The sequence below is a fragment of the Schistocerca nitens genome, chromosome 2 (genome assembly GCF_023898315.1).
Source record: "Schistocerca nitens isolate TAMUIC-IGC-003100 chromosome 2, iqSchNite1.1, whole genome shotgun sequence".
Taxonomy (NCBI): domain Eukaryota; kingdom Metazoa; phylum Arthropoda; class Insecta; order Orthoptera; family Acrididae; genus Schistocerca; species Schistocerca nitens.
The window spans coordinates 350312238-350456416 of NC_064615.1; positions in this window are offsets into that span (position 1 = coordinate 350312238).

Consider the following 144179-nt stretch of genomic DNA (forward strand, 5'->3'; position numbering starts at 1 on the left):
ATTGTGCGATACGACGCCAAACTGTTGATATACCGGGTGTAAATTGTAAGTTGACAAACCAGAATAACTAGGAAAATAAACGACACATGAAAAACTGTGTAGGATCCAAAGATGATTACTTTCGAGGGGGACACCTGCTGGTGCTAAAATTAGCCCACCACCCCAGCCCCCTGGGGGTGGGGTGGGAGGCAACTTTACACATAGAAACCCCCATTTTTTATTGCAGAATCAGATTCTACATAGAAACGACGTACATTTTGTCTTAAACATTTGTTTTGATTCTAGGTAGTTGGCTCTGTAAGTCAAAAAATCCATGTTCTCAGTTTTCCGTGGAAAATGGTTACGGATAAATAAAATGTAAATGTCGTGTGACTAGGGCCTGCCTGCCGTCGGATAGACCGTTCGCCAGGTGCAAGTCTTTCGATTTGACGCCACTTCGGTGCCTTGCGCGTCGATGGGGTGAAATGATGATGATTAGGACAACACAAAACCCAGTCCCTGAGTGGAGAAAATCTCCGACCCAGCCGGGTATCGAACTCGGGCCCTTAAGATTGATAATCTGTCGCGCTGGCCACTCAGCTGCCGGGGGAGGGCTACGGATAAATAAAAAATACTTATTTACTTAATAAATTTTGATTCGCTAAAACTAAAACTCTCCTTCTCTCCCCATATGCCATAGGGTGTGGTTTGAGAGTGAGAGGAATTTAAGTTTTACAAATTTTGACCCAAATATTTGGGTCTTAAACAAATGTTTTACAAACGTTGACCCAAACATTTCGGTCAACATTTGTAGAGCTCCATTTCCTCTCTCTCAAACCCCACCCTGTGGGTCAACATTTGTAAAGCTCTAATTCCTCTCTCTCAATCCTCACTCTATGGGGAGAGAGGGAGAGGTTTAGTTGTAGCGAATCAAAATTTACGAAGTAAATAAGTAATTTTTATTCATCCGTAACCATTTTCCAAGCAAAAATGAGAACATGGATATTCTTGAATTACAGCGCCAAATATTAAGAATCAAAACAAATGCTTAAGACAAAATGTACGTAGTTTTTTATGTAGAATCTGATTCTACAATAAAAAAATGGGAGTTCCCATTTGAAAATTTAAAGTTGCCTCACGCCCCATGCCAAGGGGTCTGGGGTGGCGGGCTAATTTTAGCACCAGCATATGTTCCCCTCGAAAATAATCAACTTTGGATTCTACAGATTTTTTCGTGTGAAGCTTATTTTTCGAGTTATTCTGGTTTGTCAACTTAAAATTTACAGCCTGTGTAAGGCCAAAATGGCGTAACAGCTGGTGGCAGATCGTAGTATGGCAACTGTCAGCTTCTCTTGGTTTCAATACACAGGGTGTAACAGGTATAAGTGCAGATACTTTTGTGAGTGGAACCTTAATATATACATACAACAGTGTGTTGGTTTTTTTTTTTCTCTCTGCCTCGAACAGTCTTCCCACTAACACCTCACAAATTTTACGACCTAATGTTTACCGCACAGTTATAGCTGCACCACTAATTGGACTACGCCCTTCAGCATGGTTTCAGAAAACATCGTTCTTGTGCAACGCAGCTAGCTCTTTATTCGCAGGAAGTAATGGCCGCTATCGACAGGGGATCTCAAGTTGATTCCGTATTTCTAGATTTCCGGAAAGCTTTTGACACCGTTCCTCACAAGCGACTTCTAATCAAGCTGCGGGTCTATGGGGTATCGTCTCAGTTGTGCGACTGGATTCGTGATTTCCTGTCAGGAAGGCCGCAGTTCGTAGTAATAGACGGCAAATCATCGAGTAAAACTGATCAGCGTCCGGGGACCTCTGCTGTTCCTGATCTATATAAATGACCTGGGTGACAATCTGAGCAGTTCTCTTAGGTTGTTCGCAGATGATACTGTGTAAGGTCATCCGAAGACCAGTATCAGTTGCAAAGCGATTTAGAAAAGATTGCTGTATGGCAGGTAGCAGTTGACGCTAAATAACGAGAAGTGTGAGGTGATCCACATGAGTTCCAAGAGAAATCCGTTGGAATTCGATTACTCGATAAATAGTACAATTTTCAAGGCTGTCAATTCAACTAAGTACCTGGGTGTAAAAATTACGAACAACTTCAGTTGGAAAGACCACATAGATAATATTGTGGGGAAGGCGAGCCAAGGTTGCGTTTCATTGGCAGGACACTTAGAAGATGCAACAAGTCCACTAAAGAGACAGCTTACACTACACTCGTTCGTCCTCTGTTAGAATATTGCTGCGTGGTGTGGGATTCTTGGCTCTGAGCACTATGCGACTTAACTTCTGAGGTCATCAGTCGCCTAGAACTTAGAACTAATTAAACCTAACTAACCTAAGGACATCACACACATCCATGCCCGAGGCAGGATTCGAACCTGCGACCGTAGCGGTCACGCGGTTCCAGACTGAAGCGCCTAGAACCGCACGGCCACACCGGCCGGCTGTGGGATCCTTACCAGGTGGGATTGACAGAGGACATCGAAAGGGTACAAAAAAGGGAAGCTCGTTTTGTATTATTACGTAACAGGGGAGAGAGTGTGGCAGATGTGATACGCGAGTTGGGATGGAAGTCATTAAAGCAAAGACGTTTTTCGTCGCGGCGAGATCTACTTACAAAATTTCAGTCACCAACTTTCTCTTCCGAATGCGAAAATATTTTGTTGAGCCCATCCTACATAGGTAGGAATGATCATCAAAATAAAATAAGAGAAATCAGAGCTCGAACAGAAAGGTTTAGGTGTTCGTTTTTCCCGCGCGCTGTTCGGGAGTGGAATGGTAGGGAGATAGTATCATTGTGGTTCGATGAACCCTTTTCCAAGCACTCAAATGTCAATTGCAGAGTAATCATGTAGATTTAGATGTAGATGTAGATGTAGTATAGACTAACCGTTTTTCGTTCACGTGTCCACGCTTCCACACCTAACCTACTGTCCAGGGGAAAATAAGCATTTACTGCCTGCTCTTGGCACGCGCAGGTGGAGGTACTAATGCACTCCGGCCCATCGGGACCATCCGACCGCCGTGTCATCATCAGGTGAGGATGGGGATAGGAGGGGCGTGTCGTCAGCACACCACTCTCCCAGTCGATATGATGGTTTTCTTTGACCGGAGCCGCTACTATTCGTTCGAGTAGCTCCTCAAGTGGCATCACGAGGCTGAGTGAACCCCGAAAACTGGAAACAGCGCATGGCGGCTGGATGGTCACCCATCCAAGTGCCGGCCACGGCTAACAGCGCTTAACTTCGGTGATCTCACGGGAACCGGTGTATCCACTGCGGCAAGACCGTTGCTCCTGGAGGTACAAACCAACTTCAAAATATACTACTCGTAATAGCTATAATTATTAGTCTGCAAATTAAGTAAATACCGATGTAATGTTGCACAGTAGAGCGTCCTGAGTCACCAATAGAAATATCAGTATGCCCTGCATATTTTGGACCCTTTTTCAAAGAGCAACGCAATCACTACTTACCTGATGTGCTGCTCTTAGAAAGATACTTGTCATTGACACTCGCCACTGGACAGATGGAAGTCCTCTAAAACTCAGAACCAGTGTTATCTACCCTCAGATGTGAATTTCCTGGCAGTTTATATCATAAAAATATTGAAAACTATTCTGTCCTAGGCCGACTTAAAGAGATCCAAAAGTAAAGGAAGTAAATGGATTTTACTATAGCAACGCAGCTGTGTCGAAATGATTCTACTAGCATTCATATCAACATATATCATTAATGACAGGCACTTGTGTTATTCTAAGGAGCGAGAAGTGTGTGCCTTGAGTCCTCGAACTATGAATCTCATAGATGAAAGGCGATGTATGCATTTGCAAGCACAGGTCATAATCAGAAACTTATACTTTTTTATGTATTTATTATCTCATTTTCACGTTCTGTGTTAAGCAGAGGGGGGGGGGGGGGGGAGGAGAGAGCTGTTACTTGCCATCAGTCAGTATGTTCCCAGCCATTTCCGCCGTCTTGATAGGTTCATGACGGGCGAGGTAGCGTCTTTCTCCCATGTCAAAGGAATAGGCACAACGAGTCTTGTCGCTGCTTAAAGTAGGAAAATTTTGTAGTGAACTTCAGCTGTTTATGTATGATACCATTCATAACGTGTACAGTACGTTCTTTGCTTTTCCGAAGAGAAATTTTATCCGTCAGTGTGCAGATGCTAAAGATTTCAACACACGCACCGAAGTGAAGAGGCTGCCACAGAAAGAGGTAAGAAATTGAACCTACTGAGCGAATGACTGTAATTTCCAAATTCGTACCTTTTGATAATGATTTCCATGATGGGAATGACTATTACGGTGATGATTTCACCCCCAGATCTGCTGCGTCATAACCACACTTGTCTTCAATTACGACATCAACAAAACAACATGGAAAACTACTTCTATGTTAACTACAGATGCAGTAATCCTGCCCCTCGTAAGGTGATCATCACCGTTGTCATAATATCGGAGTTAGAAATGCGTTGAGCCGCTTATTATTTGTCTTTGTTCTTAAAAGCCACTCGTCAAGGCTCGAAAGACCTGTTCCCTAAGTGTTTCTGGTTACGCTCTTCTACATTCTACTGACACATATATAATGCTTATGAGCATAACACCCTCTGATTGTTTTTAAACCTACTGCTTGAAATGGCTAAGCGTTTGAGGTGTAAACTTTATTCCTCTCTCAAGTTTTTCTATTACGCCGCTTTTACGGCCCGCCTGTGATTTTTGCTGAAACACGCGGGTATATTAATTTCACTCTCGCCTTAAGTAATATTCACTGGGGAGCTGAGTTCTTCCTTAAGGAAATAACTCGGTAGTAAAAGCGATAAATTCATACTTGCCGCCATTATACTGCGGAGGCGGGTTTTATTTTCGCGGGCGCAGTATTGGGATATAATGGCCACTAGGTGGCGTTTTATGTTCCCAGGTCCTTGCGAGCACTCTAAGCGCGAAGCTGAATTTAGTGAGATTGCATTTACATAATGATCCATAAATCTGCCCGCATGAGGACCGTTTTAGGGCTAATAACTTTGTGGCGTGGTGTACCTAATCGAAACCGGGACAGGGACCACAGCTCACCGGGGGATTTGCAAGTTTCGCCGGAATTAACTGCAGCCGAGGCCGCTCCCAAAACAGGAACTCGCAGCGCACTCTCGTCAGATGGAAAATCTCAGGCGGCTGCGTAGCGACTATTCAGGACGCCGATGTCGTCTGTCAGCTGGAACGAATTGCAGTGTTTCATAGTGGTAGAGTGCGCAAACTCGTTCATCCATGAGATCTACATTGATGAAAAGTATCCGGACACGTATTACTAGATAGTGATATGTCCACCCGTTGCCTTTAAGACGGCAAAAACTTTGCTGTGAACACTTACAATCAGGTGTGTGAAATCCTGTGGAGAAATGGCAGCCCATTTTTTCTCAAGAGCCCAAACCAGGGAAGACAGTAATGATGGACACTGCGGTCTGGAGAGAAGTCAAGGTTCTAGCTCACGCGAATGTGCTCCATTGCGTTCATGTTGGGACTCTGGACCGGTCAGTCCATTTCAGAAATGCTATTGTCCACAATTCATACTGTGAGAGATGCTGCTTTATGACAGAGTGTACTGTTATGCTGATACAAACAGTCATCGTTCCCCAATTATTCCTCTACTGTAAGCTTTTCGCAATGCTGTAGAATACGAGGGCTATTCGGAAAGTAAGTTCCCATCGGTCACGAAATGGAAGCCACTGAGAAATTCCGATGGAGCTTTGCACAACTGTGTGTCTGTAGTATGCCGGTCGATCGCGTCATGTCGCTCTTTTCAGTTGTGAGTGCACATTGAGCATGTAAAGATGCCGAGAAAGTAGTGTCTCCGGTCAAGTATGAGGGCCTGGTGAGAGTATTCGCCTGATGTCATGCAGCCCACGTAACATTCATTTTTCGTGTCAATTCTCGGCCGCACTCTGCAGGGGCAATGCAAATGCTCCTGCAGCGTTTTCGATGGGAAGTGTTTGATCACCCACAGTACAGCCCGTGATTGGCTCCCGCTGAGTTTCACCTCTGCTCACGTGAACTGCTGGCTATGAAAAAAACTTTCTGGCATAGACAATGAGCTGTAGACCAGCGCAGAGAACTGGCGGATGCACAGGAGGTTAATTTCTATGACGAGGGCATTGGAAATTTGGTAAACGCTACGCGCTACGACAGACGTCTATGTCGGAGCGGTGACTGTGAAGAGAAGTGTCTGGAAGGTGTATCCAACTGTTACAAATAAAACATTTTTGATTTTTGAGCCGTGGTAAAATGTACTGTTTTGAAGAGCGCACCGCAGCGCGTAGTGTGAAGCAGTCGACCTCCGTTTCTGGCGGTGGCGCCGCTGTGGCAATCACAGCTTTGGTGACTCCCTCTGGTGGGAAAGGGGAAATGTAGCCTGTTCGAGTGCATTTAAGGCAGGGCTTAACAACTGGCCGGTTTTGAGCACGAGTACTCGCGTCTGCTCAGGCTTGTGCTCGCGAGCAGCTGCAAAGTCGTGTGGTGGCGAGGGAGGGGAGGGAGGGGAAATGCGCGCGCACGTTTGAATAGGGCCGCAGCGTGCCTATTGAATTCGCGCCGACTGTGTAACGTTTAAAGTACTACGATCAGCTCGTAACAGTCACTTCGCTGGTTAAGAATCATGTGAAGTCGCCGTTGTGTAACCCCAACCATGCTTTCGCAGTTCAACCCCCATTGGGAGGAATTGTATCTGTTTACTGAAAAAGATGGTGTTGCAAAATGATTAGTATGTCACAAAACGCTGAATTCTTTTACGAAATTTAATTTGCAGCGACATTATATGTCGTACCACGCGAAAGACTACGGACGTGGAAAATGTGATTGACCAGATCGTGCACAGCAAGTTATTAAACTTAAAAGGAAGCTATCCGAAGAAGATCTGGACGACGAAGAAAAATCAACTGAGGCAGCTCTCAGAGTGGGTTACAAAATTGCTTTGCTTTTAGCAAAATCCCTGCGCCCCTTAACTAATGGCGATTTAATAAAAGAATGTTTGGTAGCTGCAGCGGAACATTTGTGTCCATCTCAAGTTGAACAGTTTCTGATTGTGCCATTATCTAACATGACCATTATGCGTCGCATACAGGACATGGCAGACGACGTCCAGAGCCAGCTTGCAAATATCTGTAAAGATTTTATGGCGTATTCTCTAGCTCTGGACGAAAGTGTTGATATCACTGGAACAGCGCAGCTTGCCATATTTATTAGAGGTGTTAATAGAGATCTTCAGGTGAGGGAGGAGCTCCTCGATGTAGTAGCCATGAAGAACACTACAACCGGAGGTGATATTTTAAGTAGTGTTGAAGAAAGTGTTGAAAATATAGGATTGTCGTGGAATTCTTTAGTTTCAGTGTCTACAGATGGTAGAGGCATACACTAAGCTAATAAAATTATGAGGCACGTGTACATTCTCCTTTATATGTTTCATTTGTCGCAGTAATAATTCGTGAGTGATATCCCTGCAGGTGGCCGCGGCATTACATCGACTGGCGGCAGCTGTTGTGTACCCCACGTGACTCTCCCCACTCTCCGCTCTGGTCCGGTAGTGGGGGTAGCGTGCTCGCGCTGCTCCGTGCTCGCGCCTTGCTGCTCACAGCTTGCTCCGCGAGCACGTATGTTGTGAAGCCCTGATTTAAGGGGTGCTATAAGCTCGCCAGTCTGGTCAGTTGGTCAGCCGGGTCAGTGTGGGGCAGTCAGTGTCTGTCTCTCGTCCGGAGTGCTAATATGTGTTAGGCCGCCAGTCTGCTCGAGTTTGCTCAGGCAGTGGTCATTAACGGTCGGATCGATCGGTAGGTCGGTCGCTCACTGGGACACAAGATGACTTGTCCGTCTTGAGCGTCGGCGCATGTGAGGTCGCCACGTCAGTCCAGAGGGCCGCGCCGTATAGCGTGAGGTAGTGGCTTCGCGGCCGACACGAGAGCAACAGGAGTCAACCGACGACATCGGGCTGGCCGGTGCGAGCTGTGACGCCGTGAGACGGGAGATCGGCGCGCCTTTCTGCGTCCGTTGAAGCGGCTGGCAGCGGACGGTTCGGGAGAGCGTTGGGGGTGCTGCGCCAGGTCTTCGCCAGAAATTGCAGTTTATTAGAAGTGTCGTGACATGTTGTTTCATTTACTTGTTAAATTCTACTTGTTTTCTTGGTCAGTCTCTGGTCCCCAGCTTGCTCGTCTGTCTCCCGTCCGCATTTGTTAGGCAGTTAGTGTCTGTCTGTCTGTCTGTCGGTCTGCCATACGTTAATAGCTGCCTCTGTCATGTTTGTTGGATTCGGTGTTAACGAATTTATTGTTTAAGGTGTAAAGGCCAAATTCCTGAAATATGTTTTTATATTGCCTATCATCTTGAGAGGCGGTATATGTGTAATGTAGAGCATGTTTGTACATTTTATGTAAGACTGCATTTCATGGGTTTTTATTTAAATGGTCATATTAGTGTACAACGTAACAGTTTTCTTTTAAAAACAAGTTGCACTTTCGGTGGCAAGTAATTTTATCAATGTGAGTGTTTTGTACAATTTCCATCCCTCCTACGGGGTGCATAGTTTATGTGTTTGTGTGAGTTGTTAAAATTTTTAGTTTAAAGTAATCTGGTGTGTTGCAGATTTGCACCAGTGTAGTCTTTCAGAGGTTGTCGTGAGCAGTCGTGACTATGGCCATGTTAAAAGGGAGTGGCAAGCTTCTCAGCCCGATAGCTCATACTGTCAAAAAAAAAATTTGTTATTTCTGCCTCTAAATAAATTGTAACTTGATATTTAGAGGGTGCTTTCTGATTATAATTTTTAAATCTTTTTTTTTAAAAAAATGGTTTTTAGGAATAAAATTTCCATTTGTTGAAAGAAATTTGTTTTCATCAGTTACCCACTGGCAACTACTTCCACGCTCACATAGTGTGATTAAATGTGTTAATGTTATTGATGAATCGCCAGTAAATAAAGTAAATTCTTTAAGAAAATATTTTGAAAGTAAATCCACGGTTCAGTTTTCACAGTGGTTTTCGTTTCGTGACTAATCGGAACTTCCTTTCCGAATAGTCTTCGTATGTTAATATCTTCCCGCATGTAGCGTTTTCTTAAGCGCAGTATGAAGACCACACCCTAGCCACGAAAAACACATACAAGTAGCGTAACACCACCTCTTCTGTGCTCGAATGCTGGCACTACACATGACGGCAGGTAAATTCTCCAGGCATTCGCCAAACCCAAGTCCTTCGTACTGACTCAGGTGTAGCGCTATTGATCATTCCAAATCACAAGTCTGCAGTCATCTAAGTACCAAGTTTCGTCGCTCTTCGCACCACCTCAAGCGTCGCTTAGCACTTACAATAGGAATGATTGCCTTAGAGGAGCTGATCGACATTGTATCCCATTCTTTTTAACTCCATAGGCACAGTAACTACGCTTGCTGAACTGCTGGTGCCACTTTGGAACTCAATGTGTTTTTCCTTCCGCGGATATCGCGTGTTTTTTTTTTTTTTTCAACTACTCTCGGTAATGCTCGACGGTCCCTTTTCGTCGGTACGGTCGTCTGCCTTGTCGTGGTTTAGCTGTGATTCAGCTGCTGAGAATTTTTCCGTGTTGTATGGCCGTGGTCCATGGAACTCTTCAGTCCCTGACGTTTCGTCCAAGGCTACGTTGGACATCTTCAGAGGTGCTCCTGGTTATGCTGAGAGTTGCCGGCAAAACTCAGCACAACCAGGAGCCCTCCCGACGATATCCAACGTAGCCTTGGATGAAACGTCAGGGACTGAAGAGTTCCATGGACCACGGCCATACAACCCGGAAAAATTCTCAGCATCTGAAACATCCGGTCGTGAAAGCCTTCATTGTAGGATTAGTAGTGATTGTTCCTTCGCGTTTCCACTTCAGTCATATCACCAACCGTCGACTTAGGCGGCTTTATAACGGTTGAAATGTCAGTGATGGACTTGTTGTTTAGGTATCATCCAATGACTCGTCCACATTCGTAATCACTACACTGCCATGACCCATTCTTTGTTAATGTTTCTCTACTAACAACACCATACTCCACCATTCCTTATAAACTCCTCTCGTGGCGCCTAGTGATCCATTCCGAATTGAGTAGGAGCATCGGCTACTTTTGACCAGATATTGTAGTTCACTGGTGACCTGTCCTTCTTTGAACTTGTTCATTTTTACTCGTTCACCGTTCGTTTTTGATCTGTGGAATATTGTATGGCTTTTGAGAGTGTATCTAGGATCTGCTCTGGGTGTGGTTCAGGACTTGGAAGGGGGGAGGGGGGGAGGTGGATGGGGAGGGAGAAGGGAGAACGTGTAATCGTTTCGCGGTGAATGGCAAAATAGTTGTGAGATTTCACTACAAATGCTCCTGTGTACAGTTGCTACTCGTCAGTAATCAGTACAGGTTACTCCTTACTTCAAACTGACATTGAACTGACACATTGTCTGTATAGTTGGGTACGATGTGAGTTCCCTCGCACCACCTATATCTGTCAGCCGTCCCCTCCCCCCTCTCCCAACCCTCTTCCCACGGGTACGCCCATGACCTGTGACAATCACAGTTATTATTGAATAAGTATAGCGCAACTTTTTTGTAAATGAAAATTTATAAAATAATTGTAATGAAACTCTTTTTTTCGTAATACGCACTCCATTCCAATAAAAGAAGCAAGTATGTAGTATGTATACAATACAAGAATTTGAGGTTTTAGCAATTGAAATTTTCGAAATTAAGGATAAAGAATTGCCTACGTATGTTAGAATGGACTCCAAGTAGTGCGCCTGCCCTTTAAACCTTTCACATGATTACCATCTGTGCCTCAGAAACTGAAAATTGAAAATGTTAGTATATAATTTTACCATTACCATTTGCTCGCTCTGAATGGTGTATGTAAAGATCTAGAAGTCCAGTTTCCGAGAAAAGGTTCAATATCGAATAAAAGTGGATGAACGCGATGAAGGAAAGGAGCTGCAACTCGGTACTTAACAAATAACGTTGGAACTAGAATGATGAATGAGTGACTACCCGAAAAAGAGCAAGATTGATTGAACGAGATAAACAGCATACTGGGATCTACTACTTAACGAGTCCTTGAGCCACTCACATATCTGCGAACGTATTCCATATGCACTTACCCTCTTTATTAGCCTTCAGTGAGGCACCGTGTGACATGCTTTCCGGAAATCTAGAAATATGGCATCTGCCTGTTGCCCTTCATCCATAGTTCGCAGTATATCATGTGAGCAAAGGGTAAGCAGAGTTTCGCACGAGCGACGCTTTCTAAACCCATGCTGATTCGAGGATATAAGCTTCTCATCCTCAAGAAAATTTATTATTTTCAAACTGAGAATATTTTCAAGGATTCCACAGCAAACCGAAATTGGGGATATTGGTCTGTAATTTTGCGGTTTCGTTCTTTTACTCTTCTTATATAAAGGAGTCAGCTGACTTTTTTCCAGTCGCTTGGGACTTTGCCCTGAGCGAGAGATTCAAGACAATACAAGCTACGTAAGGAGCCAATCCCGTGGAGTACTCTTTGTAAAACCGAATTGGGATTCCATGAGGAGCTGGAGACTTGTTTGCTTTCTACGCCAAGGATGGTTATTGCTATGTCGTCCATACGGAAGTCTGTCCAATGGTCAAATGACTGTATTTGTACGCTTCTCCAACGTGAACGATTTCTACGAAATTCAAAACTTCAGTTTTCGTTTTGCTGTCTTCAACTGCCACACCAGACTGGTCAACAAGGACTGAACGGAAACCTTAGACCCGCTTAGCCATTTTACATGGAACCAAACTTTTCTCGGGTTCCCTGCCAGGTCTTTCGCTAAGGCTTGACGATGGTAGTCGCCGTGTGACTCCCACACTGATCTTTTCACAAACGCATGAATGTCTACTAACCTTTGTATGTCGTCTTTTAGCGTTCTCATTTGAGCCGAGAATGAACAGCCTCTGCTTCCTCGACATCTTCCGAATTTCGTTATTAAACCATGGTGAGTCTTTCCCATCTTTTATCCACTTGTTAGACACACAACTCTCCACACCACGATTTACATTCTGCTTGGACTTTGCCCATAATTCCTCTACGTCCATCTTATCCATCTTACTGGAGCTAAGTGACGTCAGTACACTCTCTAAGTGAGATGCTAACAACTGCTTATCTGCTCTATCTACGAGACACTCTCCGGGTCTTCTTGACTGATAAATTACTTTTCGTAACCATAGTTGCTATAATGATATTATGATCGCTAATCCCTGTTTCTATACGTACGTTATCGATAGGTCCGGCCTATTGGTACGATTGCTGTTGGGAAAGTTAAGTACGATCGGTCGCGAAATGAAAACCACGGTGAAAGTTCAAATGGTTCAAATGGCTCTGAGCACTACGGGACTCAACTGCTGTGGTTATCAGTCCCCTAGAACTTAGAACTACTTAAACCTAACTAACCTAAGGACATCACACACATCCATGCCCGAGGCAGGATTCGAACCTGCGACAGTAGCAGTCCCACGGTTCCGGACTGCGCGCCTAGAACCGCGAGACCACCGCGGCCGGCACGGTGAAAGTCAAAAATTTTTTATTCGCAACAATTTGCCACACCTCCGAGCTACCTCTCTAATAGTCGCCGCTCCGACTTAGGCATTTTTCGTGTCGTTGTACAAAATTTCCAGTACCCTCAACACAGAAAGCAGCCGCCTGTGCTTTCCGCCAATTCTCTACGCTGGTCTGCCTTTCGTTGTTTGTGCCAAAATGTTGTCTTCTCATGCGAGCCGAGATGAACAATGGAGGGAAACAATTAAAGGCTGTATTGTGGGTGATCAGACACTTCCCATCGAAAACGCTGCAGGAGCGTCTTCATTGCTACTGCAGAATGCGGCTTAAAATTGTCTGGAAGAAAGTAACGCATGAAATTTAAGTTACGTGGATTGCATAGCTTCAGGCGAAATTTCTCACCATATCCACAGACTGTTCAAAATGGTTAAAATGGCTCTAAGCACTATGGGACTTAACATCTGAGGTCATCAGTCCCCTAGAATTAGAACTACTTAAACCTAACTAACCTAAGGGCAGCACACACATCCATGCTCGAGGCAGCATTCGAACCTGCGACCGTAGCAGCAGCGCGGTTCTGGACTGAAGCGCCTATAACCGCTCGGTCGCAGCGGCCGGCTGGATACACTGTTGTTTTAGGCATTTCTACGTGATAACATTGCGCTCGGAACTGAAAAGAGTGACGTGAAGCGATCGGCAGACACACTAAGGACACTGCCCAAGATATCTGCGCCAAGTTCCATTGGAATTCCCCAGTGGTTTCGATTTGGCGCCTAATATGACCTTATTTTCGGAATATGCCTGGTAGCCACAAGGTTAAGATATTACTGTTGCGTGTGGGCTGCTGAGGTAGCTGCTCAACACAGTTATCAGAAAATTTGTTCCAAGGTACATCGTGGGACTGTTTGTTCATACTCCCCGAAATGAATCCATAGACATCCCAGTCTATGCTCGGTAGGTTAAAGCCACCTCCAACTAGTATTGTATGATCTGGGTATTTAAGGGCTACTGACAGTAGACTTTCTAGAGAAATGTCACAGCGGAGAAGGGTGGCAGGTAAAAACATCCAACAATTAACTTGGTTGCAGCTACACGTGTTATACGCGATCAGATAACTTCAATGTCAATCTCAACTTCGACCGCTGTAGAGACAATATTTTTGTCAACTGCAATGAACGAACCCTCTCTTAAAGCCTCTAATATGTCTTTCCGATCTACGTTCCACGACTCGCTAAGTATCTCAGAGCTTGATTCCTTGGTTTCAACCAGCTCTCGGTCTCAAGAATAATCTTAGTGCGAGAAGTTTCCTGGAGGGCAGTAAATTCGGGAACTCTGTTCGACAGTTTACAGTCTTAAACCTGGCTGTTTCTCAGCAATCTTAATTACACTTCAACATGGGAATCACACAGCCAACTGGTTGAAAATAACTGTTTGGTACACTGACCATCTAAGGATGTCTTCATCAGAATGAAATTTGAGAAACCGTAAAATTACATCGCGAGAAGGCAATGGTCAGAGTTAAGAGCAAATATGCTCAAATCAGAAAATAAAATAAAACATTTTACAGCCTTTGACAAATATGCCTAGCTAGGAACAACAACAACGTTATTTTACGGTTTCTCAAAATTTCATTCTGATGAAGACATTCCTAGAGGTCTCCAAACCTAGGTCACTGTACTAAACAGTTATTTGCAGCGTGTTGGTTGTTGATTCCTATCATGAGTCGACGGTTTACTAATAAAATTTTGAAAATATTATTCTGAACGCGGTTTGACTTTACTTGCTAGGTATCGACTGGTGAGTATTCATCAGAGTATCTCATACTGCCGTCTAGCCTAAAAAAAACCTCATGTACACTTCAAAAGTACTATGCTACCCGAGTAGCTGCTTCAGTTGTGTAGGATACCCCTGTAGATATCGCTAGTTTACTGCTGTGACGGTGTGCTTCTAACGAGCACACTCTGTTAGCACCACAACGCATCAGTCTCAACAAAACTGATGGCTATGTCTTCGCGATTTTCAACGGTTGTGAATCCACGTGTTTCCTATTGTTTGATTTGCTGCTTCCTCTCAGGACCGGCTTTTCTCGTCCATGGTGGTCAGACAGCTAAACAAGTCACCTGAATTGGCCTGATCGGTTCGGTGGGCTTTCTGAATGGGTGTGAGGAGTATCAGAAGACAGCGGCCTCGATTATTTCTGTGTTCAAAATGCCGTGCATGATGTGAAAACTAATCCACGACTGATTTTCTTTTTCTCCCAAATTGTTTATCCAGATGGAAACTCTTAATATACATTACTCATATTTCAATTATATTTCATTCCTCCGGTGAATGTAGTGAGCGGAATAAAGTTACACGAACGTAACCTCTGAGGAAAGCAAAATCAACTATTCTGTTATGTTAGAATACTCACGTGTTAAAAAACGAAAAATTTCTGTTACTGGATTCTCGTCCCCTCATATACATAATCATCAGGTGTTATACGCACTCAATATACGAGGGTTGTACCAAAAGTAAGGTTTCCAATGAGCTACAGCCTCGAGGGAAGGTGCTAGGGTAAATCCAACTACAGTGCCGTGTGCAGTGGTTCTCCCACTCTCGAGCCCACCCGTCCACATTCGCTACGTCGCTCAATGTTGGTTTGGCAACCGTCAGAGACGGAAGTGTTGACCGCCGCTCCCGCCAAGTGCGAGGTTCGAGCAGCATTCCGGTTTCTCCACGCAAGGAAGTTACCACCCGTGGATATTCATCGGCAACTGACTGAGGTTTCTGGTGAAGATTGCATGTCTTCAGCACGTCTGCAAATGGTGCAGGGCTTTTGCTGAGGGTCACACCGAAGTTCACGATGAAGAATGGAGTAGAAGACCGCCAGTTTCGGATGCAATAGTCCAAAAAGTCAACAGTGAGCTGCTCAAAGATCAGAGGGACACTGTCCGTGAACTTGTTGAACGCATTCCTGAAGCTTCCCAAGCCACAACTGAAAGAAATTTAACAGAAACATTGGGTTATCACATGGTGTGTGCTCGCTGGGTCCCCTGGATGCTCACTGACCGACACGGGGAGCAACGCCTTGACTGTGCTCACAAGTTTCTTCAACCGTGTGAGGGGGGAGGCAACAAGGAAAAGTTGTTGGACTCTATCATCACGGGAGATGAAACGTGGGTGTTTCATTACACCCCTGAAACAGAACAACAATCTCGTCAGTGGCGTCACTCCGGTTCACCGCCACCAAAGAAATTCAAACGCAGTCGGCAGGAAAGGTTATGGCTACTGTGTTTTGGGATTGGAAGGGGGTACTCCTCATTGATTTCATGCAACCTGGGACGACAATGAACTCAGATAAATATTGTGAAACACTGACCAAACTCCGGCGAGCAACCCAGAATCGCCAGAGAGGACGACATATGGAGGGAATAGTGCTTCTTCACGACAACGCCCGACCCCACGTCGCTCGTCACACACAGGAGCTTTTGAAGAAATTTGGGTGGACTGTGGTGCTCCATCCCCTGAACAGCCCGGACTTAGTCCCCAGCAGTTATCACCTCTTCCCCAAGCTAAAGGAACTCTTAGGTGGCAAACGCTTCAAGAGCGACGATGAAGTCCGAGCAGAGGTAACACGCTTCTTTAACAGGTTGGCGGGAGACTTCTTCGACTTAGGAATACAAAATCTGAAGCATCGTCTACAAAAGTGTGTAGAAAAAGATGGAGACTATGTTGAAAAACAGACAAAAGTGTAAGCTTTTCAACGATGTATAAATTAACAACAATAAACAATGTTTTCTATTTGTAAAAAATGTGGGAACCTTACTTTTGGTACAACACTCGTACAAGCTTAGACGAACACAGTACTTCGATTTTAAGCTGTTCAATAATACCCTTCTAATATGTACTAATTTAAATGGGCACCCAGTTAACAACTTGTATATTCGTTATGGGGAAAACTGTAATAATATTTCATTTTCTGTTGATTAAAAGGAATTTGCTGGACTCTAGGACAAAGTCTGCCGAAATACGTGTGGATACGTAATGCAAGTGTACATCCTCCAAGCCTGTGTTGCGGGCAGGTCTCCCTTCCACGCCGCAGGCGCGCTGCACAATGCTCGCCCTGCTACGTAGCATGTCGGCCGTGTGTACATGCTGGGTTGCGTGTTCCCTTCACCAAGTGCCGCGCATTACACGTCGAGGGCCAGTCGGCGGCCGCTGTACTCCACTGCATAAGCTGTTGCTGCAACAGTAGCCCACGGCACACAGACGAACCAACGGTACCAACCCTGGACAATCAGCGAAGCTGTGGACAAAGGATTTCCCTGTTTCAAGCCACGAAGAGCTGGAAAAGGCTCTTGTCAAAGAATTTCTCACACAGTAGAATTTGATCAGATGGTACTGAATCGTACGGAGGAAAATCTATCAACTTGCCAGCTAAACACTCACCCCGAAGAGTAGCGTGGGCTAGTACCAGTGGAGCAGGAAATACTTCCATATTATACGTGTACAGGCAATGGTGCCAAATGACACTGAACCCAGACTTCAGCTTTGCCAACGAGCCTTGTTGCGATTCATTCACTGAGACGGCCGGCCGTCACTCTGTTGTGTACAAGAATACAAGTTGTGGTGGTATCAGCTTAAATGCAGTAGTGATCTAGTAATTAAAACTTTGAACTCACACACATATACACCAGAAAACAGATCAGCTACCCCACAGAAACGTTATTTTATCGTGGTTTATAGTTTCTACATCTCAGACAAATTTTCAGAAAACTGGCAAACATGCCTAAGGGAAACTGAAAAGAAAAATGAGAAACAAAATATATCACTTCTACTGTGTATCAAACGATCATAATGAATCCAAAGATAAATAAATTAATAGCTGCAGTTAACAAGTTATCTACTGGAACTGTTTTTAATATTTTTTGACATTATCGCCGTCTCTCAAAATGTAATTTGTGGAATATTCTTTCCTTTGTTCTTTAACGAATTACGGCCCTAATTCATGCCGAAAGTACTACAGCAAAAACAATCACAAATTGTCCTTACTTTCTGCAGCATATAGAAATAACCTTCCTGTTTCTCTTTTTCTTACCAGCTTAATACTATTTATTTGTAAAGGCTTCTTTAGCAAAAGATATGGTTTCTCGTCTTTTATAACAAAATAAAGTTTCAATCATAGTCACATACTTTTGGAAAGTTTGATCATTACTATTGGGGGTAATGAAAAGGGTCAGACAGCAATAATGCCTAATTTCAATTAAACGTTAACTTTTATATAAATCAGAAAGACAAACTATAGCTGTGTGGTTCAATAAGCGGGACAACAAAGACCACATTTAAAATTACGTGCCTCGATTATCAACTCGGAAAAAATCTCACGCTTTCTAACCGAGATCGCTACTTATTACACAAAAATATCACTTATACACATTTAAAAGTTTTGTGCTACAAAAGAGCAATACACATTTTTACATAAATCAGCATTATTTACCTCTAGCCTTTCGTTGCGACAATTTCCACAACAATTGTTACAGATATCTTTTTCCTTATAGTTACCTTCATTTCATTACAAATACTTCCACAGTAAAAAAATTGTTGCAACAATTTTGTTGTTTTTGTCAAAACAAAACAAAACATAACAGTTTTGTTGTTTTTAAAAAGTCTATATTTGTTTGACTCAGCACGATTCCGTAAATTTTTTGTATCTGGGCGGAAATATTGGAGGCATGTGTTATCCACATGCAGATTTCCACAATTTTGAAAGTACCATATCTCCGGTAGTTTGGAAAATGCCCATCTCTCCCACGTGTCATTCCGCTTCACATTAAGCAATGAACAGAAAACGGAGTTGCATAAGGTGTTATAACTTCGTGCTTTGACCCCGAGCGCCGTGGTGGACGGGTACAGAACACGGTGTATCACCATCAAGCGCTCTCTGATGATACACCGCGTTCTGTTCTCGTCCAACGCGGCGCTCGGTATTACTACACAAAGTTATAACACCTGATGATAGGTAATTAAGAGCCCGAAACCGATCGTGTACTAAATAAAAAAACTTACAACTGCTGTAATGCTCTGTTGCGGATGTTCCTCCGACAGGATTGTTTGTAGTTTTACGGAGCGTAGTTGAACTGCTTAGTCGACGAGAAACCCAAAACAGTGCTACAGTGCTCTTGGTGTTGATACAAAGCAGAGAAATGGCAACGATAAACAAAGTAGACATTGCATTATATCTACAGCAACAGTTACCGAAATTGAAATTTCATCAGAAATGTATCCACGGAATTTCGCAGAGTGAGAAATAATTGCCGATGAAATATCAGTGTTTCTGCAAGATGAATCAGTGGAACGTGTGGTGTCGTATACGCTCGAATGTGCGGGCAATGTACGTGAGGAGTATAATGATAACAACAGGTATTAACAAGTGAAAGTGATATTGAAACATGTGAAGAGCCATCTCTACATCATCATCCTCGTCGGACAGGGCGCCACAAACCTCGTCTTCAGTGAATGTAGTACAGAACAATCGGTGTCCAAGGAGCGGGTAGTAAACATAATTGCGTACGTGGAACATCATCTGCAGCATAGTAAAATATAAATAAAAAATAAAAAAGATTATGAAACCAAACACTGGTGTTTATACGTTTCAAGGAAGCACGATACAGTTTACAGGATGTGCGTTACGCACATCGAATTGCGCACGACATAGATCACATTGGTTTTCAGGGAAGCAATGGATCGTTGCGTAACTTGAAACTGTGCTACAAAACTGGAAGACGTAAAACAACGAAATTTCAAACAAAGCGTCAACTTGACGATGCACAGCAAAGTGACGAATCGTCGTGAAAACTTGGAAATGACATAAACAAACTTCTCCCATCGTCCAGTAAGGAATTTGTTTTGAGCTTGGGATTTGAAGAGGAAATGCTTATGAAAGGAACCCTGGAAATTAGAGGTACCAAGAGAGTTGTTTCAAGATCAACTTACACCAATGCCTTACCGCGATCGTATAGAATTATGCCTACTCTTAATCTGGACGGTAAATTTCCTGGAAGGTTATTATTTATTGTGCTACGAGAAGTTGGAGGTCCTCTGCCCCCTACGGTTCCTTATCGTGAGTGTGATCTTACAAGGGCAGCAAGGAATATTTACGTAACATCAAGCGAGAGTGGGAAAATGGGCGTAAGAGAACAACCGCTATGGTATGAGCACTGCTTTGTCCAATAGCCGGCCGCTGTGACCGAGCGGTTCTAGGCGCTTCAGTACGGAACCGCGCGACTGCTACGGTCGCAGGTTCGAATCCTGCCTTGGGCATGGATGTGTGTGATGTCCTTAGGTTAGTTAGGTTTAAGCAGTTCTGAGTTGTAGGGGACTGATGACCTCAGATGTTAAGTCCCATAGTGCTCAGAGCCATTTGAACATTTTTTTTTGTCCAATAGCTGGTCAAAATAACTTGCTTCTGCTTGATTCCTTGTCTGCGTAAAAAAATTATACTATTTTAGAGCAAACTATCCCTCCTGAGTCGTATGTGGCATTGCAGTTCATACTACTTGAAATCAGTGGACAAATTCAGCCTATGGATAAATGTTTTTTCTGTGCTTATAAAACATATTATGGCACTATCCGCAGCTACGCCTTAAAGGATAGCCAGTTTCAGTACAAGCTCCACGACAAACTGTTCCGCATTCGACTGCATGCCACTACATTCCATCAGTTCACATCACCCTCTTACACCAGTAAGTATTCTTTAAGGGGGATACTGAGCTAAACGTCCTGGACGGCTTGTAATTCCCAAGTAGTTCGCTTCGTTCTTGATGGTGTGAACCTTTGTGATCATTGTGGCGCGCCATTGTTCATTAGATATTGATAGTGCAAGTTAATGGCTCGTTTTCAACATTTCTTGAATGTCGACGATGTCCATTTTGCGAAGTGTAATACGTACGTCCCATAGAAGGTTGATCTCTGCATCTCCCTGTCACCCTCCTGATGCACGTGAGAGAGTCATTAGCAGCTCATATTTTCGCTGTCATAACTGATAACACTACACTTTCAAATGAGCCTTACTAAAGATTGAAACTGCGACCTCCAATTGAAGGGATTCCTTGTTAGATCGAAAGTTCCGAGAAACTAACTTACCTCTTGTCTCGAAAGCTTCAATGCACATGTCACCAACACAACACACCTGACTCTTCCGCCATAAAAGCCCTCAACCGAAGATGCAGGGCTGCCACACCACACTCACATGTTGGAAAAACAACATTTTCGGATCTTTGCTCCATGCGCACATTTGACACTGCCTACCGTATTCGGACAAATGAACAATACTACAGTGTCATATTCGACACTGCTTGCGAGTTATCGTAACGAGTATGATGTTTGCCTGATGTATGGAACCGAGATTAGGGGCTCGAACAGCCCTGCGGTAGCAGGTGGGCGCGGCCAGAGGCGGATACGGCCGGAATTGGATGTGGACAGCCGCACATGCGCCCCACCCCCCACCCCCCACCCCCGCACCTGCCGGTGACCGCAGCAGCTTCCGGCCATCGGCGCCGGACCGCAGCGGAAGCACCACGCGTGTCCGCTTCCTGCGCCTCCCGCCAATTGCGTTAGCCGCCCTGGCCCCTGGGCTGCTAGCCACCGGCTGTCGCCCGCGCGTCACAAACCCCGTCCCTGCGCACTCAGCTGCACTATCGCCGCGCTTTTTCCTCTTTTTTCTTCTCTCGACGCTATAGTCCTTTTCAGCGAATTTAGAAAGGCTCTTGTCGACCATAGTACCTGCAGAAAAGAACGCGACCTCATCGGTATTGACTGATCTGTTAAATTTCGGACGTGCTGTGGGCAGAAACTCCATTTTTTCCCTATCATTTCGACTGTATATCTTTCGGGCATCTTCCGAGTGAGATGAAGAGACTGAAGCTTCAGCGCTGCTGCTCATTATTTTAAATAAGAGGGCTACGCCACATTGCATTTGCTCCTTGATACACTTTGTAGAAACCAAAAATGTGGTTAGTGTACCTAGGTGCGTTTTGTTCTTTAAACGTCTGCAGAAAGTCATCTTCCGTTCATCACATGCCCCCATCACTGACGTCATAAGCACTGGCCCCTTACTAGTGACGTCTTCACCCTTACAAATAAACTCATCATTATCATCTGAAAAGACAAACGCTCACCGTTTCCCTCTCCCTCCCCATCCCCCTTCCCTGTCAATATCGGCAAGTATTTTAGCAGGCATTGAAATAAAGCACACAATTACAGTATACTTACCATTTTAGCAGGTATTAAAATACAGTATCCAGTCAATTTAATTGCATAAAACGGCGTCATCTTCAAAGATACTTGCCACTGAATTGCATAAAATGGCGTTACATTATTTCCATGTAGAAAAAAATCCCCCCCCCCATACACATACACATACATACACACACACACACACACACACACAAACACACACACGTGCATGAAGCTCGGGAACACTTTCAATTACTTATTGCACAAGAACTAAACATTGTACAGATGTCATATGTCCTACATATGATTTTTTACAAACATTCGATATGCGAACCATGAGTGACCCAGCAGACGTCAATACGATAATCGAATTCTTGCAATACCCGTCATAGCATGGCATCGGCGACTGTGGCAGTCACTTCCTGTATTCTCTCCCGGAGCTCTGCTACATAACGTGGTAGAGGCGGTACATAAACGCGGAGCTAGATCTGGTGATCGGGAGACCACTTCATGAAACAGCTGTCCCCTTCTGTAGCACGGCCGCCCCATCGATGCGGCAGCTCTGTGTTCAGGCAACCACGAACTTCACGATGAAAATCGGGTGGAGTCCCAGATCGTCCGCTCTCAAAACTCTGCCATCTCTTTCCCCACATCCACCACTTCTGGCGGCTCACCTTCAACTGCGCAACGCTATGCACTGTTCACATCCAACTGCCCAACACTACAATAGTGAGTATTCCAACAATGCCAACTAGCCACAGACTGCACACAGCACAGTCAGTGATTTTAATACAGAGTGCTACGTGGCGTTACAAACATAAAAACATAAACAGCCTACTCACAGAGTCCCAATGCCCCCCACAAAAATTTTACGAATTGTTTTGGGCAGTGCCAATAATTATTTGGTAATTTTTTTTGTATTAACGATAGCAAATATATCATATGCACACACTTATTGATGCAATGTTGGTCAAAAGCAAAAATTGTCCACTGTCCATAAAGACAGTCCAGCTCATTCATCACAGTAGTAATTACATTGCACAAAATCTGATCAGTAAAAAAAAAAAAATTCACACGGAAGTAGTGGATTTCCATGCAGTCTTGAAGAAGTAGTGTTGTCCTTCCAACGGAAAGGCAGTGCTAACTCTTGACATTCAGACAGGTAATGGGCCACAACAGAGCAAACCCACAGCAAAATCAGTCGAACTTTTGAAGAATATTGGTTGGTAGGTCATCACAGAGCAGACCCCTTGTAGAGATGGCTACCAGCCATCCGTTGCGACTGTGCAGGTGCACAATCACCATCGAAGACTCTTGCAGACAATATAGCAAGTCCATTGTGCAATCACAAATTTTTTTTTTTGAAATGTCCTTAGAACCAGCAGTGCTGTTAACCAGTCCCTTGCTGAATTATCAACACACGTGCAAGCACTAACAGTCCCTTTTTTCACATTGTGCAGTGAAATGAAAATACTTAATCTGAAGAACTGGTGTCTATACAATTACAAATTTACGACATGAGAATACAATTAAAAAGGTACAAAATTCATCATTAAAGAACATAATAATACAGATAACATTTGTAGTAATACAGGTTTTACAAAAGAATAGAAATAAACATATACATCCGTGTTACAGGAATTATGACATAAGTAAATAAATAAAAAAATGAGAAGAGGTTTTGAAACATTAACTTCACACGTGAGCATTAAAACAGAACACACTACATAATGTCTAAGTATCTTTACAAAGTAAATAACCTATTATTAATGCAAATTATATTTGAGGATAACAGTATTCCTCATCATAGTGAATCTAACTTAGCATTTGAAAAATTCTGCAACATAACTCTTATCAGACAAACACATAAAGACAGGAAGAACACAAATACACAAGGGTACACAAACACATAGCGGGATAACACAAAAGGAAAGGACATGGTTTGTTTTACTGTAGTATTTACAGTTTATGATTTGCAAACAAAATTTTCTTTACTTCTTGGAGATCTCCCTTAGTTCATCATTATTCCCAAAAAGTCCTATCTATACCTGTAGTCCCTAAACGCTACTTTTTTGTTCATATCCTCTTTCAAAATAATTTTTCTTCATTGCCCACTACTTTTTTTCGCAAAGTTTTTCATATAATTTCTCAATGTATTTTTTCCAATTCTTCGCAACTCAATCCCTTATATGGCCCACCCCACCTTAAGATAACTTAAATCTAGTGAGCGCAGATGCATAAACTAAGGGGCGAGGCAATGAAGCAGCACAAAACAATTAACACAAACAGCAGTGACAAAAAAAATGGAAATTGGCAAAGCAAGCAGCAGTATACCTAAACTAGCAAAGCAAATGCAACACTACAACTAATATGAGCCAATGTGCAGCAACTAGAAAAATAAATCAGTAGTAAAACTGGCTTAATACAATATAAAATTCAGCAGGACAATGCCTGACAAACAGCAGCAGCAAATGCAATAGCTTTTACCCAAACATGACAAAGCTCCAGCAGAAAAAATATTACAGTAAAGATAGGAAATGTCTAATACCTATGTCACATCTTAATACTAGAGTGATGCATCACAATAACTTACTCTACCAAATCGTTGAAAAAATTATGTATACAATTCCTGTGAAGGAAAAGTCTATTTGTGCTCCCTTTTCTAAGAAAGTAGATCAAAAAATTATTCTTTATTGGATATGTAGACAGAAAAATTTTTTATTAGTATATCTATTAAATTTTATTTTAACCAGTGCTGCAGTGCAACTAGAAACTAGATATTAAACAAAATAAGCAAATATACACATAAAGCAAGTCATGAAACGTCATTCACAAGCCACATGGCATTTCATAAGGCAGTAAAATATCTTTCAACTAGAAATAATATTTGTCATCATTTTATAGGCATTTCAGTTATTATCAAAAAGTATGAGCTCCAAAGTGTCATCATATGTTTTCAAGTTTGAGTGTGTCGTATTTGCGATGCTTTCTACAAAGAAATGTCAATAGCGAAGTTAATGGCCTCTTTTTCTCCACCTAATGGCTTTTTTTCCAGGCGACTGTCACACAGCTGGGCGCCCACAATGCATTATGTCAAGGTCACTTACCTTCCTTACCGAAATATTTACCACAGCAGTTTCCCCTACAGGGACAGTTTGATACCAACAAAATTTCACAGGTCGAAAATTTACATTACAAATGTGTAGAAACGAAATCTCATGAATAGCAGTGTTATGATACATTCATGCATGTCTGAAAGTACGATTCTTGGTTTCCAACATCCTTTTCACAAATCAGAGTCCCTAACCACTACTCATCATTCATATACATATAAACACGTAATCTCATTCCTCATATAGCATCATCCTATTGATCATAAACATATCTCGACAGCATAATACAAAACTGTCATCATAATTATATCATCATAACACATAAATCAAATCTCAAAATTTTCGTAGCTTCCTCCAATGAACTCAAAACCTTTAAAAAATGCTCTCTGCTCGTTTCAATGAAGTCATCTAGCTGAAAAGTACTTCGAAAATCATGATCCTATACCAAATACATCTCTCAAATCTCTCATAGTATCACAATGGTTCCAAAAAAATATGAACAGTTCACAAAGTACAGACCAAATACAATTTTCTAAGTGTTAAATTATCCAACTGTGTAATTGCGTATGGCAGAACTAGAAGAGGAAGTAATCAGACACGAGCAAGAACCGCAAAACACCACAGAGAATCCTGATCGCCGGCCGATGTCGCCGAGCGGTTCTAGGCTCTTCAGTCCGGAACCGCGCGACTGCTACGGTCGCAGGTTCGAATCCTGCCTCGGGCATGGATGTGTGTGATGTCCTTAGGTTAGTTTGGTTTAAGTAGTTCTAAGTTCTAGGGGACTGATGACCACAGATGTTAAGTCCCATAGTGCTCAGAGCCATTTGAACCATTTTTTGTAATTGCGTAAACATGTGTCACTGACATAGTAAACAAAATGTTTGTTTCTCAGATAGCTGTGTAATTCTGTGTTAGAAAAATATGGTACCGATGTGTAAAGTTGTATAAGCAAATACCATATTAGCTAGCGCTGCTAGCGCTTGCCACACGCTTAGTACACAAAGCAGACATGTAGCCCATGAGGATAAATGTAATTATACCCTCAGATGTTACAGATTACAGCAATCGAATGAAATGTATCACCGAAAACCTTCATTATATCTTTGTAATTCAAAAATCTTCAAAAATAAATGTTTTAAGAACAAAAATTAATCACTCAAATGCGTGTCCTGTAGTGCTAGGCTGTGCGTCTTGCTGTAAGATAATTCTGTGGAAGTGTTGTAGTAATCGTCCTCCGTAAGCAAAGTTCTGTAGAAGTCAATGTACTTACTTCTTCATAAACAAAAGTGAAACGCTTTTCGCATAGATATCGTAGTTATTATGCATATTGCCATGATCAAGAAAGTACTGTACTGTAACGTATTATTGTGCTACAGGAAAGGCTGTCTCATTGTAGCTATACCACAAAGTTACTAGTAAAACATATTTTACTTTCCAGAATAATACAGAAAAACTGTGCAGATATAAAACAGATACACCGCAAATGCAACAATGTACTTGTGTCACACATTAGTATCGTCGTCATATAATAGTGTAGCTGTCAAACAAACGAAATACTAAGTCATCTGTAATCTCATAGAAAGTACTTTAAATAAAGAATGTATTTTCAAGTAAACCAAAATGTTGCATTAAAACTCATTAGCAGTATGTGTTCCAAATATGTAAGCCTTATAATCGTTACGTAATCATGCCACGAACAAGCAAGAATGTACACACAATAACACTGGTTCATCTGTTTACTATAGCAATGCATTCGTAATAACTGTCTAAATAAGTTCTCTAGGTTCTTGACTGAATAGTTAACTACAAACATTCTTGCACGTTAACAGTTTCTATGTGTAACAAAGCGTACTAGTAACGTGAAGGGAAAAATTTTATTGCAAAGACTAAGCTAAAAAGCAGATTATCTCTCAGTAAACGGTTTTACATGTGAAATGTGGTGTAAACCTTTTCTCTTCCTAAGACGCAGAGTTTCAACTTCAACGCAATTATCATGTGGTATACGTTGGATTCTGTAAGGTCCATTGTAAATCAGAAAGAATTTGTGACTCAAGTGTTTCTTCTTATGTGACAATGAAAGAGCTTTAATGAGAACTTCCTGATCAATATATAATTTCTTTGCATTTGCTTTACCGTGTAGTTTTCTCCTGTTGTCTGCAGCAGAATTTATATTTTTAATAGCCAAATCAATTATGTCTTTGTGTCGAAGTTTACGTGTATTCGGAAAATGTACAAGCTCTCTGATTCTGTTTGGTGGTTCTTCATTCTTCAGTACAAGAACAGGTGGTGAAGCAATGGAGTCATGAGGCATTTCATTGAGCACGTTTTGAAATAAGTGTAAATATCTGTCCCAATACTGATGCTTTCTGTAACAATAAAGTTTACAAAGATTATTGATTTCTTTCATAATCCGTTCGGACAGGTTACAATGTGGTGAGTACAATGAAATAAAAACAGGTTTGATTTCATGATTCCGAAGCATGTGTGACCAAACAGCATATCTGAATTGCGGTCCGTTATCTGAAATGACTTTACTAACCTGTTCAACTTCACGTTAGAAATTTTTAACAAAGGCGTTGGATACAGACCGTCCAGTGGCTTTATGTAACGGTGGGAAAGAAACAAATTTTGAAGTAAGTTCAACAGCGACTAAAACGTACGAAAATCCATTCGATATTCTGTAAAGGGGTCCCAAGAGATCTACAGCAGCAAATTCTTTTAATTTAGAGGGAATGATAGGAAACAACGGAGCACGATGTGAGATGGTAGATGGTTTAGCCTTTTGACAAAGTTTACAAATAGACAAGACTCTTCGAATTCTCTTTTCCATATTGTTAAAGTAACAAGTCTCCGAAGAATATGATAACATTTTCTTGGGCGAGAATGTGCGAAGCTGAAATGAATGTACCAGATGAACTTATTAACAAAAACGTCAGGAATACAAATTACCCATAGCTTGTCATCAACAGTGCAGCTTTTGAAGAGTATGTTGTTTCTAACCAGATAATAATGTCGAATCTGTGTGTGTCTTTTCATGTCATTTACTTTTGATGTCATTCCAAATCGGATCTTTATCTTGTCCATGAGCAATGCCCTTTAAAGGTGTGGTGATGAAGTTTTCAAAGGCGACTTTCTGAATGTAAAGAGTACTGAAATTTTTCTCAAGGTTGCCTTCTGTGTCACTTTTCTCAAGCCCAGCCGGTGCGCGTGACAGTGCGTCCGCAACAATGTTCTCCTTGCCGGGAATGTAGACTATTGTGAAGTGGAATTCTTGCAGAAACAATGCCCAACGTTTCAACCTGTCATGATTTAATTTTGAAGACATAATAAATTGTAATACACGATGGTCACTGTATACTTTTACGTGTTTACCACAAAGAAATAAACGGAATTTGTCGAATAGCCAAACAATAGCTAAAGCCTCTAATTCTGTGACGGAATAATTCTTTTCAGAATTTGTTAGCACGCGGCTAGCAAAAGCCATGGTTTTCTGAACAGTAGTATCATTTTCTGTGGCTTCTTGAATAAATCGGCACCAAGACCGACTTTAGAAGAATCTGTGCTAAGGCAGAAATCTTGTGACAGATCTGGATAGCTAGTATTGGAACGTTAAGTACCGGTTCTTTTAAAGAATTAAGTTCCAACTGTTGCTGTTCGTCCCAATTCCAAACAGTATATTTTCCAGTGAGAGAACAAAGTTTTGGTGTAACTAGAATTTGCATATTCAGAATACGACGGTAAAAATTTACGAGACCTAAAAAACTGCGGACTTGTTTCTCTGTGGATGGAACTGGAATGGCTCTGATTGCTCCTAACTTTTCAGGATCCGGCTGAATTCCTTCAGAAGAAATAATGTGTCCCAAAAACTTCACCTTTGTCATACCGAATTCAGACTTTTCCAATTTAACAGTAATTCCAGATTCTGCAAAAATACGTAACACACTGTTGAGGATGCGGTTATGTTGTACCCATGAGGCTTCTGCTATTAGAATATCGCCCACATATAAGGGGATGTGACGTTTTAAGAACTTAGGTAATATGGAATTTAACCAACGAATGAATGCTGCCAAAAAAATGTTAAAACCAAAAGGAAGTTTCCGAAATTGATAACAACGCCGAAACAAAGAAAAGCTGTGTATTTTCTACATTCTGGATGAAAATCGATCTCATAAAAGCTGGATCTGAGATCAATGGAAGACAACACTTTTACACCATTAAAATTTTGAAGAAGTTTGACTGTTTCAGAAATGATGAAGTATTGATTTGTCTAGAATCTAAGACAAGCCTGATCGATCCATTTTTCTTCGCAACATTATGAAACGTCCCTTTTGGAAAATTATGAATTACTGTGCTGGGAAACTTCTACGTTATTTGATTTTCAAAAAGCTAAGCAGAACTGAACTTACTCAGACATTTCTCTCTTTACTTATTCTGATCATCACTAAACTCACACACAATATTTTTTTTTTTTAGCGCAACGCAATCTGACGTTCAATAATCCCTACAAAAGAATGGCCCTGACTAACAATAACCTATACCTTTCATGAATCACTTACCTCACAAAAATTTTCGTTACTGGAACTACTGCAATACAGCGAGCGCCAATACTGCTAGTTAGCAAATGCAAGATTTTGATAGAGAACGAACAATTTAGTTACCTTAATAGTGTTCAAAAGTGACATCCAGTCTTACAAATTTCCTTTTTTTTGACGAACACACGTCCAGATCCTCCGCTCTCAAAACTCTGCCATCTCTTTCCCCACAGCCACCACTGCCAGCGGCTCACCCCCAACTTCACAACGCTACGCGCTGTTCACATCCAACTGCCAACACTACAATAGTGAATATTCCAACAATGCCAACAAGCCACAGACTGCACACAGTACAATCAGTGAGTTTCATACAGAGCGCTACGCGGCGTTACCAACATAAAAACCTAAACAGCCTACTTACAGGCTGAGTCGTCTGTCCACCATTTTCTCTATGGACAATTGTCCCACAAGTGCAACGCTGATGTTATAAACTTACCAAGGACAGTTTTATTATTATTCTGTGCTTAACAGCACATCCTTCACATAAAATTAAACCATTAGATAACACGTCCATGCACCATTAAAATGGCAGCACTATGAGGAAGTAAATAACTTACTAGGACAAAAATTGGCTCTGAGTACTACGGGACTTAACATCTGTAGTCATCAGTCCCCTAGAACTTAGAACTACTTAAACCTAACTAACCTAAGGACATCACACACATCCATGCCCGAGGCAGGATTCGAACTTGCGATCGTAGCAGTTGCGCGGTTCCGGACTGAGCGCCTAGAACCGCTAGACCACCGCGGCCGGCCTTATTAGGACAGATTTCAAGATCATTGTTTATGGCGTTATGGAACTATTTGGCAAGGATTAACTTAAAGGAGCACATGGGGACATAACAGTTAATGAGTTGATGGCATTTTCTCTCTAAACTGGAATGTTTTCTCCCCTGTAGATTTGCCTGCTGCTGCCCAGCGTTACGCCTGAGACTTTAGTTGACCCTGTTTCTCGTTCATGTAAAAGTTTCGATGCAATTGATCTTTATTTTAAGTGTCCTTATCTACTTGTTCACTGAAAACTCCGGTTCTACCCTCAGAGATGTCATCAGCGTTGAAAAAAGGATGCCCAATATAAGTACAAAAAGGTGGGACATCATGTACTCTAAGGTGATAAAAGTCATGGGATACCGACTAACAACGTCACCAACTGAAAACTTGACTCATCTGAACAGGACACAGTTTCGTTGTCGTCTAAGGTCCAATCGATATGGAAACGAATCCAGGATCGGCACTGCAGGCGATCTCGTGCTGTCAGCAAAGACACTCGCGTCGGTCGTTTGCTGTCATAGCCCATTAATTCAAAATTTCACTGTACTGTCCTTACATTGTCCCACATCGATTTCTGAGATTATTTCACGTAGTGTTGCTTGTCTGTTAGTACTAACGACTCTACGCAAATGACGCTGCTCTCGATCGTCTGCGTTGTCCGTGGTGAGAGGTAATGCTTGAAATTCTATATTCGGGGCGCACTCTTGACACTGTTTATCTCGGAATATTGAACTCCTTAAGGATTTCCTAGGCGTTCAAAGTCTGTTAATTCCCTTCCTGCGGCCATAATCCCTTCGGAAACCTTTTCACATGAATCACGTGAGTACAAATGACATCTCCGGCGATTCACAGTTCTTTTATATCTTGTTTATGTGAAACTACCGCCATTTGCATATGTTCATATTGCTGTCCCATGGCTTTTGTCGCCTCAGTGTATACAAACCTACATACAGCATAGAATTATAGTTAAGAGCTGAGCGACGGCCAAAAACCTACAAAGGTTTTAAGGGTAGAAAACCTAAAACACAAAGAAGCGGGTTTCTCCCAGCGAAATAAGAAACAAAATGGTCTTCAAGAGCCACAGTTTATTTCTAAGGAATACTCAAGTGTCGACAATGAATCTTTCCATTGTGATGTACCATCTGAAATGGACATCGTACCGTCTACTGTACCGTAGACAATGATGCTGTACGTCTCTTCTGCGAAAGAAAGTTTTACTTAGATGAAGAAGGAGAGATCCTGGTTAAATGTTTGACTCGATCTCTGCTGGCCCACCTCTATTGTGCTGGCGCATTTGTGATTTCTGCAAAGAAAATACACTAAGCTGTAAAACCGTAATGCGAGTTGTGTGACATATAACATATTGTGTGTTGTTATTGTGGTCTTCAGTCCTGAGACTGGTTTGATGCAGCTCTCCATGCTACTCTATCCTGTGCAAGCTTCTTCATCTCCCAGTACCTACTGCAGCCTACATCCCTCTGAATGTGCTTAGTGTATTCATCTCTTGGTGTCCCTCTACGATTTTTACCCTCCACTCTGCCCTCCAAAACTAAAATGGTGATACGTCGATGTCTCAGAACATGTCCTACCAACCGATCCCTTCTTCTAGTCAAGTTGTGCCACAAGCTCCTCTTCTCCCCCAATTCTATTCAATACCTCCTCATTAGTTATGTGATCTACCCATCTAATCTTCAGCATTCTTCTGTAGCACCACATTTCGAAAGCTTCTATTCTCTTCTTGTCTAAGCTATTTGTCGTCCACGTTTCACTTCCATACATGGCTACACTCCATACAAATACTTTCAGAAACGGCTTCCTGACATTTAAATCTATATTCTATGTTAACAAATTTTTCTTCTTCAGAAACGATTTCCTTGCCATTGCCAGTCTACATTTGATATCCTCTCTACTTCGACCATCATCAGTTATTTTGCTCCTCAAATAGCAAAACTCCTTTACTACTTTAAGTGTCTCATTTCCTAATCTAATTCCCTCAGCATCACCCGACTTCATTCAACTACGTTCCATTATCCTCGTTTTGCTTTTGTTGATGTTCATCTTATATCCCCCTTTCAAGACACTGTCCATTCCGTCCAACTGCTCTTCGAAGTCCTTTGCTGTCTCTGACACTATTACAATGTCATCGGAAAACCTCAGAGTTTTCATTTCTTCTCCATGAATTTTAATACATACTCCAAACTTTTCTTTTGTTTCCTTTATTGCTTGCTCAATATACAGATTGAATAACGTCGGGGATAGGCTACAACCCTGTCTCACTCCCTTCCCCACCACTGCTTCCCTTTCGTGCCCCTTGACTCTTGTAACTGCCATCTGGTTTCTGTACAAATTGTAAATAGCCTTTCCCTCTCTGTATTTTACCCCTGCCACCTTCAGAATTTGAAAGAGAGTATTCCAATCAACATTGTCAAAAGCTTTCTCTAGTCTACAAATGCTAGAAACGTAGGTTTGCCTTTCCTTAATCTTTCTTCTAAGATAAGTCGTAGGGTCAGTATTGCCTCACGTGTTCCAACATTTCTACGGAATCCAAACTGATCTTCCCCGAGGTCGGCTTCTGTCAGTTTTTCCATTCGTCTGTAAAGAATTCGCGTTAGTATTTTGCAACTGTGATTTATTAAACTGATAGTTCGGTAATTTTCACATCTGTCAACACCTGCTTTCTTTGGGATTGGAATTATTATATTCTTCTTGAAGTCTGAGGGTATTTCGCCTGTCTCATACATCTTGCTCACCAGATGGTAGAATTTTGTCAGGACTGGCTCTCCCAAGGCTGTCAGTAGTTCTAATGGAATGTTGTCTACTCCGGGGGCCTTCTTTCGACACAGGTCTTTCAGTGCTCTGTCAAACTCTTCACGCAATATCATATCTCCCATTTCATCTTCATCTACATCCTCTTCCATTTCCATAATATTGTCCTCAAGTACATCACCCTTGTATAAACCCTCTATATACTCCTTCCACCTTTCTGCTTTCCCTTCTTTGCTTAGAACTGGGTTTCCATCTGAGCTCTTGATATTCATGCAAGTGCTTCTCTTTTCTCCAAAGGTCTCTTTAATTTTCCTGCAGGCAGTATCTATCTTACCCCTAGTGAGATAAGCCTCTACATCCTTACATTTGCCCTCTAGCTATCCCTGCTTAGCCATTTTGCACTTCCTGTCGGTCTCATTTTTCAGACGTTTGTATTCCTTTTTGCCTGCTTCATTTACTGCATTTTTATATTTTCTCCTTTCATCAATTAAATTCAACATTTCTTCTGTTACCCAAGGGTTTCTACTAGCCCTCGTCTTTTTACCTATTTGATCCTCTGCTGCCTTCATATTGTGTAAATCACATTATTTTTTTGCAAATGTATTTTGCTTTCTACATTTTTATGTACTTGTTCCAGATTAACGTTTGTTTCATTTTACCCCCCATTTGTCGCACTTTTCATTTAATTTGTTAATAAGATTTTTTTTACAAACCTGTTGACAACGTCTATCCAGCCGCTATAAGTTACTGTCTCTGATTATTTATTTATTTATTGTTCCGTCGGACCAAATTAAAGAGAAGTCCCCATGGTCATGGAACGAGTCAATACATAAATTATAACACGATATTAGAAACAGATAAAATGAAACATAAAAAAACATTTTCAGGTGACAAGTCGTAAGTTTTCTCATATACTCTGTAGTCAGTGATGTGACGCTCAAGATATTTCACTGTGCGTCGCATTTGACGGGACAATACTGTCAAACAGTGTCATGAGGCAGATTCCACATATTCTTCCATCGTGAATTGTAACTGGAGCTGAGTTTGACTGTACAAACCACCGACATTTTATTAAGACGCTCGATAATACCACATATTCATATCTTTGTTGTGCAACAGTTGAGCATTGCAAGCGTCCCTGAAAGATGGTGTCATTCGTCCTCAACGATACTCTCCATTTTTACTGATACTCGTCTTTAGTACTTAGGTGAGACTGATAGATATGTTAATTACTTTTTAATACATTATGAGAGTGACAGTGATCAATATGTTACAAATAGTTACTGTCAATAACAGTCTTGATCACAGTTTATTTATTACGGTGAGCGGTTTCGACCACTACTGCGGTCATCTTCAGACCTACAAGTCGTATACAAAGCTTTAATTAGAGGGCTACATACATTACAAAAATACATGAAGTTACAAAGCTTTGGAACGGCGTCCAACTGCACCATGGCAACCAGTCGTTCCAAATGGTTCACTAACAGGCCTTGAGAGGGCAACCCATGTACTATCGAAACAAAGTTAATTTACCTTATTTTTAATCTACAGGATAATGGTTAAGTTCCTCTGTGGTCTTCGATTCCGTTCTGTTTCTGTTGCGCAGTCTTGCGAAGCGTTATTTTGTTCACTTTTCTCCCTTATAGACACAAAATAAAAAATAAATAAAACCTTTAAAAATTGGACAGTTGGTCATGAGTTAGTTTTCTCGTTACTAAAAATGTTTTTCGCTTGTTTTCTTACTGATAATCACACTTTTTTTTTCAATTTTAAGTGTTCGCCTTTCGGGATGAAGGCTCTTCGTTTTCGGTTCTACTTTCGCTGTACACAATATTTTTACCTCTTCTGTGTTACAGCCACTAGCAGGCAGATCGATAGGACAACTTGTCCGCCATAAATCCTGTCGCTACCTTGATTGTGTACCTTGTAGATCTAAAGGTAAAAGACTTGTAGAATTACACACTTGTTAATACCTAGTTTTTCTACTTCACTGAATTTTATTGACTTAACTGTAGCACCGACTGATCTATTAACTGGATTTCCTTATGTATCTCCCCCTACTGCTACATTTGCATATTTTCGTGGCAGTCCTACCTGTAACGTTACTTCAGTGTGAGTATGGACTTCCTCCACTAAAGACCGCACAGGCTCTGCACCAAACCAACTTTAAAATAAATGACCGATGGAAAGAGGAATGGGAGAGCAGAACAGCAGTAAACTGCCACAGTATGCCATGCATCTTTAGTAAACCAAAAGGATTTGATTGCCGTCGCAAAGTTTGGTCAACTCTTAATCGCATCAGAACCAACTGTGGGAGACGCGCCGACTCCTTACACAGATGGGGTAAACTTCCTTCGGCCGCTTGCGACTGTGGCGCTGAGAGACAGACGGTCAAACACATCGTGCAGGAATGCCCACTAAGGGCATACGAGGGTGACCCACAGGATTTCCTAATGGCGACCCAAGAGGCAATCGACTATTTATTATCTAAGCTGGACGTCTGCTTGTGATTGCTCTTCTGTGAGTGTAAATTTACAATTGGCGGTGTCCTTATATACAAACTGTTATTTATTGCTCTGTTTATACATATGTGATTTTTTAAAAATCGTGTTGTTTCTGTAATTTTTACTGTGATGTTATGAGCCATACGCTACATAAAATAAATAAATACGTGTGAGTATGGACATAACTTAGATACAGATCGTTTCGAAGACGAGAGTGCATACTGACCCGATAATTCGTGAAAATTTATGATACTTTGTTTTATTAAAAACGACTTTTTTCAACTTATGAGAAAGAAAACTGGCATTCTAAGGATCGGAGCGTGGAATGTCAGATCCCTTAATCGGGCAGGTAGGTTAGAAAATTTAAAAAGGGAAATGGATAGGTTGAAGTTAGATATAGTGGGAATTAGTGAAGTTCGGTGGCAGGAGGAACAAGACTTTTGGTCAGGTGATTACAGGGTTATAAATACAAAATCAAATAGGGGAAATGCAGGAGTAGGTTTAATAATGAATAAAAAATAGGAGTGCGGGTTAGCTACTACAAACAGCATAGTGAACGCATTATTGTGGCCAAGATAGACACAAAGCCCATGCCTACTACAGTAGTACAAGTTTATATGCCAACTAGCTCTGCAGATGATGAAGAAATTGATGAAATGTATGACGAGATAAAAGAAATTATTCAGGTAGTGAAGGGAGACGAAAATTTAATAGTCATGGGTGACTGGAATTCGTCAGTAGGAAAAGGGAGAGAAGGAAACATAGTAGGTGAATATGGATTGGGGGGAAGAAATGAAAGAGGAATCCGCCTTGTAGAATTTTGCACAGAGCATAACTTAATCATAGCTAACACTTGGTTCAAGAATCATAAAAGAAGGTTGTATACCTGGAAGAATCCTTGAGATACTAAAAAGTATCAGATAGATCATACAATGGTAAGACAGAGATTTAGGAACCAGGTTTTAAATTGTAAGACATTTCCAGGGGCAGATGTGGATTCTGACCACAATCTATTGGTTATGAACTGCAGATTGAAACTGAAGAAACTGCAAAAAGGTGGGAATTTAAGGAGATGGGACCTGGATAAACTGAAAGAACCAGAGGTTGTAGAGAGTTTCAAGGAGAGCATAAGGGAACAATTGACACGAATGGGGGAAAGAAATACAGTAGAAGAAGAATGGGTAGCTCTGAGGGATGAAGTAGTGAAGGCAGCAGAGGATCAAGTAGGTAAAAAGACGAAGGCTAATAGAAATCCTTGGGTAACAGAAGAAATATTGAATTTAATTGATGAAAGGAGAAAATATAAAAATGCAGTAAATGAAGCAGGCAAAAAGGAATACAAACGTCTCAAAAATGAGATCGACAGGAAGTGCAAAATGGCTAAGCAGGGATGGCTAGAGGACATATGTAAGGATGTAGTGGCTTGTCTCACTAGGGGTAAGATAGATACTGCCTACAGGAAAATAAAGAGACCTTTGGAGAGAAGAGAACCACTTGTATGAATATCAAGAGCTCAGATGGCAACCCAGTTCTAAGCAAAGAAGGGAAGGCAGAAAGGTGGAAGGAGTATATAGAGGGTTTATACAAGGGCGATGTACTTGAGGACAATATTATGGAAATGGAAGAGGATGTAGATGAAGATGAAATGGGAGATAAGATACTGCGTGAAGAGTTTGACAGAGCACTGAAAGACCTGAGTCTAAACAAGGCCCCGGGAGTAGACAACATTCCATTAGAACTACTGATGGCCTTGGGAGAGCCAGTCATGACAAAACTCTACCATCTGGTGAGCAAGATGTATGAGACAGGCGAAATACCCACAGACTTCAAGAAGAATATAATAATTCCAATCCCAAAGAAAGCAGGTGTTGACAGATGTGAAAATTACCGAACTATCAGTTTAATAAGTCACAGCTGCAAAATACTAACGCGAATTCTTTACAGACGAATGGAAAAACTGGTAGAAGCGGACCTCGGGGAAGATCAGTTTGGATTCCGTAGAAATGTTGGAACACGTGAGGCAATACTAACCTTACGACTTACCTTAGAAGAAAGATTAAGAAAAGGCAAACCTACGTTTCTAGCATTTGTAGACTTAGAGAAAGCTTTTGCCAATGTTAACTGGAATACTCTCTTTCAAATTCTGAAGGTGGCAGGGGTAAAATACAAGGAGCGAAAGGCTATTTACAATTTGTACAGAAACCAGATGGCAGTTATAAGAGTCGAGGGACATGAAAGGGAAGCAGTGGTGGGGAAGGGAGTGAGACAGGGTTGTAGCCTCTCCCCGATGTTATTCAATGTGTATATTGAGCAAGCAGTAAAGGAAACAAAAGAAAAATTCGGAGTAGGTATTAAAATTCATGGAGAAGAAATAAAAACTTTGAGGTTCGCCGATGACATTGTAATTCTGTCAGAGACAGCAAAGGACTTGGAAGAGCAGTTGAACGGAATGGACAGTGTCTTGAAAGGAGGATATAAGATGAACATCAACAAAAGCAAAACGAGGATAATGGAATGTAGTCAAATTAAATCGGGCGATGCTGAGGGGATTAGATTAGGAAATGAGACACTTAAAGTAGTAAAGGAGTTTTGCTATTTGAGGAGTAAAATAACTGATGATGGTCGAAGTAGAGAGGATATAAAATGTAGACTGGCAATGGCAAGGAAATCGTTTCTGAAGAAGAGAAATTTGTTAACATCTAGTATAGATTTAGGTGTCAGGAAGTCGTTTCTGAAAGTATTTGCATGGAGTGTAGCCATGTATGGAAGTGAAACATGGACGATAACCAGTTTGGACAAGAAGAGAATAGAAGCTTTCGAAATGTGGTGCTACAGAAGAATGCTGAAGATAAGGTGGGTAGATCACGTAACTAATGAGGAGGTATTGAATAGGATTGGGGAGAAGAGATGTTTGTGGCACAACTTGACTAGAAGAAGGGATCGGTTGGTAGGACATGTTTTGAGGCATCAAGCGATCACAAATTTAGCATTGGAGGGCAGCGTGGAGGGTAAAAATCGTAGAGGGAGACCAAGAGATGAATACACTAAGCAGATTCAGAAGGATGTAGGTTGCAGTAGGTACTGGGAGATGAAGAAGCTTGCACAGGATAGAGTAGCATGGAGAGCTGCATCAAACCAGTCTCAGGACTGAAGACCACAACAACAACAACAACAACATGATAGTTTGTAATTCATTTGCATTAGTACGGTGCATCCTATATAGCGTTTTTTCGTCATTTTATTGAACACAACGGATCAATATAAGTGATTTATTAATCAACACCAATGTAGACTCCAACATTATGTTTTTTTAAAGGAGAGAGAGAGAGAGAGAGAGAGAGAGAGATAAATCGTTAGACTTGTCGATTTAGGAACCCTAAAGAGGCAGGTTCGCATCCAGCTGCATGCTACACTTGTTTGTCTTTGCCTCTTGTAACAGATTATAGTATAAACAATCACATTTGTTTTTCGGAGGTTTTCGATTAAGTTAACCACATTTGGGCATTGAAATGGTAACAGATGAAATGTTATTGCAGGCCGGGATTGAAAGCCGAATATCCCAGTTAACGTGAGCAGTCGCCCCAAACGCCTCGGCCGTCTGAAGACGCTACCCAGCTGGCCTTACTCCCAGCCCGTTAAACACTACTACCCACGAACCTCTAACTCGCCATTTCAGCTCCCAAACTGAAACAGAGGATCTTTGGTCGTCAGACCTTATTGATATACTGTATAGATACACTGAAGAGCCAAAGAAACTGGTACACCTGCAGCATATCCTGAAGGGGCACCCGCGAGCACGCAGAAGTGCCGCAACACGACGAGGCATGGTCTCGACTAATGTCTGGAGGGAACAGACATCATGAATCCCGCAGGGCTGTCCATAAAGCTGTAACAGTACCAGCGGGTGCAGGTCTCTTCTGAACATCACGTTGCAAGGCATCCCAGATGTGCTCAATAATGTTCATGTCTGGGGAGTTTGGTGACCAGCGGAAGTGTTTAAACACGGAAGAATGTTCTAGGAGCCACTCTGTAGCAATTATGGACGTGTGGGGTGTCTCATTCTCCTGCTGGAAATGCCCAAGTTCGTCGGAATACACAATGGACATGAATGGAGGCAGGTGATCAGACAGGATGATTACGTACGTGTCACCTGTCAGAGTCGTATCTAGACGTATCAGAGGTCACCTATCACTCCAACTGCACACGTCCCACACCATTACAGAGCCTGCACCAGCTTCAACAGTCCCCTGCTGACATGAAGATTCCTTGGATTCATGAGGCTGTCTCCACACCCGTACAAGTCTATCCGCTCGATATAATTTGAAACGAGACTCGTCCAATCAGGCGACATGTTTCCAGTCATCATCAGTCCAATGTCGGTGTTGACAGGCCCAGGCGAGACGTAAAGCTTTGTGTCATGCAGTCATTAAGGGTACACGTGTGGGACTTCGGTTCCGAAAGGGCACATCGATGATGTTTCGTTGAATGGTTCGTGAACCGTGATTTATTTTCAAAAAATATTCGTGAGAATTTATTCTATTTACTAGCGACTGATCAAGAACATTAACACATTTAATCACATTATGTGAGCGTGGAAGTAGCTGGAAAGGAGTAACTGATGAAATCATAAGCAAATTCCTTTTTAATAAATGGTAATTTATTCACTTTAATGGTGCCTAAAGCATTTTTTAAAAGAAACAGATTTAAAATTATAATCAGGAAGCACCCTCTAAATACCAAGTTACAATTTATTCAGAGGCATAAATAAACAAATTTTTGACTGTATGAGCTTTCGGGCTGAGAACCTTGCCGCTCCATTTTGACACGGCTGTAGTTACGACCGCCCACAACAACCTCTGAAAGACTACACTGGTGCAAATCTGCAACACACCAGATTACTTTAAACTAAAAGTTTCAATAACTCACACAAGCACACAAACTATGCACCCCGTAGGAGGGATGGAAATGGCACTAAACACTAAAAATTAAAATATTAACTTTGCCACCGAAGGTGCAACTTGATTTTAACTTCTGAGAAAAGTCTTACGGTGAAAGGGTGGAAACTTCATATACTAAAATGATCATTTAAATAAAAGCCCATGAAATGCAATCTTATATAAAATTCTACAAGGTTGGCCAAACAAGTTAAGCACCTCCCAGTACACAGATAGCGCCTCTCAAGATGATAGGCAAGATCAAAACATATTTCAGGAATTAGGCCGTTATACTCCAAGCAATAAATTCGTTAACACACCAAATCCGACAAACATGAGAGAGGCAGCTCCGAACCACAGACAGACACTAACTGCCTAACAAATGCGGACGAGAAACACACGAGCAAGCTGGGGACGAGAGACTGACCAAGAAAACAAGTAGAATTTAACAAGAGTAAATCACACATCACCAATCACTTAACTTCTAACTGCGATTTCTCGAGAAGACCTGGCGCAGCACCCCAAAATCGCTCTCCCGAAGCGTCCGCTGCCAGCCGCTTCAACGGACGCAGGAAGGCGTGCCAATCTCCCGTCTTTCCTGGTGCGCACCAACCGACCGACTGCCCGCTGCTCCGTCCGCAACTGCTGCTCCGTCGCGACTGCCCTGCTGGTGCGTCTCCCACTCACTTCCAGACACATGACGGCGGAAACACTGGTTCGGACCCAACCGTGCAGAGGAAACACGCCCACTGGCAAAACGACATCCCTGCACCAGGAAAGGACCGAGACAAGCTCCACAAGATGGTAATTGAAGGGGCCCAGAAGCGTTCGGAGAACCTGTTACACCACGGCGTCGCAGCTCGCACCGGCCAGACTGATGTCGTGGGTTGACTCCTGTTGCTCTCGTGTCGGCCGCGAAGTCACTACCCCTCGCTATAGGGCGCGGCCCACTGGACTCACGTGGGGACCTCACATGCGCCGACGCTCAAGACGGACAAGTCATCTTGTGTCTCAGTGCGCGACCGACCAACCGATCGATCCAACCGCCAGTGACCAGCGGCCTAACACCTGTTCATGTTTATACTCGTATTTGAAGACGAAAATTTGCATTAACTGATGTTAAGCAGTTTTCGGGATTGAGGCACAGCTTCACAAGTTCACTATGTTCATCTCACCTTTCAATTATGCAAACATAGTATCATAATATGTTTCTAGAAGCTGCTAACATCAGTTATAAATTGCAGGCAGTAATCATTATTCAGTGTTAAGTCAAAATGGCGCCATCCCTGATAAAACAATTAATCAGTTTGTTCCACAAAGATGGCTATTATTGAAGAAGATGTATTTTCAAAAATTTGTCAAAAGTCATAACAATTTCAGCTATTACGTATTGTTCCCAAGCCACTGACCTGCATTTGGATATAACATTAAGCTTCTACACTTTTACAGAAATGTTTCCATAAAACAATTATTATTTTTTCTTGTCTTAGCGTAATGTAAATTAGAAATTTTTTTCATATGGTGAGGTTTTATTAGTAAATCATCACGAGTGAAGACTAGCTTTTATTGCTTTTACGTGTTTTGAGAGCACTCGTTGCTAGCAACGGTTACAATCAACAGAAGCTTGCTTTCACTTTCACTGGGGACTGATGACCTCAGATGTTAAGTCCCATAGTGCTCAGAGCCATTTGAACCATCACTTTCACTGGTCGATTTCATCGGTGTTTAGATGCTGCCTTTTACTTAAAGTGTGTTTGGCCTTTTTCTTCACTTCACGTTAATTTCACAGGCTTCACAAGAAACTGACATCATACAAATTCTACTGTAACCTACACTCGTTTTGCACTGCCTACAACGACAGCTAAATGCAAAACGAGTGTGGATCGCTTACAGTAAAAACAATATGTGCTTTGAACACGGATGCAGTTTTTCAATGGATTGGAAATAACAGCCAAAAAGTTACAAAATACAAGTTTATTAAATCTTAACCAGCATTCTTCGGAAGGTATTGTTTGTAGCTCACATATTATCTATATTCACTGTGAGAGTCGTTGACTCGATCAAGTATATGTGCGTGTCATCCACTTAATCGCATTTAACATATACGATTTAAAAGTAGTAGCTATCTCCCGTTAAGCATTGTCTTAAAATTTTTTAAAATACCATACATTTGACAATGGATCCAACAACGTGTAGTGTGCCATTTGAAACATTTATATATATATATCTTTAAAGTGGCACGCTATTCGTTGTTGGATCCATTGTCAAATGTTTGGTATTTTAAAAAAAAATTCAGACAATGCTCAACAGTAGAGAGCTAACACTTTTAAATCATTTATTTTAAATGGTGATGAAGTGGACGACACGCACATATACTAGACAGAGTCAACGACTCCCACATTGGATACAGATAATATGTGATATTACATGCAACACCTGCTGAAGAATACAGTTTTAAAACTGTCGAAACCGTGATCAAGGTTTAATAAAGCTGTATTTTGCAGCTGGTTGGCTGTTATTTCCAATCCATTGAAGCTCTGCATTTTATGTGAATAGTTAGTTTTAAGCAAAGAATCTGGCAAAGGTGGTTCTACAGTGTGTGTTTAATACAACGGTTTTATATTATCGCCAGGTACTGTATAAATCATCATTAACAGTACGGCTTTTCAGGGGTGTTTTGTTACCTTTGTACGCGAATACATATGCAGTACACTACCAGTAAGACGACCTTCTTGATTCTATTAGTAAAAAGGAGTTAGTATCGGAATAATTAATTTTTGGTTGTGATAACAAGTTTAGGTTTGTAAGACCATCGTCAGACAAGAGGCTTTGAAATACTTGGAATTTATAGTGGGTCGCTGAGTAGGTACTCCCGAACCAGCTCTGGCTAACATATCATTGTCATTTTATATAGTAACTGATGTTGGTCGTATTTTAACTCTTCATGTGGACAACTTTTGTTATACATGACCCACTATAAATGTCGTGTATTTCAAAAGCTCTCGTCACAGGATGGTCTCTACAGATCGAAACCGGTTACCGGAATCGAAAATACGTGCTATAAGTTTTGCGATTTGGACTGCTATTTATTAAATTGTTGGTTCTACCGCTGTATTCCGCAGTTAGATCAAAAATTATTTATTTGGACTGTGTTAGCATTTACACAGATACGGAGGTCTGTTTGCACAAGTCCTCGTCTGTCTTCCGCCATCTCTTTAGCGCTTTACATTTTAAGCCGCCCAGCAAAAACTGTCCGCTAAGGCTGCCAACTTCTGGCGTCTCCCCGTCTGCCCTTGATTTACGTCGTCAATCACGCTCCGCTGAAAAGCGGGAGGAAGCGGGGTTTTTCTTTTCTGGAGTCAGCCACCATTCCATAGAGTAGTGGCTCTATGAAAAACTTCGAGCCGGCTTTTAGACGAAAATGCGCTGAGTTTTCGTACTGTTATAAATTCTGTTGCGGCTCGAGACAAGCGACAGATAGCGAGGAAGTACACATGATTACTTCACAGATAGTGCTTTGCTCCAAGGAAAGCTATATGAAGGTTAAAGAAATTACCTCGCTGAATTGTAGTTCTTAAACAGACTAATGTATAGTGCTCTTCCGGGGTATTAAAAGAATAACATCAGCTACCAAGAATATCATTAAAAAATAAAATATTTTATGTTGGAAAGCTGAATAGTGACGTTAACGTTTGGAAGGAAGGACAAATAAAGCGTATCGTAAACAGGGGTTACCTTGGCCCACTTGTTCTTTTAAGCGTGGGATGAAAACTAAGGATATGGTTCAAATGGCTCTGAGCACTATAGGACTTAACATCTGAGGTTATCAGTCCCTTGGACTTAGAACTTCAAATGGTTCAAATGGCTCTGAGCACTATGGGACTTAACATCTTTGGTCATCAGTCCCCTAGAACTTAGAACTACTTAAACGTAACTAACCTAAGCACAACAACATCCATGCCCGAGGCAGGATTCGAACCTGCGACCGTAGCAACGGCGCGGTTGCGGACTGTCGGGCCTAGAACCGCTAGGCCACAGCGGCTGTCTAAGAATAGAAGCAGGCATAAAACCAGAAATAGTTTTTTCTAGCGTTGTCCAAGACTTTTACTATCAATAAGTAAGTCGTTAAAATACATCCCATATGATGCTGTGGTACCACTAAGAAGAAGTGGACTAAAATTACCCGCGCTCGGAGCTACTTTGCCCCACCCAGAGATTTGTGTGTGTGTGAAATCTTATGGGACTTAACTGCTATGGACATCAGTCCCTAAGCTTACACACTAGTTAACCGAAATCAACCTAAGGACAAACACACACACCCATGCCCGAGGGAGGACTCGAACCTCCGCCGGGATCAGCCGCACAGTCCATGACTGCAGCGCCTGAGACCGCTCGGCTAATGCGGCGCGGCACCCAGAGATTTCTTCACGACAAAGTGGTAACATGTTTTTGACTCAAATGAAACTCAGTGAATATCTTTAGAGCAGTCATCCAGGGGCCCAAGGAACAATTATAAACACTAAATTTTGCAGGTACGGATAGGGAATATTGAAGCAGCAGTGATACAGCAAATATATGTGTTGTTTATTTCATAAATTGAGTAATTAAGTTTCAAGTTACGTGTTAAACTATGGTAGCTATCTGTAAAGAGAATATATCATATGTTAAGGATACTGTAGAGTGTGGACGCGAGCCTTGTTACACAAATTACTGAAATTGTGGTACATGAAAATAGTCACATTTTTGTTAGTAGTGTTGGATTGATAATTCTTATCAAATCTTTTGAGGGATTAAATACCACTTTTTGTTGTGGCCATATGCTTTTCGTTTCCTATACAATTCACTTCAGCACCTTCATCACTCAGCTCAGTCCCAAGTCTAGAATGTAGTATGAAGCTGTAGCATATGGCCCAATTGCTATTTTATCTTTTAAAATTTTGTGGTGCTAGACATCATCTCGCACATCGAAGAAACTTTCAGAATCGGCATCAAATTCTTGCACCACCTCATCTTCACATAGGATGAAGTAACACCATATTTTCAAAAAATGCGCACTATATTACAGAAGTGTTATGTATATAACCCATACTGAATTTCGCCAATGGTCTTACCGCAGTGGTAACACTGGTTCGCGTCAGATCACCGAAGTTAAGCGCTGTCGGATTTGGTTAACATTTGAATGGGTCACCGTCCGGACGTGTTGTGTGCTGGCACGCTAGGAGCGCTCAGCCCTTTTGAGGCAAATTGAGGAGCTGTCTGATTGAGAAGTAGCGGCTCCGGTCACGAAAACAGACAACTGCCGGAAGAGCGGTTTGGTGGCTACAGGCCCCTCCAGGTCAGTATCCAGTGAGGCCTGTAAGCTGAGAATGACAGGGCGGTCGGTCAGTATCGTTAGGTCTTACGAGACCTGTTCGGACGGAGTTTAGTTTATATTGAATTTCACACAAATGATAATATCTCACCTTCTTGCTTAATACTGACACGATGCAAAATTACCCTCACTATATTTTAACTTAACTGACGTGAACCCTCTACGCAGAAGCTATCGAGATGTAATAGCTATTAAAATATTTATGATCAACATTGAGTCCAGTGCTGCCAACACATTATTACTTCAGGGAACTCAATTTTCTAAATAGTTCATCACACACTATAAATCCATACTGCCTTGTTTACTCCACGATAATGACGTAATTTTAGGAGGGAAAAAGAATTTAAAAATTTTTTCAACCAATCGGCCCAAATTACCCACAGAGGGCCAGAGTAACCCACCTTATGGTACTAGAAACTTTAGATCGGTTCTGGGTTAGATCCTAAGTCGTGAGAATGCGGCATTATTTCATCGTATGAGCAATAATTTGGTATTCTTGAATACTGTTTTCCACGGTTATGAAAAATCGAGTCCACTTTTATTCCGAACTCTGGATGGCCACTGAAAACTCTATAGAGAAGCATGTTTCATGGTGTCATCAGCTGTTGATTTCCTGCTGGTGTTTGCAAACACGCCGTCTCACTACGTGATCCTCATTCAGCTCTTAAAGTGTTGACTTTGCTAAGTGTAGGCAAATAACACGAAGCAATAATCCCAAGTGTTAGTGACTGTAGCTACACGTCTGCAGTCATCATCTAGTATTCCCCGTCACGAAACAAAATCAGCCCATTTTTATTATCTGTGAGTCGGCAAGGATAACGATTTTCAATTTTCCTCTAAAAGAGCCTTTTCATTGGAGTTTCCGGCAACTGTAGGGTAACTGCCGGAATATGAGAACAAATACAAGGACCCGACGACGCCTTCAACTTTCCACTTACTGCAGATAGGGAACTAATTAGGCACATGTTGATGGAAGGGGAAAGATACCACATAGTGGATGACGATGTTAAATTCACAAAGCATTCCTCAGAAAACAACAAATTTTCCATTGTTCAAATGAAGGTGGATTCTTTCATCGATTACAGTTCCTGGTGGCCTAAATTTTGTACAGGAACCTGCCTGAGCGATAATTCGTACGGTAAACTCTTTCATAAACACCTGTTCTCACTGTTTCAAAATACCGATTCTGCACAGTGTTAGTGCAACATGAATATTGCTGGCTTGGCTATGGATGCGTTTAGACTTAAAAAAGCTGTACGACCTTTGGAACTCCGGTCAAAGAAAGTCTAGATACAAGAACTGCCTGCAAGTAACAACAAGTTGGATGACATCAATAAATATTTGTTTGTCCTTAAGAAGAAAGAATGCATTTTTGTAAGTTAGTCACAGCGTGGCCGACAACAACGACATTTCGTTACATATGTGAAGAAAACTGAGTAAAAAACGTGAAGTATTATTCAGACACATGTAACACACAAAATTTATTACAGTAAAAGAAATTTATATGTGCAATTATATTTTAAATCAAGTAACTTAATCCCAAAATCACTTTCAAATTTCAGTGTACTGCAGAAGGGGAATATTTCCAAAACCATCAAACTCGTCCGCCTCTTTCCCCATGCGTCATACTTACCTTTACATGTAAGTATGCACTGTGGTGATATGGTTGTAGGATACCTCCTAATATTGTGTCGGACCTTCTTCAGCCTGGTTTAGTGCAACTACTCGACGTAGCACGAACTCAACAAGTCGTTGGAAGTCCTCTGCAGAAATATAGAGCAATGCTGCCTCTATGACTGCCCATAATTACGAAAGTGTCTGTCGGTGCAGGATTTTGTGCACGATCTGACCTCTCCATTATGTTCCATATATGTTCCACGGGCTTCATATCTGGCGATCTGGGTGGCCATTTCATTCACTCGAATTGTCCAGAATGTTCTTCAGACTAGTCGCGAACAATTGTGGCCCAGTGACGTAGCACACTGTCATCTATAAAATTTCATCGTATATGGTTGCAAAACATAAACATTCCAGTCAATGATCGATTCAGCTGACCACAGGATCCTATCCATTCCATGCAGACACAGCCTACATCATTATAGACCCACCAGCAAATGCACAGTGCCTGGGCCCATGGCTCTGTGGAGTCTGTGCCACACCCTAACCCTACCATCAGCTCTTAACAACTGAATTCGGGACTCATCTGAGCAGACCACGGTTTTCCAGTAGTCTGGGGTCTAACCGATATGGTCACGACCCCAGGAGATGCGCTGGAGGCAATCTTGTGGTACTCTAAGTCGTTAAGTGAAGGTCATCGGCCACTGTGCTGTCCGTGGTGAGAAGTAATGCCCGAAATTCTCTGGTCTCGGCACACTCTTGACACTGTGTATCTAAGAAAATTGAAGTCTCTAACGATTTTCGCCGGCCGGAGTGGCCGTGCGTTCTGGGCCCTACAGTCTGGAGCCGAGAGACCGCTACGGTCGCAGGTTCGAATCCTGCCTCGGGCATGGATGTGTGTGGTGTCCTTAGGTTAGTTAGGTTTAATTAGTTCTAAGCCCTAGGCGACTGATGACCTCAGAAGTTAAGTCGCATAGTGCTCAGAGCCATTTTTTCTAACGATTTTCGATATGGAATGTGTGGGGTTCTGCCCACTTGTCGCTTATAAGGTGCCTAAAGGATGCTGCGTTCTCGGAACGCTCTACAACAATTAAAGCAAATCACATTAATAACTTTTATTACCATAAAGAACGTTGACAATACTTTGAATTTACAATGGTGTCGCAAGCGATGGGCGATATGCAAATAAGTCCGAGTCCTTTGCTGTAAGCAATGTTCATGCAAGCTTGTCACACAGTTTGTGGATCACTAATAGCGGCTATTGTAGTGCTCTCTTCTAGGGCCGGGCTACTACTGTGCTAATACTACGCGGCCGAGACTGGCAGGAGCGGCGCTTATATTCTCTTCGGCTAGAGGGCGCTCCTGTCGTGGTGCGGTCCTAGTCAGCCGCTATTGGCTAACGACGTCCGACCGCCTTCTCTGCTCTTGCTTTCTTCGTGTTCGTATTGGCGTTTGTGGTTACGCCGGAACAGAATGTCCCATACGTCTAGCTCCAACTACCATTTCGCGATCAGAGTATGTTAATACCCGTGCTGCAGCCATAATCACGTCAGAACCTGCTGTGTTGGCAGAAGAGCCAACACCGTGTTGCTAGAGGAGGCCGAAATGCACGCGTTTAATTACACGCAGACTGGCGTGAGGTCTGGAATAGGACAATGTCTTGAGAATTGCAAATAAAGTACGTAGATGATGTAATACTTAACTTTAATCCATAATTGGTGTACATCGCTCTTGACTGTACATGCTTCAAGATAAATATCAATTGAATACGGCGCCTTGCTAGGTCGTAGCAAATGACGTAGCTGAAGGCTATGTTAACTATCGTCTCGGCAAATGAGAGCGTATTTGTCACTGAACCACTGCTATGAACGTCGGCTGTACAACTGGGGCGAGTGCAAGGACGTCTCTCTAGACCTGCCGTGTGGCGGCGCTCGGTCTGCGATCACTGACAGTGGCGACACGCGGGTCCGACGTATACTAATGGACCGCGGCCGATTTAAAGGCTACCACCTACCAAGTGTGGTGTCTGGCGGTGACACCACATTCCTCCCCCGCAAATCGGCGTACGGTTGTGTTATAAGGCTTCCGCCCGCCGTGGGGAGGACCCCATGTTGAGGTATGCGACGAGGTGGGGAGCCTAACAACAGGCAAGGCTGTGCCACCCGCACCCGGCCATTCAGTCCGAGGGGAGCTAGGAAACGCCTGAAAACCTAGTCCAGGGTTCACGCCAACATGCGGTGTATGCGCCCTTAGAGATACAGGAGGGGCCGAAGGGTCGACCTCCATCGCGTCGGGGTACCCGACGGGTGAAGACGCCATCTGGTCCGGAGCGGGCAAGATTTCCATGTCGGAGGACAGCTGGTCACGGGAAGCGATCGGCGGCGCGTGGCCTAGGGAGGCGTCCAGCGGCTGCAGCGATGCGTCCACTGCGGGCGGCGCCGGCGGGAGAACAGGCGGCGGCGGCGGCGGCGGCGGCGCGTCGCCATGGGGCAAAATGGAAGGCATCGTCGGTAACACCTGGGGATGAGGCGAGCCAGTAGATGGGTCCCCAGGGCGCTGACCGGACGGCACCGACGCTGAAAGCAGACGGGGAGCGGCAGAACCCGTGCTACGACAGAGGCGCAGCTGATTGAGATGCCGACGCACCTCACCAGAGGCCCCCAAAACCAGATACATAGCGCGGCCGAGGCAGCGAAGAGTGCGCCCTGCGAGCCAACGCCGTGAACCTCGATAGTTGCGATAGTATACAACGTCGCCAGGAGCAAAAGCAGGTGGCTGCCGCTGCACAGGAACCTGATGCGGCGGATGCAGCAAAGACGACTGTGGAGCAACTCAGCCGGCGAGCGACCATCTCGGGGCTGAGAGCGATACGAAGACAAGAAGAGCAATAACGCGTCCTCCCGAGAATGAGACTCTTTCAACTTCAACATCTGTGACTTGAAGGTCCGGACCAATCGTTCAGAGGCACCGTTTGAGTGAGGCGAAAACGGCGCGGATGTCAGATGTTGAATACCATTGGCCTTGCAGAATGAATGAAATTCTGCGGACATGAATTGTGGGCCATTGTCGGAAACAATAGTCTGCGGAAGACCTTCAATGCAAAAGATAGCGGATAACGCTTGGATGGTGGCAGATGACGTCGTGGAAGACATCCTGACAACAAAAGGAAAATTACTGAATGAATCGACCAGAACCAACCATCGAGCATTCTAGAATGGACCAGCAAAATCGATGTGTAAGCGTTGCCAAGGGGAAGTGGCGTTTGGCCATGCAAAGAATTTCCGCGGTGGGGCGGAGTGTTGTTCGGCACACGCCATGCAAGAAGAGCACATATTCGTAATCGCAGCATCGATTCCAAACCAAGTACAGTGCTGACGAGCAAGTTGTTTCGTTCGCACTATATCCCAATGGCCTTGGTGGAGACGCCGTAAGACAGAGGACTGTAACGAACGTGGGACCACGACCCTGGACTGATCATTATCAGAACGCAACAGCAAAACACCACGTCGAACAAAAAGTCTCTCCTTGTGAGCAAAAAATCGGCGAACCAACGGATCCTCGATCCGTGACTTTGACAAGGGCCATTGCGTAGCAACAAAACGCAAAACGGTAGCAAGGACAGGGTCAGCAGCTGTGGCTGTAGCTACACGACGAAAATCAATCGGAAACGGTTCGACCACGTCATCGGTTTCCGAATCAATGAACATGCAAGCAAGTTCGGAAGAATCGAATGCTCTATCCTCAGCAACAGGCAAACGGGACAACGCATCGGCGTTTCCGTGCTTAGCAATGGACCGATACAAGATATCGTAGCGGTACTGCGAGATGAAAATAGACCAGCGACTAAATTTCTGCGCTGTACGTGGAGGTACAGGCTTGTTCGGATGAAAAAGCAATGTCAAAGGTTTGTGGTCTGTGATGACGTTAAAGTCACGACCATACAAGACATCATGAAACTTTGTAACACCAAAGACGAGAGCCAAAGCTTCTTTCTCAATCTGTGAATAATTTCTTTGCGCAGACGAGAGCAATTCGGACGCAAAGGCAATAGGGCGATCATGCGATCCATCTTTGTGCGCAAGCACAGCACCGATCCCGAAATCCGATGCATCTACCATCAACAAAAGGGGTTTCTGGGGATAGAATGGCGTAAGGCAAGTATTAGAAAGCAACGCCGATTTCAACTGGCGAAAGGCGCGTTCGCATTCCGTCGTCCAGACAAACGGAACACCTTTACGGCGTAAGCGATGAAGCGGAGCTGAAATGGAAGAGGCATGAGGCACATATCTGTGGTAATAATTAATTTTCCCCAGCACACTCTGTAGCTGCTTAAAATTCTGCGGCGATGGCAAGTCGTGTATGGCACGGAGGTGCTCTGGACTGGGATGTATGCCTTGGGCATTGATTACATGTCCCAGATATGGTAAATCACGAGCAAAAAACACACATTTGTCCTTCCGCAAGCGAAGACCATTTTGTCGCAAGACCTGAAATAATGTTCGGAGATTGGCTAAATGTTCTTCTCCTGTCTGTCCGGAGATCACAATATCGTCCAGATAGTTTGCTGCAGTAGGGACCGAGGCACAAACAGTTTGCAGATATTGCTGAAACAATGCAGGGGCGGATGCACACCCGAATGGCAGTCTTTTGAATCGATACAAACCAAGATGCGTATTAACCACCAAGACGCGCTGGGATTCGTCGTCCACTGGTATTTGCAAGTACGCATCTGCTAGGTCCAACTTCGAAAAATATTTACCCGGGCACAGTTTGTGAAAAAGATCTTCCGGGCGGGGTAAAGAAAAAGTGGCAATCACTAGTTGTGGATTCACCGTTGCCTTGAAGTCCACACAAAGTCTCAATTTTCCGGAAGGTTTTGGCAAAATGACTAAAGGTGATGCCCAGAGAGAAGCCTGCACACGTTCAATCACACCTTGTGATTCCAAATCGTGTAATGTTCTTGCGACCTCATCACGCAATGCGTGGGGAACATTGCGCGCTCTGAAAAATTTCGGTTGCGCGTTTACTTTCAGTTCCAAATGTGCTTTATAGTTCTTAGCGCAACCTAGGCCCGGTGCAAAAATGTCTGCAAATTCTTCACACAGACGAGAAACACTGGCTGAAGGCACAGTCCGGTTCACTGATAAGACCTGATTGACTATAGACAAGTTAAACAACTGAAATAAATCTAAACCAAACAAGTTCACAGCAGAAGAAGAACGAAGGACGTAAAAAGACACAAGTTTTGTTTGTCCCTTATATGTTGCAAGAAGGCTGCACTGTCCTAACACAGGGATCTTGTGACCTGAATATGTAGTTAGCTTAACATTTGCGGCACGTAACAGAGGTTTGCCCAGCTGTTGGTACGTGTCATGATTGATTAGTGAAACTGCAGCTCTGGTATCGAGCTGGAATGGTATCACGTGGCCAAGAAGGTCCAAGTCCACAACAAGTTTATTGCCCTGCTGACTGTCTCGCGCAACGTGAACAGACACTGGTACAGTTTCACTTGCGACTTGCCGTGATTTCCGGCGACGTCGACGCACACTTTTTGTGGGACGAATACAGTCACTGTTAGAGAGAGTGGCACTGGGCGGAGTGGAATTAACTACATGAAGTTCCATGGGCGAAGGTTCACGAGCCCGAGTATTCTTGGTTCGATTCCAATTCCGGCGCGAAGCAAAGGGCCCGGAATGGTTGTTAGTGTCCGATCTAAGCTTTTTCTGGCAAACACTCTGAACATGTCCTTTTTTAGTACAGAAAAAGCAAATAGCTTGGCGTGACGGGCAATTCTCATGCGAATGTCTAGTAGCACAACGTGGACATGATTTTAGCACAGAATTTGCTTGCTGGCGAGGCACACGTTGCGGAGGGCTTCGCGGCAGCTGCGCGGACGGGCGTGGGGGCTGTTTACTGTTCCGTACAGCGCGCCCGGCGGGCCGGTTAACGTGACACACGGCTGGCGAAGTTGCAAATGATTCCTGAGCAAAGTCAAGTGTGTCCTGCCGACCCAATATGTCCATCACTTGTTGAAGGGAGGGATTGACTAGGTTCAAAATCTGTTCCCTTACACGAATATCAGAAACGTTCTGTGCAATTGCATCACGTACCATTGTATCTGAATAAGGGAGTCCACATTCACACTCAAAAGCACAATCCCTAGTAAGGCCTTGCAAAGTTGCAACCCACTCCCGATGAGTCTGTTCTGCCGTACATTTTGTACGAAAGAAAGTATACCTTTTCGCAACTACATTGAGTGATTCTTTGAAATATGCATCTAATGCCGACAAAATTTCTTCGTAGGACAGAGTTGCTACGTCGCGTCGGGAAAACAATTCACTATCACTCGGTACGTGGATACGCTGACGCATGCTAAGAATAAAGGCTGCCGCTCGTTACCTTGAAGTCTGTAGGCGGCGAGATGGAATCCAAATTGGCGTGACCACTCCGTCCAGCTTTCCAGTGCCGCATCAAAAGGACGAAAACGTGGTGCAACTGCGTGTTGTGGCTGCGGTAGCGGTGGAGCGGCGGCTGCCGCATCATTTTGCATTGCACGTTGACCCTGGACGAGCTGTCCAAGGGCATCCAATAAGGCCTGCGTCTGCTGATTCTGCAAGCGATAAAATTCGGATAGTACATCCGGAGATTGTGGCAAAGGCATGACACAAGTAATTTAAGCAAGTATAAAGAAGAAGACCCTTTTGAGACTCGTCGCCATGTGCTGTGTTGGCAGAGGAGCCAACACCGTGTTGCTAGAGGAGGCCGAAATGCACGCGTTTAATTACACGCAGACTGACGTGAGGTCTGGAACAGGACAATGTCTTGAGAATTGCAATAAAGTACGAAGATCTTGGAATACTTAACTTTAATCCATAATTGGAGAACATCGCTCTTGTGTATACATCATTTCCATCTCAATATAAACTGGTAATGGCGCCTTGCTAGGTCGTAGCAAATGACATAGCTGAAGGCTATGCTATTTATCGTCTCGGCAAATGAGAGCGTATTTGTCAGTGTAGCGTCGCTAGCAAAGTCGGCTGTACAACTGGGGCGAGTGCCAGGACGTCTCTCTAGACCTGCCGTGTGGTGGCGCTCGGTCTGCAAAGCAACAATACCTTCTGCGACAACTTATGGCGCAACTCGCATTCGGCCTGTTCCGGGAGCAATCCTCAAATCGCCAGTTAATTCTAACTTCCGTATCATGTTCTTCAACCCAGAGAGGAAGGAGGAGCTCTCCATATTCCCTTAATGCGACGATACTCGTGAACAGCAGCAACAGTATTGCTGTGGGCGGTAATGCAGAGGACAGTTAAGCCCTGGGGTTCCACCAGTAGAACGCTGCCGACTGTAAGTATCCTCTATTTGCAGATAAGAGCACATTTTATTTTATTTCCAGTTTTGCTGTTTCATATACGGGAAGTGAATGTATCAGCACTCCAGTACATATGGAGTGAAGAGTGTTCTGTAGGGTCGCTTGCTGGCTAGCAGAGGCGATTGGCCATCTGGCTATTTCAGATCCAGTGAGATGAGGTGCCAATGCAGAAATTGCTCGTGACATCAGCAAAAAGATACGTTGAGAAAGTACATTTATTCTGGCGCGAATCAAGTAATTGTTATTAATAAATATTTGCTAATAGAAGTTGCCTTTCGCCATTCAGAAATTAGTAGTTGTCTACAGGTCATAAGTACTACATTTCAGTAACCCTACAATGCCAGGAAAAATTGATATTAATAAATAAATGAATCGCTTTCGAATGACTGGAGATGTACGATCTTATACAAACTATACTGATTGTACGCTCAAGTTATAGACTGTGCGCCATAGTCGTCAGTCGTCGATCTAGTTATGTGGTAGACTTTGTTCTCGTCCGTTAATAGTTGGCTTATGATCAGTGTGAACCAATTCTTTTTCATGGTGTTCCTTAAATAAACACACCATACTGGCATCCTGTGTAAAAATTATTTCCACAAAAACTTCTTCCCACTTCATTTTGTAAAACCTAGACTGTAGTATTGCACTTTTAGAATCCAACGGCGCTGCTACGACTCTGCAAGTGAACACAAAACTATGAGAGTAGTAGTGGGACAAGGCTGGCATCAAACCTACTTTGCAGGTTGCCTACATCATGGGCAAGTATATGTTCAGGAACAAACCTATTGTTCTCTTTTGATTGACAGGTCTTTAACCAATTGTTCTGCAAAAGGATTATGATCCCCTGGGGCTAATCCTCCCTTTTGATTGACAGGTCCTTAACCTGTTGTTCCCCAGACCATGCCCCACCTCCTGTACCTCCTCTGTTCCCCTTCTCCTGTCCCATACCTCTGGGAACTCCCCTTGCCGATACAAACACACTTCTGATATCAATTTCATTGACTAATTAATCAAATCGATCAATTATTTAACATCCAACTGGGAAACCCCGTAGACCAGCTCCCCCCAGAAATTGGAGGAAAAAGACTCAGTTGATTGTCTGTTTGGAGTGAAATCGATTGCAGCATATAGAATATTGTTTAAATAATTTAGACAATGTGTGGAATATTGTTTAAATAATTTATACAATGTGTGGAATATTGTTTAAATAATTTAGACAATGTGTGGAAAATTGCTTATGAATACAGTTCATGGGCTACAAGTTGATGTATGGGATATTCAAACAATTGCAATGCTTTTTCATTCCAGTCGTGTAAGTATATGCGTACTTATACTGTCACAGACTGCTTAAACATAACTGAAAAACTTTCTCACATCTCGCCACACACACGCAGGGTGCCCAGAGTTGGGACACAATGGAAGGATTTTGGAAATTCCAGTGGGTTCATTGCACTGCTGTCGGCTGTCGGCTGTCGGCTGCTGTCTCAATTGGTCTGTATGCATAAACCAACCTGTCGGAAACTGGCAAACATGATAGATGCCTTTCGTCCAAAGCAAATACCTGATTGTAAATCGATCCTGAAATACTGCTGAAGTTAATAAATCATTAATTTTCGGTCACATGATCGTGATATAGGGAGAAGGAGGAGATTAGTGTTTAACGTCCCATCGACAATAAGGTCATTAGAGACTGAGCACAAGCTCGGATTAGGGAAGGAAATGATCCATGCATTTTCAAAGGAGCCATCCCAGCATTTGTCTGAAAGGATTTAGGGAAATCGCGGAAAACCTAAATCAGGATGGCTGGAGACGGGACTGAACCGTCGTCCTCCCGAATGTCAGTCCAGTGTGCTAACCAGTGCACCACCTCGCTCGGTGTGATATAGGGAATGTAAAGTGGACACGGTAGCTGTTTCACATTCACACACAGAAACTGATATCAGAAACGTGGCACGTTCCCTCGAAATACACTTAAAAAAGTCGTTGGATAGAGAGAGAGAGAGAGAGAGAGAGAGAGAGAGAGAGAGAGGGAGGGAGAGAGAGAGAGCGAGAGAGAGAGAGCTGTAGTTTACGTTGCAGATGACATAAGAAATAGTACAGTATATTTAACTCCGCCATGAGCTCTAAACTGCCTCAAACATCCCCGTGGACTTCCTTGTGGTGCTTCAGAACATGTGCCCTGAGATTATTAATTAAATCGTTAATATCGTGTTCAAACGATAAAAGAAATAGATCGACTCTGCATAAACAAAAGTGATATGTTTTTAAGAGAAATTTCATTAAATAATCCAAACCTATTATCTTGACGATGACTTACATCAGAATATTTTAACGATCTGAAGATGCCGCGCGGGATTAGCCGAGCGGTCTAGGGCGCTGCAGTCGTGGACTGTGCGGCTGGTCCCGGCGGAGGTTCGAGTTCTTCCTCGGGCATGGGTGTGTGTGTTTGTCCTTAGGATAATTTTGGTTAAGTAGTGTATAAGCTTAGGGACTGATGACCATAGCAGTTAAGTCGCATAAGATTTCATACACATTAATTAATGATCTGAAGATGGCGATAAGCCAAAACTGGTCATAAAGTGTAAAGAAATCTATGTGGTCTTTTTAAAGCTCTATAGAATTAGTAAGCTGAATGGTTTTCTCTGCTACACCGGGATGAAGAAGGTGGGTGGGATGGGTCCAACATGTAATGGGATACTACCAACAACAACAAATACCTATGCAACATAGAGTCCACTGCCATGCATTGAGAAGCACTAAACACAACACACACTTAAAGCATAATCCAACCCTTAGTAATAATTTGTCATGGCTGGAATCAGAGATCGCTATCAGACGGGAATTTCACGCCGCGATTGGTTTTTTAAATACCTAAATTCAGTGGTCAGCACTGAAATTACGGAAAAAACTGGTAAAACAGCAAAAATTGTTCGCATTATCAGCTGTGGTGCTTATCACAGTACATTGATGGTGGCGTTTTCATCCCATCTGTCAACTAGTACACTGTTGATTACCACATAGTGATTGATTGACTTCATTTTTTTGAGATGGAGATAGAGTCTTAGTGGAGGGGCAATACCTTCTGGGGATGGCCTGTAACGAAACAATGATGATCACGTACATGACTGCAGTATGAGGAATTAATCTAAATGGGTCACCTAGGCATCTGACACACCATCACTGTGAAAGATAACTTTAAATGTGGAGGACATCAATGAGGAATCAATAAAAACGGGACACCTAGGCATCTGCTACCTTGTCACTACGAAAGAGAACTTTAAATGAAGAGTTCATCAATCACTCTTGGACTGCTGTTTGATAATGCACTGCGATGCCCTAAAACTCTTCCAGTTTCCATATGTCGTGAAGTCTTCTGCGTTTTTTGTCGATAAGAAACACCACTGCTGCCTTTTATTACAGTCATCCTGTGTTTCGTGGAAGCAGCAACAGCATAATTTACACTGCGCTTTGTCCAGTTTTCTGTGAGAGCCATTGAATCAAAAGGCGTTAATGTTAGTTTAGCACCTGACGCAGACCTTGAAGTCGTGGTGGAAAACAAAATGTTAGAGGAGTTAGCTGGAGTCATATCGTGCTTGGATGTGTTCCAGCAGAAAAACAACAATATATCTAACAACAACACAAATGATAGTCTGGGGATATGGTCCTTCTACTGTACAAGTGATGAAACTTTATACGCTGGTCTATGGAAGTGACTTCGATCACTGGCCACTTTCCCCAATGAACCAAAACCTGTATATTTAACATGATCGCCACATATGCTCAATGCCAGCATGCAGACGGTATTTGTGTTTGATATATCTGAAGAGAGGGACGCAGTAGTATCTTGTCGAGTTCTTTATCGGATGATGTTAGCGTAGTTTTTATGCTTGGTAATTTACCTCCGTTGGATGGTATAAAATAACAATGATAGAATGTTTGGGTGACAGACATGAATGCACCCTGAAGGGCTCATTGCAATGCAGCAGCAAAATCCTCGTACTTCTTCCAGCTCCTATAAGATGTGGAGTCTTTCTAATTTTCCCAATAAGAAACGCTACCGGAACTGTTCATACTGTCTTTTCTACTACCTAGTGTTGCAGGAAAAAGCTTCGTTTGGCTCTGTCCTCACACAATGTACACAGTTGGCGGAGCTACAACAACATGTTCCTATTTCCACTGACTGGTCAAAACACAGTCCTGTGGCATTAACTCAGCTCGCCCGTGTTCTCCATATGTTGCAGAAGGTGATAGATACGTATAGCGGTTTCTGATTTCTGCTCAGTTCGATCTTAAATTGTAACGATCACATGCACAAAGCTGCATGGAGGGCAGGGCAGAGAGTGAGAAACAGTTACAAGGTGCAGAGGGTCTGTCTAAAAAACTATACTGACATTTTGCTGTATGAGACAGGTTCGACAAAATGTAACTCGTTTTGAGATATGAGCCAGTCGCGAATATGGTTCACCAGGCGTTTGGAAGTGATGGCTAGGGTACAGCAGATATGATTCTTGACTTTGAGGGTGAACATGCGTGTTTTTCGTTGCGATGATATCTTTTAGCGATATTTCAATCTCTCTCCTACACAGGGAGAAACGACCTTCGTAATAAAATCAGATGTATTACCGATTTATAAAGTGATACATAGTATAAATCTGATATTTACAACTTCTATGTGCTGTTACGTTAAGAGACTTCATCTGTGGCGAGGAATTTGGTTACTTTAAACGAGTTCGAAAGTGAGGAGGCATCCTGCGATAGAGGTAGATCTTAGGACTCCGTCATGACCCAAAAATGAATTTAATATTCTAGTCCTGTGATACATGACGTAACAGGTAAGTAAAGACTTGTTCCTTCCTGATGAGAAAATACTTAGAGGAAATGTAGCCTATGCCATACTGTCACAGGATTTTCACAACAAGTATCGATAGTTTAGCGATGTGAGAATGCGTGTATGCTTTGATTTCTTCTGACTCGAAAATAACTGATATAGAAGGGAAAAAATGTACATTCTTCGTGAGAAATTCGAGGTGTGTGGTCAACAACATCGCTGCCTTGTAATGGGCAAAGTAGATTTTTAAAACTGGTGGGTTTATTTCAGGCTGGAATTGTTAAAACTACTGTATGCATCCAGGGTGCAACTGCTTGTTTCGCAGGACACTGCAGCTGGCTGAAAGTGCAGTCACGATGCTTTGACGACTGGAAGTTGCTGATTAGCTCAGCCTGTGATGGCTACAAAGAATGGTGCGACCTATCTAATTTCCCTGACAGCAGCTAGGGCTGGTGAAGAGACCAGTGTGCTGGGTGAGCATGACAGAAGCTGACATGTGTGTCGTGTCAGCGAAGATTCTATATGGGCATTTTGTTTCCACTGGACTTATTGATAATATCCGAATTCCTACCACTCGCATCATCCCCGGATACACTCCATTGCTGGTGGTGGTGCATCCTGACATACACGTGGGTCCAAAACTGTGGCTGCCGCCGCAACAGTAGTTTTCACCGACCTCTGAGCATTGGCGCTGGTAGTACAATTCATGCGGGCATCGGGATATGAGCGCAGTGTATGCCAACTTCCTCAGTCGAATTCTTCCTCCTCTTCTGGATGAAGTGCCGCAAAGAACCAGAATGTTTATATGGTATCAGCATGATTGCTTCTGAGGAAGCTGGCATGCGCCGTGCCGTTTAGACACACAGTTCATTCCTTTAATTTCTAATTAGCTAATGTGGAGGTTTGCGAGTCTACGCTACCGTGAATGAGTCACTGTTCAATTGATAAGTTTACTAGACGCTAATAAAAACTTGTTTTGCCCGATCTGCAAAATTCCGGCTAGAGGTCTGCAAGACAAGCATGTCAGCCGCAAATCCCGTGAGCTGCAGGTCGACGAGCGCCGACATGTTCGCTACGAAGGCAGAGCTCTAATTGACGTGTTCCGGGCGTAAATATTGAGGAATGCAATCATGCTGCTCTTGAGCTCGCACTAAGGTGCAATACAGGGTGTCCCATTTATCTTGACGACCCTAAATAAATGTTTGTCCACATGAAAATTACAAATTGTTTCAAGCAAATGTTCTTTAGTCGTCAGTGGGACATCAATCAGCATGATTGCCTTCGTTGTAGCTTTGTTTTTTACAAAGATATGAACAGCGGTGTGACTTTTTTAAATGACACGCTGTATTTTTTATTCGGTAATTTATTTACTCTCCTAAAGACCTATTCAAAAATGTATCACAGTGTACCATTCTCTGAAACACAAAATTGACTTTGAGCCCGAGATCACAAACACGTCCACTTGCTGGAGTTGTCAGAAAACAACTAAAAGCCAAGTAAAAACGTTCCACAAAATTGTCTTTGACTCTCCTGTACCACTGTCCAGGAGTAGAACATTCAAAGGTGCTCAAAGTGGTGACCCTGGACACCGATACACTGGCGCACTCGTTGAATGAAATAATTAAACTACTGCTTCCATTCTTGCCTGCTGAAGAGAATTACAAGCAAGCACGATACGTTCCTGCATGTCCTCTGGTGTTGTTGGAATATCACGATAGACAACGTCTTTAATGCATCCCCAAAGAAAAAACGCCAGAGGATTTAAATCACGAGACCTAGCAGACCAAGTGACTGTTCCTCCTCGACCAATCCATCTGGCAGGATACCTTCGGTTCAGAACACGACGTGCACATAAGGCATTATGTGCTGGACATCCATCGTGTTGATACCACGTAAGCATTCTGGTTCTTAGCGGCACTTCATTCAGGAGAGGAGGAAGAATTTGTTTGAGGAAGTTGGCATACGTTGTGCCGTTTCGACTACCATTGATGATATAATGGCCAATAACTGTAGTACCAAGCATCCCACACCAGACGTTAACTCTCCATTGATGCTGATGTTCCACTTGTCTAAGCAACCGTGGGTTGTCACTGGACCAACAATGTATGTTCCTTCTATTTACCTGTCCTTTGTTTGAGAAGGAACATTCATCGGTAAACAGAACATTGGAGAAGAAGTTCGGGTGGGCGAGGATTTGCTGCTGTGCCCACTGACAGAACTGTACACGATTCTGGAAATCATTCCCATGCAATTCTTGATGTAGGTGTACATCGCAAGGATGGAACCGGTGACGTGTAAGAATACGATGTACACTGGTTTTAGGAACGCCAATCTCGTGTTCGAGCTCTTGTGTACTCACATGTGGATTCATAGCAACAGAAGCGAGAACAGTAGACTGGGCAGCTTCGTCTGTGAGAGTGCTACGACGATTGCGTTTCCGTGGGTTGAAACTTCCCGTTTCCTTAAGCGTCGCAGAAAGACGAGAAAACATCAGTCGGGAAGATGGGTTCTTGTCAGGATATCGCTCTCTGTACAGTTCCGCTGCCTGCGTAGCATCTCGCCTACCTTCAACAACAACAGTAAAAGAAACGTTATGTCGATGCAGTTAGTAGGAAGGATAGCCTTTTTCTGTATGCCTACTCTACACAACAGTATTTAAAAGGACTAAACTATTGTAGTAAATGTAACCGTACATAAGGAAGCAGTATTGCAATTACTGTTCTGCAAACTTACATTCCCCATAGATGAGTAGCACTTCTACCTTCTCTTCCTTGGTGTACATTCTACTCACACAACTCTTCAACTGACGATGGTTGACGGAATGAAGGGTTTGCATTCTACTTATGTTTACATTTGTCCTCTGTCAACGTCTGGACGTGGGTGTGCTCCATTACCCAGAGTACCTGCAGTGAGCGCTGGGAGCGTCAACGTCAGTGTTGTGGTATGTAATTAATAACGTTGTGTTTCAGTGAATGATACACAGTGATACATTTTTGAATAGGTCTTTAGGAGAGGTAATGAACTACCGAATAAAAAACACAGGGTGTCATTTAAAAAAGTCATACTGCTATTCATATCTTTGTAGATAACAAAGCTATAACGAAGGCAATCATGCTGATTGATGCCCCCCTGACGGCTAAAGAACATTTACTTGAAACATTTTGTAATTTGCATCTGGACAAACAGTTATTTAGGTTGGTCAAGATAAATGGGGAACCCTGTATATCGGCACGACGTATTGAGTGGAAAATGTAACTGGAATTCTATCGCTGCTTCGTGCCTTGTTCACTTTCATCAGTCTTAGTTGTTTTTTATTATCGAGGCTGCAAATATAGATATCTCCCGCTTGTCAGTCTGTGCAACAGTCAAACATGGGTGCAGTAGTATCGACACGCGTAAAGACAACTAAAAACGGAATTTAATGTCTCTGCTTACAGTCTACTGCCTTCAGTTTCAACACCATACATTTCCACGGAAGAATAAGTGGGAGGTTCATTGACTTTACGCACGACCTGAATTACCTTGGATTTTCTGATAGATCTTTCGGCACAGCCTTACTGTAAAAACTGTTTTAGCCTTCACACAAGGCCATTCTCACTGATGCTCCAGTTGCTAAATAAGTTTTTGTATCAGTTTTTTAGGAGGCTCTTCTGTAGTGAGAATCCGATAGTCTCTGTTTTCTCAAAATTCCTAGTGGTGATACCATAAAACCAAGATGCGCCTCTTTGTCTTTGTTCACAACCTCTTAAAGGTAACTGTAACTTTCCGTGTTTTTGTGTTAATCAACCAGAAAGCAAAACAAACTGATTTCGATCCATCGTCCAACATAAAAAATTGACCACATATATCTGATTTTGGTCTCGGTCTAACAAATATATCGGGTGATCAAAAAGTCAGTATAAATTTGAAAACTTAATAAACCACGGAATAATGTAGATAGAGAGGTAAAAATTGACACACATGCTTGGAATGACATGGGATTTTATTAGAACCAAAAAAGAACACCCCATATTGCTAGACGCGTTAAAGGTCTCTTGCGCGCGTCGTTTGGTGTTGATCGTGTGCTCAGCCGCCACTTTCGTCATGCTTGGCCTCCCAGGTTCCCAGACCTCAGTCCTTACGATTGTTGGCTTTGGGGTTGCCTGAAGTTGCAAGTGTATCGTGATCGACCGACATCACTAGGAATGCTGAAAGACAACATCCGACGCCAATGCCTCACCATAACTCCGGACATGCTTTACAGTCCTGTTCACAACATTATTCCTCGACCACAACTATTGTTGTTGGACATATTGAGCATTTCCTATAAAGTACATCATCTTTGCTGTGTCTTACTTTGTTATGCTAATTATTGCTATTCTGATCAGATGAAGCGCCATCTGTCGGACAGTTTTTGAACTTTTGTCTTTTTCGGTTCTAATAAAACCCCATGTCATTCCAAGCATGTGTGTCAATTTATACCTCTCTATCTACATTATTCCGTGATTTATTCAGTTTTCAAATTTATACTGACTTTTTGTTCACCCGGTATGTATCTAGAGCGTTGTTACAGCTTTAACAATGTTTGATTTGCGTTTCCCGGATTTGAATTCAGGCCCTGTTACACTGTTACAGAAAATAAATTTATGTTACTGATAATGCAAACAAAGTTGACCATTAATTGAAAAATATAGCTGTCAACGTGACAAAATCGACCATTTGCGTGACAAACTTGCAGGTTCGATGTTGTAATGTAACAGACGCGTTAGTTCTCTTAAGTTTCTGCTTTAACATTTTTGTATTTCCATATTTTCGTATTTACGTACAGAAGAAGTGGAGCCTACACCCGTCCATCATATTCAGGCAGGAGAACGTGATATCGACAACAGTGAAGCGCAAAACAAGGGAAAGGATATGGAAATGCTGTAGGTCAACACGGAACTGGCAAATGAGCGCGCGGCTGCTGCCGGGCAAGAGAAGTAATGCTCGAATATGACAACGGTGCGTCGAAGAGCACACCAGTCGAGAGGCAGCGCTGTATACGACGAGGGAAGCCGTGTCTGTTGTCGAAAACGAGAGAAAAAATAATTACGCGGTGAAAACAGCGTGAGCCGGCGAACAGAGTAGCGGCAGCGGCAACAGCAGCGCCGGGAGAGCAAACATTTTTAACGAGAATGCTCGGTCGGAGGGGTGCGGGGGTTGGCAGGGGGTGGCAGGGGGTGAGTGCGCTGTGGAGACGGCAGGCAGACGCCCGGCAGACGCGTGGCAGACGGCCGGCGCGGGGAGGGTTGGGCGGTGGAGGGGGGGGGGAGGATGCGGGATGGGGGCTCTGGCTGTACGGCTGTGTGGTGGTGGCTGGTAGGGGGAGAAGGGGCGAGGCGCAGCTCTCATTACGCGTTCCCTCACTCCGGGGGCCGCGCCAAACCAACGAGAGGACTGTTGCTGCGCAGGTATAGCCGCATGCCTCTATCGCACACGTTCATATTTATGGACGTCCTGTCTGGGACTGCTATTAATCTACACTTCATTCTGCATCTAGTCTCAACACGACTGTCATCGTAAGAGACCTGGACGTTTTAAATCAATAGAGAACTCAATTTAATCTGAAAATAAAAGGTATTGTAACACTAAAATTATACTCGTCTCAGCTCTTTTTGTATTCCTCGTATTGTATTGAAAACAACAACAAAATTAAATACTCTTCCCATAGTTTGGGACCAGTTATACATTGAAGAGCCAAAGAAATTCGTACACCTGCCGAATATCGTGTAGGATCCCCACGAGCATGCAGAAGAGCCGCAACACGAAGTGGTATGGACTCGACTAATGTCTGAAGTAGTGCTGGAGGGAACTGACACCATGAATCCTGTAGGAGTGTCCATAAATCCGTAAGAGTAGGAGGGGGTGGAGATTTCTACTGTATAGTACGTTGCAAGGCATCCAGATATGTTCAGTAATGACATGTGGAATAATCGGGTCTACTGCCGGATGTTTGTGTCGCTCTGGCACAATATTTCGAGCGCGGATGTCCGAGGGAGCACCAAGGAAGAGACAACACCTTACAAGCAGCGCCAGGCGCGCGCGGACCGCGAACAGAGCGCCCGATGCGAGACGGGCCCCAGACAGCTGCCACAACTGCAGATGGTAGTCGAGGCGGGCGCGGACGTCCGTCGGAGCACCAGGGAAGTGCCAACACCTCAGGAGCAGCGCCAAGCGGGCGCGGACCACGAACGGAACGCCAAAGGCGGGTCCGGCCCGAGACAGCTGCCACAACCACAGATAGTGGACGAGCCGGGCGCGGACGTCCGTGGGAGCACCAGGGAGGGGCAAAAACCTCAGGAGCAGCACCTGGCGGGCGCGGACCGCGAACGGAACGCCCGACACAGGACAGGCCTCAGAGAGCTGCCACAGATGGCGCCCAAGTCGGGCGCGGACGTCCGATTGAGCACCAAGGAAGAGACAACACATTACAAGCAGCGCCAGGCGGGCGCGGACGGCAAAGAGAGCACCCAGCGCGCTCTGGGCATAAATACTGGACAAGATCCTCCAATACGGCAACACACACGGACAGTCGCTGAGATGTGCAGCCGCGAGAAGGACGTACCTGCGCCTGCTAGCGACGCGAAGGGTGTGGCAGATCGCCGTCCGGCCGCGCTTGCGCCGTCGGCGGCCCCATCTGGCCCCCCACTTATGACGACCACTGCTATGGCTATGGATTTGACGGACACTGCTCTAGGAAACGTTGAAGACTGCGCTGTCTGCTCCGCTGCCCGATTCTGAAGATGAGAGCTTTACCGCCCCTCAGCCACGCGGACGCAGCGGGAAACAGAAGAGGAGGGCAACAGCTGCGACGGCCGCTGCTCGCAGCTCGCCGATTGAGAAGCGAGCCAAGCAAGATTTCGCCCCTGATGCCGACGGTTTTGTCCCTGCCCGGCGAACTGCAAGACGCATGCTGTCGTCGACGACGCCTCCAACTGCCGTCGCCAACTCATTCGACGCGCTCGATGACGCGCCAGACCCGCCGCCGCGCGATCCTGCGCCGAAGAAAGACTCCCATCTTCCGCCGGTGGTCCTCCAGTTCCGGCCGCCCTATGGGGAACTGCAGAAGTTGTTGCGCAGCTGGACAACGGCCGTGTACACCGTGAAGCCTGCAGGGCGTGACCTGTACAGGGTCACACTCCGCACTGCTGATGATTATCGTCTGGTCACTCAGGAGGCGTCTGAGCGTGGTATCCCTTTCTATACCCACGCTTCCGCACCTGACAAGGTCTTGAAGATTGTATTCCGCGACCTCCCGTTCAACATGGAAGCCGATCACCTGCATCGTTAACTCGCTGACCTGGGCTTCTACATCCGGGCAGTCGTGAAGATGAAGTCGCCAAAATCACGCGAAGATATGCCGCTCTTCCTGGTCGTCTGCTCTGACACCGTGGAGAACCGCAAACTATACCAATTGACGCGGGTCGCCGACGTTCCGGTTCAGACCGAAGATCTTCGCTCCCGGAGAGGCCCTGTGCAGTGCTTTCGCTGCCAGGGGATCAATCACGTCGCGCGCCACTGCTCTATGCCGGACAGATGCGTTAAATGCGCCGGCGCCCATGCAGGAAGTGCGTGCCCCCGTCCGCCCACCGAGAAGCCTACATGTGCACTCTGTGGCGGTGCTCACGTGGCCAGTTATCGTGGGTGTGAGGTGTGGAAGCGTGTCATCGCTCGCCAACGTGGCCAAACACCAGCGCCACATCAGAAGAAGCCAGCAACGAGACGGCCAGGCGTCTCTTTCGCGGCGGCAACGTCAGGGTCGCCCTCCGCCGTCCCGGCTGCGTCGGCTGCTCCCGCTCCTGCCGCATCCGAGGCCGTGCCGACACCGGAGGCTCCTGCGCCTCCACCACAGCTGCTAGTGGCGGAACCGGGTACTGCCTCTCCCGGGACGTCGGCCGGACCGCGCCCCGCCGACCGCCGGCGCGGGGGTCACCGCCCTGTGAGTACCCAGCGCTTGGCACCGTCAGTCGAGCAGCCCCAGGTGGACTCTTACAGCGAAGCAGCCACGCCTCCCCCTTCCAGCGCTGGGGCCGCGCCGGCTGCCTCCACCACTGACCTGGCCAACCTCGTCGCGCAGCTCACAGCCCTGGTGACCAGTGCTACGAAGTTGATTGAAGTCCTGTCGCAGCAACTCACCGCTGCAGTGCCGATGGCCTCTCCGGCCCCGACCGCTGTCAACACTCACCAGCCGCACCATGGGCAGCGTTAGAGGGCTCACGGTCGTCGCGTGGAATGCCAACGGCGTCCGCACTCAAGCTGGCGAACTTCGCCCATTTCTCCGACACGAAGCCGTCGACGTCTGCCTTATCAATGAAACACACCTGAAGCCTGGGGTCGACGTCAGGGCGGCAAACTACTCCAGCTATCGCACCGATCGATTGACGGCGGGTGGAGGGACAGCCGTTTACGTCCGCAATGGCATTCGTCACCATGTGATACAACTTCCACCACTGGCAACGCTGGAGGCCACTGGTGTCGTCGTTCACACCTCGGCGGGCGCCATCACGTTTGTCGCGGCCTATCGGCCGCCGTCTCGCCCCCTGGACCCTGCTGACATCGATGCTCTGCTCTCCTTGAAGGGGCAGGTGTTCGTCGCCGGGGACTTCAATAGTAAACATGTCTCCTGGAACTCCAGGATCACCAATGCCGCTGGCCGCTGCCTGCTCCGGGTAGCGGAACGTCACCATGCGCTTGTGGTGGGGCCATACGACCCGACAATCTTCCCTGCCCGTGGCCTCCCAGATATAATCGACATCGCGGTCGTCAAGGGCATCCCTCATCAGATCACCGCCACGACGAGGACGGCGCTGTCTTCGGATCATGTCCCTGTGGTTTTTGATATCGACCTAGACGCCCTCCAGCAGCCCAGGCGAGGTATCTCACTTGCTGGCATCGACTGGGACAGGTTTCAAGAAGCCGTGACGCACTCACTCGCCGCCGCGCCGCCCCCTGCGGAAGCTGGAGCGGACGAAGCACTTTTGCACTTCGCGGCAACCACGATCGACGCTGCCACTATAGCGACGCCGCTCCGACCTCGCCCTCCGCCTGACTACTCCCAACAGCTGCCGCCGGACATCCTTGCGGCCATCACTGAGAAGAACCGGGTCTACTGGGAGTGGCAGAGGACGAGAAATGCCAACACCAAGCGCCTTCTCAACAGGATGCGTCGGGACATCCGGGCCGCCATTGACAACCATCGCAACCGCGACTGGAATAACAAGGTCGCCACCCTTTGTCTTGAAGACGGCACAGCCTGGCAGACGACGAAGCGTTTCCTACGCCGCACGCAACGTATCCCTCCGCTGCTGGTTCATGGTCAGGCTGTCTGCGAACCAGCTGCGAAGGTTGATGCCCTGGCAGACGTCTTCGAGGCCGCGTTTACGCCTATCGAAGACCCAGCTGACGCTGTCCACGACGACCTGGTTGCTGACCGGCTCCCACGCTACCTGGAGGCACGCGACGACGACGACGTCATTGAAGAGACAACGGCGGAGGAGGTTTCGTCCATCCTGCGTGCCCTGAACCCCAGGAAAGCTGCGGGCCCAGACGAAGTTTCCACCGCCCTACTCCAGAAGTTGCCGCCCGTGGCTGTCACTCATCTTGCCGACGTTTTTAATGTCATCCTCCGGTCCTGCAGTTTTCCTCAGTCCTGGAAACATGCAGAAATCGTGGCGATTCCGAAGATGGGGAAGGATCTGCGGCAGCCCGTGAACTACAGACCTATTAGTTTACTGCCGGCCGTCTCCAAGGTCTTTGAAAGGGTGTACATCAGACGGCTGCAGCGCCACGTCGACGAGGAAGGCTTCCTGCCCGAAGAGCAGTTCGGATTTCGCAGGGGCCACTCGGCCGTTCATCAACTCCTTCGGCTAGTGGAAGATGCGTTCGTCGCCCTCGAGCAGCGCGAGTTCTTCGGCGCGGTGTTCCTGGACGTGTCACGCGCTTTCGACAGTGTGTGGCACCGCGGCCTCTTGTTCAAACTTTTTGAACTTGGGGTCCCGACGTCGCACGCCCGTCTCATCGCTTCCTATCTTGCCGATAGGACCTTCCATGTGCGGGCCGCGCAGGGCTTGTCCTCCGTCCGCCGCTTCAACGCCGGTGTGCCACAGGGCTCGGTCTTGGGGCCACTCCTGTACTCGCTGTACACGTGTGATGCGCCGAAGATCGACCGTGTGCGGCTCGCCCTGTACGCGGATGACACGGCTCTCTATACCAGGAGCCTCAATGCCGCCGTCATGCGCCGCCGTCTGCAGCTCGCCGTTGACACCCTGGCAGCCTGGGCAGTCAAGTGGCGTCTCCAATTCAATGGTGCCAAGACCCAGTTCCTGATCGTCACCAGGCGACTCGTTCCTGCAGGTCTTCAACCGCTCACCGTCGGTGGAAGCCCTGTCCCGTGGCGCCCAACGGCGCATTACCTCGGCATCACCATCGACCGCCGACTCACGTGGGTTCCGCACATCCGCGAAGTGAAGGCCAAAGTGCGGAAAAGGCTCCGCACCCTGTACCCGGTGCTGAACCCCGACTCCCAACTACCACCGCGGCTGGGCATCACCCTGTACAAGGCGCTGCTCCGTCCCGTACTCCAATACGCCGCTGTCGTCTGGGGGAATGCCGCCGACACGAACCTGAAGAAGCTGGAGACACTGCAGAATCGCATCCTTCGGCTGGCCTTACACCTGCCATACGATTTTCCCACCGCTCATCTTCACGACGTCGCGGAAGTACCTCTGCTCCGTGACCTCTTCCAGACGACCGCCCGCACTTTTCACGAACGTGCTGGCCGGTCGCACAACGCCCAAATCCGGACGCTGGGCCGCAAACTGCCGCGCAGCGTCGCCACCCGCTGGCCACACCTGCTCGCTGCATAGCTAGCTCTGCAGAACTGTGCTGAGGAGACACCCAAGAAGACAATCCACATATGAAGACGCAACATCAGCATGCATGGGAGGCAAAGCAACAACTGCTGCGAACTCCATCACACATCGGAGGAAAAGTTATCTCCGTGCAGATCCACGCCAGCCAATACGGCAGTATCAGGTAGCACCTGAAGAAGGCAACGAGTTATGTGGCCGAAATATTGTGCCAGAGCGACACAAACATCCGGCTGTAGACCCGATTATTCCACATGTCAAGATCTCGCCGGGAAAGGCTGAAGAGTTACATGTTCAATAATGTTCATGTCTGGGGAGTTTGGTGGTCAACGGAAGTGTTTAAACTCAGAAGCCTGTTCCTGAAGCCATTATGTAGCAATTCTGGACGTGTGGGGTGTCGCACTGTCCTGCTGGATTTGCCGAAGTCCGTCAGCATGCACAATGGACATGAATGGATGCAGATGATCAGACAGGATGCTTACGTATGTGTCACTTGTCAGAGTCGTATCTAGACATATCAGGCGTTCCATATCACTCCAACTCTACGACTCCTCACACCATTACACAGCCTCCACCAGCTGGAATAATCCGCTGCTGACATGCAGGGTCGATGGGTTCATGAGGTTGTCTCCATACCCGTATACGTCCATCCGCTCGCTACAATTTTAAACGGGGCTCGTCCGACCAGGCGACATGTTTACAATCATCAACAGTCCAATATCGGTGTTGACAGGCCAAAACGAGGCGTAAAGCTTTGCGTCGAGCAGTCATCAAGGGTACACGAGTGAGCCTTCGGCTCCGAAAGCCCATACCGATGATGTTTCGTTGAATGGTTCGCACGCTGACACTTGTTTACGGTCCAGCGTTGAAGTCTACACCAAACTGCGGAAGGGGTTGCACTACTGTCACGTTAAACGATTCTCTTCAATCGTCATTGACCCCGTTCTTGCAGGATCTTTCTCCGGCCGCAGCGATGTCGGAAATTTGATGTTTTACCGGATTCCTGATATTCACGGTTCACTCGTGAAATGGTCGTACGGGAAAATGGCCACTTCATGGCTGCTTCGGAGATGTTGTGTCCCATCGCTCGTGCACCGACTGTAACACCACGTTCAAACTCACTTAAATCTTTAAAACTGCCATTGTAGCAGCAGTAACGGATGTAACAACTGCGCCAGCATTTCTTGAATAGGCATTACCAACCGCAGCGCCGTATTCTATCTGTTTACATATCTCTGTATTTGAATACGTGTGCCTGTATCAGTTTCTTTGGCGCTTCAGTGTATAACACAGTTTGATTGAAGGTTCCGAAATTTGACTGTATAAACTGTTCATTCTATTGTATAATCATGATTTCGCCCTTTGACCATTTTCAAATAGCGCTCTGAAAATATATATTTATACAGAATGTTCGATAATGATAGGAGCTGAAGAATGAATCAAAATCTGTTTCACTGCTCTGACTTGAACTGGTTCTCCTGCTTCCTAGACAGATGTACTAATTATTACATCACAGTAGCAGTAGGGCTTACGTACCTGCACAGACTCCCTCCGTCGAATCGCCTTCCTAACACAAACTTCAATTCATACCTTCAGGATTTCCCCATTACGTACAAATCAGGGGTGCTACTTCAGTACCGCGGAGCATAGGCAATAGGAACGATTTAAGAAGGGGAAGGAAGGGCTGAAGGCATGAATTGAAGTTTGAGCTAGCAAGGGCGGTGGACTACAGTAATCCGTGCTGTTGTGTTACTCATGCTGTTACGTTGCTGTGATGGTTAGTACACAAGCATAAATTTTAATTCATTTCTCCAGCTTTCATCATTATCGAAGATAAAGTTGAGACATATGTCTCAAACAAAATGTAATTCCAACAGATAAATTACACATAGCCGGCCGCTGTGCCCGAGCAGTTCTAGGTGCTTCAGTCTGTAGCCGCGCGACCGCTACGGCCGCAGGTTCGAATCCTGCATCGGAAATGGATGTATGTGATGTCCTTAGGTTAGTTAGGTTTAAGTAGTTCTAGGGGACTGATGACCTTAGATATTGAGTCCCATAGTGCTCAGAGCCATTTGAACCATTTGAAATTCCACAGAATGGATGAATAGTACAATGGACCAGAAGGTAGGAAACATTACACCAGTAATGGCAAACATTCGTAGGCTCTTTCATAATACGACTGTGTATGATGCATAGACTCTTTTCATAATACAATTTCACAGATGGTCACGTTATATCACCTTCACGACTGATCAACGATGCACTAATGCAGGATTATGTTTCGTATTCAATAAGGCATATGATGGATAACAGTGCTTTCGTTGCATGGTTACATTGCTTGGTATGGGCGGATTTGTTTACATTTCATATTCACAACTTGAACGACCTTACAAAGACAAAAATGGCTCTGAGTACTATGGGACTTCACTTCTGAGGTCATCAGTCCCCTAGAACTTAGAACTACTTAAACCTAACTAACCTAAGAATATGAAACACATCCATGCCCGAGGCAGGATTCGAACCTGCAACCGTAGCGGTCGCGCGGTTCCAGACTGTAGCACCTAGAACCGCGGGGCCACTCCAGCCGGCTTACAAAGACATATGAATCTTATTCAGTTGATGTAATTCTGATCTATTGTCTACAGAACTTCTCTGGCTTCAACTGTAGAGCACGCCACATTAACTGACAGCCTACGATATTTATCTTCGACTTCCATTAAACAAGTAAATTCGTCAGTGTGGCTTGAGATAATAATGCCTGCACGTGTAATGTTATGGCACGGTTATTCAATGGATGTAGGATGTGTTTGTTACATTTCTGCCAGACACTTTGTAAATCTGTTCCCACTTATATAGTCTGATACCTACACTGTATTATCAAGTTTGATCTCGACGATGACTTCCTTGTCGGAAGACTTATCGTGCTTAACATGCAAGTAACACAACTTACTATTTTTTAAATTCTAATAATTTTTTTAAATTTTATTATCTTATGTTGTATTTCCATCGTGTTACCTGATTTGTGGTTCATTGTACTTTTCATGCATGCTGTATAAATATTTCTTTTCAATGTAGTACTTCAAACTGGCCAAAGACCGAAACTGCTATTGTACAACAGAATAAACAATTTATACAATCAAATGTTTGAACTTTCATTAAAATATTACAATTAAAGTAAACAGTTCAAGTATTTAAAAATCTCTAGTGAGTACTTTAGCTGATCTAGCGTCACTCCTTTGACGCATATATTATGTCAGGTTCCTTATTTGCCTGAAACACTCGATACTGTATCTCCGATTCGAAGTTTTACTAAAGGAAAAAAAAAATCCTTTACAAGTCCGCGACTTGGACAGAATTCGTAGTTGGTGTGATGAGTGGCAGGTTGCTCTAAGTGTATAAAAATGTAACTTAATGCAGATGAGCAGAAACAACAATCCTGTAATGTTCCAATACAGTAATAATGGTGTGCAGCCTGACGGATTCATGCCGACTAAATATCTGGGCGTAACGTTGCAAAGCGATATGAAACGTAATGAGTGAGTAGACATCGAAGCAGTGCAGGCGTTATCTGTTTGATTTGTTTCCGGTAGGTTCGATAACCAAAAGTGTATTACAGACATGCTTCGCGAACTCAAATTGGAATTCGTGGAGGCAAGATGACGTTCCTAAAGTGAAACACTGTTGAGAAAATTTAGAGAACGGGTATTTGCAGCTGACTGCAGGATGGACCTATTGCCACAAACGTATATTTCACATAAGGACCACGAAGATAAGAGAGGGTTCATACTGACGAATATAAGAAGCCGTTTCTCTCTGGCTCCATTTGCGAGTGGAACAGGAGAGGAAATGACTAGCAGTGGTACATAGTGACCATCGCCACACACCATACACTGTCTGTGTACGCATAGATGCAGGTCTTGTGAATAATTTTAATCGCTCAGTACATTTCTTTAGTTATTTCGCCGTTTCGGCTACTGAAATCATCAGATCAAGACTTGTAAAACGAGGTTGACTTTAAGTACCAAAAACTTATTCCTCGAGGTGTCAACTGCTGATGTCGGGAAAATTATATCTGCCTCCTCGCATGGACCTTGGAATTTGAAGCAACGATCAGGCATAGGTACTGATGCTAACACGAAACTCGCTTTGCAAGTTCTAAGTTGCCATCTGTGGTGGCAGTAACCGCAGCCGAAAAATAAATAAAGAAATATGTTTAGCGATGTAGAAGGTTTTATTCACAAAATGAGATGATACAACAGCTGATAACCACCAAACAATAGCAGCGATAGTAACACTATGCAGAGGCGATATGCAGCAGCTGACTACGAATAACGTCTCCTTCCATGTGTACGAACTCTGCCACAGATATCAGTTTTCGCGTTCCCAACATGCTGGTAAGACTTTGCTAACATCGATCGTGGATCGATACTCCAAACCGAGTTGCGAATAATGGACGTCGCCATAGAAGTACGGGGTGATCAATAGTTAACGCAATCTCGTTGGGGCCTATTGCCGGCCGACGAGGCCGGCTTGTGAGCCAGTGGTGCGAGTGACAGATCTGCAGTAGGCACAGTATGATTTGTCGCGTACGTTGTTGCTAACATACGTAACATAAACACTTAAATCTAAAAGTAAATTACTCATGTATATTAAGAAAGGAAATGCTGGAACTGCCTTCCTTCGTAGTTCGAGAATTTCTCACATCTACACTACTGGCCATTAAAATTACTACACCACGAAGATGATGTGCTACAGACGCGAAATTTAACCGACAGGAAGAAGATGCTCTGATATGCAAATGATTAGCTTTTCAGAGCATTCTCACAAGGTTGGCGCCGGTGGCGACACCTACAACATGCTGACATGAGGAAAGTTTCCGACCGATTTCCCATACACAAACTGCAGTTGACCGGCGTTGCATGGTGAAACGTTGTTGTGATGCCTCGTGTAAGGAGGAGAAATGCGTACCATCACGTTTCCGACTTTGATAAAGGTCGGATTGTAGCCTATCGCGATTGCGGTTTATCGTATCGTGACATTGCTGCTCGCGTTGGTCGAGATCCAATGACTGCTGCAGAATATGGAATCGGTGGATTCAGGAGGGTAATATGGAACGCCGTGCTGGATACCAACGGCCTCGTATCACTAGCAGTCGAGATGACAGGCGTCTTATCCACATTGCTGTAACGGATCGTGAAGCCACGTCTCGATCCCTGAGTCAACAGATGGGAACGTTTGCATGACAATAACCATCTGCAGAAACAGTTCGACGACGTTTGCAGCAGCGTGGACTATCAGCTCCGAGACCGTGGCTACCGTTACCCCTGACGCTGCATCACAGACAGGAGCACCTGCGATGGTGTACTCAACGACGAACCTGGGTGCACGAATGGCAAAACGTCACTTTTTCGGATGAATCCAGGTTCTGTTTACAGCATCATGATGGTCGCATCCGTGTATGGCGACATCGCGTTACTGAACACACATTGGGAGCGTGTATTCGTCATCGCCATACTGGCGTGTCACTCGGCGTGATGGTATGGGGTGCCACTGGTTACACGTCTCGGTCACCTCTTGTTCGCATTGACTGCACTTTGAACAGTGGACGCTACATTTTAGTTGTGTTACGACCCGTGGCTCTGCCCTTCATTCGATCCCTGCGAAACCCTACATTTCAGCAGGATAATGCACCACCGCATGTTGCAGGTCCTGTACGGGCCTTTCTGAATACAGAAAATGTTCGACTGCTGCCCTGGCCAGCACATTCTCCAGACCTCTCACCAATTGAAAACGTCTGGTCAATGGTGGCCGAGCAACTGGCTCGTCACAATACGCCAGTCACTACTCTTGATGAACTGTGGTATCGTGTTGAAGCTGTATGGGCAGCTGTACCTGTACACGCCATTCAAGCTCTGTTTGACTCAATGCCCAGGCGTATCAAGGCCGTTATTTCGGCCAGAGGTGTTTGTTCTGGGTACTGATTTCTCAGGATCTATGCACCCAAATTGCGTGAAAATGTAATCACATATCAGTTCTAGTATAATATATTTGTCCAATGAATACCCGTTTATGATCTGCATTTCTTCTTGGTGTAGCAATTTTAATGGCCTTTAGTGTACTTATTAAATTGCTCATTACACTCTACAGTTCCCTCTGAGAAATGTCGGCAGTTCCTTGACGAATGCTAGTTTTAAGTTCATCTAACGTGTGTGGATTTGATTTGTACACTTTCATTTTTAATGCCCACCATAAATAAATATGAGGATAGATTGCAGGAACGAGAAGACTATCTGTTGTTTCCGATATCACTATCTTGGAACGCGTCATGAATTGACTGTAATGAAAAGTTGGTTGTATGTGTCTCGTAGAGTTCTGATAAGGTCACAAAAGCACGTTGTCTCTCAGGTAAGTGGCCCAAATACGATCATAAAATGCTTTCCGCATATCTCTCAATGTGAACTGTTTCCTGGAAAAAAACAGGGCCTATTATTTTCTCACCGTCAATAGTGCACCACACTCCTGTTTTATTTTTATTATGCAGGTGTGCCTCATGTGTTAGTTAGGCTTTTCAGTACTTCAACACTTTTTTGTGGAACCCTGATACGTCCGAAAATAAACTTAGGTGAGGGTCAGTTTCTCCATCACGCACTCTATCCAGAATCATTTCACAAAACTACAACTTTTTAGCAGGGTCACTCTGTTTAATTTCATGCACTGCAGTTATTTTATAGGGCTGTAACTTTAGTAACTTTGTAACCGTTTGAACAGAGCAAGAAGAAATTCCCATTTTCTGAGAAAGACGTCGAACTGATTTTCTTGGAGACCTTTCCAGAGCATGCCAAATGTTATCTAGAGTTTCCTCCATGAGTACTGTACGTGCTTGACTATGTTTCCTGTCACGAAAGCTTCCCATTTCATCAAATTTATTTATCAACCGATGAAGCGTACTCCGGTTAGGAACATGAACATCTGGAAATTCCTCTTCAAATTATCTACTTACTGCATGCACTGACTCTGTACGCACGTTTGAATCATACATGAGTACAATTTGGCGAATAACACACCCGTATTTCGCCATTTCACTTCAAACACCCTCGCTCAATGCATAGTACTGCGTCGCCTAAGCAACACGTGCTACCTCCACAAGATTTCTACACGAATAAAGGCCTGGTAGCGGACGGGAAGTATACTTTCCGCTAGCGCTGCCGCCGGCTGGTTGCCGACGGGGGAAAATAATTCCGGGCAGGCGGTTGCGTTGAGGACTGACCATCCTGTACAACTAAGCCATGATCGATCACGAGGCCAGTGTGTTATATGAACGCAAGTACAACGAAATTTGGCTTAGCTGTATCCTTATGGATGCAGAAAAATGGGCGTTGCAAAGAAAGAGCAATTGTAGCGACTTAATATGTTAATATAGGGGAAAGAAACGTCCAAATTCTACTTTCTCCTGCAGAATTTCCTTTCTTTCTTGAGGAATGGCGTGATGGAATTGGAATTTAACAACAAAGTAGGCTGTGGAGTGGAAGCGGCTCGTGGTTGTCAAAGAGTAATTATAGCAATGATAGCCGGCCGGTGTGGTCGAGCGGTTCTAGGCGCTTCAGTCTGGAACCGCACGACCGCTACGGTCGCAGGTTCGAATCCTGCCTCGGGCATGGATGTGTGTGATGTCCTTAGGTTAGTTAGGTTTAAGTAGTTCCAAGTTCTAGGGGACTGGTGACCACAGATGTTAAGTCCTATAGTGCTCAGAGCCATAGCAATGATACCATTTACGAACAACACTATTATCGAACATAATCACTAAAATACTAAGCGAAATCACCCGAAACGATTATTTTAAAAGGGCACAATATCCACAACATAAATCTTATGATTTGAAATCAGTAACAATAACAACCAAAACAACAATACCATAGCCGCGCGGGATTATCCGAGCGGCCTTAGGCGCTGCAGTCATGGACTGTGCGGCTGGTCCCGGCGGAGGTTCGAGTCCGCCCTCGGGCATGGGTGTGTGTTTGTTCTTAGGATAATTTAGGTTAAGTAGTGTGTAAGCTTAGGGAATGATGACCTTAGCAGTTAAGTCCCATAAGATTTCACACACATTTAAACACACAACAATACCATAAATGTTGAGAGAGAGAAATTGCACTACCAATAGTTCGCTAAGAGTGCAGCTAAGTCACTCTTCAATGTATCTTACAAAATTTCACAATTCATAATTACCTCAACCAACCTCAAAGATGGAATATCTCAATAAGGTAACACCTTAATCCAACCTATCAGGCATAAAATGTTATCACACTTCAAACTGAAATTCCACAGAATAATACAATATGCATTGAACAAGAAGGCACACTCCAACGCTGGCTTCAACCAATTATTAAACCAACCGAAAATTTTCTTGCTGACATAAGCACATCTCATTCAACACTATGAATAGCATCTGAATGTTAGCTTACAGTATTTCCCTAGCACAATTACACATCAATCTGGAACTGTGTGATACTAAATTAGAAACCTGGCAATTTGCGATGCAATGTTTTCTACATCTACATCTGCATGGACACTCTGCAAATCACACTTGAGCGTCTCGCAGGGGATTCATCAAACCACTTTCACAACAGTTGTTTATTATTCCATTCTCGAACAGCGCGGAAACAACGAACACCTATTTTTTCCATGGGAGCTCTGATTACCCTTATTTTATTATGATTCTCGTTTCTCCCTATGTAGGTCGGCATCAACAACATATTTTAGCATTTGGAGGAGAAAGTTTGTGATACAGATTTCCCGCCGCAAAGAGAAACGCCTTTGTTTTCATGACACCAAATTCTTTATCATACCCATGATACTCTCTCCCTTATTTCTCCATAATACAAAACGACGCGCCCTCCTTTGAACTTTCTCGACGGATTCGGTTAATCCTGTTTGGTAAGGGTCCCACACCGAGCAGCAGTACTCCAAAAGTTGAAGGACCACCATAGTGTGGGCAGTTGCTCGTAATTATAATTCCTAGGTATTTACTTGAATTTATGTCCTTTAGATTTGACTCATTTATCTTGTAACCGTAGTGGAATCATTTCAGCACTCGTGTGGATGACGTCACACTTTTCGTTATTTAGGGACAACTGCCAGTTTTTACATCATACGTATATCTCATGTAAATGCTTTTGCAATTAGTTTTGATCTCCTGATGACTTTAACAGACGGTGAGCGACAGCATCATCTACAAACGGCTGCTCAGATTATCTCCCAAATCGTTTATACAGATAAGGAAGAGCAGAGGGGCTACAACACCACCTTGGGGAACGCTAGAAATCTTTTCTGTTTTACTCGAGGGCTTTCTTTCAGTTACCATGAACTATGACATCTCTGACAGGAAATCACGACTCCAGTCGCACAACTGAGACGATGTTTCATAAGTACACAGATTGACTACAAGCCGCTTGTGAGGCACAGTGGCAAAAGCCTTCTGGAAATCTGCTGTTGTATAAATCCGTGCTGAGCATGTGTCGACAGACCGTTCTTTTCGGGGTAATTCATAATGTTCGAATATATATATGTTCCAAAATCCTGCAGCAGGTCGATATTAATGATACGGGCCTTTCGTGAGTAGTTGTCTGACCTGTGTAACATTCCAGTCTTCAGGTACAGATCTTTCGTCGAGCGAGCGGTTGTATATAATTATTAAGTATCGAGCTATTGCATCAGCATACTCTGGGAGGAACCTAATTGGTATACGGTCTGGACCAGAAGACTTGTTTTTATTGAGGGATTTAAAATGCTTCACTACTCCAAGGATATCCATTCTTACGTTTCTCATGTTGTCAGCTGTTCTTGATTCGAATTCTGGAATATTTATTTCGTCTTCTTTGGTGAAGGAATATCGGAAGGCTGTGTTTAGTAGCTCTGCTTTAACAGGATTGTCATCGACAGTATTCCCGTTGCTGTCGCACAGAGAAGGCACTGATCGTGTCTTGTCACTTCGTACGACCAGGATCTCTTTGGATTTTCTGCGAGGTTTCGAGACAAAGTTTCGTCGTGGAAACTATTATAAGCATTTCGCATTGAAGTCCGCGCTAAATTTTGAGCTTCTGTAAAAGGTCGCCAATTTTGGGTGTTTTGCGTTCGTTTTAATGGTATTAACACTAATCTTCCCCGTGGCCTTCCCACAAACAAGCTGCAATGAGACAGATCGCGATAGGCAAGGTGACCGTATGCTAACGACACTGCATCTGCTATCATCCGTCAGTAAATAGTATGCGACTAGGTGCACCGTTTCAAGGAACAGTTATCACACAACTAAACAAAGACACAGTGCTGCACTACGGATTCTACAGCAAGTGTGAAGTACTGTTAATTGAACACTCCAAGGGAAGAAAGCTTCCTTGAGCGATCCTGTGTATGGGGTACACAGCACTAGTCGCTGTCACTCCGGGCTTAGTGTTCTCAGGAACTAAGGGAAGGCCGGACGGGCCATTCTTGATGTGCTCCGCGACGCTGTCTCGGTGTCGAAAGCCACCAGCTGCCACTCTCCTCTGCAGGCGTATATTCCCACTGCACGTTCTTTCGCTGCTCCGCATCAGTTTGTAGAACAAGCTTCTCGGAATCAAATAACACCAAATAGCTCGTCCAAGTGCTCTTGGAGCCGCTAACCGTGTGTAGTCAGTCAGAAGCTGCTCGCGACTTTTCGTCCAAAGAGCTGGGTCAGTTCATTCCTTTGCTCGGAACGGGTGGTCGCGAAGCGTTTTCTACATTTCGGCCCGTCGACATGACAGAATCGACGCGCATGCGCTGCAGTTTTATCAAACGATTTCACAGAAATTATTCAGCAAAAAAATTTCAATTTTGCTTTACTTGTGGCTTTATGTGTCAGGCTCATTATGATGTGCCCATCATTTCGTTAAAGGTCATAGATATTCTGATATTTACGTGAAAGTAAGACACTGTGCGAAATTCGAGAATGTTTGCAATGAGAAATAGGGGTGGCTATGATTTTGCGTCTGGTGCATATTACATAATTTGTTACTGCGTACGAAATTTATCTAACACACTGAATTTTTCCTTAGATTTGGTTGGCTGTCACTAATTTCGAGAAAATTTATCTGACGTAGCGCACTCATTTGCGATCGCAACGAGCCAGCGGTAAAACCGGATTCAAATATCCACAAGATTACTCATATTTCATAAGCGGTTTGAGATACCGAAATGAAATTTTGGCAAATGATAGCACACAAAGACGAGAGAATTTTGCCATATGGTTATTGTATAAAACTTCGTTATCTATCGCTTTATTAAACTAATTACGGACTTTTTCGATTAAGGAATGTAATTCATAATGGCCATCGATTGGGTGGTGAAATAAGATATGAGTTTTGGAACAGCTGAAGTAAAGTCATTATACTATACTTTGTACTGAGGATGTGCTTTTTCATAAGATGCTGATCTTACTTTTCCTCACTTCCTCAGTAAACTTAATAAACCACTGATTTAGAGTTCTCTCGCAGTCTGCGAAACAAGTTAGTGAGGTGCGACTAAGTAAACTCATCCAAGTTTTGGCGAAATAAGCCAATTTTATACATGGCAGCAAGAGAAATGTGTAGGTCTTACTTAAAATTCCGCACTCGTGACTCTTCCCTGAGAGTTACAGATGGTTAACAAACCAGGTGAAAATAAATCACTCCATTTCTGGCGGGATACTAACGAAAGAAGAGATGGCAGATCGTTTTGAATGGTCACCATGCAAGTGTGGGCATGGATGGGCCTCGCTGAACATTTCCCAAAAATATATGCGCACGCTTCAGTTCAGAACGGCACTTCTCCTCCAGCATTCGGCATTTCCCCTACAGCGCTCTGAGCGACACCCCCCCCCCCCCTCTCCCCACGCTTCCCTAGCTGACTGCGCATCTAGCGGCCACAACATTTTGCGCACACAACTTCCCAGGCGCCAATGGGCCACAGAGAAGTTTCACTTACTCTGTTACATAGTCGGTGAGACTGTGCGATTTTAAAGACTTATATTATTATTGTTATTTCTTTAAAAATATATTTCTCAATGGAATATGCTTCTCAGATATTAATTTTTAATGATTTTTCAAGGAAGTTAATTAACACAGTGCAAGTGGTGGTTCATTATTGAGCTTAAATGTCTCACAGAAACATTAATTGCTGGTGGAATATACGTGGTAGAGCTACGCTTAGCGACCGTTTTCAGCTAACGCTCCACAGTGTTTGGTCTCCGTAAAAATAACTGTCTCCCTTTAAGCAAGTCGTAGAATTTAATACCTGATCGAAAGTTGCAGGCCACTTTGGGCCAGACCACGAGCTGACGACAAACCCATTCTACTTTCATTCAAAAATGCTTGAAGGAAAAACGCAGATAATGAGAAATCAGGGACTTACAAATTAAAAAAATTGTATGTAGAAAAATCTTCAATTCTCAACAGAAAGACTATTATTTCCAGTGGTTTTTGATGCCGAATAATTATCAGTTTATATGGTTATTTTTATTGTATTTTATGGTTTTATAGACAAGATTAGCATGTACTCTTGATTTGCAAATGGTGTATTGAAATATCCATTGAACTAAACTCGCCTTGTGTGTGTTTTGTCGTGTGGTAATATGCTGGTAAAGAACTGTGGCAGATTTCTTGAGTCCGTTGAGTCGCCGTGATTATTTGCAGAATCGTTCGCCAACCTCCCCAGCATCTCTCCAACGCCAGGTCGGCGTAACGCAGCTGAAACTTTCTATAGTCTCACCTAATTATTTATCAGAGATGAGCGCTCGTTTATGTCTTCCCTGAATACAGCTTTTACTCCTACTATCAAGTTGTAATAGGCTATATTGACAATTGTAAGTTTCCTTCGTCTTTATCAGAGCAAGAACAAAATCGGAGCCATTAACATTGCATTCAACAACAGAGATAATAAGAATCGGAGATAATGCAATTACAATGTTCGCTCTTATTATGCAAGGAGTAATGTCTTTGGTTCCTACACACAGCACTTTATCCGACACAGTTATTTCAATAATAAAACGGGATATTTCAAGTTCGCAGCAAATGGCTGTCTCAGGATCTCGGAATTATGTCTGTACAATAACAGAACAACAAAGAACTGACACAATATAACTGTATTCTCTTAGCATGAAGCTTACATGTGAACCACTGCTTAATCATATTCTCTGGCTCGCACATGACAAATTACTATTAATAAATATTATATGGCTGAATACGGAGAACTATTGTCAAGTTACATTATAATCTGACAATACTACATGCAGAAGAGCGCCATTAGTGCCAGAGGGAAGATTGCATAAAAAAATGTATGACACAGTCAGAGGCAGTCCACTCAAGAACAGCACTGAGTCAAAATGACCGCAATACCAGTAGAAAATCCTATGGCAAAATGTCTCAACGCGTTTTTTATCCAAGAAAGTCAGCAGCACACAGCAAAAAGTTGTTAACATAACGATACCGACTAGTAAAAGACTTGTAGGCACCCTACAGATCAGGACAGATGCCTGCGACTCATACAGTGAACCAGGCACTCTGGAAAGGTCGCACACGTTCAGAAAACTAATAAACTACTCCTCAGCATGATAAACAGAACCGCGACAAACCATTTCACCCCATCAATAATCACGGAACCAAACTTTCATCGATTTCCTGTCTGCGGGAATCCGCCGCAACATGGATGGTCCATGTATCACCTGCGACACACTGAGAAATTATTATTCCTAACTCATCTATGAGACCATGTAACACCTCCGTTTATTTATCCCGACCTGATCTGATCGAATAGCAGCCCAATAATTATTATTAATGTGACCGTGTACCTAATGGGGCTGGCAATCGGGATTGACTGCTACGGAAGTTGTTACTTTCCAGTTCGCCCTTCTCAATACTGTAATAATGAAATGTCTGGTAACAAGAAAAACACCAACACAGTTTCACTAATTACGAACCTATATTCGTCTCAAAAACACAAAAAGGAGGAGACAGCCACTGCCTTCGTCATACATATCTAATTACGGCTAATGTCAGCACAGGCTTCTTCATTTTCCATTAGCATCACACGCTAATCCATCACTGCATTCAACACTGCAATCCAACACTGCAATCCAACTCTGCAATCCAAGGTGATGCCGGCGCGGTAGACGCGAAACCAAAATATCGGCACTAGAAATGTCACTGACCACTTCCGTAATTATACTTCTTCACTTTCCCGGTATTATTTCTAGTACAAAGGGGTCTAACCACGGCGATGGCGACTCCCTTCTCCGTTAAAGCCTTGCATTACAACTGGCCACCACCCTCGCTCTACCCGCAACATGGCACTCGCTCAACTCCACACTCGCTCTCGCAACACGACACAATCGATTGTTCGCCCTATCGACCTGTGCCGAGTGCAAATTTATAGTAAGGGCCTACAGACCCCTTACATCCCCGCCCTCGAAAACTTCTTTGGAGCCTCTGGCGTAAAAGAATCGGCAAAGAAATTAAATATTATTACATCTGAACAAAACACACAGTGTAAATAATTAATGAAATTACAATTCACCAAATAATCCCTCGACTCCGGTAGTGGGCTGCCTCCACTATAATTTTCTACAAAAGGTTATTACATCTCACAAACATGGCATTGTCCAAATCACAATTTTTTATCAAGCAGCAATAATCCTCTATAGTCCATATTGAATGTCACACACAACATACAATCAAAAATTATTACTTGAACACATGACATATGAGTTATTATATTACAAATTAGTTGTTACAGGTTTTACACCCATTCTCAGGTAATCGTCGATATGAAATATGAAGTTCTAGTTATAATACATCAGAAAATACAATGCAAATAAACATTCCCCTTTTTCAAATGTCCGTTTAACAACTAAATGTTCTAAACATGTCTTAGTAGGTTTATTCTGGCCCTTGTCGCTCTCACTCCTGACCGGACCTCATCTGGAGTGTCATTCAGTTTTCCGGTCTCTCCGCCTCTTCTATATGCACTGTGTCATTCATTCGCCTATCTCTTCCTCTCTCATGATCTCTTGGTTCTTCACTCCTTCTCCAATCATTTCTCCATTGCCGTTCACCACCATGGTTCCTATACTTAGGGCCACCACCTCTTCCTCTCTAACCAGACGAATTATTAAAATGATTCCTTTGGTCACTACTTCTCTCTCGGTTTTGATCATTAGCTTGATTGTGTTCCTGTGATCGAACAGATTCCAACTGTTCCAGTATCTCCATCAAGGCCTCCCTATCTTTAATTAGGCTCCCGGATACAGTTTCTTGCATTCTCCGGCTCAATCTTCTTTTTATCGCTGATATCATTATGTCATCACTCAGGGGTTGTTCCAGGGTCTCGTTCAATTCCCACAAATGTTCGGCAAAATCTCTCAACGTTCCCCTCCATGTATTAAGTGACTTGCGGCGTAGTAGGTCCTCAAGTGCTGCACACGACATTTGGACCAGTATTTCTTCAAGAACTCCCCTTCAAACTGATCGTAACTAGTAGTCCCTTCCTTCTTCCTGACTCCCCAAGTGAAGGCCTCACCTCCCATCCTATCTATTGCAAATTGAATCTTGTCTGCGTCTTTGAAATGTGCTGGGAAAACTCCTATTAACCATTTCATAAATATCATTGGGTGTGTTGTGGCGTAACAAGCTCGCTACGCCACACTGAGAAGGTAGCCTAAAGGCACGCGTACACACACGCCGACTGGCGTCAAGTCTGGAACAGGATACGTTATGACTGTTATAAAGAGAATACGTAGCTTTGAAATATACTTAACTTTTAATGCTTCCTTTGGTACATCTCTCTTGACTATACAAATGAGACTCGTAAGATACATGCACTGATACAATTGGCGCCTTGCTAAGTCGTAGCCATTAACTTAGCTGAAGGCTATTCTAACTGTCTCTCGGCAAATGAGAGCAAAGGCTTCGTCAGTATAGTCGCTAGCAACGTCGTCGTACAACTGGGGCGAGTTCTCGTACGTCTCTCGAGACCTGCCGTGTGGTGGCGCTCGGTCTGCGATCACACAGTGGCGACACGCGGGTCCGACATGTACTAATGGACCGCGGCCGATTTAAGCTACCACCTAGCAAGTGTGGTGTCTGGCAGTGACACCACAGGGTGCAACCCTCCTTTCGGTTTAAACTTCTGCCCTGTATTATTCTGGACGTACCGATTATCACTGCTCGTCAAGGTAACGACTCTACCTTCCCCAACGGTTAAAGTGGCATTGCTAATTCGTTTATCAATTTCTTCTGTCTTGCTCTCCAATTGTTGCACTCCCTGTTGTAGTTGCCTGACCTCCATTGCAACCCTTTGTTATCCTCTTCTCGTTGCACGGCTATAGCATTTCTCAGATTGACAGCCAGTTGGTTTTGCCTATCTCCTATCCCCTTAACCGCATCATTGCATTGTTTCTGCATCTGCGTCACCTCGGCGATTCGATGATTGCAATTTGTTTACACTTTGGTGATCCTTTCTCCCAATTCGGCTTTAGTCTCTTCAATATCGTCTTCTATCTTTTTTGTTAACTTTCCTTCCAACTTCTCCACGTCTCCCTGGACTTGGTCTATGCTCTTCTGTAGCTTACTCTCTCTCTCGTTGATGTCCATCTTCAGTCGTTCTTGTAACTCCTGCATTTCCTTCTTCAGATTATATTCTATCTTCATTTGCGATGTTTTGATCTCTTGTGCTAGAGTTTCCTTAAATGATTATTCTAAGCTTTCTCTAGTTTCCTGTAAACTTTTCTCTAATGATTTGCGGAATATTTCTTCCCTTTCTCTAGTTTCTTGTAAACTTTTCTCTAATGATTTGCGGAATATTTCTTCCCTCACTTTTGTAGCCTTGGTTTCCTTTAACAAGTCTGCTAACATCGACCGTATATCCTCACCCTCTGAAACTGGCTTATCTCTCGTCGTTTGCCCCGGTGTCTCGGGGTAACTAGTTGAATGTGCTAATGGGCTTTCTAATGACAATCCATAATCACTGATTCAAATTCAAATGGCTCTGAGCACTATGGGACTCAACTTCTGAGGTCATTAGTCCCCTAGAACTTAGAACTAGTTAAACCTAACTAACCTAAGGACATCACAAACATCCATGCCCGAGGCAGGATTCGAACCTGCGACCGTAGCGGTCTTGCGGTTCCAGACTGCAGCGCCTTTAACCGCATGGCCACTTCGGCCGGCATAATCACTGATTCCTGAATCATCTCTGTCTTCCTGTCCTATCCCTTTCCTTTCAGCTACTGCCTCACAAACCTCCTGCTTATCTTCGGTAGACATGTTTGGTTTATTTTATTTTTAATGCACAGGCAAGTAATATAAAATAACCTCTAGTAACCCAAAACACTCCTAATTACCGCGAAACTAATCAAACAGTAACTGCAGTATCTTCAGTTAATCCCAAAATTGATACAATACGTATGAGTACTGAACATAATGACTCTCAAAACCTAATAATTTCAAATATCAATTTTCACATACACAGTTTATGTAAAATGTTTTAAATAAGACAAATCACACCATTCATTAAATCTATAAATGTAAAATCCCCAAAAACAATGAGCATATCTGTATAATCACCATTTAGACAGCGCAGCATGCATCAAAAAGTATGCTATATTTCAGAGTATGTTTCGCAAACTTTTCGGAAATTACTGTAATTGGGCACTTCTCCTAAGGTGAAACACAGTTTAAAACTGTTTATTTATCGGGAAGACAGTATACTGCAATTTAATGTTATGCTAACCAGTTGTCTTCACTCACCAACTGACGTTACCACGAGTCGCGATGTTTTGACGTTTGAAGTGGGCGTGGCGCTGTACTGCCGCCGGAGCCGCGTGAAGTCGCGCTGAAGATCTGTGGCGAGTCGTCATAGTTCTCCGTCGGCCGCTCCGTGGCGCTGCTGGCGGGTGTAGTTTGTAATTCGGCCGCTAGATGCCAGGTTGACGCTCGGTGTCTCGAAGTCGCGCTGATCGCTGTCAGTGTAGTGCGTCTGCGCCTGACCTACTCCTTGCACAGGTAGGTGGGATGGCGTGTGAAATCACCTCACGGATTGAAGCTCTTTGGCGCAGCTGCTGCACGGGTCTGCTTGATGTCATTCAACAATTGCGTCGCCACATAAATTATCGCCTGCATAACAGTTTATGGGTCCACATGAATTTGCTCGATTTTCATTATTCAAAAAGCAATTTCGATCATAACATTACTACTAAACACTTCTTTAAAGCTTTCGTGATGAATACTTGGCTCGTTTTGTTGTGGTAATGTTCACACATGTCTTTCTTTGGTGTTCACTTTTCACAGCTTTTCGCGCGGATTTACGCATTTGCACATTATAACACAGTTTATCGACACTATTACTCTCATCTAATATGGCGAGAAAAACAGTTTATTCACAATCGTAAGATGCTATTACTTCGTATTGTTCGAAATGCACTGTTTCTTGTCGCGATTTTAAAGTTTATATTCTGTCTTCATCTGAAATTGAAAAATATTTTCTCGCGTTAAGCAAGATAAAATTACCTATTGTTCTTTCTATTCGTCCGAAGATTGCAGTTGTCCTTTCACGGTAAGCCAATGTGTAACACCTCCGTTTATTTATCCCGACCTGATCTGATCGAATAGCAGCCCAATAATTATTATTAATGTGACCGTGTACCTAATGGGGCTGGCAATCGGGATTGACTGCTACAGAAGTTGTTACTTTCCAGTTCGCCCTTCTCAATACTGTAATAATGAAATGTCTGGTAATAAGAAAAACACCAACACAGTTTCACTAATTACCAACCTATATTCATCTCAAAAACACAAAAAGGAGGAGACAGCCACTGCCTTCGTCATACATATCTAATTACGGCTAATCTCAGCACAGGCTTCTTCATTTTCCATTATCATCACACGCTAATCCATCACTGCATCCAACACTGCAATCCAACTCTGCAATCCAAGGTGATGCCGGCGCGGTAGACGCGAAACCAAAATATCGGCACTAGAAATGTCACTGACCACTTCCGTAATGATACTTCTTCACTTTCCTGGTATTATTTCTAGTACAAAGGGGTCTAACCACGGCGATGGCGACTCCCTTCTCCGTTAAAGCCTTGCATTACAACAACTGGCCTCCACCCTCGCTCTACCCGCAACATGGCACTCGCTCAACTCCACACTCGCTCTCGCAACACGACACAATCGATTGTTCGCCCTATCGACCTGTGCCGAGTGCAAATTTATAGTAAGGGCCTACAGACCCCTTACAACCAACATCAGGGAACATGAAGAAACTGTTACGATTCTTTTAATCATTGTGTTATATTCCTTAAGAAAACTTTTTTGAATGTCGGCAACCACGTCGGTCTACGAACTGTTTAACAATAACAAACTCCTATCAACATCAGTACGCATTAAAGCTGTATGAACAAGGCATCCCTCTACACAGAGTAGGCCTCCTTGTAACACTTAACCACAATGAACTGCATCAAGTGTCATTTCGATTCCAATTTGCAATGTAGAATTAACTGTGTAAGCTCATAAGATAATAACAGTTTATTATATAGCTCCTCCTCTGCAGTTAGACCCACGTGTATTGAACATACATCCTTCTCCTCCTCCTGCTCCCTCTCTGTCCACCTCATCAACCAACGTTTTTATCTCTATCTTCTCCCTGTCTCTTCATCTCCTCCTCCCATTCCCTCCATCCCCTCTCTCTGACCATACCCTCCCACCCACCCCCTCTCCCACTCGGCAGACTAGCTAACCATGTTACAGTCAAAGTTGGAATGGCTGATGACCATGTGGCATCCGACACCATGGCAAGAAATATCGTAAGATTTGCCCTACACTGAATTTAGAACAAACGGAATTAACACCGTGGTCACATTGTTGCATGAGAGCATGGCGAGGGAGATCTAGTGCAAAATTAATCACTGATTTAATACTGCAAACACAACGACTGAATACGAACCAACGCAACAACTAGAGTTCATGATTGTAAGTTCGGAATGAAGTGATTAATTTTCATACGCAAAAGCAGAATCAAGTAAACTGAATTACTGATTACAGCAGGTCTGAATGTGACCTAACATAAAATCTCGATATGGCTTAAAATCTAACTCTCCCTTCCATCGGAACATGTGTACGCATTAGCTGCTTGGGTCCAAGTGTGTCGCTAAGGAGAAATTCTCAAACTCCATCTGGACGCTGTGTTCAGAGTCACTTCCTTATGGAGGAGTGACAACTGACAAATCTCAGGCACCTGTTAAGAGCGGGGCCACAAACCAACTAGTGCTGCTGGAAAAGCTCGAAAGGCTATTTCCATGGGATCTTTCTGAACATAGAAGGGCTCTTAAAAGTTCTTCGTGGAATTCTGCAGGGCCAATCAAAGGAATCGATTTTAAAAATGGTGGAAAGGTTCACTTCTAGTGTTGAGACGTTTCCGCCAGGCAGGCATAAAGAAAGCCAAAGGAACTGTAAGATGGCAAGCACTATGTCCCTTATATGAAGTCATTAAAGATCACCGAACTCACGTTGAGCGAACAGTATGGCTGAACAAAAATGACTGCCGAGGCACAATGCATCTTGTAGAGGGTATAGTATGGACGTATTGGAATAATTAATTTTGGGTGATGGTTTTAAAGTAATTCACGTGACGTGAAAACTTTGTGGAAACACGTCGATTTACTGGAGGCTAGTTTATCCCAAGGAAGTATTCAGAGTTGACTGCAGCCGGCTGGGGAGCGACGAATGGAAGCGACAATAGGCAGCTTAGGGTGGCTCAAACTCTGAGAAAGCAGAAACGGGGCGTGGCCTCTAGCTGCCTTAAGATGACTGACAGTGAGTAGGTGGTTGACCCCATGCTGGTGTACCAGGAAGCAGATGGAGAACTTGTATGCCTGTTGATAAATGTCCATCATCCCGTTTTCAGTGAAACATGCGAGAAAGCCGCTTAAAGCTACGATGGAGCAGTCAACAGAGGCCAAAATATGCGTGTTCGTGACTATAGCAACTTCATGCTGAATTCACAGTCCGCAGAGTCTGAAGTAAATCAGGTGAAGAGCGACAGAATGAAATTATGCCGGCCTCCGATGGGAACGTAGGACCAAGAAAGTTGAAGTACTCTCCTGGGAGTCAGAATTCCGGAAAAATTGGTGTTTTGTGCAGACGCTAACCTTGATGGGTGGCCTGGGAGGAGCTAAATAGCAGAAGTTGAGAGGAAGGGAAATTTTGGGGGAATTTGTTCACTTCCCAGAGCAGGCATTGGGCAGCGCTGGGAAGCGACGCATAATTAACGCGTCTTGCACTGCAATTGGCGTAAGTGATTTTGCTGGAGGGGAAACCGAGGTGAAGAGTGGACTAGCAGGAGTCTCCATTCCCAGCTTGCCTAGAGTACGGATGTGGCGTTCCTTACTCAGCTTGCCTGAGAGAGAGTGAGCATATCTGCAGTTTAGGACTCAGCAAACGGAACCATTCAGCTTGGAGATATAAAGTTTTGGTTCAGCTATGTACTGAGCAAGATAGCTAGGAGTGAATAGATATGTGCAGCCTTGCAGCACCAAGATCCAGACGACGCCCGCACAACAACGCCGCCCTGCCACGCTGAATTCTGTGATATTGCACCCGCTCTGGCTTGAGTTAGGCCATTGATTAATTTGTTGGATCATGTCAGCAAAGTTTCCATGAGGGTTTCATGGGCCATGTATTGTGGAATCCTTCTCGCACTTCACATTACGCCTGGGTCAGTCGATAGGAATTAATTTTGATTTATCGTGCTTTACTCCACGTAAACGCAATTTATTACCACTGCCTGTTAGGAGAGTCATGTAATGTGATGATTGAAGGTCGGGAGTTAAAATTTGTGCTAATCGACTGCATCTGTTTGCAATCAAGTAGTTGAAATCCCAAGTCACTTTCTTAATTAATTTTAGTTCAACATTTGCATCTGATAATCAATAGTTGAATATAACATCAATGTGCACCCCTTTTTAATTAAAAGTGATCAACTATGAATCAGTTAATGTCAACACTGCCACCGCAGTTCAATCAGTGTAAGGGGTCCGCAGGCCCTTACTACTTAGTTTGCATCAGCACAGGTCGACAGGGCAACTATCGATAGTGTGTCGGGTCGCGAGAGCGAGAGTTAAGTTCTAGTCAGTGTGTGTTGGAGTTTCCCGCGAGGCGGGCAGGGAGCTGTGCAGAAGCCAGCAGTTGAAATAATGCAAATTACCGACAAAGGGAGTGGCCATCGCCGCAGTTTAACCCCTTTGTGTTAGTATTATACGGGAAAGTGAAGAAGTTTAATTAGCAGAGTGATTCAGTGATATTTATGTGCCATTATTGAGATTCCGCGTCTACCGCGCCGGCATTATTTGGATTACAGTGTTGGATTACAGTGATTGTATTTTGCGTGTGACGACTATGAATAGCGAGGAAGCCTGTGCTGAGATTAGCCGTTATTAACAGTGTATTGACGAAGGCAGTGACTGTCTCCTTATTTTTGTGTTTTTGATGAGAATATAGGTCTTGATTAGTGAAGCTTTGTTGTTGTTCTCTTGCCACCAGACATTTCATTATTGCAGCATTTGAGAAGGACAGAATGGAATGTAACAACTCCCAAGCAGTCCAATCCGATTGCCAGCCCCATTAGGTACACGGTCACATTAATTAATTACTTAATTTGGGCTGCTATTCAGATCCGCGAACGAGCGGATACACCAAAACAATAAGGGAGTGTTACACCCTTGGCTTACCGTGAAAGGACTAGTGCAATTTTCGGACGAATCGTAATGAACAATAGATAATTTTACCTTGCTTAACGCAAGAAATTTAATTTTTCAATGTGGAATCGGGACAGTGCATAAACTTAAAAATCGCGACAAGGAACAGTGCATTTTTTGAACAATGCGAAGTAACAATATCTTACTATTGTGACTAAACTGTTTTTCTTGCCATATTAAATAGAACATTAGTGTCAATAAACTGTGTTATAATGTGCAAATGCGTAAATCCGCACGAAAAACTGTGAAAAGTGGACACTAAAGGAAGACACGTGTGAACAGTAAAATAGCAAAACGAGCCAAGATTTCGTCACAAAAGGTGTTAAAAAAGTGTTTAGCGGTAGTATTTCGACTGAAATTGCTTTTTGGACAGTGAAAATCGGACGGCTTCGTGTGGACCCATAAACTGTTATGCTGACGACAATGTGTTGTGGCGACGCAATTATTGAGTGACGTCACGCAGACCCGTGTAGCAGTTGCACCAAAGAGCTTCGACCCGCAAGGTGATTTCACACGACATCCTACCACGGAGCAACGCGACTTCGAGACAACGAGCGCATTCCCGGCATCTAGCGGCCAAACTACAAACTACGCCCGCCTGCAGCGCCACGGAGCGGCCGACAGAGAACTACGTCGTCTTGTAGCAGATCTTCAACTTCACGCGAGCTTCGGCAGCAATGCAGCGCCACGCTCACCTCAAACGTCAAAACATCGCGACTTGCGGTAACGTCGGTTGGTGAGTGAAGACGACTGGTTGACATAACAGTAAATTGCAGTGTGCAGTATTCGCGATAGATAAACAGTTTTTAACTGATATTTACATTAGGAAAAGTGCTAAATTGCGGTAATTTCCGAAAAATTTTCGAAACATACTCTGAAATATAGCATGCTTATTTATGCACACTACACTGACTAAATGGTAATTGTTTTTGGGGATTTTACATTTATAGATTTTGTGAGTGTTGTGATTATCTTGTTTAAAACATTTTTACATAAACTGTGTATGTGGAAATTGTTATTGGAAATTAATAGGTTTTTGAGAGTTGTGATGTTCGGTACTCATGCATGTTGTATCATTTTGGGGATTAACTGAAAGGATTGCAGGTACTGTTTGATTAGTTTCCTGGTAATTAGGAGTGTTTTGGGTTATTAGAGGTTATTTTGTATTACTGTGCATTAGAAATAAACCAAACATGTCTACTGAAGATAAGCAGGTCTGTGAGGCAGTAGTTGAAAGGAAAGGGATAGGACAGGAAGACAGAGATGATTCAGGAATCAGTGATTGTGGATTGTCATTAGGAAGCCCAACAGCACATTCAACTAATTATCCCGAGACACCGGGACAAACGACGAGAGCTAGGTTAGTTTCAGAGGATGCTGATAAGTGGTCGATGTTGGTAGACTTGATAAAGAAGAGTTCACAAGAAACAAAAGAATCGCTAAAAAGTTTACAAGAAAATAACGAATCACTAAAGGAAGATTTACAAGAGATCAAAACATCACAAATGAAGATGGAATATAATTTGAAGAAGGAAATGCAGGAGTTACAAGAACGACTGAAGATGGACATCGACGAAAGAGAGAGGAAGCTACAGAAGAGCATAGACCAAGTCCAGGGAGACGTGGAGAAAGTGGAAGGAAAGTTAACAAGAAAGATAGAAGACGATATTGAAGAAACGAAAGCCGAATTGGGAGAAAGAATCAACGAAGTGGAAACAAATTGCAATCATCGAATCGCCGAGGTGACGCAGATGCAGAAACAATGCAACGATGCTGTTAAGGGGATAGGAGATAGGCAAAACCAACTGGCTGTCAATCTGAGAAATGCTATAGCCATGCAACGAGAAGAGGATAACAAGAGAGTGCAGCAATTGGAGAGCAAGACAGAAGAAATCGATAAACGAATTAGCAATGCCACCTTAACCGTTGGGGAAGGTAAGGTCGTTACATTGATGAGCAGTGATAATCGGTGCATCCAAAATAATACAGGGCAGAAATTTAGACCGAAAGGAGGGTTGCACCCAATGATATTTATGAAATGGCTAAAAGGAGTTTTCCCAGCACATCTTAAGGACTCAGACAAGATTCAATTTGCAATAGATAGAATGGAAGGTGAGGCCTTCACTTGGGGAGTCAGGAAGAAGGAAGGGACTACTAGTTACGATCAGTTTGAAGAGGAATTCTTGAAAAAATACTGGTCCACAAGTCATCAATGTGCAGCAATTGAGGACCTACTCCATCGCAAGTCACTTAGTACATGGAGGGGAACGTTGAGAGAGTTTGCCGAACATTTGTGGGAAGTGAACGAGACCTTGGAACAACCCCTGAGTGATAACGTAATGATATCTGCGATAAAAAGAAGATTGAATCAGAAAATGCAAGAAACTGTATCTGGGAGCCTAATTAAAAATAGGGAGGCCTTGATGGAGATACTGGAACAGTTGGAATCTGTTCGATCACAGGGACACAATCAAGCTAATGATCAAAACCGAGGGGGAAGTAATGACCCAAGGAATCATTTTGGTAATTCGTCTAATTATAGGGGAAGAGGTGGTGGTCATAGGTACAGGAACCATGGTGGTGAACGTCAATGGAGAAATGATTGGAGAAGGAGTGAAGAACCAAGAGATCATGAGAGAAGATGGGATAGGCGAATGAATGACACGATGCATATAGAAGAGGGGGAGAGACCGGAAAACTGAATGACACTCCAGATGAGGTCCGATCGGGAGTGAGGGCTACGAGGACCAGGGTAAACCTACTAAGACACGACAATGGTGGAGACCTAAGAGAAGATCTACTGGAGGAAAGAAGTGGGATTCCCAAAGAACCCATGCTACCCATGATAGGGATCAAGTTATGTGGACTGAATATCGAGGCATTAGTCGATACAGGAAGTGAAGCGTGTGCAATATCCAAAAGGTTATATGAACAGATACTAAAAGCAAATGTTAGCTTGCCTAGTTTCCCAGTGAGTGGAGTGAGAATTGTGAACGCGTTGGGTTCAAGGAGTAAACCTATTAGAGAACAAGTGTTGATTACCTTCGAGATAGAAGGAGAAGAATACGAAGCAACATTTTTGGTGGTGGCAGGATTGAACACATCAATTATTTTAGGGATAGATTGGTTGAATGAAGTTGATGCAATAGTGAGTTTTGATGAAGGTACTATCAAGGTCAAAGGAAGAAAGGGAGAAGAGAAGAGGTTAAAGTTTGCTGAGGGGAATGCAATCGAAGAAGAGGAAGAATTCAGAAGAGTAAATTTGTGTCATGAAGAGGAACCCACCACGGGATACGGGGAAGAGGAACTAGGAGAAGAAGTGTTGATATACCTTGAGGGACTAGCACGAGAGGATAGACATAAAGAGGATAAGATCAGAAAAAAGTTGGAGGAGATGACGCACCTAGATGAGAGGACTAAGAAGAAGTTAGCCACAGTATTAAGTATTATACAGGCGTTGTAAAGTATTTTCTCAACGGCCAGGTATCATGAAAGGGGTGGAGTGTAAGCTAAAGATAAAGAACCATAAACCGTTCAATATAAAACAGTATTCCATTCCCCAGGCGAAACGAAGAGCAGTAGATGAAGAAATACAGAGGATGATGGACCTTGGTGTTATAGAAAGGGCCAATAGTCAATACAACAACCCCATATTTGTCGTTGATAAGAAGGATGGAAAGGTGAGGATAGTTTTGGATGCACGAACAGTGAACAAAATCATCGAACCGGAGAGGGACAAACCAGAGACTATAGAAGAACTAATTCAAAAATTCCGAGGAGCAAAGGTGCTTAGTAGTATCGATTTGACTGCTGGTTACTGGCAGATACCATTGGCCACAGAGTCTCGCCAGTATACGGCATTTACTTATGGAGGAAGGTGCTATCAATTTAGAGTGTTGCCATTTGGGCTAAATGTGTCAGTGTCTGAATTTATAAGGGCGATGGATAAGATACTAGGCGAGGAGTTACTTAAGAAGGTCACCGTCTACGTGGATGACCTCTTGATAGCAAGCGAATCATGGGAAGAACATTTGAATAGACTGGATGCAATCTTGGCAGCTTTTGAAACCGCAGGGGTAACTGTAAACCTGGACAAGTCGGAATTTGGCAAATCAAAGATAAAATTTCTGGGCCATATAATATCCGAGGAGGGTATCTATCCTGATCCTAGTAAAATGGAGGCTATTAGAAATTTTCCGACCCCCCCATAGTAAGAGACAGTTGCGAGCATTCTTCGGGGTTTGTGAGTTTTATAGAAAATTTGTCAAAGGATCTGTACTTAATGCCCCGAGTATGAGGGAATTGACTAAGGCGAGGATGCCGTGGCATTGGAGTGCAGAGTGCCAAACCGAGTTTGAGAATATCAAGGAAGCACTATATAATGCAGATATATTGTACCACCCGGATTTTTCCAAGGATTTTTATTTAGGAGCAGACAGCTCTGACTATGGACTAGGAATACATTTGTACCAAATAGAGAGGAGCGGAAATGATGAGAATGTAAGAACAATAGCGTTCGGTAGCAGAAGTTTAAATGCTTGGGAGAGGAAATATTCGATTACTGAAAGGGAAGCATTGGCAATTGTGTGGGGTTTTAAGCGTTTCCGGTATTATTTGGCCGGGAGGCATGTGAAAGTCGTGACTGACCATAAGGCCCCTACATTTCTGACTACAAGCAAGTTGAGGCATAGCAGACTAACGCGATGGGCCCTGGCATTACAGGACTATGACTTCGAGATAATTTATGAACCAGGAGCAACACACATAATACCTGACGCTTTGTCAAGATTACCAGCTGACTCGAGAGGAATGTTGGTGGACAGGCCAGAAGGAGAAGCAGTTAGAATTAACCTGATGAGGGGAGTACAGTATGAAGAGTTCATAAGGAAGTTCCTAAAGAATGTGCGTAGGGAACAGAACGAGGACGAGAAATTAAAAACAATTAAAAACAAATACAGGTGTGCAGGAGAGGAAAGGATTCGCACATTTTATTATATTCACAATGGGATACTTTATAAAAGAAACAGGGAGAGTGAGGAGAACTGGAAACTCTGTGTGCCTGAGCATGTGGTAGAAAAATTAATTTGGTATACGCACTATAGTAATGCGCATTACGGACCGAAGAAGTGTCTCGAAAAGTTGAAGCTGGATTGTGCTTTCAACAACATGGGAAGGCGTATACGTAAAATACTGAGTACATATGACACCTGTCAGAAATCTAAAACGACTACAGTACAGCACAAAGGATATATGCATCGGCCGGCCGAAGTGGCCGTGCGGTTAAAGGCGCTGCAGTCTGGAGCCGCAAGACCGCTACGGTCGCAGGTTCGAATCCTGCCTCGGGCATGGATGTTTGTGATGTCCTTAGGTTAGTTAGGTTTAACTAGTTCTAAGTTCTAGGGGACTAATGACCTCAGCAGTTGAGTCCCATAGTGCTCAGAGCCATTTGAACCATTTTTGATATATGCATCCAATTGTACCAACAGCAATTAAGGACATAGTTGCAGTGGATCTCTTTGGGCCACTTCCTGCCTCACGAGGGAATTACACACAAATCTTAGTAGTGGAAGAACTGGTTTCCAAGTACATAAAATTTTACCCATTGAAGAAAGCTACTAGTAGAGCCATCATTAACCATTTTGAGAAAGACTATTTTCAAAAGGTGTGTATTCCTAAGCGAATTTTGAGTGATAATGGGTCACAGTTCAGGTCAAAGGAATGGACAGAGATGCTAAGTGAGCACGGAATAGAGCAAATTGCCATTTCTAGGTATAGGCCAGCTTCTAACCCAGCGGAACGAACAATGAAGGAATTGAACCGTTTATGTAGAACCTACTGTCATAGGAAGCATGGTTCATGGGAAGAATATCTGGAAGAATTTGAGCGGGTTAGGAATCACCTCCCACATGATTCTACAGGGTTTGCCCCATGTGAAGTATTGCTCAATCAAGAACCCGATAGTATTTTTCGTGAGTTGGTAGTCTACCCACCAGGAAGTTCATTGACCTGGGAAAGGAAATTGGAGCTGGTGGAATTAAGTATGAAGGAGAAGGCTAGGAAAAGACAGGAAAGACACGACAAGCTAGTGAAACCGATAACTTACCGAGTGGGAGACCTGGTATTAGTAAAGGTTCATGCTAGATCAAAGAAAATAAACTCTGAAATACATAAGTTTAACCACATTTATAAGGGACCGTACAGGATTATAAAAATTGGTCATCCTAACACCGTGGAGTTGGAATATGCACGGACAAAGAGAGTGCATGGTAAGGAGCATGTGGAAAACATAAAAAAGGTACTACTCACACGAGAGCAGAAATAACCCAGACGAGGAAGAGGAACTCGATTAGGGCCAATGTCTGAACTGAGAGTGTTCAAGCTCCTTGAAGTAGTGGGGTAGGACATGGTTAGAACATTTACCTGTAAAATGGAGATTTGAAAGAGGGAAAGGTTTATTTACATTGTGTTTTGTGATGTATTACAATTAAAATTGCATATTTCATGTCGAAGATTATCTAAGAATGAGTATAAAACCTGTAGTAACTAATCTGTAGTATAGTAATTCATATGTCATGTGTTTAGGTAATAATTTTTGAGTGTATGTTGTATGTTTCATTCAATCTTGGACTATAGAGGACTATTGCCGCTTGATAAAAAAATTATAATTTGGACAATACCATATTTATGTAACGTAATAACCCTTTGTAAAATTTATTGTGGAGGCAGCCCACTACCGGAGTCGAGGGATTATTTGATAAAATTGTAATTTCATTAATTATTTGTATTGTATGTTTTGTTCAAATGTAGCAATGTTTAATTTCTCTTGCCGATTCTTTTTCGCCTGCGGCTCTAAAGAAGTTTTCGAGGGCGGGGATGTAAGGGGTCCGCAGGCCCTTACTACTTAGTTTGCATCAGCACAGGTCGACAGGGCAACTATCGATAGTGTGTCGGGTCGCGAGAGCGAGAGTTGAGTTCTAGTCAGTGTGTGTTGGAGTTTCCCGCGAGGCGGGCAGGGAGCTGTGCAGAAGCCAGCAGTTGAAATAATGCAAATTACCGACAAAGGGAGTGGCCATCGCCGCAGTTTAACCCCTTTGTGTTAGTATTATACGGGAAAGTGAAGAAGTTTAATTAGCAGAGTGATTCAGTGATATTTATGTGCCGTTATTGAGATTCCGCGTCTACCGCGCCGGCATTATTTGGATTACAGTGTTGGATTACAGTGATTGTATTTTGCGTGTGACGACTATGAATAGCGAGGAAGCCTGTGCTGAGATTAGCCGTTATTAACAGTGTATTGACGAAGGCAGTGGCTGTCTCCTTATTTTTGTGTTTTTGATGAGAATATAGGTCTTGATTAGTGAAGCTTTGTTGTTGTTCTCTTGCCACCAGACATTTCATTATTGCAGCATTTGAGAAGGACAGAATGGAATGTAACAACTCCCAAGCAGTCCAATCCGATTGCCAGCCCCATTAGGTACACGGTCACATTAATTAATTACTTAATTTGGGCTGCTATTCAGATCCGCGAACGAGCGGATACACCAAAATAATAAGGGAGTGTTACAAGGTCGGGAGTTAAAATTTGTGCTAATCGACTGCATCTGTTTGCAATCAAGTAGTTGAAATCCCAAGTCACTTTCTTAATTAATTTTAATTCAACATTTGCATCTGATAATCAATAGTTGAATATAACATCAATGTGCACCCCTTTTTAATTAAAAGTGATCAACTATGAATCAGTTAATGTCAACACTGCCACCGCAGTTCAATCAGGAGTCACAGGGCCTTATTACTTTCTTTACATTATCCGATATTGCGGCAGTTTTGCACTGTCTGTTGATCTGTTAGTCAATTAGCTGGGATGAACACATGCCAAAACCAGATAAGTGACCGTAGGGGTGTTACAGAACTCCTACTTAATACTGTGTCACCATGTTCTGGTCTAATGCAAGGAGCTATACTGAGACTTGACATTTGGAAAGGAAGGAGGCTGCTGATACCAATAACTAAACTGACAATAAATTTATAAGATTATAAAATAAAAATGACAGCATATTATTAAATAACAATCGTTAACCTACTTAAAACAAACTCACATTTTTTTCTTTCTTGGGAGCTTTGCCCTGCGTCTATGATGAATTTGGCAGTGTTAGTTGCAGACGGCGGCCGGAATGCCTTACTGCCGCCTCCCCGAACTCCCCGGAATGTAAGTAGTGTATCCCAGTTGCCTGTGTCTAGTGTAAGCCATGGAATAGTGCGAACGTCTGCAAAGTCTGTGAGTCGTGCAACTGAGTCGGAATGTGGGGACCAGCCCAGTATACACCTAGCAGGATGTGGAAAACCGCCTAAAAACTACATCCAGGCTAGCCGGCATACCGGCCCTCGCTGTTGATTCGCCGGGCGGTTTCGATCTGGGGTCGGCGCGCCTTCCCGAGTCCAGGAAGCAGCAGAGCGTTACTGCTCTCGGCTATCCTGGCGGGTCGTAAAATAAACTCAAATGTCCAGGACAAAATCCTCCTCCAAGGGTGGGCGTGTGATACACAAAAATGTACCTGATACAAATGTTGAATTAAACAGTGATAAGTCAGGGAAAGATATACTTACAAAGATGCTACGGAAATATCGGATCCCTGTTAAGCTGACTGCCTGGAGTTGTTACCCACTGACGTTTTAGTCATAGGATACTGCGTTTTGTGTGTGTTGTGAAGTGCACAATTTTACGATACAAAAAACATAAACCAAGATCCGAATCATTGCACCACTCTGAAAACATGTTGTGATCTAACCGGATTGCAGACTTTTTTCTTATAGTACTTCATTATAGATAGTTGTATCATCTACAGACTGTCTCAGGTTAATATTAATAGTGTATTCCAAGTCCAATATGATACGTGAACACCAAGAGTTCCAATACACACCCATTAGAGGTTCTGAAGTTATTTCTAGATCTAGTCGACGTCTGTGCGTCCAAGACTACTTGCTGCGTACCTTTGTTCCATCGTCCATACAACCGAATTTTCGGGGATGGTGTGATACGGAGTCAAACGGAAGAAACACTGGATCTACCTTATAAGACTGACGACTTTCTTTTAGAATGTATGTGAAAAAAGCGTCCGTTGGGTTTCCCATGACCGATTCTTTCGGAAGCGAAGCGGATTGGTATGGGGGGAGATCATTGTGTTCCAGTTACGACATTACATTTGAGCTCAGGATCTTTTCTCGGATTCAGCAAAAAATAGACGTCAATGAGAGTGGACGATAGTTCCGTGGAGCACTTCTGATGCCCTTTTTGTAGACACGAGTGACATTTGCGTTCTTCCAACTACTGGGTACAGATTTTTGTTTAAGAGATCCGGGATACGGCTAAAACCAGTATTAGTACAGCTGCAAATTGTGTATTGAATCGGATAGGGATTCCGTCGAACCCTGGAGCTTTTTTCCGTTTTAGCGGTTTCAGCTGTTTCTCTACACTAATATCTATATGTATCATATTTGTAGTGATGTGAGAAATAAACTGATAGTACTTATGGGTCTTCCTTTTGTACTATAGCGTTTGAAAATAGAATTTAACATCTCTGATTTTTCGTTCTGCTCATGAACCATTCGCGAGAATCCGGGCATTCGCTTTGGTGACACTGGCAGACTTAACATAATAGAATTTATTTTCGTTTTTTGAGAGGTCTTTCGATAAGATTTTGCAACGTTGGTCACTGAAGGGGTCACGCTTCGCTCTTCTTAGCTAAACGTATTTCGTTCAGTATCTCATATCTATAGCTCTACGTTTTGTTCTACTCCTATCGCGCAGCAGTCGCTGTTTGTATAGAAGTTTACTGCGGAGACATTATATCACTGACTTTACCTCCCACCGCGAACTGGTGGTGGATATGTGGACTGCTTTTCCTCATCTGTTCTTCAAAACTTATAAACTTGAGCCACGGTTCCTCTACATGCTCCTGCCCAGTCTTCGATATTTTTAGCCCCTCCTTGAGATATGACACTAGTCTCTGTCTGCCTGGTTTATTGAACGCGTAAATCTTTCTTGTTTTAGTTACCTTTTGTACTTTGGTAATTTGGTTGATACAACAGCTTCATGGTTACTGATACCAGTTTCGAAGTGAAAATCCTCAAAGAAATCTGGTTTATTACCTGCCTAGATCTAATACCCTTCGTCAATGAGTGGGCTTTTGAAGTATATGTTGTAAGTACTTTTCAGAGAACATCTTTGGTACTGTTTAGCTTGGTGTCTTGTCACCCTCACCATTCGTAAAACCACAATTATCCTCATGGATTACTAGTCGATTAAAGTGTCGTTCAATGATTGACACTGTGATTGGAGAATATATGTGTTAACGAGATGTCGTTTCCTCTGAAGTTTTCGGTTACATTTGGAAATAAGTCTGGTTGTCAATAGATTGACACAATTATATGTTTGTCCTCGAAATCTCGCATACAGCTTCAGTTTGAAGACATATGGATTAGAATTCTTTGTCTACTGCGACAAATAAACCAGCTCCACTTCCAATTAGCCTGTTCTATAGTTGTATATTATATATTTGTTAGACTGAAACCAAAATCAGATATCATCATCATCATCATCAGTTATCTGCTGTATTAGCAGGTCCTTTGCCTCTCCATTTTCTGCGATCCATTGCTTCCTTCTTAAGGCTGCTGTATGTTGTACCGTCCATCATGTCATCTAGTATCTGGAATCTCTTCCTTCCTCGCTTCCTTTTCCCTTCTACATAACCTTCTAAAACTGTTTTTATCAGTCCGTCATTCTTTCTTAATATATGCCAAATCCAATTTCTTTTTCTACTCTTTATTACATCTAGTAACTGTCTTTTCTCTCCCACTCTTCTCAGTACCTCTTCATTTCTTACTCTGTCCATCCAACTTATTCTTTCCATCTTCCGCCATGTCCAGATCTCAAAAGCCTCCAGCCTTTCTCTGTCTTTTTTCCTCATAGTCCATGTTTCAGCGCCATATAGAAGAACACTCCATACAAGACATTTTATGAGCCTCTTTCTGAGTTCTCTGTCCAGACCGCTGCAGAAGATTCTCCTTTTCTTATAAAACGCCTCTTTTGCCATTGCTATTTTATGCACAAAAAAAATCAGATATACGTGGTCAATTTTTTATTTTGGTCGAAATCAATTTGTTTAGCTTTGTGGTTGAGTAACATAGAAACATGAAAAGTTACAGTTATCTTTAAGAGACTGTGAATATCCTGTGCTCAGATGAATTGGTAACGTGTATATCTTTTCTCATAGCATATACAGTCCATTATTATTCAGCATGATAAGTTAAACATCTTTCGCAAGTTACAATACTAATTAACGAGTAGTTCTACACTAAACAGAGAATGCCTTACTGGTATTATATGCTGCTGCACCCTGAGCAAATTCTCCATAGGCCTTTCGTGCTGACTGCCACGGATAACGGTTGTATCTGAGATTATATAAACACTTATCTTATAGAATGACGTTAATGTTGCAATAGTTGAATTTAGCTAATGGTACGAAGAATAATTGCGCAAACAGCCCATGGTCGAAATTTTTCATGGTCTAATGAAGCGTTCATTTCTCTGTAACAAATTTACAATAAATATTTCACATAGTGTGTAATTCCTAAGTACCATTCATTTATCGCTTCGCAGAGACACCAGTCAGACTTTACAAGAATAAGTAGCAATACGACAGGCCGGCGTGTTAAAAGGTAGCTACACATCCGCGTTTATTTACTGTTACCAGGCACTGTTTAATTTAATTTTATTTCACAAAGAGTTTCAAAGGTGTAAAATTCTATCATCAGGTAGATTTATTTGCATTAATAAGATATATGTATGTTGTGCTATGACTACGGTAAGTTGTGACACAGTTTAGTAGACAAACAAAACACTATTTCAGGACATGGCTCTGTGGAGGTCTTTCGCTAAAACTTGATTGTAAATGTGCAAATAAAACAACTATATCAGAATATCTACAGGGGTCGCAGGCTTCTTTCTCTGTCGTCATACGGCAGATATAAACTGCTACATTTCGTAAACAAAGATGATGTCCAGAAAGTAACAGGCGCGAAAACCATAAAAGCACTACTTGATTTCTAGAAACTGATAGGTGCAAAAACAATATAGCCCTTTCAAAGTACAAAGTGCATATAGCAAAACAGACACAATATTTCGGAGTAAACCTTCAGGCTTTGTGGACAGCTTTGGATGTGTAGATGAACAAATATGTTAGATGAAATATTTCGAGTACTTCATGAATGGTGTATTGTCAAGTTTATAAACCTTAAACTTTGTTCTCGTTTATGTAATCAGGTGACTTATTGAAAACATGAAATGTAATGATTATGTTGCCGACAGTGGCAAAGGTATTCCTAACTAACAGTTTAGGTTGAATTCAGTGACAGTGAATGAAAGAAGCGACAGAAGAGCAAAATTTTGGTTCGGTCAGAGTTGTGTGTTTGTTAGGCTTACATCAATCACATGTTTTACGTAAGTAAATGTTGAAATAATACACTGATAAACGATTGAAGATATCCAGGTAGATATACTTTTAATAATATAAACAGGGATGATACCCCACCACAAGGGTTGGGATATCTTCAAGGAAAATACAAGGAAGGTGGAGCCACATATTTCCTCATTTTTTGTTTCATATCATATATTTTATTAGTTAACAACAATATTACCATTACAATTTAAAATTTTATTAAAAGAGTCAGAGTTCTTACAATCAAAACTTGAGCAGGCTCAATTCATTAAAAACAAATTTTAACAATTGTACCATTACGAATAGGGTATGAAATCGGAAACACACAATTCCCAAAAACAAGAACGGGTCACACCAACTGGACGTGGCTGCAAGCAGGTTCATCAAAACGCTTTATCAACCAAATGAATTATAATGACAGCCATTAAATGTACTAACAATTTGCAAGCTTTGGTAACCGTTACACAAATGGATAACATTCATCCCAATACAGGAAGCATCACGAGTCACGCCACTGATTGTGGTTGTTGGAAGACCGCTGAGCAGTGTATAACACTTAATAAAAAGAAGTCCCTTAAGCAATAAAATAAACATGCCCTCAAAACAGAAAAACCTGGAAGGTATAAAATTTAAATATAAATCCCATCCAGTACATTCAAACCAACATAAAAAGACCTTTTTTAAATATACAGTTTCCAAAAATTCTAGATAAGTTGGGAGTACGTGCAGTGGTACCAGCACCAGCAGAAAAGCTGACACAACATTTACTAAATATGCAATTTCTCAAAATTCAAAGTAAGCTGAGAACTACAACAGACTGCTATCATAGACAACAAGCAATGAGCAGCCAAATTTCACAACAAGTGGAGTTAGCTGATGAGTGTGGCTCAAGGTAAGGTTGCAATTTGTACTGATAAGTAACATGTGTTTCACTTAACGCAACGAGAACTAGTGGTAAGAGTGCACGGTTTAAACGAGTAGTTGCAGAGGTATAATGAGGAGGAACAACGGGCTTGGCAAACACGCCTTAACCTCCTGAGCTCACTAAATTAACCAAATAGAGAGAACTACCGGTTCCTGCTTAAAAGGCGACACTCTGCCGTGGTGCGCACCAAACGATCAACTTTCCTTAACTTGAGCCAACAAGACGCGACTGGTAGGAGCGGTAGACCGCCGGTAAACCCATATGACCTGCGACCACGGAAGCGCCGCCGCGGCAGAAGGTAAACACACCTCTGCTGCGATTCCAGGGAACAGGAACGCGTCGTTTGCCGCCAAAGCTACCCTGTCAGCACACATCAAAAGGAAACATTAATCTGCACAAATAAGTCTTCACAACATAATGGCCAAGGAGCAGAAAATATGAACTAACGGCACAAGCGAACGCCGATGCAGGTTAAATTTAACACTCCTTAAAATTACTATTATTCAGAAGTGAAAATATCAGCGCCTGCCGGTGGTCACTCAGCTGTACACATGTACCAAAACTGCTTTGCCTCCCACACAGATCATGTTAAAACTGATTCCCTTCATGGGGCTTTGACAACGGCCTTGCCGCAGTGGTAACACCGGTTCCCGCCAGCTCACCGAAGTTAAGCGCTATCGGGCTGGGCTAGCACTTGGATGGGTGACCATCCGGTCTGCCGAGCGCTGTTGGCAAGATGAGGCAAACTGAGGAGCTACTTGATAGAGAAGTAGCGGCTCCGGTCTCGGAAACTGGCATAAGGCCGGGAGAGCGATGTGCTGACCACATGCCCCTCCATATCCGCATCCAGTAACGCCTGTGGCTGAAGATGAGACGGCGGCCAGTCGGTACCTTCGGGCCTTCGTGGCCTGTTCGGGTGGAGTTACGGGACTTCCAAGACATATGACCTGGAACACAAATTCCAATTAGTAACACTGACTGATGATCATGCACTCAATCACTCGTAGGCGCATTAATATAACAGGTCCAATTCCTTAACACAGTCGTGGCCAAGTACTCAAAAATAAGAAAAGAAAAAAACACTGAACACTCAGGTGCGAAGGAGCCGTGGCTTGTAGGACTCCAGCCATGCTGTTACTGACACAGGCGATCGTCGAGGTACCGTCACATTTAAGCTTGCAGAGGAAGCCAGGAACTAGGTTGCACACGTCGTCCGTAGGTTTTCGCACAGCCCACTACTACCAATCCTTAAGCGAGCCGGCCAGGCTTGCCCCCGACCGATTGAACCTTTCGCGGCTTCGCCGGGCGTCCGGAGTCCCCCAAAAGAAACAACTTGCAACCCACGTGCCCTCCGGCCAGTTGGTGTACAGCCCCCTCCAAGCCAAAAACACACGCAACTTGACCAAAGGCCTTAGCTCCCGTCACACTGTCAAATCGATATCGGCGACCTAAGTAGTTGGTGGCGCCTGTGGAATGCCATATCGCCAAGATTAGAGCCGTCGCGGCTTAAGGTATATGTAATATCAGGTAGACATGAGGTACGAACTACTGGTTTTTGGGTGCATATATTGAGTTTTTTGACTGAGGCACGTCAACAGCTGGATATGTGAGGTAGAGAAGGAACCACCTCATATGTGTAGCTCTGTTCACCTCACATTACAGCGTTCAGAGATTATGATGGGTGCCATAAGACCGATTTTGAAAGCTCTGTATATGGAAACAGGTCGCTCGCAGTGGTGCGCGCCACTGTGCACTTTAGTGCCAGTCGACAGGGTCAGAGTACGACAAATATTGCTGCAGTCCACTCAATAACAGGGCAGCGTAGGCAGTTGGAAGTACTGCTGTGTGAACCATGTTTATGCGGGATGACTTGGCTCATGGGCTGCAAGGTATGTATGCCGCCACCTCTTACCAGCGAACGATACAGAATATGTGTCTCGATGAATATTTGACTAATTGAAATCAGTACGATATAGTGGACGGCGAATGATCCAGAGAAGGGACAACACCATCGACCTAGGAAGTATAATATGGACTCCTAATGTTTTTATACACATGTTAGTGTTCATGATTTTAAATATTTTATTTAACAACAAAATGGTTCAAATGGCTCTGAGCACTATGGGACTTAACTTCTGAGATCATCAGTCCCCTAGAACTTAGAACTACTTAAACCTAACTAACCTAAGGACATCACACACATCCATGCCCGAGGCAGGATTCGAACCTGCGACCATAGCGGTCGCGCGGTTCCAGACTGTAGCGCCTAGAACCGCTCGGCCACTTCGGCCGGCCAATAATCACACCCACAGTGTCTGCCAAATGACTCAATGACAAGAAATCTGACATGTAACAAGACCTAAGAAATTTAATTACCATGCAAAAGTGCAAGAGTATGAAAGAAAGTTTCCAAGTAAATTCCTAGAGTTGCGTTAGACCGTCTACTTAGAACGTGCGCTGTGATAACAACACTAAAAAGAATAGGCAAGGCTCATAATTCACTTATTGTAAACGAAACCATAGCAGTAATTACAACAACACTAGATCTAAGGCAGCAAAATAAGCAAAGGATTTGCTTACAGAACCTGACAAAAGGTGTAATAACATAACCCGAAACAACCCGTGGTCTAGGAGTAGCGTCTTTGATTAGTAATGAAAACGTCCTCGGTTCCGGTTTCGAATCCCGACACGGCTTCAGTTCGCATTAATAATCAGCAATGGTGACCGAAGACTTCCGGCATAAGAAGTCACTCTCGTTCTGCCAACGGCCTTGTCAAAGAGGGCGGAGGAGCGAACAGAGGTTCAGGACACTCTCTTGTCCTAGAGGTGGGAAACTGCCACTAAAGGCGGAAGAATGAGCAATGATCAACGGCATGAGGGTGCAGAATGCAATGGAAACCACCGCATTAAAGACACGTAACGTGTATCCACAGGACATGTGGCGTGTAATTGTAAAGTTTCATGATGATCTCTCCATTGGCAAAAGATTCCGCAATAGTCTCCCTTTCGGAGCTACGGGAGGAGTCTGCCAAGGGGGTGACCATGAAAAAAAGATTGAATAATCAACGAAAGGATAACGTTATACGAATCGGGGAGTGGAATGTCAAAAGCTTGAACGTGGTAGAAAAACTAGAAAATCTGAAAAGGGAATTGTAAAGGCTCAGCCTAGATATAGTAGGGCTCAGTGAAGTGATATGGAAAGAACACAAGGATTCCTGGTCAGACGTGTATGGGCTAATATCAACAGCAGCAGAAAATGGTATAACGGGAGTAGGATTCGTTGTGAATAGGAAGGTAGGGAAAAGAGTGTTTTACTATGAACAGTTCAGTGATAGGGTTGTTCTTATCAGAATCGACAGCAAACCAACACCGACAACGATAGTTCAGATATACATGCCAAAGTCGCAAGCTGAAGATGAAGAGACAGACAAAGTATATCAGGATATTGAGAGGGTAATACAGTACATAAAGGGAGATGAAAATCTAATAGTCATGGGAGACTGGAATGCAGTTGTAGGGGAAGGAGTAAAAGAAAAGGTTGCAGGAGAATATGGGCTTGGAACAAGGAATGAGAGAGGAGAAAGTCTAACTGAGTTCTCTAACGAGTTTCATCTAGTAATAGAGAATACTCTGTTCAAGAATCACAAGAGGAAGAGGTATACTTCGAAAAGGCCGGGTGATACTGGACGATTTCAGTTAGATGCCGAAATTAGATACTCTATTGTAAGGCGTACCCAGGAGCAGATATAGACTCATATCACAATATAGTAGTGTTGAAGAGTAGCCTGAAGATTAAGCCATCAGTCAGGAAGAATCAATACGCAAAGAAATGGGATACATATGTACTAAGAAATTACGAGATACGCTTGAAATTCTCTAAGGCTATAGATACAGCAATAAAGAATAGCTCAAAAGGCAGTACAGTTGAAGAGGAATGAACATCTCTAAAAAGATCCATCACAGAAGTTGGAAAGAAAAACATAGGTACAAAGCAGGTAACTGCGAAGAAACCATGGGTAACAGAAGATGTACTTCATTTGATGGATGAAAGGAGAAAGTACAAAAATGTTCCAGAAAACTCAGGAACATAGAGGTGCAAGTCGCTGAAGAGTGAAATAAACAGGAAATGCAGGGAAGAGAACCCGAAAAAGAAATGGTCATCTGAAGAACGGACTCAACATTCAGCAAAGTCAAAACAATATTCGGTGACATTACAAGCAAGGGTGGTAACAAATGGTTCAAATGGCTCTGAGCACTATGGGACTCAACTGCTGTGGTCATCAGTCCCCTAGAACGTAGAACTACTTAAACCTAACTAACCTAAGGACATCACACACATCCATGCCCGAGGCAGGATTCGAACCTGCGACCGTAGCAGTCGCGCGGTTCCGGACTGCGCGCCTAGAACCGCGAGACCACCGCGGCCGGCCAAGGGTGGTAACATTAAGAGTGCAACGACAATTCCACTATTAACTGCAGAGGAGAGAGCGGATAGGTGGAAAGAATACTTTGAAAGCCTCTATGAGTGGGAGGATTTGTATGATGGGATAGAAGAGGAAACAGGAGTCGATTTAGAAGAGATAGATTCAGAATCAGAATGTAAAAGAGCTTTGGAGAACTTAAGATCAAGTAAGGCAGAAGAGATAGAGAACATTCCATCAGCATTTCTAAAATCTTTTGGGGAAATGGCAACAAAACGACTATTCACGTTGGTGTGTAGAATGTATGAGTCTGGCGACATAGCATCTGACAAAATTCCGAAGAGTGCAAGAGCTGTGGAGAGCGAGAACCATCGCACATGAAGCTTACTGCTTGCTGACAAGAATAATATACAGAATAATGGAAAATAAAACTGAGGATATGTTCGATGACAATCAGTTTGGCTTTAGAAAAGGTAAAGGCACTAAAGAGGCACTTCTGACGTTGCGGTTGATAATGGAAGCAAGACTAAAGAAAACTCAAGACACGTACATATAATTTGCCGACCTGGAGAAAGTCTTCGACAATGTAAAATGGTGCAAGATATTCGAAATTCTGAGAAAAATAGGGGTAAGTTATAGGTAGAAACGGGTGATATACATTATGTACAAGAGCCAAGAGAAAATAATAAGATTGGACGACCAAGAATGAAGTGCTCGCATTGAAAAGGGTGTAAGAAAGGGTTGTAGTCTTTCGGCCCTACTGTTCAATCTGTACATCGAGGAAGCAATGATGGAAATAAAACGAAAGATTCCAAGAGGAATTAAAAGTCCTGGTGAAACGATATCAGTGGTACGATTTTCTGATGACATTGCTATCCGGAGTGAAAGTGAAGAAGAATTACATGATCTGCTGAACGGAATGAACAGTCTGATGAGCACAGAGAATGGATTGAGAGTAAATCGAAGAAGGACGACAGTAATGAGAAGTAGCAGAAATGGGAACAGCAAGAAACTTAAAACCAGGATTGATAGCCACGAAGTAGATGAAGTTAAGGAATTCAGCTGCCTCGGCAATAAAATAACCAATGATGGGCGGAGCAAGGAGGATATCAAAAGCAGACTATAAATGGCAAAAATGGCATTCCTAGTCAAGAGAAGTCTACTAATATCAAATATGGGCCTTAATTTGAGGAATAAATTTCTGAGGATGTACGTCTGGTGTACAGCATTGTATGGTAGTGAAACATTGTGGGAAAACCGGAACAGAAGAGAGTCGAACCATTTGAGATGTGGTGCTACAGACGAAAGTTGAAAATTAGGTGGACTGATAAGACAAGGAATGAGGAGGTTGCGTGCAGAATCGGAGAGGAAAGGAATATGTGGAGAACACTGACAAGGAGAAGGGACGGGATGATAGGACATCTGTTAAGTTATGAGGGAATGACTTCCATAATACTAGAGGGAACTGTAGAGGGCAAAAACGGTAGAGGAAGACAGGGATTGAAATTCATCCAGCAAATAATTGAGGACGTAAGTTGCAAGTGCTACTTTGAGATGAAGACGTTGGCACAAGACAGGAATTCGTGGCGGGACCCATCAAAATCAGTCACTAGACTGATGACACACCCCCCCCCCCCTAAAAAAAGAATAAAACATAGCCCGGTCGTTCATTGAGTACGACTGCATAATTAGGGAAATTGATTACATGATAATTCAAAATTTTGGGTAATCTATTACAGTACGCTTAACGGACAAGCAAAAATATGCAGTTAGACTTGCACAGACTTAGAATCTATGTAACACCAAAAATAACACTGTCTGCTCACTCCTACAAGCAAGATGTTGATTGTATAAGGGAGAGAGTTAATAACTTGCACCAGAAATGAGGAATACACTGTATGACAACACTACTCACACAGCTCAAGGTGCTGCCCCGATTCATGCTTTCCAGGAACCTCCAGGTACCGACTGCTCTGCAGCAAACAGCTGCAGGTATGGTAATTATGTGGATGGTACACTCTTCTTATTGGCTGCGGATTAGACCACAGGTCAGCCAGCGTTCGGTGCAGTCCGTTCCGTTCGTCTGCTCGGTAGCTCTTGAGGGTTCCCTCTCATGTTTCTCGCTCGCCGGCGCCACCAGTTCTGCCCGATGTGTCCAGATGGTCTCGCACGCCGACTCACGCCAGCTCTGGTGTCAGCGTACCCTCGCCGACAGCGACCTCATTTAGTCACCCTGCCGCAGCGTCGACTCTGTCCACAAGTAATTTCAGGAATCCACATGTGAGTGACATCTTGTGACAGCACAGTAGACAACGACTTACTTGACAGGATCAGCAGGTCAAGAAAATTATTCGCTGACGTGCTATTGTCTACAGAAAAGTATCGTCATTGGATGGTCGTATGGAATTGTAGAGTAATTACGAAGATGTAGATATCCGATCAAAGGCATGTGGTAGATATCCGATCAAAGGCATGTGTTTGTTTACTGTAGCCGGCCGTTGTGCCCGAGCGGTTCTAGACGCTTCAGTCTGGAACCACGCGACCGCTACGGTCGCAAGTTCAAATCCCGCCTCGGGCATGTAAGTGTGTGATGTCCTGAGGTTAGTTAGGTTTAAGTAGTTCTAAGTTCTAGGGGACTGATGACCTCATATGTTAAGTCCCATAGTGCTCAGAGCCATTTGCTTTGTTTACTGTAACATGCAGCAGGCGACCTTCAGCAAGACAATGTGTAATGAACCAATGTGATCGCAAAATGGTAACCCTACATTTTCACTTTATGGTCCATTTTACCTACGCAATTGATTGTGTTGTTCTGCTGATGTGTGAGTGGTATGGTGGATGCATGTGCAGCTACATGGTAGCAGTTAAGTAATATTTTTTATAATATTAAACAACTTTAATAACATGAATATCAGGTGATAAGGATAAATACTAACACGCAGAGGAAGTCTAAATTTGGATTAGCATTTACTTTTTAAGATAAAACATAAGATCTGTTCCAAATAAATTTAAAAATGTTACAGTAAGTAACACTTTGAAGTGTCGTGCTTTAAACCATTGTGATGAAATGTAACCCACACGCATTAATTTTTCTTATTTTGCATTTAAAAAAGTACTGGCAAGTTGACACAATTTTGAGGTGTGGTCAAACTTTGGACTGGTCTTAAAAATATTGAAATACAATTGACAAAATGTCAGTAAGACGAAGGAAAAACAATTTATTTGAAGAATACAATATTACAAATACTTTATAAAGTAACTGAAAAAGGATGTACATATTTCTATTTTTAAATCACAGTCGTTCATCAAAAAATGTGTTGAATTAATGTAAAACATTCCAATCCATCGATAAAAGATGCAAATAAAAATGTCTTTGTCAGCTCCTGCACATTAGTTGTATATCTACATGTTACACTTGATGCACGTAACCCATAGCTCTTCTTGCACGTTAAAAAAAATATATTATGCATCTTCAGTGTCTGGCTCGTATTTTACAGCGGGTAAATCTAAAACGCTGAGGTCATCGTCAATGAGTGGGAAGGCCGGTTCATCAATCTATGGCTCATCTCAACTATTTTCTTGCTGTTTTGTCCATTTCCGTTTCTGCTTTTCCCTTTACTTCAACTTTTCTCAGCCTTCAGCTTCGTATGTGAGATTTCACCCTCCTTTCCAAACTTCAGTTTGTTTGTCGCAGCATTTCCTTTGGAAGGAAGAGTAGAAGTTTTTTCTTTAGTAGGTTTAGAACATTTTTGTAACGCTGTTTTGTAAGGATTACCAGTTATCAGCGTTATCCTACGGCTTTATGTCCTTTGTTGCCTTTCATTATTATTCCACGGGAAAAGAAGCAGCTTCGGAAGGACTAACAGCCGATAAGATAGATCTGTTTGGCTGAGGCTCCTGCGTTAAAGTGGCTGACACGTCTGATGTTCCCGGTGTAAGACCACCAGCAGTGGATGAGGGTCTTCAAAAGGTTGATCTTGGTCGTTTTGCTGCCGTATTGACAGCGAGTTTTTATAAATTCTTGTTCCTTCATTCGTGGACTCCAAGTAGTCAGCTTTATTAAAGATATTTTTGTTAAGAGGGTAGACACCTGTGACTCTGAAAAAATTGCCTGAAATTTCGTCTGTTTATACTTTCAGACATGCATTTTCAAACAATTTCATCATTTCTAAGATGGTTAGTGGTCTATTTGAATAACGAAACTACTTCCTTACCTTTTCACTGTAGTAAACTTTTAAAGGTCTCATGAAAATCTTGTCTAGGAGCTAAAGTTCTGTGTGTGCAATGTGGGGGAAGTGCTACAATAATTACGTGACTACTTCTTAAACTAGCAATGAGATCGACTTTACTCACATTCTGGGTGAGAAAACTGGAGATTCCTTTCAGGACTTCACATTTTATACGAAGTGGTTGGACCACGCACACAAGATGTTGGTCTCTACCCAGACTGACGGATGAACAACACCAACTGTCCCTGGAGGAGCCCCTCTCATTAGTTGAATGTTCATATTCTTACGAGAAAATATGGCCAAAGAAGGGACGTAACCACCAGATGCACTCGTACAGGCAATCATCATAATTGTTGTAACTCGCTCAGCAGAGGTAAGGGCAGCAATTTGTCACTTACCCTTCTGCCCAATAACATAAGGAACTTTACCTTGTGCAGTTTTTAATCCCGTCTCATCTAGATGGTAGTACTTTTATGCTAGAAAATTTTGTTCATAATCCTTCTCAATAGATTAAAGAAAATTTAACATTTTCTTTGCTCGGACAGTCCACGGGTATACTGCCGGTTCATAGTGTCCAAAGGGCACGATATTTCGGCGGTCAGACATGTCGCCATCATCAGGTGCGCTGACGAACTGAGCTGAGGACGGGCGGCCGATTTAAATCCCCTCCCCCCGCGGGCCGCTCTCTTCACCGTCCGCGCCCGCGCGCCCGCGGCCGCGAAGACGCGGGCGTCGGAACCTGTCGTAGCGTCGATGTGCTTGCTACGTCCGCCCTGGTCGGCAGTTCGTACTTCTTGCTGAGAGTCTTCTTAATTACATTCAGTGCCAGGTCCCAAGCCTTGCTGAGATTGCAGCCGCAATCTCGCTTGATAAGATCTTCCCTGGTGCGAATTTCGATAGCCTCTCTTATAACGCTGTCCCAATATTTAGAGGTCTGAGCCAGGATCTTGGTACGTTCATAATCCATCTCGTGTTTCTCGGACAAACAGTGCTCTGCTACCGCCGACTTATTTGGATATTTCAGTCGAGTGTGCCTTTGATGTTCTCGGCAACGATCTTCGATGGTGCGTACTGTTTGTCCGATATAAGTCTTCCCACACTCACGGGGAATTTGGTATATGCCGGCCTTCCTCAAACCGAGGTCATGTTTCACACTTCCCAGTAATGCCCGTGTTTTATTGGGCGGGCAAAAGACGGTTTTAACTCGGTGTTTCTTTAATATACGGCCGATTTTCCCCGATAGTGCGCCATTGTACGGAATAAAGGCAGTGGCTACCTCTTCTTCCGTGACTTCATCCCTCTCCACAGCTTGTGCTGTGGTGGTGGGACGGAGAGCGCGTCTTATCCGCCATTCCGAGTACCCGTTTTTTCGGAGCACGGTTTTGAGGTGTCCCAATTCCTGGGGCAGATTCTCTGCGTCTGAGATGCTGCGCGCCCTGTGTACTAGTGTTTTTAGTACTCCATTCCTCTGGGAGGGGTGGTGGCAGCTGTCTGCATGCAGGTACAGGTCAATGGGCGTTTCCTTCCTGTACACACCGTGGCTCAGTGTACCATCAGTTCTTCTCTTGACCACGACGTCCAGGAATGGTAATCTTCCTTCTGCTTCGGTCTCCATAGTGAATTTGATGTTTGGATGTATGGAGTTTAGATGTATAAGGAAATCCAGGAACTTGTCCCTACCATGGAGCCAGATGACGAACGTGTCATCGACATAACGGAAGAAACAAGTAGGTTTCCAATTGGATGACACCAAGGCTTCCTCCTCGAAGTACTCCATGTACAAATTCGCGACCACCAGCGAGAGTGGGCTGCCCATTGCGACTCCATCCGTTTGCTCATAGTATTCCCCATTAAACAGATTATACGTTGAGGTCAACACATGCCTAAAGAGTTCGGTGGTCTTCTCGTCAAATTTCTGCCCAATAAGCTCGACCGACTCTCGTAGACGCACCCTGGTGAACAGTGAAACCACGTCGAAGCTCACTAGGATATCAGTGTCTTTCAGTCTGAAGTTGTCGAGATGTTTCACGAAATCCACGGAATTACGGATATGGTGAGGGCATTTACCTACATAGGCGCTAAGTAATTCAGCCAGATATTTTGCCAGCAAGTAAGTAGGTGCCCTAATGTTGCTGACAAGGCGTCGGATTGTTGCAGGTGTCACAGCGCTGGTGCGTGGTCTGGTGTTGTCATGCTGAAGGAGACAGGGTTCCATGTATGGACGAGCCCCTCGGATTTGAAATTCGATTACAGCACGCTGTGTCTCAAGCACCGACATAGTTATGTTACACACCGCCATGTTACAAGCTACAGTTCGTAGTCCTCTAGCAGCAGAGAAGTGCTAATGGCTCTGAGTACTATGGGACTTAACTGCTGAGGTCATCAGTCCCCTAGAACTTAGAACTAGCTAAACCTAAGGATATCACACATATCCATGCCCGAGACAGGATTTGAACCTGCGACCGTAGCGGTCGCGCGGTTCCAGACAGAAGAGGCTAGAACCGCTCGGCCACACAGCCGACTTGTAAGAGGGAATCTCTTCTTGACTATAAGCCTGACAGCTATGCCTTTTCGTACGTGTCAGAACCACCACGTCTTTGTCAAAAGAGCGTTCCATTCATAGTTCACTTATCACATATTGCGGTACTTTAATTTCGAGAAGAAATTGGGAAAATTTTTAGGCTATTATTTGATTAGAAGTCAGCACTGGCAGTATGTTGTATTTGGCAACTCTGAAAGTGTTAGGCACGTTATATTGATCAACTGTACTGTTGCTTACAGGCAAAGCTTGCTGCTTTTAAATTTCTGTAAAGTGATATCATAGCCGGAACTAGAACAAAGTTGCCTGCTCATGTTTCTTTCCCGTTTCTCATTAATACTTAATTCACAAACATCAGAGCGGGAGAGATCGTGCACTCCTCATAAGTGCACCAGTCCAGAATGGTTTCTGGAAGACTCCACAGACAGGTGCTTGATTACGTGGCGCTCGCTGTAGGCTACCTCGCCTTAGCATGCGTATTTGGAGCACAAGGAGGCGAACGCGTCATGGGCGCAGCTCCGAATAGTGTGCGTGTGTTGTGTGGCAGTTGAGTAACCTCGGATGACGGCGGCTTTGTTCTCTAGTAGCATAGAGACCACGACTTACCGTCGCCGAGAGCAATACGAAAGCGAGTGCTACACGCTGCTAGGTGGGATTCTCTAATTCAATTGCCCACGAGTGCACTCCCGGCTGACCTTAATAGAAGTGGCCTCTCGTTTTAGTTAACGCTGATGGAAGCGTGGGGGTGCCAAAATGCGATTACTGCGTCCACGTGGCCCTCAAAAAACGACAAAAAAACCCGCTCGTAATGGTTCAATTTGCGTGTAATGAGAATGCGTTAATGCGGAAACTGCGTCTTCGTAACGGGATATAGCAGCCCAAATGGCACGAAAGGTCGTTTCCGAAATATTCTGCCCCGTGGCGGTCACACGATTTCAAACGAGTCTGAATAATTCGGTTGCACGTTTACGTATTGATATGAGGGGTGACGCAAACAGCTTTTCAAAATATACTTTTACATGTACTTTCATACGTGCTAGCAGTTGTGATCTACGATCACGCACACGCTATGATTTAAAAATAAGCGATTGTTTTATTGGTTTTGGACCCATGGTCTGTTGTTCTACTTTTGTTGATAGCAACCATTTTACACATTACCGTCAATCATACAATATACTGTAAATTATTCACTAATTATAAAATGTTTCCTAATTATGATTAATAATACTGTAGAAAGGAACTGAAATGATATATTTTTAACTGAAGGTAATTCTCTTTTGATGTCAAATTACTTATTCGTTATTGTATGTGGGCTCAATAGAAAGCGGAATATTGTATAGTTTCAAAGTGAGGAGTCTGCGTCCGCCATACCAATAGGATACTGATTCGTCGACATTTCTGGCAATATAAAACTAGATACCTGTAGGGCGATTTGAAATCTGTGATTTCTCCACTAACACTAGATAAATGACATCTAAAGCAACGGAGATATCAGGTTTATTTCTGTGTGCATCATCGCTTCTGTTCTATCTATGAGGTGAACAATATTTCGGAACACCGTTACTCTGAACATCAAAGCCGCATAGTGTTGTGGTGTGCGCAAATTGCTTACGTGATTCATTACATCTTTCTATACAAGTATCGCCACGTGCTACAAAACAGTCATGTTTGTTTTTCTCGTTTACATGATAATGGCAAGTTCGGCTCCAGTCGCAAATTCCCCTTAAGATGGCCTGTTCTGTGTTCGAAAACATGGCTCTGAGCACTATGGGACTCAATTGCTGTGGTTATCAGTCCCCTAGAACTTAGAACTACTTAAACCTAACTAACCTAAGGACATCACACACATCCATGCCCGAGGCAGGATTCGAACCTGCGACCGTAGCAGTCCCACGGTTCCGGACTGCGCGCCTAGAACCGCGAGACCACCGCGGCCGGCTGTTCTGTGTTCTTGTATACACGAAAACCTGGTGCATTTTACAGTTCACGCAGATTACTAATTTCCTTAGCTATATTGGTGTTGGGAAGTGTCATATATTTGACGGAGATGTTGGTATTCGTGTAGGCTGTTGATGTGTCAATGTGGCGGTATGGATGCTGAGAAAAATAATTCTTCCAAATCCCCCATCCTTATCCCCCCCTCCTCCCCCGTTCCCCAAAAAGAACTGCTAACGCTCAGGCTTTGCCTTAAGCCGAATGTAGTTCATCGATTTAATTTCATTGGTAAACTGTCTCTTGGCCTAATTTTGGCGACTGATCGGTTTGTACAAGACGACAACACGTTTACATCAAAGGAATAATTGAGCCAGAATGAAATTTTCACTCTGCAGCGGAGTGTGCGCTAATATGAAACTTCCGGGCAGATTAAAACTGTGTGCCGGGCCGAGACTCGAACTCGGGACCTTTGCATTTCGTGGGCAAGTACTCTACCAACTGAGCTATCCAAGCACGACTCACGCCCCGTCCTCACAGCTTTACTTCTGCCAGTATCTCGTCTCCTATCTTCCAAACTTTACAGAAGCTCTCCTGCGAACCCTGCAGAACTAGCACTTCTGAAAGAAAGGATATTGCGGAGACATGGCTTAGCCACAGCCTGGGAGATGTTTACAGAGTGAGATTTTCACTCTGCAGCGGAGGTTGCGCTGATATGAAACTTCCTGGCAAATTAAAACTGTGTGCCGGACCGAGACTCGAACTCGGGACCTTTGCCTTTCGCGGGCAAGTGCTCTACCAACTGCCAGGAAGTTTCATATCAACGCACACTCCGCTGCAGAGTGAAAATCTCATTCTGGAAACATCCCCCAGGCTGTGGCTAAGCCACGTCTCCGCAATATCCTTTCTTTCAGGAGTGCTAGTTCCGCAAGGTTCGCAGAAGAGCTTCTGGAAAGTTTGGAAGGTAGGAGACAAGGAAGTGGCAGAAGTAAAGCTGTGAGGACGGGGCGTGACTCGTGCTTGGGTAGCTCAGTTGGTAGCGCACTTGCCCGCAAAAAGGCAAAGGTCCCGAGTTCGAGTCTCGGTCCGGCACACAGTTTTAATCTGCCAGGAAGTTTCGAATAATTGAGCATTTTCAACGTCTTAAGTAATACTGATTTCACTGATGCAAAATTAGAACGATTTTATAAAACGAAACAAAGAAAAAGGAAGGACATTCTGTCGACAATAGTTATTAGACACGGACAATGGGACTTAACGAAGATGGAATGAGGTCACAGCTGACCTTTTCGAAGGAACCATGACGACATTCAACTGCTTTAAGGAAACGATGGGAAATTATCTGGACGGTAGGACGCAATACAAGTGCGCCACCTGGTAAACGAAGAAAAGTGGCACCCATATCCACGTCGGTATAGCTCTAAGTTGATATTTCAATCGAGTATCAGAAAATAACAACCTCCCTGTATATTGTCTGTTTCCATCCCACTGCAACATTCAGAATTACGTACGACTGTTCGAAATTAGTTCTGCAACAATATCAGATAAAAAATAGAAGCTATGAATGATAAGCTGTTCAAAACAAATGCGATAACTCTACCACCAGATCATGTTAATTCGTCAGAATTGTGAATCTACTCATGAAAATTCCGTCAATTCCGTTTGTGAGTCAGGTATGAGCTATAATTTCAAACATGCTGTAAGCGTGACGTACGTAATTGTCTTTTGAATAAATATCTACAAAATTTATCATAAATGCAAAACCAGTGAGGACATCTTATGGAAATTCTCTCTCTTCATACCGCCCCCCCCCACCCCAAAAAATATCAGAAGACTAATAACAGGCACTATGAAATTAAGGAAATGTTGAAGTATCTGAGCAATACTGTATACATTTAAAAGAAATAAAACTCAATCTATCCCACATGTTGAATTACATTCCAAGACAGCTAAGGAATCATTACTACGATGTACTCGTATGCCAGAGCCACACATCATTTACTGGTTAAATCCGAACTACAAAATATTTCATTACATGATGATAATAATCAATCTTCTTCCCTCGCATTGCTAGGAACTTTCAGTACCATCTGTAATTTATTTTGGTTCCATAAACTGGGCATGCATTACAAGTAATTTCTCGGAAATTAATATTAAGGTATAATGTTACAGCACAAAAAATGGCTCTGAGCACTATGGGACTTAACATCAGTGGTCATCAGCCCCCTAGAGCTTAGAACTACTTAAGCCTAACTAACCCAAGGACATCACACACATCCATGCCCCAGGCAGGATTCGAACCTGCACCGGTAGCGGTCACGCGGTTCCAGACTGAAGCGCCTAGAACCGCACGGCCACAACGGCCGGCTGTTACAGCATACTGTGAGGTATAGGGCAAGTTGTGGCGCCCAGAAAATATTCTAAGTTGGGAGTTGGCGTAGCCACGCTTGCCGCTCGGCAGGCCGGCCGCGTGGTGCCGAACGCTAGCCAGGGTCCAGGCCGAACAAGTGGCTGGGAATTCCTTGGTGACGCTGTGTCGATGAAGGAGACGTCACGGGAGTGCCGAAGACGGCGGACTTTGTGAAACCTTAATGGTGGACATTTCACAGTTCGTATAGAAATTAATAGTAGCCAAATGAATCATGATACCTTAAAAAGAAAAATGTACATTACCATTATTTGCACAACGACTCTGATGGTGTAATCAGATTTTTCAGTATCTTTATTAGTTTAAAGTTTAGTATCTGAAGTAAATTATACAAGTACCACCCAGCAACGAATTTCCAAAATCCAAACGGTTCATCCGATTTTGTCGATCGACATGTCCTTAGAAAGCTATTAGTGTCAACCTAAATTGGTATAAACTACAGGCATGTAACTTCAGTAGTACATGAGTTATTGTAGGTCAAAGTGGTCGATTACTATCGATTGCGTCAGGCCCTAAGTACGAAAAAATGGTAGCAGTATGCTTATAAACATATTTATTCACCTGTATCTTTCTTTATATCCGATATACACTATTCATGAAGAAACTGGTCAATTATTTACTGTTTGTAGAAAGCACAGAGACATTAGGCTACCGCCTACTTTGTTTCTATTCTTTTGATATATGTTTATTTAATTGTTTATGTATTTAATAACGTGTGTTAGAGCGTGTTTATGGTCCAGCCGTAGGATTATTTATTTAATTTCAAGTTATTTAAATGTAAATCCAGTATTTAGAACGTGTTTCAGAATGTTTGTGAGTGTGCGTTTGCTTGAAGACATGGCGAGAGCACTCTAGCCAATCACAGTGCTCGTGAATGGGGAGGCTGAACAGGGCGGTGGTCTATCGATAGTGACCGGCTTGAAGGGGGAAGGCAGATGGCTGGCCCGCTAGATGGCGCTGCCGTAGCTCAAACGGATATCGACTGCGTTTTCTAAATAGGAACCTCCATTTTTATTACATATTCGTGTAGTACGTGAAGAAATATGAATGTTTTAGTTAGACCCCTTTTTTCGCTTTGTGATAGATGGCGCTGTAATAGTCACAAACGTATAAGTACGTGGTATCACGTAACATTGCGCCAGTGCCGACGGTATTTACTTCGTGATACATTACCCGTGTTAAAATGGACCTTTTACCAATTGCGGAAAAGGTCGATATCGTGTTGATGTATGGCTACTGTGATGAAAATGCCCATTGGCCGTGTGCTAGGTGTGCTGCCCGGTGTCCTGGACGACATCATCCAAGTGCCGGACCGTTCGCCGGGAAGTTACGTTATTTAAGGAAGCAGGAAGTGTTTAGCCACATGTGAAACGTCAACCACGACCTGCAACAAATGATGATGCCCAAGTAGGTGTTTTAGCTGCTGTCGCGGCTAAATTGCACATCAGTAGGAGACAAATTGCGCGAGAATCGGGAATCTCAAAAACGTCGGTGTTGAGAGTCCTACATCAACATCGACTGCACCCGTGCCATATTTCTACGCACCAGGAATTGCATGGCGACGACTTTGAACGTCGTGTACAGTTCTGCCTCTAGGCAAAAGAGAAATTACGGGACGATTACAGATTTTTTGTGCGCGTTCTATTTAGCGACGAAGCGTCATTCACCAACAGCGGTAACGTAAACCGGCATAATATGCACTGTTGGGCAACGGAAAATCCACGATGGCTGCGACAAGTGGAACATCAGCGACCTTGTCGGGTTAATGTATGGTGCGTCATTATGGGAGGAAGGATAATTGGCCCTCATTTTATCGATGGCAATCTAAATGGTGCAATGTATGCTGATTTCCTACGTAATGTTCTATAGATGTTACTACAAGATGTTTCACTGCATGACAGAATGGCGATGTACTTCCAGCATGATGGATGTCCGGCACATAGCTCGCGTGCGGTTGAAGCGCTATTGAATAGCATATTTCATGACAGGTGGATTGGTCGTCGAAGCACCATACCACGGCCCGCACGTTCACCGGATCTGACGTCTCCGGATTTCTTTCTGTGGGGAAAGTTGAAGGATATTTGCTATCGTGATCCACCGACAACGCCTGACAACATGCGTCAGCGCATTGTCAATGCAAGTGCGAGCATTACGGAAGGCGAACTACTCACTGTTGATAGGAATGTCGTTACACGTATTGCCAAATGCATTGAGGTTGACGGACATAATTTCGAGCATTTACTGCATTAATGTGGTATTTACAGGTAATCACGCTGTAATAGCATGCGTTCTTAGAAATGATAAGTTCACAAAGGTACCTGTATCACACTGGAACAACCGAAATAAAATGTTCAAACGTACCTACGTTCTGTATTTTAATTTAAAAAACCTACCTGTTACCAACTGTTCGCATAAATCTGTGAGCCATATGTTTGCGACTATTACAGCGCCACCTATCACAAAAGGAAAAAAGTGGTCCAACTAAAACATTCATATTTCTTTGCGTACTACACGAATATGTAATAAAAATGGGGGTTCCTATTTTAAAAAACGCAGCTGATCTCCGTTTAACCTATGGCAGCGCCATCTAGCGGGCCAACCATAGCGCCATCCCCCTACAAGCTAGACAAGTTTCGTTCTTTGTAGTTTTTTCGTTTGACGCTTATTTCGTGAGATATTTGGCCCAGTCAAGATCAATGAACCACCTTGTATATATATGTCGGGGCGGTTAGTAGATCCGCAACAGAGCGCCTCCCCAGGTGGCGGATAGGGGAATGCCTCCTAGATACAGATGGTACCGAGGAAATGAAATACTCGGGGTGGACCAAAACTACTAGTAGCGTCTGTTCCCACAGTGGGCGGCTACAAGAGGCGTCTGCTCCACATGTCAGTGGCGTCCTCAACCAACCTCCTGATCTGGAAAGTCAGGTTGTACTCGGCAGCATGCCATATATCCAACTACTAAACATCATGATGGTACAACGAGAAAAATTTCATTACCCCGGGCCTCAGTCAATAGACTGGGAGCGTCGTGAGCATCGGATTCCGGGGGCTCACGGACATCATGAGAAGAATCGGAGCTTCTCAAGTTCCATCAAGACCAAACGCAAACAATACATCGGCACACTCAACGTGAACACACTCATGAAGACAGGAAAGATGAAACAACCCACAGACACTCTAGAAAAATTTGAAATCTAAATATGTGCACCGCAAGAAACACGATTCACAGACGAAGACCGTTTCAACACGGAGAACTTTAGAATATACAAAGGAAAACCATCGAAACAACTGAAAAACCTACGGATTTTGGCACAGGATTTGAAGTACACATGTCCATCATGGACAGCATAATCGACTTTTCGTCACCAAACGAAAGGATCACCACCATCACAGTATAATCAGCCAACAAATCCTACACAGTAATCAACGCACATGCACCGACTAATGACTACAACAGGAAAAATCCGCACGAAATTGATGTCTTCTGGACGACAGTGGAAGAAGCTATCAGGAAAATCCCTGCACATAGAGTCCAAATAATAATGGGAGACTTCAGAGCTAAACTCGGAAAAGAAAAGACATATAAGCGTACCATAGGAAAACGTACTCTACACAAGGACACAAACAAAAATGGAAAACACCTGACAGTCTTTTGCAAAAGTCACGACCTCGCCATTATGTCAACTAAATTCACGAAACCAACATGGAAACTTACCACACGGAAATTCCCCAGCGGAAAGCAAGAACTGCAAATCGACACAAAAAGAAGTTTTGAACATAAACACGCGTAAAGGCTACTTCGTCTCGGACCACCACCTACTAGACTACAGATCAGGATTCGTCTTTTGCCCAAGAAAAAGCTCCAGAAGAACAAAATTGTTAGACCAGATCCAGAATACCTTACTTTAAACCTGACACAACTGGAGAAAACGACAGACTGGACACAACTTTCAGGAAGAATCCGAGAAGCCATGAAACTAGCACAAGGACCACGCACGAGGAAACACCGTTGGTGGAACCACACATGTGACCCAGCTATTGACCAACGAATCAGTGCACGGAAAAACTTTAGTAGCCATAAATCCCCAGAGAATTGGATGAACTTCGTGAAATCAAGCAAATTCTTTCGCAGTGATAAACGCTGACTGACGGAGATTGAATCGGACTTCACGAAGAACAGGACACGAAACTTCTACAGAACGTTCAGAGAAAGTATGACTGGATATTAACCACCCAACTTGTGCTTCAGAAGACTGGATGGAACTCTAGAAACCAATACCAAAAACAATTGTGACATTCTGGCAAAAGACTTTGAAAAACTTCTCAACACGGGCCCCCCTACGGAAGAAATGATGACAGATACGAGCACGTACAATCCAGATAGTGAACCTCCAGCTCTAGAAGGAGTTGAAGAAATAATCAAGTCACTCAAGAATTGTAGAGCACCAGGAGAAGACTGCATCATCGCGGAAATCTGGAAGTTACAAGACCCAGAACTCACCAAAGACATCCACAGGATCTTGGAAGATATCTGGGAGACCATGAAAATTCCTGACGACTGGAAAACTGCCATGATACACCTACTACACAAAAAAGGTGACAAGACTGACCCGAAAAACTACAGAGGAATATCCCTACTACCGGTCACACACAAGATCCTCTCTATAGCTCTACTAAACAGACTAGAATGCCAGACCGACCACTTGATTGGGGAATACCAAGCAGGCTTCCATAAAGGGCGGTCTTGTGCGGAACAAATTTGGAACCTGAAAATGATTTTACAACACAAACAGAACCTGATCATTGTCTTTGTTGACTTCAAAAAGGCGTACGACTCTATCGGCTGGTAAACTCTCTTCAAAACTCTAGCTGAATACAAAGTAGACAACAAAACACGGACTATCATAGAGCAAACCTTGACCAACACGATTTCCAGAGTAAAGTTCTGTGGGGAACTATAAGAGCCCTCTGAAATTCGCACAGGTGTCCGACAAGGCGATGGCCTCTCACCTCTCCTTTTCAATCTAGTGTTAGATAAGGTAATAAAAGAATGGGGAATATCACAACAGGGGATAACCTTAGGAAACCTACAGAACAAATGCCTGGTTTATGCAGACGATTTGGCGATTGTCACGAAAGGTATAAACGAAACAAAAGACACTGTTGAAAAACTACACGAAATCGCTTCCAAAACTGGACTACAGATCTCTTACGAAAAGACACAGTTTATGAGCACAAAGGAACACTTATCTCTGAACACAAAGTACGGCATGATTTACAAAACGGCAAACTTCAAATACCTCGGTGAAACACTACAAATGAGCGGACATTACAGAGACTCAAACGAAGAAAGAAAAACTAAACTGGACAAGGCATACAAAGTAGTGTGGAATCATTACAAAACGAAGTCTATCTCACAAAAAGCCAAATTACGCTACTACGACATGGTGGTGCTCCCACTGTATGCAGCAGAGACCACACTAATCCTAGGGCATACACGTATCAGACAACTAGAAAACGTAGAACGGAGAATACTTAGGAAAATATTTGGCGCAACTAACAACAATGGAATATGGATCAAGAAACCTACAGAGGAACTATACAAACACACGCAAATCACAGAAAAGGTTAAAAAACGCAGACTACAATTCTATGGACACCCATACAGAATGCCAACACACAGACTGACCAAATAGATCTTTGACTGGGTAACCACTAGAAACAACAAATGGGTGGCAGAGCTAAAAAACGACCTGAACCAACTCAGCATCACACCAGAGTTATATAACAAAATAAAATTCAGAAACATCATTGAGAAAAGTAAACTACATGAGATACACTGTGACAAACGAACAGGCGTAAAATGTAACGAAGAACGCAAAAAATATCACAGCCGGAAGATGAAAGAAATATGGGCAACTAAAAAGGCAACCAAGAAGAAGCCGAAGCCGACAAGAAGCATGGACAGAGGACCGGAAACAGAAACACAGCGAGTGAATGAGGGAAGTTTGGGCAGCGAGGAAGGCAGCAAAAGGAATTGGCCACGTAGTTTAGTCCAACTGCGCTCTTTAAGGTCAAAACATAAATATATATATATATATATATATATATATATATATATATATATATATATATATATGTGTGTGTGTGTGTGTGTGTGTGTGTGTGTGTGTGTGTGAAGTAGCTGTGTACTCATAATTTTAATTGCAGTCTCTAACCTAAGCATATATATATATATATATATATATATATATATATATATATATATATATATATGTGTGTGTGTGTGTGTGTGTGTGTGTGTGTGTGAAGTAGCTGTGTACTCATAATTTTAATTGCAGTCTCTAACCTAAGCAACTGTAATGATTGTAACGTTTTGACATCTTCAACTTTTGTAGTTCTGTCTTCCTCAGTCAACACAAACCAAAACATTGCATCGAAACAAGTGTCAAGTTCATAGTGCTGTGAAATGTGGGAAAAACACCGCAAATTGGCATTTAGAAGAAGAACAACAGCAAAAATGTAACAGGAGCGTAATATGTAGGAAATCGTCCACGCAACCTGCCACTGAAGATGCCTTGCAGAAAATAAAGGCGAAACGCGTATGTCACTAAAATTGAGTTTTATTCAGTTGCTGTCAGACGGTCCATAAAGTAAAAATTATCAATATACCGTAATAAGTTGTATTGTTTGCTACAAAAATCCAATATTAATAATTTAAAAAAATGATTGTGTCCTGGACATTACAAGAGGTGGATATGGTTATTAATAGAGTATATGAACACCACGGACGGCAATACATGCTCTGCAACGCGCTCACATGTCGGTCACACTGCTGGAAAGGGGTTCGTGTTGGTAGAGGGTTCCATTCCTCCACCAGCACGTTTGATAACTGCTAGATGGTCGTTGATGTATGCGCAAGTGCCGCAATACATCTCCCAACGCATCCCTCTCGTATTCAGTAGGGTTTAAGTTGAGTGAACGGACATGCCAGTCCACTGACGAATATCCTCTCGCTCCAAGAGATCCACCACCTGCGCTACTCGCTGCGGTCGTGTACTGTCTGTCTTCCACATACATAAAGTCAGGTCCAAATGGACATTTGAAAACATACACGTGGGGATGGAGTACAGTGCCACAATAGCGTTGCCCAGAGAGTGTACCGTGTTCAAGGATTTGGAAGTCAATACATCCATGCAACGTATGCCTCCCGACATCATAACACATGGACCACCAGAAGGATCATATTCGGCGATATACTTGGGTGCATTACGTGTTCTCACTTCTCAGCATATGAGCTTACGTCCAGAATGATTACTCAGACTGAATCTGCTGTCATCCAAGAGGAGCACCGGAGCCCACTCCTCGCTGGTCCAGTCCCTACGCTTTGGGCGCAACCGGAAGCAGTGCCACTCATGCGCGGGTGTCGACGGAACACAACGTACTGAAACTGTCTCGCAGATTAAACGTGTGCACCGGACCGAGGTTCGAACTCGTGACCTTTGCCTTTCGCAGGCTAGTGCACTATTATTAGTGCTGGTCCCGCAAGTTCTGCAGGAGAATTTCTGTGAAGTTTGGAAGGTATGAGTTGAGATACCGGCGGAAGTAGAGCTGTGAGGACGTGTTTTAGTACGTCAGATGATGGTGCGCTTGCCTGGAGAAGACAATGGTCCCGAGTTCGAGTCTCGGTCTGGCATACAGTTTTAATCTACCAGGAATCTTTGTACCGGGGCACACTCGTGTCGCGTATTTTTTTTTGTTTTTGTTCTGTTTTTGAATGAATTTAATTGAATACTGCTTCATACAACGATAACTGTGCCGTTATTCCTATTGTATGAAATGGTTTTGAAAGTACTCTTTTATGTTTGTTTAAAGACACGGCTAATTTTTCTTAGGCTGCTATCGCCAGAAATATCATACATATCCCAACGTGAAGATATCCGTCTTACTCACGATGGATTAAAAATCTTTCTTTATTATTACGCGATAATCAATTTAAACAATGCAAACAGTGCTTAATTATTTTTTCTGTGAGGCTGGGTGCTCCAGGATAGCTGCCTTTGTGCAATGGCAGCATAAACATTTATACATATTACTATTAATAAAAAAGACTGTACCTCTGGCCTAATATGAATTAGAAAATATTACAAGACGCCGTTTTCAATTTATTGAGATTATTCTTTTTAATATTTTTAGCACTAAATGACTGTTAAAAGAACTTATAGAATTTTTGTCATCAGTGGAGTTGCTACAATAACGAGCACACACAAAATGGCCAAGGCAACATTCAATTGTTATGTACTGAATAACATGTGGGATAGGTACTCACTACTGACAAAAACACATTAAACAATGGAAACTCCAGGATGGAATGTAACAATACCAGAGAAGGAAAGTTGCTACTCACCATATAGCAGAGATGCTGAGTCGCGATAGGCACAACAAAAATATTCACACAATTAAAGTTTTTGGCCATTAAGGCCTTTGTCAGCAGTAGACACACATACACACTCACGTAAACGCAACATGCACACATGTCTGCAGTCTCAGAGAGCTGAAACCACATTGCGAACAGCAGCAGCAGTGCATGATGGGAGTGGCGACTGGGTGGGAGTAAGGAGGAGGCTGGGGCGGGGAGGGGGAGGGATAGTATGGTGGGAGTGGCAGACAGTGAAGTGTTGCAGCTTAGACCGAGGGCAGGAGAGAAGGTAAGTAGCGGAAAGGAGAGAAATAAAAAGAAATAAAAAGAAATTAAAATACTAGGTGTGGCGGTGAAATGACGGCTGTGTAGTGCTGGGATGGGAACAGGGAGGGGGCTGGATGGGTGGACACTGACTAACGAAGGCTGAGGCCAGGAGGGTTACGGGAACATAGGATGTATTGCAGGGAAAGTTCCCACCTGTGCAGTTCAGAAAAGCTGGTGTTGGTGGGAAGAATCCCTATGGCACAGGCTGTGAATCAGTCACTGAGATGAGGGATACCATGTTTGGCAGCGTGTTCAGCAACAGGGTGGTCCCCTTGTTTTTTGGCCACAGTTTGTCGGTGGCTACCTGTAAACCAGTCATGTGATTTACAAGCTAAGCTGCAACCTCTGTGCTGCATTCTATGTAGGCATGACAACCAACAAGCTCTCTCTCTGCATGAACAGCCACCGATAAACTGTGGCCAAAAGCAATTGGACCACCCTGTTGCTGAACACATTGCCAAACATGATATCCCTCATCTCAATGACTGCTTCACAGCCTGTGCCATAGGGACCTTTCCCACCAACACCAGCTTTTCTGAATTGCGTAGGTGGGAACTTTCCCTGCAATACGTCCTACATTCTCGTAATCCTCCTGGCCTCAGCCTTCGTTAGTCAGTGTCCACCCATCCAGCCCCCTCCCTGTTCCCATCCCAGGATTACACAGCTGTCATTTTACCGCCACACCCAGTACTTTAATTTCTTTTTATTTCTCTCCTTTCCGCTACTTACCATGTCCCCCCTGCTGACAAAGGCCTTAATGGCCGAAAGCTTTAATTGTGTGAATCTTTTTGTTGTGCCTATCGCGACTCAGCATCGCCACTATATGGTGAGTAGCAATTTTCCTTCTCTGGTATTATTACAGTTATTAATTTCATATATATTCAACAAAATTCTATTACTACTACAGATAATTGTATCAGTTACAGACTGTGAATAATTAGCGTCCGTCGGCTAGAATATCAGAATCGATAAGATAATGAAACCAAAAAATACGCTAATTCTTCTTGTACAAAGGGACAAAGATAATAATAATTGCGATTCTAAGAGCGCAGATAGCGCTTCTCCATTGTTGACTACCGACGAGCGCTTTATACTCTTTTTACCGGAGGCTGTGCTGTACTCGCTGCAGAATGAAAATTTCATTCTGGCACAACGGAATGGTGATCGGGCAAAGAGACCACCCCCTTGCAGTTACTGTGCCACTGTGAAGCGTGAGACTGCGTGCTTATCAATCCTGTCGAGTGTTCTTGCTATTGCACCCGCTGTTTGACATGGCCTTTTGCTTCCGTTGCTACAACCGATCGTGGTCGACTACCTTCCCTCCTTTGTGCGTAAGTGCCTGTGGTTCGGAACGCTCTCCATGAGAGTGAAACAATGCCGTGAACAGTGCCAAATTCCTAGGCTAGAATAGTCGTACCTTGTCCTTCTTCCAGTTTCGTGATGATCCTTCCCCGTGTGAAGTCATCCGAACGTTGTAGTGAAGAACACCACCACAGTGCAACGTAACTGTCTCCTCCTGTTACTTCATTGCCTCGTGTTACGGCGGCAGGCCCGTTTGGCGCTACAAACGCGCTGATCTCTCACCATGTGACGCCCAGCTTTTTGTGCAGGCCCGGGAGACCTCTGGAAACCCGCTTCTGCACTTTCATTCAAATCCACCGAATAGTTAATATGCTAGGTTTATCTAGCTCGAAGTTTTACAGAGCAATATAACAGTGGTGTCCTAAGTACACCCCGCTTACAACGCAAGCTGTCTTGCTTACTTTAACTGTAACTACTACAGTTGTCACAGTTCCCAGCCACCACAACGTCCTCAACTTTGCAAACTCGATTGGGCCTCATCAACACGGCCAACTGTATAGGGCCCCCTAGGAATCTGCGCTAAGAAGTGGAAGATTAATCCCGGTGTCAACCGTGAGTCTAATTTCTCCCATGAGAGATGGTTTCGAAGTCTGTGCAGGATATAGTCTATGAATTTTCCAAAGTAGTAGAAAAATTTGAGACGTCGAGGCCTAGAGATGCGACACGAAAAGTGACCCTTAGCTCAGTAGGTAAATTGCCAGGATCCAGCTTTAATCTGTCATGAAGTTTTATAACAACATTAACTCAACTTCAGAGTGAAATATCACTGTGGATGTATAAACATGTGTTATGATGTTAACTTAAATACAAATGTAAGCAATGTAAACGTTGGAGAAAATGAGGTAGTAGAAGAGATCAGTTATTGTGATGTTTTATTTTGAACGACATGCCTGTTAACTTCAAAGGTCTCTGCCAGTCGTGCTGACATGTCCTGCCGTTAATCTAGGCTGGTGTCTACTTCTGTCTTCAAAAGCTGGCATAAAAGCCGATTGGTAAATGACCCCTAGTTTGCTCATTTGGCCTGTAGACAAACAGTAAAACACTGGAAAAACTTTGACGATCCCTCCAACACTCACGAGGGCTCCTTACTTGTCGGAAGAAAGATGCAGACTTTTTTGTGATAATATTTTATTTCTAGTTTCCGAAGCTTGAACATCTTATTGCACACGAACATACACGACAAGGACGTTAAAAATCGTAATCTAATTACGTGATATAACAAAGACAAGAGAATTGTATGGAAACAATTATCGTACATAAAAGCAGTCTAAAACGTTAATGATTTACTTGTAGAGTTTTCTTCGGAGATGTAGTTAAAGTCAGATACTGCAGGCTTCAATTCAACTTGATGATCAAGTTACTGATAAGCATATAATACAGAAAAAAGGAAAAGAAAATTGAGGATCTTTAAGATGAGGATTAGTTTGGTTTTAGAAAACGTAATGGCAACTGAGAGGCAGTTCTGACGTTGTGCTTGATAATAGAAGCCAGACTAAAGGAAAATCAAGACACGTACTTTTTTAGGAGCCATCGACCTAGGAAAAATGTTCGGCAATGTCGAATGGTGCAATATGTTTGAAATTGGCAGGAAAACAGGCGTAAGCTATAGTGAAAGGCTGGTAAAATACACAAGAATGGAGAGGTAAATATAAGAACGGAGAACCAAAAACGAAATGCGATTAAACATGGTATAAAACAAAGATGGGCCCGGTAGCTGCACGGTCAGGGTGGTGTGTTACTAAGCGAAAGAGTCCGGGTTCGATTCTCGGCCCTGTTGGAGATTTTCTGCCCTCGGGGACTACGTGCTGTGTTGTCCTTACGATCACTGTCGTAAAAGACACTACACTGCTAAGACAGCTGAACGGGCACTGTTCGAAAACCAATACGCGGAAATGAATGAAGTCATGCTGGAATGGTTCCAACAGAAAAGAGTAGAGGTAACACAAGTATCTGGTCCAGTTTTTCTACGAAAGCATGCGCAGTAAAGGAGATTGTAATGCCTCTTTCAGCTGGTTAACAAGGTTTAAACAACTCATGGTAACCGGGAGGTATCCGTCCGAGGAGAAAAGTTAAGTGGGAATATTTACGCTGCTTCTGAACTTCGTAATAATTTCCAGGAGTTTACTGCCTGAGAAAATTTAGAGCTGGAACAAATATACAGTCCGGGTGAAACCGGGTTGTTTTTGAAGTGTCTACCAACAAAAACGTTAGCCTTCGACACAGTGCACCAGGCTATAAATCAAGCAAGGAAAGGATAATTGTGTTGTGCTGTGTCCATTGTACAGGACCACACAAAGTTAAGCTTGGTGTAGTAGATAAAACTAAAAAACCGCGCTGTTTCAAAGGAAAATAAATGCACTATTTACCTGACCATTATTTTCAACAGAAAGCGGCCAGGACAGACCGCACAATATTTCAAACATGTTTCCATTATTGCTTTATGACACAGGTGTGAGAAAATTTAGTGTCGAACAGTATACTTGCAAGGGCTGTATTGTTGCTGGACAGTGCTCCATCGCGTCCGAACGAAAATGTTCTGGAACCAGATGACGGATGATATATCTAAAATATTTCCTACCGAACGTCGCAGACTGAATCTAGCCAATGGATCAGGGTGTCATCGCTGACTCGAAGAAAATTCATAGATGAAGTCTGCTAACCAACGTACTGATAAGGGCAGCGATCTTCAAATATTGTCGAAAGAATGAGCTATTCTAGATGCAATTTAAAGTGTGTCAACGATAGCCATGTCATGGAAAAACATTAATCCTAAAACTGATTAAATCAGTAATCTGTTGACGAAGAAGACTGATCATTAGCAACGTTAGCTGCTGTTTTTGAAAAGTACTCCAGGACGTGAAACTGTTGACAAAAAAATCTATTTCTGAATGATTCACGTCGACGGCACGGAACCAGGTCATGAGACGTTGAATAACAGTGCTGTTGTTTAGCGGGTTGAAGGCGTATGCGAGTAGGTGAATTACAGTAACTTAGTTGACAACATTCCTACAACTCCAGAAACGTAATGAATCATGCATCAGCACTTCAATGAGTCGAAGGGTTACTGGATCACCTGTAACAGTAAGAAGATGCCCTCCTCTCTGACAAGTTGGTGATTTGTAAGATCCGCAGTGTGATATGTAAAAGAGAAGCTACCTGAGTCAGACAGAACAATTCACAACCATTTTCTTTCAGGCTAATGTAATGTGAAATTGGATTGTACTGTATTCCTTGTTAGTATAACATTTTCACACATTCGTTGATGATTAAAATAGAATTTAGTACTAACATTAGTTACGTATTTTGTATTATAACATTCTAATTAATGTTTATTTTTGAACAACACTAATACATTAATGTGTACTTTGATTGCAGATTATCATGGAATATCAAGTCTCCAATTACCGCTGATAATCGAGAGTTTATGGTATTTGAAATGTGGTGCAACAGGAGAAATCTGAAGATTAGATGGGTCGACCGGATAAGTTATTAATTTATAGTAGGATACATATAAATACATGTATCAAGAAAGCCGTCGCGGTGCTTAGCAAACAACCTCCATGGGTCCTCCTTCAGTGTCAACCACTCGTGGAAAATTCCATCTGTAGTCAACAAATATCTAGTAGAAAACCCTGCGTACAGGTACAAGATTCAATCTCCACAGACGTCAAAGGAGGATCATAAACCGGATTCGAACCGGACAAGGCAGATATTGTTATATGTATAGCATTTGTGGACAAATGTGCGCTATCACAAGCTTGTACAATCTTACATCTCTAGATCTAGTCTATACCTAGTTCCCTGGTCCATTCGATCACTTCACCCTATTTGTGGTGAATGACCATTATCGCGCCTTTGTACTCTCAAAGAAGACACTCAACAACGATATGGTGGACTTACTGTAAAAGGTATCAAAGCCACAATTCGCAGAACTCACGTATCCTCACTTGTGCATTACGTAACAACATCTGTCTTGTCCGGTTCGAATCCGGTTTATGATCCTCCTTTGACGTTTGTGAAGATGGAATCCTTGTATCCGCATGCAGGGTGCTCGACTAGATGTTTGTTGACTATAGATGATCGCTCCCTACGAATTTTCCATGAATGATTGACACTTTAAGAGGACCCGTGAAGGTTATTTGTTGTGCACCACGACGGCTTTCTTGATTGCAAGCGTTGGTGTTCTGCTTGTGCCACATCTCGATGAGTGAGTAGCTGTGGACTCTTCTGAACGCTGTCTCAGGCCTTCAGGACAGCTTCTGATCTTGTTCGAGCTGGAGGTGGCATAGTGCGGAGAACAGGAAGCCATAGGGTGTTTGTACTCCGAATACGTCCCGTAATTATTCGCACTGTCTAACTGAATTAGATGTCTATCTTCCTAATGTGAGCACTATTGACCAAAATTAAAATTAGCCATATATTAATACCTTCAACTGCAGACGGGCGTCGATATATATCAACGGGGACAGTTGAAAATGTGTGCCCCGACCGGGACTCGAACCCGGGATCTCCTGCTTACATGGCAGACACTATACCCATCTGAGCCACCGAGGACAAAGAGGATAGTGCGACTGCAGGAACTACCCCGCGCGCGCCTCCGGCAAGACCCACATTCTCACCTTATATGTCCACACACTTCATTCGTAGTGTCCCTACCCAACACACTCATTACTTGTGGAAGATATTCTTACCAAGTACCAAGAGTTCGCGTAATATGTGTGTGTCCGCACAAAAGAAGAAGGTCATGGTCATGGCCGGTATTGCTATAACTATATACTTATATGGGTATGGTGTCTGTTCTTTCGGACATGTCCGAAAGAATAGACACCTTGTCCCTATATTATTGATGCAGGTCGGACAGTAGTATTCAACAACAGACTACAAAAGGGCTAAGGCTGTACATCCAAAAACAGGTACCAACAAGCTTTTGAGCAATAATGTTTCTCGTTTTGACTTTATCAGCTACATTTGAAAGTTGCTGATTGTAAGTTAGAGTTCTATCTAGAGTTAATTGTAGGTACTTTGATGTAATGCAGTATGACAAGATTTAGCCTTTTATTTTATTTTCTGCTTTGTAATTTGCTAGTCTATTGCGTAGATGAAATAAAAATATATCTGTTTTCTGAGGTGTAGGCACCATTTCTTGAAGTGGACGTCTGCGACTTCCACATCAGTGGACATAGTGGTTTGAGCAACATAAGCCGGCCGGGGTGACCGAGCGGTTCTATGCGCTCCAGTCTGGAACTGCGCGACCACTACGGTCGCAGGTTCGAATCCTGCCTCGTGCATGTGTGTGTGTGATGTCCTTAGGTTAGTTAGGTTTAAGTGGTTCTTAGTTTCTGGGGACTGATGACGTCAGAAGTTAAGTCCCATAGCGCTCAGAGCCATTTCAGCAACCTAAAAGTTGGAGCTCTGCGCCACCAACTGAATGTTGCCAGCATAAATGAATTCTCTTTAGGATATTTCCGGTAAGTCGTGTGTGTAAGGAGGAAAAGAAGAGGAGCCACAACGGATTCTTGAGGTAAAACGTCATTCAGTTTAAATATTCTGCTTCTGTCACTGTCGGAATAGATCTGAAAGCATCAACTGCTTAGTATGATATTAAGCAGGTCCGTGAGTTTACGACGTGGGATAAAACTTATAAATTTAAAAAAGAAATCCTCTTCGCCAAACAGTGTCATAAACAGCTGATAGATCCAAAAAGGCAGCTACACTAATTGATCTCTTCTCATACTCATTTTTGGTACAAGTAGCGAGAGGGAGTACCTGTTCGTTACAAGTTCTCAGTAAGTTCTGCTTGTTCAGTAGGAATATGTTTGTCCATGAGACGATGAAGCAGTTAGTATGTGACACTTACAAGGGAAACTCCCTGCCGCAGCCTCACATTTAGTGGTAAGAGGGCCCAATGGACATCCGTTAGAAACTGAACACAGATCAAGCATGGAAACATGAAGAAGGTGTACTGATCTGTGAAAAAGCAAGAAAAATAGAAACAGTGAACGGTTCAAGAACAAGAAGTGCAAAAAAGAGCAACGGCGTCGTGGGTAAGTGGTCAAGGTTCTGGACTGCGAGGCGTGCGCGCCATGTGATGTCTTCCTCGTGCCAATTTTTTTTTCTCCATTGAAATTTGTCTCTGTGTCGTGGTGTAACGTCCGTTTGCAATAGCGAGGTGTAAGGTAGGAACCTATAATGACCGCTACGGTCGCAGGTTCGAATCCTGCCTCGGGCATGGATGTGTGTGATGTCCTTAGGTTAGTTAGGTTTAAGTAGTTGTAAGTTCTAGGGGACTGATGTTAAGTCCCATAGTGCTCAGAGCCATTTTGAACCTATAATGACAGTTGATTCTGCACAGTCACTGTGTTAGCAGCCGAAAGAAAGTGGCTTTCAAACGGCAACCTCAAACGTTTGAAGACAAGGCCGGAAAACACGTCTGGTTGTTTCATACACGTCATTAGTGACAGTGCGTGTGTCATATGATTGGAATCTCTTATCGACACAACTACTTTGTACGACTGGTAAGTGAGTTAGATACGCCTTCTTGCCCGATATTGTTGTTCGTATAAATGCGAATGTCCACTGGGACGTCACTCCCAAGGAAATGATGAAAACATAATAGTTTGTCAAATAAGCTGCAACAAATGAACGCGAGAGTTTCACAATCACACAGTTTCTCTGTGCTATATCAAAACATATGTTTTTAACGTTTTGAAGTCGCATTCGCTTTTGAAGTTTTGACTTTTGAATTCCTTTGTGTAATGTATGTTCACACATGTTTATTTGTTGGCTTCATTTCTGTGAGACGTCTATGTAGTAAATCGTTCACTATTTCTATTTCGTTTTATTTTCGCAGTTCAGTCCACCTCCTTCCTGTTTTTATGTTTGATCAGTTTTCAGTTTCTAACGGATGTCCACTGGGACGTCATACCACTAAACCTGATGGGGCTACTAAGGGAAATTTCCCTTGTTAGAAGAGCTACTGGATGATAATTTTCCGCTATTGTAGGATCTTTACTTTGTTTCAGTATGACTAATACTTTTCTTTTCTCCATGGAAAGATGGAAGATTTACGATTTGCAGGGTATGTAAGAAGAAGTTGGTAAACCATTTGATTGCAGCTGGTCCACAGTGAGCCGGAAATTCAAGGTATATTCCATCAAATCTGGCTGCTTTTACAAGTTTCATACTTTTGACTGCCCCATTGGTTTCCTCTTCTTAAAATGGAATGGAGAGTTCAGAAGTGTGTAGAGGCGCTCTTCTTACGGTATTCAATTATACACTCCTGGAAATTGAAATAAGAACACCGTGAATTCATTGTCCCAGGAAGGGGAAACTTTATTGACACATTCCTGGGGTCAGATACATCACATGATCACACTGACAGAACCACAGGCACATAGACACAGGCAACAGAGCATGCACAATGTCGGCACTAGTACAGTGTATATCCACCTTTCGCAGCAATGCAGGCTGCTATTCTCCCATGGAGACGATCGTAGAGATGCTGGATGTAGTCCTGTGGAACGGCTTGCCATGCCATTTCCACCTGGCGCCTCAGTTGGACCAGCGTTCGTGCTGGACGTGCAGACCGCGTAAGACGACGCTTCATCCAGTCCCAAACATGCTCAATGGGGGACAGATCCGGAGATCTTGCTGGCCAGGGTAGTTGACTTACACCTTCTACAGCACGTTGGGTGGCACGGGATACATGCGGACGTGCATTGTCCTGTTGGAACAGCAAGTTCCCTTGCCGGTCTAGGAATGGTAGAACGATGGGTTCGATGACGGTTTGGATGTACCGTGCACTATTCAGTGTCCCCTCGACGATCACCAGTGGTGTACTGCCAGTGTAGGAGATCGCTCCCCACACCATGATGCCGGGTGTTGGCCCTGTGTGCCTCGGTCGTATGCAGTCCTGATTGTGGCGCTCACCTGCACGGCGCCAAACACGCATACGACCATCATTGGCACCAAGGCAGAAGCGACTCTCATCGCTGAAGACGACACGTCTCCATTCGTCCCTCCATTCACGCCTGTCGCGACACCACTGGAGGCGGGCTGCACGATGTTGGGGCGTGAGCGGAAGACGGCCTAACGGTGTGCGGGACCGTAGCCCAGCTTCATGGAGACGGTTGCGAATGGTCCTCGCCGATACCCCAGGAGCAACAGTGTCCCTAATTTGCTGGGAAGTGGCGGTGCGGTCCCCTTCGGCACTGCGTAGGATCCTACGGTCTTGGCGTGCATCCGTGCGTCGCTGCGGTCCGGTCCCAGGTCGACGGGCACGTGCACCTTCCGCCGACCACTGGCGACAACATCGATGTACTGTGGAGACCTCACGCCCCACGTGTTGAGCAAGTCGGCGGTACGTCCACCCGGCCTCCCGCATGCCCACTATACGCCCTCGCTCAAAGTCCGTCAACTGCACATACGGTTCACGTCCACGCTGTCGCGGCATGCTACCAGTGTTAAAGACTGCGATGGAGCTCCGTATGCCACGGCAAACTGGCTGACACTGACGGCGGCGGTGCACAAATGCTGCGCAGCTAGCGCCATTCGACGGCCAACACCGCGGTTCCTGGTGTGTCCGCTGTGCCGTGCGTGTGATCATTGCTTGTACAGCCCTCTCGCAGTGTCCGGAGTATGTATGGTGGGTCTGACACACCGGTGTCAATGTGTTCTTTTTTCCATTTCCAGGAGTGTATTTTGACATCCCTTTTGCTTTGCTTGTCTTTTTTGTTCTTGGAAACTGATACTAGGTGTCTAGCAAAGTTGTTCAACTTGATGGCGGTTTTTGATGTTTTGGTTGCAATATTTGATGAATACAGCCCCTTGTGATATACAAGGCTTTCCTGCTAGAATGCATGTAATCTAAGGATTCTATTGTTTCGGAGAAATATTGAAGGGGCACTGACAGAATTGGGAAGAAAATCGATTTATGACATATCTTGACTAAAAGGAAGCATAGGTTGACCATCATCATAATGCTCCTGTGTGAGCGCAAAAATGGCTAATATGCTCCTGTTACAAAAGACTCTGACTAAAATGTAGGGTACTAGCTGCATCATTCTACCTTGCTCAGAAGCTAATAAATTCTCCTAAAAAACTTGCCACGCGAACATATTCGTTCTTTTGTATGCTAAGGTAGAAGGAGACATTGACAGTGGGAAAGAGACAGGAGGGGAATACAGAGATAAAGTAGAAGTGGGTGAGAGTCAATGATAATGAGACATAGAATGTATTGCAGTGACAACGAGGAAGAGGTATGACAGTGAGAAGAGACAGCAGCAGTGGGAAGGAATTCTGATGCATCAAGGAATTGTCAATAAGAAGGTAATGGAGAAATTTGTGTGGGGCGGGTCTGGAGGGTGGGGGTGAGGAGTGGGGGAGGGAGTGGATGGTAAAAATTATAAAGGAAGATTATGGCTCGACTACGGTAAGTAAGCTCAAATGGGTATAGGTGTTAGTAGTTGTGATAAAAGGAAGATTGGGTTTAACGTCCTGTCGACACTGAGGTCATTAGAAACGGAGCTCAAGCACGGAACGTGTCAAGGATGTGGAGGGAAATCGGCCACGTCCTTTCGAAGGAACAACCCCGGCATTTGCCAGGTGCGATTTAAGATAATCACAGAAAACTTAAATCTGGATGGCCGGACGCGAGTTTGAACCGTCATCCACCCGAATGCGTGTCCAGTGTGCTAACCACTACGCCACCTCACTCGGTAATAGTTGTGCTAGAAATGAATAGACTTTCGCAGCGTGAGGGATTAAATTAAACTATCCTTGGGAGTGAAGACCGCAACAACAACAACTATATGAAGAAAAAAGATTCTAGCTTGTTTGACCGCATGATGTTACTCTCCGAATTTCTTCTTTGTAGGTCCACGTTTCGACCTCTCTGCTCGGATGTTCTCTTCAGTACTCTTCTGAAAACTGTCAAGGACTGATATCGCGTTCACTTAACAAAGAGAGTTTTCCCTTGCTTGTTCTGAAAAAGTGCGGTTATTTGAAGTTTTCAGGTTACTGTTAGTAGATGAGAATGAGATGCGAAATATGATACTGCTAGAAACATTTGACAGAGCGCCGAAAGACCTAAGTCGAAGTAAGGTCCCAGGAGTAGACGACATTCTTTGAAAACTACTGGTAGCCCTGGGAGAGGCAGCCATGACGAAACTACTCCTTCTGGTGTGCAAGATGTATGACACAGGCGACATTCCCTCAGACTTAAAGAAGGAAGTAATAATTCCAATTCCAAAGCAAGCAGGTGTTGTCAAGTTGAATGTTACCGAATCATCAGTTTCATGGTTGCAGAATGCTAACAAAAATTCTTTACAGAAGAATGGAGAAAGTGGTAGAAGCTGACCTCGTGGAAGATCAGTCTGGGTCCTGGAAAAATGCGGGAACACGCGAGGCAATGTTGACCCTACGATACACTTCAATTAGTATGTAGATGAGTTTTTCTATTTGTGCAGCAGAGTAACTGATGGTGGTCGAAGTAGAGAGGATATAGAAAGTAGACTGGCAGTGGCAAGAAAAGGATTTCTGAAGAAAAGGATTTTATTGACATCGAATATAGAATCGAGGGTTAGGAAGTCTTTTTTGAAGGTATTTATATGGAGTGCAGGGATGTATGGGAGTGAAACATGGTCGATACAGTTTACACAAGAACATAACAGAAGCTTTTGAAATGTGCTCTACAAAAGAATGCTTAATGTTAGATGGTTAGATTAGGTAACTAATGAGGAGGTACCGAATAGAATTGGGGAAAAAATAATTTGTGGCACAACCTGACTAGAAGAAACGATCGGTTCATAGGACACATTCTGGGACGTCAGGGTATCGTGAATTTAATATTGCAGGGAAATGGGGGGCAGGGGTAAAAATTGTATGAGGAGACCAAGAGATGAATACAGTAAGCAGATTCAGAAGGATGTAAGTTGCAGTGGCTGTTCGGAGATGAATAGGCTTGCACAGGATAGCGTGAAGAGCTGCATCAAACCTGTCTTCAGGAGGAATACAACGACAACAGCAGCAGCAACAACTACAGCAACTACTACTACTATTAGTGCAGTATCTTCATCGGGTAGGTAATTATATCAGGCAAGGAAAGAGAAGGGGAATCGAATGATGATGACCCACTTATAGTAGCCTGAATAGTTTTGTCTTCAGTGTCAATGGCCACGAAATTCTCCAGACTTGCATAATTATATTGTCGCTGGTGCTGTCTGCTTCGTCCCGTTTCCCCGGCCGCCTCGTTGATGGCGGCGCCGGCTGCTGAGTGGGAGCGGCGGACCCAGCAGAAGCGGGGCGGCGCTGAGTCAGCGGTCTCCCTGGCAGCCTTCCAGACGCGTTCGCCAGCCTCCTCGGCCGCCGATATGCGCCGATATCGCGGCAATGTCCCGCCGCCGGGGCGTCTCTCCGCCTCCCGCCATTGATCGGCGCTGGCGGAGGAGGCGCTTCCCGCAGAGGACCTGCTTCCGCCTTACTCTGCTCACGAGGCCCGCAGAAACGCCTAGAATGCTGCCGTCAGTTACCTTTCTCTTCCGCAACTGCTCATTTACATGGTGACGCAAAATAGAAAGCTTTTGTCAATTACAACATAACATAGGCTGACAGATTCTCGTTATAATATTGCGAGGTGCCGGGGCTAGCAGTGTATTTAACACTAAATTCGTCTAGACTCTTCATATGGAAATGATGCTCTAAGCCCCCCTTTTCTAACTCCGACTTCTGCTGTTGTACATGGATTAATAAGAAACGCTAACTGACTGTAATCGAC